This window comes from Nomascus leucogenys, chromosome 14, assembly GCF_006542625.1.
Source record: "Nomascus leucogenys isolate Asia chromosome 14, Asia_NLE_v1, whole genome shotgun sequence".
In the NCBI taxonomy this organism is placed as follows: Eukaryota; Metazoa; Chordata; class Mammalia; order Primates; family Hylobatidae; genus Nomascus; species Nomascus leucogenys.
The window spans coordinates 77241483-77385661 of NC_044394.1; the positions used below are offsets into that span (position 1 = coordinate 77241483).

Below are 144179 nucleotides of genomic sequence, written 5' to 3' on the forward strand. Positions count from 1 at the left end.
AGCCTAAGGGTAACCAATTGCATTTTGATGTTATTGTTCCTACTGCAGATACTGAAAATGGCATCATTCCTATATCTGATGCTAAAAAATAATGTTTTTCTCTCTACCTACCTGAAAACATTGACAGAAAGGTAGAAGAAGCTCCTGCTGGCCGAGGATTTGGGCCCCTACACATATGCAAATACCTGAAGCATTTTTTTTCTAATGGTGGTCTATTTCCTTATGAACATTTCCAAAGACAAAAGGAACTACTTTTTAAAAAAATCTATGGGTTGGCTAGGAAACAAACGTTTCTACCTAATCTTGTCAGTGGATAATGGGTTCCAAAAAGCAAGAATCTGAAATTCCTTTTTTTTTTTTATACTGTCGGCCACATGAAAATTCGTTTCACTGATTAAATAGGAGGAGCCCAGATATAGAAGATTTTCCTTTCTGAGGTATTAATTTCTCAAGCAAGGGAAGAAATCAATGTGTTTTTACAATGCTACAGATGGAAAATCTCAGGTAAATCAGAAAACGAAGGCATCTTGTTTAGAGAAAGTGGTCCTGAAAGTTTCTATTGGTGAGTTTTCTCATCTGTAAAATAATCTATAGTTTTATTGTGAAATTTGAGTGGCATAATGAATGGGAGAAAAATATATTTATATGAACAATAGGTAAGTGAAATAAAATAGCCCAGATTCACCAGTGGTGGAGTTAGAAAATATTTACTCTTCATCCCTGCCCCACCTGAATGCTGCTCAGCTGAGTAACTGAGCTTCCTGATTTGGTTGATTGTTCATGATGTGCTTCAAGTTCCTGAAACAGGAAGGAATTGTCCCTGTGAAAGCTTAGCTGGTTAGTTAACACAGGGTGAGAAAAGAATTGAGGAACACTGAATTTAAAAAAAAAAAAGAAAGGAAATTCATATTATGATGAGCAAATGGATAACAGCAAGTGGATTTCTGAATGCTGCCTATCTGTAGGAATAAGTTTATTGTGTTTTGTTGTTACTGATGATTTCTTAAGGAAAATAATATTATAGTGCCAGAGGAATTCAGGAATTCCTCATGAATCTATAGACCAATAAAATAATTAAATAATCTGCTCCTTGTGTCTCTGAGTAATTAAACTAAAGGGTGCCAAAATATTTTATTTACCGTTACACTTTGACAGAAGCAATCATCAGCATATAGCTTCCTGTATATAAACTGGCTTTGTGGTTTCTGTGGGAAGCAATAGATTCAAGTCGGTTTAGTGACTGTGTATTTACTACCTCGATCATAAGTAATGAACTCAATCCACTTAAAGTTTTACAACAGTAATTTGCATATTTGCCTTAAGATGGTAGTTTTTCTACTTCTATAAAGTTGACTGTTATTTGGACACTTTTATTTAACTCATTAAAATTTCTTTAAGATATCAATTTCGGCAGCATTTATGCAGAAAGGACAGTAAATGTATAAAATACATATACACTATAAAAAGTGTACAATTTTTTCTGTTTCAAGGTAAAGTGTTTTAATAATGGCCACTGTCATTTATTAATTACTACAATTTATTAGGTATAACATGTCAGGCACTGGGGGAGATGCTTTTAACACATGCTCTCTACTTACAACAAACCTTGAAGATAGGTACTTTTTTTTGTTTTTTTTTTTTTGAGAGGGAGTCTCTCTCTGTCGCCCAGGCTGGAGTGCAGTGGCACCAGCTTGGCTCACTGCAACCTCTGCCTCCCGGCTTCAAGTGATTCTCATGCCTCAGCCTCTCGAGTAGCTGGGACTACTGGAGGGTGCTACCATGCCCGGTTCATTTTTGTATTTTTAGTAGAGACAGGTTTCAACATTATGGCCAGGCTGGTCTTGAACTCCTGACCTCGTGATCCGCCCGCCTCGGCCTCCCAAAGTACTGGGATTACAGGAGTGAGACACCGCGCCAGGCTGAAAGTAGGTACTATTATATCCATTATATAGAAGAGAAACAGAAGCCCACAGACTTTGCAACCCCCTCTGCGCCCCTCTGCTATTAAGAGGGTGAGTCTTTCTGCAGTATTTCCTTTCTCTATCCCCACCAGCTTTGGGTCTCTATCAGGTTGTTTGTTTCTGTTTTGTTTTGGTCACTTTTAACCACACTGTATGTATTTCACATTTATAAAATATAATTTTTCTTTTTTAAAAAAATATCTGTGTAACACGTTGTTCATTCAGGCAGTTCCGCAGAATTCCATGTGTCAGACATAATTAATACAATTGGGGAAATACTGAGTAAGCGTTTTCGGCCCACACTTTTGTTTGAACACAGTGCATTATACCCACTCGATTTTAGTTTAATTCCTGCGCTGTTTTACATTTCTGTAAACTCTTTGAGGGAGTTCTGGGCGCCCACTGTCTAGCTCAGAGTCCCAGTCTAAGGTAGGCACCAATGAACGCTGAATGAATTGGGTAACCAGTTAATTGCTTTTTCCCCCCTAAAAAAAGTCTAAATTACTTAAATAAACGTACGTACTTGTGGATTTTTAAATAATACATTTAATGGAAGATCTCTGTCTCCAAAACGTGTGTCCTTCTAGCGATTTAGGGTGTGGGGTGGGGTGAGGGGTGACTAACCAGTCCCCCTGAGATGGGCCCAACCTTAGCAATATTATCCATCTACCTGGGATTCCCCTACACCTGAACAGCTTCTTGGGTCCGCGAGAGAACCAGCGGGATGGGGCACCCAGTGCCAGGAGCGCGCGCGGAGAGCCACGGTGAAGTTCAGAGGAGAGTATTTACCAGCAAACAAAGAGCGGCGCGGTTCGGGTTCCTAGGACCAGCTGCCGCCGCCGCGAGAAAACGCAAGGGCCGCGGTGACAAGTGGACATTCCGCACGCGACCAGACGCTCGATCTGCACCTCCCCGCGGCCCCGCCCGCAGGCTCCAGCTGCCCAGCCTGCAGCTGCCCACTGGCTCCCGCGGCTGCTTCACCACGTGTCCCGCCGGCTTCTACCCCAAGAACTTTCCGTCCCTCTTGGGGTTGGGGACCGGCAGTGGGGAGGGGCGGGCAGGTGAGGGTCTCCAGGGAGAACCGTCACCGGACTTGGCGAGCTACCCTTCCCAAATGGAAGGTGGCCCGCTCCCAAGTCCATCCCAGATCCTTAGAGAAGCTCTGGAAGCGTGGGCCAGGCGGCAGCGCGAAGCCTGGCTGAGCGAGAGGAACAAAGGGAGCGAGCGAGCCGGGGAGGATGCTGCGCTCCCCTGCGCCCCACCCAGCCGGCCGCCAGGCACTGCCAGGCGCGCAGGTAGCCCGGCCTTCGGCGCTGGCGGGGGGAGGTGTTGGAGAGGGTACACAAAGACTCACTTCCGCCGGGGCAGGCGCCCGGACTCCCTCCCCGCCGCCCACAGCCTGTGCGCATTCCTGCATCCCTGCCGCCGCCCGGGACCCGAGTGCCCCGGGGGTGTCCAGGCACCGTGCCAGGCGGGTACTGTGCAGGTAACCTTCGGAAGAACTAGGGCTGGATGGAGGCGGCGGCCGGGGAGAAACACGCCTTTTTAGGCAGCCGTGCTGCCCCGCACCGCCCCACGCAGCCCAAGTCTGCAATCACTCTCCGCGAGAAGCAGAGATCCGCGCGCAGCCAGGGAGCGCCCCGCCTGCGCTCGCCGGCGGGCCGAGCTGCCGGGCCGGGGGCGCGGGGAGGGGGCAGCCCAACTTCCCAGTGCCCGGCTCCCGCCAGCTAGGTGAGCCTGGAGAGGGAAGGATGAAAGGGATGGCGGAGAGGGAGGGGGCTCTGGGGCGAGCGGAGCGGGCGAGCGGAGCTCGGGGGCGGGGCGCAGCGCAGCCTCGGTGCGGGGGCCGGGAGCCGCCGCCTCTCCCCGGGGCTCGGGGCCGCGGTTCCTCTAGCCGCGGGAGCCGCCGCCGCGCTGCCCGAAACAATGAGGCGTGCGGCACGGGGCTGAGCGTAGCCTCCCGCCGGCTTTGAGGCCGAGCCACCCGCTGTGCCCTGCCGCCCGCGCTTGCAGCCGTCGCCGGCGCGGAGCAGCGCTGGCCCCGGAGAGGTGATTCGGCAGGCCGCCCGGGACGGGAGCGCGGGGCAGCTCCGAGACCCCACGGTGGCAGCTCCGAGACTCCACGGTGGCAGGAGGAGGACTCGAGCCTGCGGCAGGACGACTCCCGCCGCGCACTCGCCTTCTGCAGCCCCCAAGTTCCGCGGCGTGAGTCGGGAGACCCCGGCCAGGGTCCCAGCTCTAGCGGGCGTCAGTGTGAGTGTGGGAGCGCGTAGCGCGCGCACCCGAGCGGCTGCCGGGGAATAAAATGTGACACACACGCCTCGGACTCCAGTGCCGCGCTGCCAGGGGGAGCGCCGAGCACCACGGTGTCGTGCGCTTCGAGGCGCAGCGTGGGGAGAAGGCTGGTAAGGGAGGGCACTGGGTAAGGGTGGGCGACGCCTTCCTTGGTGGCGCTGCAGCCTCCGCGCTGCTGTGCGCGGAGATACACTACGTGTTTGGGGCCAGACCCGTGTGTGGGGAATGTTGAAGGTGGTTTGGGGAAAAGCAGGAAATTCTGGAGAAGCGAACGGGAGGACGGCTTGCGCTTTGGGGACGGGCGGATACAGTTGTGCCCCTGTGGCTCAGTAACGGTGACCTTTTATTGTGGCTCTTTTGGCTCTGGGAGTGAAGATTTTTGTCTTTCTTCAGCCAACTCCCGTACAAAACTACACTTCTTAAAGGTTAAAGTGTGTTCTGTTGCTTTCTGGTTCTCTGTAGCTATAATATTTGGGGTAGTAGGGATCTTTACAATCCGAGTGTTAATTCTTATGTAGTTGGCAGGCGGCAAACTCCGCTTTTGGGTTTACTTTCCGTGGTGTACGGAGTGGATATTTGATGCATTCTTTTGAGTAGGGAGTGTGACGTCCATCTCATTCGGATTTGCCGGTTCTGTGTTGGGGGACTGAGTGAAGTTAAACTCAATGGCTCCCGCAAGTGCTGCCTTCCAAAGAGCTGAATAGCTGTGTTTGGAGAAGCTGTGCTTTCCAGGAATTTAAATGAGACTTTTTGTGATTGCCTTCCAGGTCTCTCCTCCTAGTACCATATTTGTTTTGTCAGGCTGAACTTTCAAAGCTGTTTTGTAATCTGAGAAGCACTTTTGGGGGGAAAGTAATGCTTGGCTGGATTTTTGTGAACTTATTTTTATTGGACATGCGAAAAATTTGACGAGAGGCAAACCATATTTGGTTGAAATCATTGTCTTTTGTACCACTGCCGTTCTGACCATAAAGGGGCATGCTGGCCCTCCTCGCCGCGGACTGTCTGCTTAGGTGAGGGGGTCTTTGGTGGGCTGGCAGCACACTTGAAAAACCCCATGCTGGTTACTTTGATGCTTCCATTTTTTGAAATTCTGACCAACATTTTTTGCCAACTTGAAATATAATTTATGACTAAGGAAGAATTCCAATAAAGTGAAGTGCTATATATATGATGTATATGTAGATACATACACATATTATGTATATATGTGTGTGTATATATATATATGCTGCAAAGTTAGGGTTAAAACTTCTTTTAAAAGGAAAAATGATGTGTGGCCTTGAACCTCTTTTCACCCACTCCCCTTGCCTCATTATTTTTCTGGAACTGACAACCAAAATTTTTATAGCACTTGAGGAATTTTGTACTCATGCCTTAAAAGAAACTGTTGGCAAAGGTGAATGGATATTGTGCTCAAAACTAATGAAACTCTAAAATAATAGGTGAAGTGCCTTGAATTTTACTGCAAAGTTAAAAATGCACTGTATCCAGTTCTTACTGTAATAGATACAAATGGTAGCATCTTACCTTTTTGCTTGGTGCTGTGAAAGCTTCTGGAGTTTTGAGTTAAATCTCTTGTAGAGATTGTGATAGGAGTCACTGCTTTATATGGAGTACTGAGCTCCACAGTTTAGAGAGGCTTTGGATGGATACTCCTGGAAAGAGTGAGGTCAGAGCAAGGACCAACATTTGGTGAGTTTGCTATGTGGTGCACACGATCTAGGAAGAAAGGATACAAAATTCAGGATATTTAGACTACAGGATTCAAAGTTGAGACAATTTAACATTTGAAAACATATGAATGATTTATCATGCAGAAGAGGGCAATTATCTGTGTTGAGTTTCTGATGAGGATAATTAAGAGGGAAAAGGTTTACTCTGTGGGGTGAAGACATAAGTTGAGTCTAGGGAGTTGTGGCCAATCCAGCCAGCAAAGATTGGTTAAATAGTGAAGGGACTGCTGAAAAAATTCCTGTACCTGCTTGTTTCTGGAGGTTCCAACCCGCCACCCCCGAGTTTCTCCTCTTTCTGAGATGATTTCAGTGTGTGAGGCTCTGGTCTGTTGCTTATACTGATACTGACTGAAATTTTACCCTCCAGGTTTAGAATTTATCCAAGCATTTCTCAAGTGATTAAATCTTTTCTGAAATGACAAACTCATTTCTAGGCTTCTGCCACTCCTGCTTAGGTAAATAAATGATAGGTTCCTTTCCAAAAACTTGGAGATATTTGTCCTCTGGGAAGCTCTTAATTAGTTTGCAGATTGCTGCCTCATTGGTGAGACTTTGAATAAAAATATCTTATGCATGATAATAAGGACAGTCTTTGTTACTGCATTTGCTCTTTAAATGTATTGTGTTATTCCTGATTGAGTTTTTTCTTTTCCTGGATTTTCTGTAATATGATCTTAAAATTTAATTACTTAAATTAAATTAACTACTTAATTCAGCATGCATAAATGTCTAAGGGAATCAGATAGTACCCTCATGGCAGGTGTATGTTAAGCTTTGATTTTCTAAGCATTGAAATCTGAAATCTCATCCCTGAAAAAAAATGGGATGAAATTCCTAAATGACTATAAAAGTAATAATTGCATATAACTATATACTAATTTTGGAAAGTGGAAAGGAAACACTTCTCTTTCCAAATTTTGGAAAGTGGAAGGGAAACACAGGTGCATATTTGCACAGAAATTTTCAATGTTCTTACACCAGTTGTTGATATCAGTGCCAAAGACTGAATGGGCTGTAGATGACCAGCCACTGTTAGTGGATTACCACATTTTCAGTTTAATATACCTACCATTTTTCTGAAAGCTCTCCTTCCAACTTTTGAGAAATTTGTTTCTAAATGTTATTAAGTACACAATACAAAGACATCAGTGTTAGAGAAACACGGATTTATTATGCCCCTTCCAAAATTTGAAATTTACTCTTGCTTGGTCCCAGCCACCTCCCACCCCTCCCATTGAATTGACAGGGGAACAGTTGCAATTCAGAATACTTGGAATCTACCTAGTCCACAGGCGAAATAACATTTAAAGGGGATGAAGTATGACCTGGGCAGTCCTAAGGCTTTTCAGGAGTTGGTGATCTGGTCCAGCCCCAGCATTGGTCCTAGCCCTGGTGAAAGCAGGGTCCCAGCACTTGTGGGACTATTGTCTTCACTTTGCCACCTGCACGTTCCTGATTATCCCACAGTACCCAGCGCCACTGGTTGGTTGGGGGAATTGTTCTGTGCATGGAAATGACATCAGAGGCATGCTGCCCACTGTGGGGGACTTCTAGCTGGACAGAACTGTTCTGTGCCGTCCTGGCTTCTGCTGCCCTGTGTGGTCTTGTCTAGGGAAGAAGACCGAATTGAAGGCATGCAGTGGCTTTACAAAGCTAGAAGCATGTGAAGGCTACGTTTGTAGTTTTGCACTGGACTTTCTTAGAGAGCCAAGGAAAGCTGTTGGCCAGTGCTCCTGCAGCGACCAGCAGTGGGGAAAGACAGCCTTATCAGAGCTCAGTTTCCAGGGCTGGAAAAGGAAGGCTTAAATTAAATCCTTTCCAACATGTCTTCTGGTGTGAGATTCCACAAAATTGATAATTGTAAGTTGTGACATACTTAAAAGCTAATTCCTGTGCAGCCCCAGGAGATAGTAGTAATTCAAAGAATAATAATAGTAACTAATTTGCACTTATGATGTACCACATCCTGCCATTTGCATTGCACAGATTATCAAAGTGTACTTTAGCCACAATCCTGGGAGGTATCATTGTGCCCATTTTACAGGCGAGAAGACTGAACCTCAGAAAGGTAAAGTGCCTTGGCAGAGCTGGGATTTGAACCTGTGTCTGGGTGTCCAAAGCCCATGCTATTAGACTGAGATCCACTCAACAGAGGAAAACAAGAATGACAACTCCTGTCATTGTGTGGGGCCGGAGACCAACTAAGACTATAAGTTTTCATATCCTCAAACCAGGCTGAGCCTGCTGGATGGGGAAGATTGTATGCGATGGAAGAGGATGTCAGGGAGCCCACGTAGATAGAAAGCATGTGTTCATCAGAACCTGGAAGCAGAAAAAGGTTTAAGCTGCAACTTAACAATGGGCTATGAAATGTGGAATATCCAGGCAGTCAATATTAGAATGAAATTTGGGCTGATATGAAGCATGTCATATCAAGTGAAATTTCCAAGGAAAAATTTAGGCGAAGATTCAAGAAAATGATCCATCTGCTTTGAGTTACTGGGTTGGTAAGGATAGCAAGTTCAAAAAGTAGTCTCCTGGGACATTTAGAAATACATTGGTTAAAGCATTAGAGAATACACTGTAAAGAAAAATTCTGCAGTATCTTGATGATAAGTCTTTGTTTTCAGAAGTTTATAATTCACACATTAAGTTCTACTCTGGGCTGCTTCTACTGTTTGAGCCCGAGAGAAAAATGCTTTATTAAATTTAAAACAATTGGTTTTCCATGTTCAAATTATACAAATTTTTCAAGTAGAGGTTCTTGCATGTTGGTAATTGTGGTTTCTAAAATGACTTAGCTTTAAATTAAATATGGGAAAGGGTAAGTCTCTTAGATAATCCAATAGCTTTCATTATTCAGAAGTAAAATGTGAAAGTAGCTTCTTTGAAAGTGTAATGATGACTTTTCTGAAATGTAAGTATATTGCTATGTGCCAAAAACCCATAATTGTGCCACTGACCTCAAATGGGTAGAAAAAAGTACAGTTCATATGGGATTTGTTTTCTAAATGATAGAGCTAACCCAGTTACAAGATGGAACTGTACATATAGGATTAAATGAATGGATTTGTTTTTACTGTTAGAAGAGGGATCTTGCTATGTAAATTGTATTTTAAAATCAGGGAAACTATACCCCATTAGAAATCTCTGTATGGGCCTGGTGCAGTGCCTATAATCCCAACACTTTGGGAGGCTGATGTAGGCGATTGCTTGAGCCCAGGAGTTTAAGACTAGCCTGGGCAACGTAGCAAGGCCCACATATCTACAAAAAATTTTTAAAAAATTAGCTGGGTGTGAGGGCGTGCACCTGTAGTCCCAGCTACTCAGGAGGCTGAGTTGGGAGAATCACCTGAGCCCTGGAGTTTGAGGCTGCAGTGAGCCATGATCACTCCATTGCACTCCAGCCTGGGTGACAGAGTGAGACCCTATCTCAGAAAATAAAGAAATAAATAAAAGAAATTTTCGTATGAAAAAGAGGAATGTCTTTCAAAAGGACACATGTGCACACATACACACACAGACACACACACTTGCAAGTAAGTACCAGAGGAATAAATTCCCGCATTATGTGTTGTTACATCAGCAATCAGGAGTGGGAACTTGAATTAGGATACTTCAGCATTAATTGTTGGGATTCATGACTGTTGCCTAACAAAATCAGGACAAGAGCCTAGCCCTTCCGACTGAAGGAAGAACATTGTTTTTCCTATGTGGCTTATCTCTGGGAAAATTTTATTTTCCAAATTATATGGCTTGTGAGAAGCCAACAAAAATGTTTAAGGTTTAAACTTTCTCTTAGTTTATTATAAATAGGATACATATGGAAAACATACTTACGTGTGTACATATATGTGAGTATGCATGTTTGTGTAAATGTTCTTTATGACGACAGCAGACATCATGCTCAACATGCAAGAACCTCTACTCCCTTGGTCCCTTTGGTGATATGCAGAATGCATTTGACTGTTGAGACTAACTTTTGCATTTGACTGTTGAGACTAACTTTTGAGATTGGCTTCTCAGGCAGGTCCCTCAGGGAACCTGGCCCCAGGTTGATGACTGGAATCCTACATATTGGTTAGCTGTTCTCTGTGATGACAGAGATGAACCACTTGAGATGTTTTAGGTCAGCCAGAAGTTTACCAAATACTATAGGTGATTCAATGTTTTTGCTGGAGAGCAGGCGACTATTTGGAATTGCCCTGCATTGTAGTGTCTTTTAATCACTATAGACATAGGCAAAATAATTAAGACCATAAGCCTAAGAGTTATTTTAAAAGAAAACTATATGCTCTAATTTCTAAGGTAAAGTTTAAATAATTTATAAATAAATGGGAAATAGACAAGTGTAATACGGTTTTCTTTTAAAAGTATGTCAATATATGTATAGCTATGTATATAATTGGTCTATAATTTCTATTATATACATTATATACATTAGATATGTATAAATTGGTCTATAATAGTGTATAATTGGTCTATATGTATATATAATAGTATGTAATTGGTCTATATGTATATATAATAGTATATAATTGGTCTATATAATTGGTCTATAAGTATAATAGTATATAATTGGTCTATATGTATGTATAGGTCTATATGTATAATATAGTATATATTATAGTTTATAGATTATTATTTATATATAATAGTATGTAATTGGTCTATATAATTGGTCTATATGTATAATAGTATATAGTTGGTCTATATGTATATATAATAATATACAATTGGTCTATATAATAATATATAATTGATCTATAATGTATATAATTGGTCTATAATATATAATTTCTATTATATGCATTAGATATGTATATGATTGGTCTATAATAGATATGTATATAATTGGTCTATAATTTCTGTTGTTTAAAGGGCAGCTTACACCCTCTGAGTGACAGTGTAGTTAAAAAACATTCTTCTGCCTGATGTTCAAAATTAGTAGCTGGGAAAGTTGAACTAATTAAGTAATTGGCCTGACTCAATACTTGATATGTTAGAATAACATTCATGGGGTGCCTTTAAGTAGGTTATTTCATTAACTATTTGAGGTGGGAGAGTTTCCAAAGTTGGCTTGATAGTAGTAGGAAAGTGTCTGAAAGGTATGGCTTTAAAATAATGTGATTGCTTCCGTAAGTTAAATCTAAACATTTGTTACTTGCTTCACTCTACACTTTGCCCCACAGAGTTAAAACACGTCATCTGTATTATCAGAGATAATACAGATGCAGAGGGTTAACTGCGGGTGCAGAGGGTTAACTGTGACTGGCGTACAGATTTGGTTTGGGAATTACTGTGTGCATTCAGCACCTAAGCAATAGCCACTGATTACATCATGCTGTATTATCATCATATCCTATTAATACCCCATATATCACCATTGGATACATACACAGAAAAGGCAGGGTTAAGTTTTTTTGTTTGGCATTTTTTCAGTATTGTCTCATGACTGTTAAGCACAGTATTCTATGTAGAACCAGAAGTCGGTGAAAGGAAAGCTTTAGACTGTATTACACAATGTGCCTCTTAAGGGGTAATGGAAGGACTCCTGGCCTAAGGTGTGTTTCTAGATGGTGTGTATCTATCCCAATTATAATTTCGAAGCCCATGAGTATAATCAAGTGCTTAATGTGCATGTCTTACAGGTAAAACTAAGCAAACTCATTTTACTCCATGTCGATCCCTGTCTTTCAATTGGCCAAATTAGCTCAATCTTGTTCTTACCACACTGTGTTGAAAATGAGAGGTAGGTTTATGATGTAGAAATACGGTCATCTCTCAGTATCCTTAGGGGATTGGTTCCAGTATTCTCCATGGATACCCTAATCCATGGATGCTCAAGTCCCTGATATAAAATGGCATAGTATCTTTGCATAACCTAGGCAGATTCTCCTGTATATTTTAAATCAATTGTTTCTAGGTTACTTATAGTACCTAATACAATGTAAATTCTATCTAAACAGTTGTGCTGATTTTGTTTTTTTTATTTCTATTTGAGAGACAGGGGTCTTACTGTTCTCTCCAGGCTGGTCTTGAATTCCTGGACTCAAGCGATCCTCCTACCTTGGCCTCCAAAAATGCTGGGATTACAGGCACATGCCACCACTCTCAGCCTGGTTTTTGTCTTTTACAATCAGGGTCTCACTCTGTTGCCTAGGCTGGAGTACAGTGGTGCAATCATGCCTCACCTCAGTGTCAACTTCTTGGGCTCAGACAATCCTCCCTGCTCAGCCTCCTGAGTAACTGGGATTACAGGTGTGCACCACCACACCTGGTTACTTTTTAAAATTTTTTGGAGAGATAGGGTCTCACTCTGTTGCCCAGGCTGGTCTTGAACCTCTGGTCTGTAGCGATCCTCCCGCCTCAACCCCCAAAGTGCTGGGACTACAGGCATGAGCCACTATGCCAGCCTATACTGTATTTTTATTGGTATTTTATTGTTGTATTCTTATTTATTTATTTGTTTTTCCAAATATTTTTGAGTCTTGGTGGGTGGCATCTGTGGATGTGGAACCTGCGGATGCAGAGGGTTAACTGTGACTGGCGTACAGATTTGGTTTGGGAATTACTGTGCGCATTCAGCACCTAAGCAATAGCCACTGAATTTTCAGGGTGGTGGGCACAACCTCCAGCCAGGCACCAGGGTGCAGCCCTTGAGGTCCCTGCTCAACCCACACAGTAGGACCTTGGTCACAGGGCTGTTCCTTAGAACTTTCCTCACTGAACTGAAAGGCATACCCATATTGATTGGTTTGTTTCTCCTTTAAGTAACATTCAAGTTTGTGTGTGTGGAGAGGTTGTAGGAAACAGGATTGTAGGAAGGTGCTCACGCCTGTTTTTGTTTGTTTGTTTTATATATATATGGTGGGTGGAAAATAAGGATTAATAAATGCAGTAAGGTATTTGAGCACTCTTGTTTATCTTGTGTAGGTGCCAAACAAATATTTTTATAGAGATGTGGTTAAGCCTCTTGGCATGTTCAACTGTGTACTTCAAAATAAAATTTTCTTCATTTGGTACTGACAGTCTCTAAGGTGGGGGAGAAATAGAGACTAAGTCACAGGCCCCATTGTTTATGATGGTAGAATGGGAGGTAGATACTAAATTTTACTAAAAGAAGCTCACAGGTGCTGATGTGTTCAGACGCTTGGGTGAGTGACGTCATTGCACCCAACGAAGGTGTGGAGCTCACAGGCCTTCTATCGTGTGTATATACATATATATGTAATATTTTAATCCAGATTTACTTTCATGTGACATTGTCAGCTCCATGTAATCTCACATGTCAGATTTCATCAACTTCAGGTACAAAAGATTGAGGTGGAATATTACCCCCAAACCACCTTCTGGGATTGAAGGTCTGCAAGAAGCCAACTTGGCTATATCCCCAGCTTGAAAATCACAGAAGGCCATAAGAGGATTTCCTAAACTTTCTGAAGGTGGTATTGTAGTCAGTAACCACTGGCCCATGGGATGCATTCCCCTCATAGTCTTCAAACCAGAAATGTCAAATGAACATCTCTGCATGATGTCAAATGGAATTTGGGAGGAGAACAGGGTACAAAGAAACATGTCATCTTTACTTTCCCCCACCTACCACCTTTTTTCTCTCTAAATAGACTCTTTGGAGTCCTGAACGTTTCTCTTCCTCGTTTTCTGCCTCTCTAAGCACATGTCTTTCTCACCAATGTGCTGCTTCTGTCCACATGTGGAGGGAGGAAGCTGTGGCGCCTGCTGCCTCCAAGGCACAGGTTTACTCTGGCTTTTATGCAGTTACTCTATCTGTCTTGTTTTCTTCAGCCATATACCTTAACCAGAAAATTGCTACATGAAAAAATTAATTATTAAATCTTTTGCCAGTGCCAACTTGCACAGAGCATGTGTATGCTTTGATGAATTTTCATAAACGGAATATACCTATATAACCAGCACATCAAGAAGCAATTCTTACCAGCACCCCAGAAGCCTCCTGATGCCCTCTTCTGGTCACTGTCCCCCAATGGGTACTCACTATTCTGATTTATATCAGAGTAGATTAGTTTTGTGTCACCTGCTCACCAGTTTATACTTAAAGTTTAAACAAAATAACTTTTAAACAATTTATCTTTTTTAGAAAAATAAGGTAAAGTTAACCTGGAATAAAGTATTGATTGTGCTATTAAAATACAAAAGTTCAATATTTGTTCATCATTGAAACTTTCATGCTGTCTGAAGTTCATTTTGTCATAAAAACCCCAGGATTGTTATAACATAAGAGCCTAGTTTTGCCATTTGTTCAGTACTATAGATCTTCCTTCGGTAGACTGTAACCAGAAGACCAAAAGTAAATTTTAAAATGTAGTACAAGCCAGTACATTTTACTCTAAATCTTGAAGATGTATTTTAAAATATTCCAGTTTATTAAAAATAATGCTGGACATATAACATTGATATGAAAAAAACACACTTTAAAAATGAAATTTGTGTACAGGCATGGTGACTTGCACTTTTAATCTCAGCTTCTCAGGAGGTTAAGGCAGGAGGATCTCTTGAGCCTAGAGGAGTTCAAGATTGCGGTGAGCTATGATCGCTCCAGTGCATTTCAGCCTGGGGACAGAACAAGACCTCATCTATTTACAAAAAAAGCAATCTGCCAACTGAGTTCAATTTTATTTGGCATTTAACTTGTAGCCTCTGAATTGTGAATTTGGAAAAAATTTAACATTGCAAGTGGACATTGATATAGGACTCTTAGCCCAAGGAATCTCTCTTGTTTCTAGATGATATATTTCTATCCCAATTATAATATAGAAGCTTACTATAAGGTCAGTTCTAGAAGCTTTTCTACATAATATAATTAGATTATCTTAGGAGATGTTTTAAAGAACTAGCTCATCAGGAAAAGTTCATCAGGACATGGAAGATTAAAGTCATATAGATTCCTTGTAGTTTTGTTCTTACAGAGAAATTCTACATTGCAATTTGGAAATAATGAATGTAAATATAAAAACCCAGTCCAGGCCTGTCCCGTACCCCATCAGTTCCTGGTCTGTACTTGGAGTGTGCTGACCAGCTTTGAGAGATGTGTCCATGATACCAAAAACTGAAGTTCAAAGGAATATAAAGAAAAAGTAGAATGGGCTGGGTGCAGTGGCTCACACCTGTAATCCCAGCACTTTGGGAGGACAAAATGAGTGGATTGCCTGAGCTCAGGAGTTCAAGACCAGCCTGGGCAACATGGTGAAACCCCGTCTCTACCAAAAATAGAAAAAAATAGCCAAGAGTGGTGGCACTCGCCTGTGGTCCCAGCTACTCTGGAGGCTGAGGTTGGGGGCATTGCTTGACGCTGGGAGGCGGAAGTTGCAGTGAGCTGAGATCACACCCTGCACTCCAGGCTGGATGACCAACAGAGTGGGACCCCATTTCAAAAAAAAAAGAGAAATAAAAAAAGCAAAGTGATATCTTAAAATTTAGTAGAATGGAAGAGAATAAGAAATATAAATGTGATTTCAAAAGTGAAAAAGGAGAACAGGCAAACTGCCTAATGAAAATCAGATGTGCTCATATTATATTGTATAAATTCATAATTTTCTTAAAGCCAAAGAAGTTGGCTTAAATACAGAGCCAGATGCAAATGGTACCATTTGGTATGGAGCTGCATATTTGGCAGCCAAAGCTGACACAGCGTTAAGGTTCTAATGATTTGGTGTCTGTTTCCTGAAAAGGAAGCTGCCTCTGCTACCTGCTGCTGCAAATGCTGGCTTGTCTACAATGTGCCCTTGGGCATGCGCTATTTAAGTGGCTTGAAAATATGTGATTATGCTTCATGTGCTTGTCCACAGTCTCTGCCCTTATGGAAATAGTGACATTTACAGTTTCTAGAGGGTGAAGTGTTTCTTGGGCTTCAGCATCCCGTGTTTATCATACTCTTTAAGGAAAAAATTGAGTGGAAGCAGCGCACTGCTCATAGCTAACATAGCATGTTCTATTAGAATTCATTTTACAGATGTCTCCATACACTCTTGCCCCTCCTGCATACCCATCCCTTTGCCGCTTTGGCCAAGAGTCCTCCTTCCAAACCTTAAGCTCGATTGTGCTGCATTCTCTTCTCCTTAGATTCCCCAGTCATCCTCCATTGCATACGGAACACTGTCTGCCATTTTTAGAACATCATGTGCTTCTGGCTTGGATCCACGCTCATGGTCTCCACTTTCCTACTCCCCTCTTAGCCACAGCTACCTTCAGCATCTCTCCTTGACCTGGTTGTTATGGACTTGGTTCTTTCCCTCTCCTTCTGCCCGCCTCCCAACCCCTAACTTCCACCAACTCCCATTAACTTACCAGCAAGCCTTCCCTGACACACACACACCTAACATGATTTAATGGTGCCTACTTGCAGCACAGCATCATTTCTCTGTTGCTGTACTTGCTACTCTGTTATAATTGACTTTGCTCCCTTCCCATCCCTGCTGAACTGTAAGTTCCTTACAGGCAGCCTCCAGAACTCCGTGTCCCAGCTATCGAGCATGTTGTGTGGTACTGAGCCCTGGAGGTTCTTCATGAATCTGTGTCGAATGGATGGATCTAAGAGTCCTGTTAGACTGAAAGGATAGTTGTCCACTCCCTAAATGTGATTTCTAAAACAAAAGAGAGGAGGTTGGATTTTTTCCCTCTTTCTTCAAGTTGAATCGCCATGAATAGAGCTCCTCAAATTCTAGTGATCTATTTATAAACAGAACATTCTCTAAGGACAAGACACCATGGCCCAGATGGGCCATTCTGCACATACACTGTCTTATACTTTGGAGTTGCCACTAATCACTTTGGAGAAACACATTTACTAGCAATGTTAGGAAATCACTGCTAAACCATTCAACCTTATAATTTTTGTGCCACTTGTGAATCTCACAGAGAAAACCTGACATTCACGTTTCTGTTGAAAATGATTGAAAATAGGGTTCAGCATCTTTGTTTCTTCCTTCAGCAAAGCATTCGGAACTAATGGACATGTGTAATCGGTAAATAATTAGTAAATATATTGGGTTGGATCTGTCTGTGGAGAATTTATGAAAGCACTTTGTCTTGGATTCATAAATGTTGTACAAATCCTACAATTAGAACTACATACATTTTCAGCACCTGGTGTGATAATAAGGCCGTTCCAGAACGAATGGGCTCAGCAGTGTTTTGTTATTATGCTGCCCACCCAAGAATCATGTATGAAATTTGAAAAAGGTACTTCTACACCAGGGGGAGTATACAGCGTCAGTTGTCCATGAAGAATTATAAATGCAGGGCTTTGATCTTGGGTTTAGCCCAACCCCATTGCAGATGGAGAAACTAACACACACCTTTAGCTTAAAGCCCAGGAAGCTGCTGTGCTGTCCCCTGCCTGTGTGTATCAGATGCATGGCCATGACCTCGTTCTGCCATTGCTCCCTGCAGGAGATGGCCACAGGGCTGGGGACATCTACGGAGAGAGATGAAGGGTTAGTGAGCATTTGGGGTCATTAGAGTTTATGTGGAACTTTGTATATTTTCAGAATTTCTTCCCAGACTCACATCCTTCTGAGTGAGTGTTTTGTTTAGTTTTATTTTGTTTTTTGAAATTTTTCAGCTTCCCAAAGGCAAGGCTAAAATCAGGGGAATGCTTGGCACATGTCAGTTAATTAAAAGGACTCTTTTCCTTACTCTGAACCTGTACTAGAATTGAAATAAAAAAAAAATTACCAGCGACTGAAGTTAGGAACATTAAGTGATCTTCAGTATTAAATAGAACTTCACAGGATGTAATGAAAGCACATGAAGTTTAAAACAAAAGGAACCTCTTCTCTACTAAAAATACAAAAAATTAGCTGGGTGTGGTGGCGGGCACCTGTAATCCCAGCTACTCGGGAGGCTGAGGCAGGAGAATGGCGTGAACCCGGGAGGCGGAGGTTGCAGTGAGCCGAGATCATGCCACTGCACTCCACCCTGGGTGACAAGAGTGAAACTCCATCTCAAAATAATGATAATAAATAAATAAATAACAAAAGGATGTATGTGGGGCACTTGAATAAATGATGTCACTTTTCCATTTATGTTAGACACAGGGACCTCTCATACAAGTGAGGAAAGAAGAGCCTAAGGGTGGGTGTCCTCACATCTGTGGAAATCATTTTAAATTACCTTCATAAGCAACTTAAAAGGACTTCAGTGACTTCATGGATGCTGACTATTCGTGGTTGTTATTCTGACTGTGTCAGCTTGGCAGTCCCCACCACTGCCTGGGGCTGTTCCTGATTTCCACAACATAAGCACAAACTCAGGTTTGGCCCTGGACTCATGCACCAAGCAAAGAAAACTTCATCTTCTGTTAGGAACCTAAGTTGGTTCCTAGAGCACTTCAGCACTGCTGGTATTTCAGATACTATACAGTCATGTGCCACATACAACCTTCAGTCAGTGACAGACCACATATAACACAGGGGTCTCCTGAGATTATAATGGAGCTGCAAAATTCCAATCTCTTAGAGACTTGTAGCTGTTGTGAGGTTGTACTGCAGTGTGCATTACTGCATTACTTGTATTTTAGTGACGATGCTGGTATAAACCTACTATATGCCAGTCATAGAAAAGTCTATCATATACAATTATGTACACGGCATAATATTTGATAATGATTATAAACGATAATAAAGTAACGATAATAAATGTGTTACTCGTTTGTGTATTTACTATACTTCTATCGTTCTTTTAGAGTGTACTCCTTCTAATTAATAAAAAAGAAAGTTACCTATAAAACAGCCTCAGGCAGGTCCTTCAGGAGGATTCCAGAAGAAGGCGTTGCTATCATAGGTGATGGTGGTTCCATGCGTGTTATTGCCCCTGAAGACCTTCCAGTGGGACAAGATGTGGGAGGTGGAAGACAGTGATGTTGATGACCATAACCCTGTGTAGGCCTAGGCTAATTTGTGGGTTTGTGTCTTAGCTTTTAACAAAAATGTTTAAAAAGTGAAAAATCAAATAATTTAAGCATAGAAAAATGCTTATAGAATAAAGAAAAGATATTTTGTACAGCTGTACAATGTGTTTGTGTTTTAAGCTAAGTGTTACAAAAGAGTCCAAAGTTCTTAGAAAATAAAAAGTTTATAGAGTTAAAAAGTTACTAAGCTAAATTACTAATCTTAAGCTAAGATTTATTATTGAAGAAAGAAAATCTTTTTTTGTAAATTTCGTGTAAACTTACACTTTGCCTAAGTGTACAGTGTTTATAAAGTCTACAGTAGCATATCGTAATGTCCTAAGACCTTCACATTCACTCATCACTTGCTGACTCACCCAGAGCAACTTCTAGTCATGGAAGTTCCATTTATGGTAAGTGTCCTATACAGCTGTACCATTTTTAAATCTTTTATGCCATATTTTTACTGTACTTTTCCTATGTTTAGATATGTTTAGCCACACAAATACCATTGTGTCACAATTGCCTAGTATGCAGTACAGTGACATGCTGTATACATTTGCAGCGTAGGAGCAAAGCAATAGGCCGTACCACATTGCCTAGGTGTGCAGTAAGTAGGCTGTACCATCTAGATTTTTTGTGAGTACATGCTGTGATTTCATACAACGATGAAATTGCCCAAGGATGCATTTCTCAGAATGTGTCTCTGTCATTAGCATGGCATGACTATATTAAATTTAAAAATCTGTTAAAATTCTTTCACTTTGCTTAATGATCTTAGATCCCCGCACACCCCCAAGCCCTTTTCATTTTCCTTATGAGCCGTGCTATGCCATCTTAATAGGGTTTACATTGCCGGTTGGTTTCTCCACACTTTTTAATTATATCGTTGTCCTGGAGAAGTTTTTAGATGACTGGATGTGGTTAGAAAGGTCTGTGACTGTACTCCGGAATGTTAATGTCTAGGAAGCCTTCATCCTGTGCCCAAACCAACCTGTGAACCTGAAGAATGTTGCACTCTTCAGGAAACCCATAATCATTGGATATTGGCACTGGATTTGAAAGGATCTCAAGCTTTTGGGAGAAGAGATGAACTTGGCCTGGGCACACCTTTAGTAATAAGTTTGGTGTTTTGCTTGTTTATTTGTTAGATTGCTTTTTCAACTGATTTATATTCCTTGAGAACTGTACTCTCAGGCAGTGAGAGTAAACACAGTTTTGTGGCTTCCTAGAAAACTGGTAATAAATAATATGGATCTAACAAGAAGAAGTGGCCTGGGTTTACCTGTTTACATTTCATGACTATCCAAGCTAAGTGGAAGTTTTCACATTTTTCACCCTCTTAGTGAATTACTATTAAACATTCAGTTTATACATCAAAATAACTATCTTTATTCGTTTTTGGAAAGAAAGGCTGTCTCTTGGTGTCCAGGAAACAGAAGACTAGCATCAGGCTGGGGGCTCTGCACAATTCCAGGACTCACTCTCTGGCCAGTGAAGGGTGGGGAGAATCTCATTCTGTGGAGATGTGCAAAAAGCGGCTTAGTGTAGCGCTCCCTGATACCCCAGGTGACTGCCTGTACAGAGCTGGCTTTCCCACCCTCCTCTCACTGGCCACCTTGCAGACAGACCCCAGGCACGTCACCTTCGTTAGTTGTGTTGGTCCGTCACACCACGTGAAGTGGAAAGTGGCACAACACAGTGGCTAGCCTCATCACAGTCTCCACAATTAAATAAAGGATTGGCTGTCTCCCTGGCTCAAAGGTCAGGTGCCTTGTGGGCAGGGCCCTCTGTTCAGTCCTGCTTGGTGTCGGGAAGGGGTGAGGTGCAGAGAGGACAGTGGGAGGCCCAGCCACCTGGGCAGGTGCAAGGGAGAACAGCCAACGGGCGTCCCCTTGGAGCTGTCTAGGCTTAAACATCAGACTTGGATGCCCCCCACTGCTGTGTGTGAGTCTCCCTATCAGTCAACTTAATGAAAAGAGCTTAAAAACAAACAAACCCTTTCTTCCCTACCCAGGGTTCTTTCATGTTCTCAAAGGTCTGACTGACAGCTTTGAAGGCCCTGCTTCTGTCCAGAGAGCCAAAGCAGCAGCAGGAGGGGGCGTCTGCACTTTGTCAACAGTCAACCCATGCCCTCCCTGACTGGGTGAGAGCTGGAGCCTCTCTGCCCCATTTCCAAATTGCGGGCTTCCTAGGATGGGAGCAGTTATCACTGAGTTTAAAGGGCGGTCGATATTTTGAAGTTCCTGGGGGAGAAGATGAAAGGATGAAACAAGATGTATTGCAGTTTGCTGCAGAAAATTAACAGAGTAGCCCTAGTTTGGTTTTTGTCCAAATACCTCAATGGAAGAAGACAAGCTCTGTGCAGAAGGAAGCTGCCAGAGGCCCACACCCCTTTCCCCATTGGTTGTACCTGTTTGAAAGGTGCCCCTCTCCTCCAAATGAAGAATTCTAGGGAGTCTGCAGCTCCCTTCTGAATAAAATGGGGTCAACGCAAAGGAGCTTTGGAGTCAGTTCGGATGTACCTGTCTTGTACTTGTAGAATATTCTGTTCACCACTCCCAAAATGCCCTCCAAAGCCCACCGCCCCTCCCCTGCCACCAGTTCTTAAGATACGGGAGCTCATCTCATTTGCCTTTATATCCCCAGTGGTTAGCAGATTTCTTCCATAGATGTTTGTTAAACAAAAGAAACGCCTTTCACCATAGATGTGGGTTTATTACAACCTAGCAATGGCCCACCACCAGTCTACTTTTGAATCTTACCACCAGCTTACAGCAGAATGTAATGACACTCCCTCAATGATGCATTTAATAAGTGGTTTTTCTTTTTTTGTATTGCACTCCCTGATGTATGCTCTCTAGCCACAATTCACACATGTGGGGGCACAATTTCAGACATTTGAAAAACAAGTTGACCTATGATGTTTCTGAAACCCCCAAACTCTACACAGATGCTAGATTGATGACAGTTTTGTCATATTGGATTCTCTCCTTGGCATTCTTCAGTTTCTAGTCTCCCAATCTGTTTCTTTCTCATCTCCCATCTCTGTCTCTGATAACGGCAGTTCTAAGTGTTAGCAGCAAGCATGTTTGAAGCACTGCTAGAGGCTTCAGGCGCAGTGATGTTCACTTTGGGACTTGTACACAGATATTTAGTTTATTATGGCCAGTTCTAAAAATTTATGACCCATGAAGAGTTTATTTTCAGTAAAACTGAGGTCAGAATTGGACATTTAATCTGAAATCCATATGGCACTGAGATGCGCGGTGCATGAATGCACTTTGTAACCTGTAGAGGGCAGTCTGTGAGGAGAGACGGGGCTTTGGAGTCCACAGATTTAGTCTCAAATTCCAGGCCCTGCACCCTGCGGAGATTTGTGTGAGTTACCTTTTTCTTTCCTTCTTTCTTTTCCTTCTGTTTGTTTTAACAAACCACGAAAAAATTGACTGTATTCCAGGCTTCCGTTCCTTCCCCTGTAAAGTGAGAGTAAATGATCTGGTTCCTTTTGACAAAGTATTTTAAATTGCCAGCCAGAACACCTGTGCTGGGCTCAAAGGTGGCATTTGTGGCTATTATCATTAGGACACAATAGAAGAATTAAAAGAAAAAGAATTGGCGGCATGTCTAGCACATTTTTTGGCTCTTGCTTAAGCAGCGTTAAGTGGCATAGGGTTTTGTTTGTTAGTTTCGCTCTTGTCTTACCTTCTTATATATAATACCTTATTCTTTGAGATGACTTATGATTGATTTAACTTACAACCCAGACAGTGGCTTTTGTTGGGGGAGGGAGCGGTTGAGGAAGAAAAAAAAGAAAGTCCTGGATAGAAATCCCCTGACTTTGAGTCCTCCATGGGACACAAGCAAACAGAATTTTAATCTGCTGCTTCTAGTCCACATTTGGTGTTCAGTGGAACAAACCCTCTTTGAGACTGAATGCCTACTTAGCAGCCAGTGCAGATTTTGGCGGTGGGGGTCAGGCAGGGGGTGGGTTCCTAACCACACTGTGCTCTGAAAGATTAGACCTGCATGAAGTGCAGCCTCTGCTTAGAGAGGTAATCAAGTATTAGGAGGAAAAAAAAAAGCAGAAAGACTTTGAAGTTGCATAAACCTCGTCATTTGGGATTTCTGAGGTTCTTAGAAATGACTTGGCCTTTGTTGTCCCTAAAATCATAGGCTTTGCCGATGCATCCCCGAGTGACAGAGTTAGATGTCCCTGGCACAGAGTGAATACTTGTTCAATGAATGGAGAAAGCACAACTGAAATGATTCAGAGAAAGGGGAAAAAATTAAGAAAAAGGAAGAGGGATAAACAATTGTCACATGTCCAGATTGCCAACAGTGGAATCATGACAAAAATTTTCTGAAACTGAAGAGCCCTGTTGCTTAAAATAAAAGGCTGAATAAAATGGGGTCAACGCAAAGGAGCTTTGGAGTCAGTTCAGATTCAGATACTGACTGATGCTTCCAAGTTGTGTGACAGCCAGGGGTGGCTGTGGGACACTGTGCGAAATTAGAATGTGGAGCCATTTATTCAAAAAACAGGAAAGAAGTGCCCTCCAAGATACTAAAACAAAATGTTTTGCCCTTTCCTTCCACTGCTTCCCTGCCTTCTTTTCCCTTCTCTTCCTTGCCTCTTGAATTGTCACAGTATTTTTAATGTTCTAAGTAAAGAAAAATTAAAAATTTAATTATTGGTGTGATTTTTGTCTGTTTATTGTTAACCCGTGCAATGCCAGTTTTAAATGCAAATTTAAAAGCATTTAACTTGTTTGCATAATCACTGAAGTTACACAATTTGTATTTCATAGCTGTGACATGCCTATGTATTTCTTTCTGACCAGAACAGAGGAAACACTGCCAAAAACTAACTCTGTTGTTTTTATTTCACTTCTTGATACATGCGTGTTTTACCAACACGTTCTACCTTCAGCTTCCTGATGAGCAAGGCAGGGCTTTCCTTCTGTGTCACCATTTGGAGCACAAGTGTTTGGCCAATACAAGGAAATAAGAAAGGACATGACAGGGGCCTTGGTCGGTTGTGTTTCTTAAAGTACAATGGCCTTATTTTTGTGTTGAAGCTAGTTCTGGTTCTAACGGAAAGCATGGCCTCAGGGAGCTGCGGGATCCTCCACTTGTCGTAGAGGTACCATACTCACCTTGCACTCGTTTTGAGTCCTGCTGAATTCCCAAGCATTGTGGCCTCACCAGAGTCCTGTGCTCATGAGGCATCATGAATGTTGTCTGCAAGTGGGCAGCAAGGAACGGTGGACAGGATGTGGCACACATATGACCCACGTCTGCTTCATCGTTCCACTCTCTCCCATCTGACTTCAGGTACAGCACACAAAGTCAAAGACAGAGTTATTGAGAACTTCACGCCAGTGGCAGGAGAGCATTAAAACAAGTGTGGCTCTCCTGGGTGTCGGGTCCCACGTGACTGCACAGGTCACATGCCCAGCAAGCCAGCCCTAGAGACTTCTGATGGATTCTTAACCTCAAGGAGCCTTCATTTCTTCATCATAAAATTGAGGCCATAATATTACCTAACTCGTAGGTTGTCCTTCTGTTTAAATGAAGCCATCTTTATAATTTATGTACTAATATCCTTGGTACCTAATAAGCCTTTAATAATAAAGTTAATTCTTGCCACTTCTACTGCTGAGCAAGTTTTCAAATGTGATGGCTCTGTTGTGGTAAAGACAACCTAATGCAAATGCAAGTCAGGGTCATTAAATGTCACCTCTAGAACTGAGCAGGCTGCAAACAAAATTTTGTAAGTCACAAATATATTTTATTATCTCTTGAAAACAGTGTACAAATGAATAAGCAAATAAAATATAGTAGCCTAAAGGCTTTGGAGAACTCATCCATTTTATAAAAGTATAAGGCCTGAATTCCAGTCCCACATCTCTTTAACTGCGGGAAACTTGCTTTCCTCCTCTGTACCTCCGTTTCCTTGTGTCTAAAGTGAGAGTGTCACACATGTCTGACATGGGCCCTAAAAATTGTTACATCATGGCTGAGTGTCTTACAATGAGGATGGACCTAAGGTAAAAGTTAAGCCACATAAATAAATGTTCGTAATAAGGACGAGATGGAGAGAAGAGGTGTAACAAATTTTACTATTGCTTACTACCTATTACTGTTACCTGTTGACCGGGTGTTTCCATGTGTTAAGCACTGTACAGCTCTCTTTCTCCCCAGACAAGGCTTTTCCCTAGCAGAACTGATGCACATGTACAGCATGTCAGTATCACGTAGACACAGACTGTTTTGTAGCCACGTTTCGCCCCTGTAGAAACTCTAAGCCTGTGCTTTCTGCATCTGTTTAAAGGGTTCTGCATAAATAAAGCTCTCTAGGTAGGCTGAAATGCCTGGAATTAATACCCTTCTAAGGGCAGAGTTTTCTTGATAGAGTAAGATACAGTAGTGTGCTGGAGTTGGCTTGTACCTTTTCAGGAATTTTATGAGCCAGTTTAAAAACAAAGGTGGCAAATACTCCACACTCATCACTTCCTGATTATTTTATTTCATTTTGCAATTTATTTCATATTATCTGCGCTCTCGAAGTTATTTACTTTTATTGTATCTGTGTGGTGGAAATACTCATACAATGATGAGCTCTTGCACATCGCATCCCAGTTCTGTTCAGTAACATCCCATTGGTAGTTTGAAATTGGCTATAGTGGAAGAGTTTACACCATAGAATGGGCAAACACTAACAATCAGGGTTCTTCCTCCACTCCCCCTCCCTGAGAGATGATTGTAAAACATTTAATAGCGAACTACTGAGTAGAAATCAGATTTACTGTCGGAGTTCCTTTTGGAAGATTCATTACAAGCTGTGGCTTTTGCAGACTATTAGAGAACCCATTAGAAAGTGTGAAAAGGGAAAAGGACAAGAAGAGAATGAAGATTCTTTGAGCATCTGTGCCTGGCAGTACATTAATTGCCTTTCCTATGGAGCCCAATTAAAATCTTCCTGAAGGCGGGCCAGGTTGTATGATATTACATCTGTCTTCCAGTTGAAGAAACTGATCTGAGGTTTAATAACCTGCCCAAGTTGATACAGCTAATAAATGAAAAAAACTTATGTTGGAAATATATTTGAATCCAGGTATTTGTTACTCAAATGCTTATTATCTTTGCCTTCTCGAATGGGAAATGTGAATACATTTTGAAAAAGAATAGTGTTAAATGCTATAGGAAGATTTTTGTGAGTATAATGAATTCCATATTCTGTCTTTCATTCAAGTATTTGTACATCACACGCTGAAAGTAAAATGTGCCAATCACTGGTCACATAAAGGTTCTACCCAGGGAGGAATAGTTACCTATGAAGTGTCGCAGGAACAGGGGAGAAGACCAAGGGCCATCAGAGCAGGAAGCTTAAGAAAACAACCCTTGCATAGACTTGCAGGCGTGTGTCTGGCAGTGCCTGTAGTCTCCAGGGCTTGAAGTGCTGCAGAGAGAGAGGTTGGTTTTGGTAGAGGTAACAAGATTTACAGGATTGTGGTCAGACAGACATCTGTGGGTAGTTTGGAGATTCCAACCAGTGGGTTGAACATTGTTTCTGTGGAATGCAGTTGCTCATCTTCCCAGCCTCCTCTGGCTTTTACTCCCTGGATCCCTTCTAGTGCAGCCCTTCTAGGGGCATGCAATCCAAAGGAAAGTTTTGACATGACAGGATCATGGGCCACACCCCCCCCCCAGATTTCGTTTCAGTGAGTCTGGGATAGAACCCAGAAAGTTGCATTTTAAGCACACCTCCTTAGAGGTTCTGAGGCAGCACCAGGCACCACACTTCCAGAAATAATACTGTTTTGTAGCTTCTGTGCTGTCTTCCCAAGTAAGAGGAAAGAACACGCATGTAATGATAATAATATCTCTTCCTAGCTCCACATCATCTTTTATACCCAGTCTCTATTGATCCTCACAATTACCTTGTGAGATGTTCAGGGCAGTTAATTACTCTTCTTATTTTACAGTTGGGAGAACTGGGGATGGGAGAGGTTAATTAAGTAGTGCCAGGTCCTACCTTTAGCAAACGGAGGACCCAGATTTCTCAGTGTTTTGCAGGTGTATTTCCTTGGTTGCACAGTGCCCCATAGTGGCTACTGCCTACACGTTCTACAGGTGCCACTTCATGGTGGTCTGCTCTGGAACCAGCCTCAGAAACATTGTGCATTAGAAAGGGGGTCACCTGTGCTCCCCAAAATATCTTGAACCCCATTGGAATGATTCTACACACTTCACAGTGTGTAGTTTTGTTCTTGAGGTTCCTCATGCCCAGTTTCTGCAGCATCCTGTTTAGCTGCAGAACTCCAAAACACTCAAGAAGCAAAAATCCATGATCCAATCTGTTCTGTATCATTGGATGACAAGGAGCATATCGTGAGTGGAATAGATTTCTGTAGGTTGTAAGTATTTCGGTCCCTTTCCATCACTTAATGACGGAGAACAAGAGAGCAAATGTGAGCCAGGCAACCCGTCCTCTCATTCTGTGTCTGCCTCCAGCTAGCTTTGTAACCATAGGTAACTCACCTCGTTTCTCCAGACCACGGGCTCCTCATTTGTAGAAAGAAATTTGGAGTCCTCGTAAGGCTTGTCCCAGCTGTAACACACATGATGGCAAACTTCCAAGGGAGAAAAATATCCCCAGGAATACCATGTTCTTTAGCTTTTCTAATAGGAAAAAAAAAAAAAAAGACGTTTACATTGTAAGCAATGCACTCATGATTCTATGATTGTATTCATTTATTTTTAGGTTGGGAAAAATAGAAACGTATTTTATCAAATTAATTAGATTTAAAATAGCTCAATGATTTGTTTTCTCCAGCATTTAGTCATTTTCTTGGCTGATTTGCCCTGTCCCTTTCTAGAAATGTTTTTTTTTTCTGTGCCCTGCCTCAGGTTGGTGCCTGGATCATAAAGTACAGCGTAATAAAAATAAAATCCTCTCAGCCCATGCTTCTCACTTGTTTTCACTTAGACTGATATTTTGTTTTATTGCAGAATTGGGACTAACAATTTTACTCTGAGTTAAGCAACCAAGCCAGAAATGCTTTTTATTTTCTTCACATAATTCAGTATAAACCCATAGTAGCCATACATGGCTTAACTTGAACTTTACATTCTGAGAGAGCCAGAACATTTTTAGGGTATTTTTTTTCTTTGAAATCAAAGTAATAAGCCTACACCGTTCAGAAATGAATTCTAGGTATAGATTTTTGTCAAATTCATCTGACACTTTAAATAAATTTCAGACTGATGAATTCAGTGTTTGTTTGATAGAGATCATAAACATTTTCCTTTCTTGAAAAGCAATCTAGGGAGTATGTATTTGTACTGTAGTTAATGCTGTGTTAAGTCAGTGTAATAATATAGCTGCTGCAAACATTTGTAGAGCAAAGAAAAAAAGCCTTTATTTAAATCTTGCCAAGAGCAGAAATAAAATAAGCAAAAGCACACTGGAGTGAGGCAACATAAAGATTGGTACTGCTTCACGACTCTGGTGCAGCAGCATTAGCATCTCATTTAAGCTGCATATCATATACGGAATGATCACTCATAATTTCATGTCTGACTGTGTGGCTTCAAGAGATGTTTGTTGAGTGAATAAATGATTGATTAGTGCTTTCTTTTGTGATACAGAACTGTCATTTAATCAGCGTGGAAATTAGATGCAGATACCCTTATTGTAATTCCATTTGTATATTTACATGAGAGTATGAAATAAGAATAAATGAGGTTGGATGCCGTGGCTCATGCCTGTAATCCCAGCGCTTTGGGAGGCCAAGAGCGGGCAGATCACTTGAGGTCAGGAGTTCAAGACCAACCTGGCCAAGATGGTGAAACCCCATCTCCATCAAAAAATACAAAAATTAGCCAGGCTTGGTGGCGGGCACCTGGAGTCCCAGCTACTCGAGAGGCTGAGGTGGGAGAATTGCTTGAACCTGGGAGACAGAGGTTGAAGTTAGCCTAGATCACGGCCACTGCACTCCAGCCTGGGTGACAGAGTGAGACCCTGTCTCAAAAAAAAAAAAAAGAAAAGAAAAGAAAGAAAGAATAAATGAACATCTATTTTATTTAGTAATGAAATATTCTTGGCTGACACAGGCACAATGAAGACTTCACCAGTTATTGCCACTAAATTATAGGATCATGGAAGATAAGAACATGTTGTATTGTCTTTTTAATCCCCACCGTCTAGCACAGTGCCTGGATATATAATAAATGTCTAATCCACACACACACACACAATTATATATAAAAATGGGTATTCTCATCAAGGGGTGGGTTGGCAGTTTATATGCCATGACTTATTTATAAATTGGGAGAAAGAGATTTCCATAGGTCAGAGAGAGGTTAGGGCAGTAAGGAAAAAGGGCCGGGATGGGCTGAAATGAGAAGATAAACAGATTACTTGTTTAATATGGATATTAAAGCAGAATTCCTCAGGCTTTGTGATTCTTGGTGTCATCTCAGAGACACACAGTTTTTAGATGGTGTTTTTCTTCTCCTTTGCTGTGCTATTTTCCTGTGTCATCCTGGTTAGTTTTATGTTCATGGTCTGATGATTTAGCCACAATTAGGGTCTCATTCTTCTAATCTTCTTTTAATTTTTATCACTGACATTTCAAGAGCAGATTCAGGTTTCCAGCATTTGGCATGGGTGCCTCCTAAGTGTGTTAGACTATAAAACTGCTGAAGCCAGCAAAAGTTTCGTGCAGTCAATCAAAACAGGGAGGATAGATCTATGTTACTGTTTTCACTTTTCTCTTTTTCTAGTTCCATGCAACACAAAATAAACTTTCAGACATACTTCTAAGTTTCCATATCCATTGTATATGGTTGAGTTTTAGCCAAAACCGTTTGTGAGGGAAGGCCTTTACTGATCTGGGATGGGGATGCTGAATCCCATTGCACCTTATTCATGTAATTAGACGTGATAAAAACATTAAAATTATATTTCAAAAGTTGTTGTTAGTCTCTTTCATAGGAGCTTCTTTCCATATCACAATGTCTTTATGGAGTCAGTAACAAGTGGTTTGATCTTTATAAAGAGGACCTGTGATACAGCCATGTACCTGCCCGTGTTGCAGTGCATGGCGTACAGCTCTCATCTGCCTTACCCTTTGCAGCTCTTGTTTCCTTCATGTGAGATGCACTCCATCCCCAAGTACCTAACCCCTCACTAGCCATTTGTTCCCTGCTTAAATTTTTCTGCCTCCAAAAGACCTTCCCAGGCTCCCCAATTGAAATTATGCCCTAAGTCTTTTGTCTCACCACAGCACCTTAATCATTTCCTCCTCAATCTCCTTCCTGGACTGACTGAGTACTTACCATGTGCCAGGCACTGTTCCAGGCTCTGAGGATGCATGGTCAGCCAGAAAGACAGATCTCCCTGCAGGAGCTTAGAGCTCACTAGAGAAGAAAGGCAGTAAACAAATAAGCATATCCAGTGGCATCAGTACCAAAAATCCAAAGATGACCAAGAGAGGTAGAGAGAAAGGGATGCAAACGTGCTGGAGGGAAACCCTTACTGAATAGGTGGCATTTGAGCTAAGACTTCAACAAAACTAGGAGGAAGCCAAGCCAGGTTCTAGAGCAGGCTTGTCCCAGGCAGAGGGAAGGGCCCAAGCAAATGCCCAGGAGCTGTGTGAGCTGACTCAGGGGCAGCAAGGGGTCGGGTAGGAGGGAGCAAGGAGCAATGGGTAAGAGAAGAGAGCAGAGAGACAAGCAGGAACACAGCCTTGTAGGCCACGGCAAAAGGTGTCTTTTTTTTTTTTTTTAATTTGAAGTATAAGGAAGAATAATGGAGGGTTGAGCACAGGAATTGGCCATATTAAAGTTCCATTAGAAAAGTGTCACTCCGACTGCTGCATGGAGCATCTACAGAAGAAAGACAGGATAGAAACAGGGAGACCAGTTCAAAAGTTCTTCATAGTTCAGGTGAGAGGTGACTAGGTCCACATGGGGGCAGTGGAGAAGGCAACGCATTGTCAGAGTCTAGATGTGTTTTAGAGGTAGGGTTATCTGGGTTTGCTGGTGGTTGGGACTGGATGTGGTTGTAAGTGGAAAAAGGAATCAAGAAAAACATCAGAGTTTTAGACCTGGGCAACTGAGTGACTGGCCATGCTATTTACCGGATGAGGAAGACTAAGGAAGGAAAAAAAGAATAACAAATATTTGTTTGGACGTTAAGATTGAGATTCTCAGAACACATTTAAGCGGTGATATCACATAGTTTATTGATTATGTGGATCTGCAGTCCAAGGGAGAAACCAAGGGTATAGATATCAACATGGGGAACATCAGTATATAGAGAACACAGCACAATTATAACTGTGCATGTGGGTAGCAGATGTGTATTTTCCATCCACTTCCAAAAGTATTCAAAAATGCAACTTTATCTAAGTTCAGCTTAGGCTATATTTTGAGACCCCATTCCACTGAGAACAGGGAAATTTTACTGTCAATTCAGCCAACACTTTTAGGTGATTAAATAAAGTTGACATTGTAAACATAGGTTCTTTATTCTCCCTCTAATTCCTGGGGGCATAGACAGCCTCATGACATCAGGAAGATTGTCTAGTCCTTAGTAGCATCCACTTGCACATATGTTGTACTGTCGCAGCGTTGGCAGCCAGCCTGGTCTCCTGCTTTGTGAAGCATTACAACATGTGCTGCCGTCTGCTGCCTGCCCCCACTCCCATGCCTGCACACCTTCTTCTTTAGTTGTGCAGATTTTTCCTTCTTTGGGGCCCATCTGGCTGTCGTCCCTTGCCATTCTGAGCACAGACAACTCTGGCTCACACATTCGTCACAGTGCTTCCATTTCCAGTGGGGTGGGGAATTCCTGCAAGATCCTCACATCTAAGATTCAGAGGTGCAGAGTGGATCACAATCCCTTCTACATTCAATCTCCAAACTTACCTAGGGCTCTAATGTCCTCTTCCTCTTGGTGCTAGCCCAAGAGGGTTTGGTGTTGGCAGGATATGGGAATCCTCTTTGGAGACACTTGCTGGTATCTAGCTCATCTACTTCAACTCCCACTCTTGTTTTCCATCAGCCCGGAGATAATTTTTATCTTCCCTTGGCCAAAAGAAAACTGGCTTAGCAAGTATGCTTTCCATTTTTTGACCTTCCTTCTTCACTCCTTGAAATACAGCTTTTGAAATTAAAAGCCAAGAATTGACATAACTCCCCTCTGATTCCTTTGCCTCAATTATCCTTTAGGGCTGGGGAGTCTTGTGTTTATCACTATGAATGGAGGAAGTTTGTAGGGTAAAAGGGAATGGAAAAAAGTCAAGTAAAACTACACAGTATCCTGGAGAATTTGTATAATTTCTCTCTTTGCCGCATTACTGTCAGCTGAGTGCGGGAGTTCTTTTTGATTTTCTCAGCATTTTTACCTAGACTTCAATACAGAGCAGGTGCTCCAATGTCTGCAAAATGAGTAAAGTGGTTAAAAAACATGAGTAAAGTGAGTAAAAAAGTAAAATGAGTAAAGTAGGTGAATGGGTAGTGCATGATCAGTTCTGTGCTCATGTGTACACATGCGCACATATACAAAAAAGCTTTTATGCTGCTGTTCACAAGGGAACAGTGACTCCCTGGCCATGACTGGAGTTTATTGATAAGAAGATATGACAGCAAGCTAGTCCTCAGAGGTAGAAACCTCAGAAATTATTTTGTAATATTCAGAAATTGCTCATAATCTAGTAGTATCTTTCTTACTGGCATTGAAAAGTGAACACTGGACAAGTAGACTGGAGAGAAAACACCTGACCTGTGTGTACGTTATTCTTGTCAGCGGCGAGGCCTTGTTCTTGAGTGTCACCCCAGCAACCTCCTTAGGCCGTGCTGCTCACACCTGCCCAAAGAGGCCACTCAACGGACAGAGAACACTCAGCACAAGATGATCAGAGGGCAGAGCTGAAAGCCCTACAGTTAGAAATTTCTTTGAAGGGCCATATTTTGTATTAAATATTCAAGTTGATTTTATATTTGACTCCAGAACACATGTGTATATGTGTGTGGTTTTCTTGGTTTTGTTTTGTTTTGTTTTTGAGATGGGGTCTTGCTGTGTTGCCCAGGCTGGAGTGCAGTGGCACAATCTCAGCTCACTGCAACCTCAGCCTCCTGGATTTAAGCAATTCTCCTGCCTCAGCCTCCTGAGTAGCTGGGATTACAGGCACCTGCCACCACACCCAGCTAATTTTTGTATTTTTAGTAGAGACAGGGTTTCAGCATGTTGACCAGGCTGGTCTCAAACTCCTGACCTTAGGTGATCCTCCCACCTTGGCCTCCCAAAGTGCTGGGATTATAGGCATGAGCCACGGTGCCCAGCCGTATATGTGTTTTAATATAAAAATTAATGAGTTTCTCTCAGCCCAAGTCTTGTATTAAAATCAACACCTCATGGCTGGCTTTTCCAGTCACTTCTATGGATAATGTATCCCATCATAAAAAAGCAAGATGTTAGGTCATTAGCACCTTGGCATTTTCTTTGAATAAGGTCTTAAAATTCCATCCTCAAAAATAAAACTTAAGTACTATCGATACTACTCTACCACAGCCTTTACAAAGCCTTGCAAAGCAAACAGCTTCCATCTGCACATGCCCAGAAAAATGCTTACCTGTCTATGACTTTCACTGGCACCTCTGCATCTGCCAAGGTGATTTTTGTGTATACCAGGATTGTCTTTTCATTTACACCTATTTTATGAAACCAAAAATTGACCCAGATTCCTGTGGCATATTATTAAATCTAAATATTGACTGTTCCTCATGTCATGAAAATTGAACAAATTGGTAGAATATCTAAATTCAAAATGTTCTTGCCAATGCATTTTTTCTTGGTTATTTTCAACAACACTGGGAGGTGATGAGAACAGATGTCATTGTCAAATGTCCTTATTTTGACTGCCTTCAAAGATACCAGATCCTGTCCTAGCTTCACCATACAGTAACAAGCAGTGCTTTTAAGTAATTAATACCTCACTGTCACTCATTTTTCACAACCATAAAATGGGCTTGATCATAGCTCCTCAATCATAGGATGTGAGAGAAACTGAAATGGTAACTGCTCAGCACCATAGTTGGTGCCATGGATGTCAAACAGAGGAGGGTAAAATCTCAAGGGTATTAGTGAAAAAGCCAGGTGAAGCTTTTGTCCTGGAGGTGAGCAACAACTTGGGCAGCCAATCCTCCCTTTTCCCTTCCACATTCAAGTCTAGATCTTGAACAAACCCATTTGAGGGACAGTTTGGGTCTACAGAGACTCACACCATGATCCACGTCTCTCAGTGGACTGGGGACTCCTTTTCTGTGGGAAGGATTAAAAGGTGGAGTGAGAAGCCAGGGTTGTTACCCTTGGTTTGTCCCTCAACATGGAAGGAGGAGAGATGCCATTATCCCAGACAGTTAGGAGCCAAGATGGAATACGTGAGTGCTTAGCTCAGCCTGCAGGCATACAGCAGAGCTGGGATTTTTACATATTTATTGTTCATGGGAATTATACTTTATTTGCATTTTCTCTTTTAAAATATGTTATTCTATGACAACTCCGTGAGGTTGGGATGCTCTTCATTTTACAGAAGATGCAGCCAAGGTGCAAAGAGGTAAAGAAACCTGCCCAAGTTTACATGGATAGTAGAAGTCACGATTGTAATCCTTGTTCCACCAGAAGCTCAGCACTCTGTGAAGCTTTCATAAACCATTATAGCATTCAGTAATTCTTGTCTTGACTGGTCATGTCAAGACCAGAAGAAAGCTTTAACTAAATCTGGAGTTCAGTGTAAAATGTTAGATGTATGTTTTGTGTTACCAGATCAGCAAGAATTGTCACCTAAGGGGATTGATTTGGAAATAGAGATGTAAATATAAATGATTTATCTTATTTTAGAACTTTTTACAACTTTTATTACAACTTTATTTTTATAAATTTTTATTGTTTAAAATTATTGAATACTTTAAATATGTGGTAAAATAGAAAAACTAATATAATAAGAGTTTATGTACCTAGATGTAACACATATTAATATTTTGCCATATTTACTTCCAATTTTTTCTTTATAAGGAAGGAATTCTTTAGTAATGAAGCAGGCATCCGCTCTCTCACTCATCCAAACCCCTTTCCTCCCTCCTCAGAGGTAGCTACTAGGTGATTTATATTATGTGTTTAAACATTTTACATAAATGGCCCAGTTCTGTATGTTTGTTTTGCAGCCTCTATTTTTCTCTTAACTGTTACACAGGAAGTTTACCCACAGAGATGGAGCTAAGAGATTTAGCTTTGCTTTATCTTTTTAAGTGTAGCTCTTACCACATAAAACACCATTTCCAAAGAGAGAAACAAATGCCATGTGGGGCCTTTGCAGTCATCTGAATGGGTGCCCTTAAGCACCTTTTCTTCCCTGGGTTCTTGTGAGAGGCCTCACTGGTCTGGACTGAAGAGAGATTCTGGAATTTGAATCTATAGTATCCTTTCATTCACGCTTGTTACTCAAGAATTTAAGTACTTCCCAAGAATGAGGTCACTTCTCCAAGGGCAAGGTATCATGTGCTATATATGCCACCTTATGATAGACTTAATAAATATTTGCTGAATTATAGCAGCATAAATTACAATAAGCTGATTAACACAGTGAACCCATTAGAAGACATTTATCAGATATTCAGCCCCTGACAGGGTTACTTTTTATGACTGAGACACTAGAGAGAGATCTTTATTTAGGCAGGCCTCATTCTGTGCTTATTAGCTTGAGTCAGACACTCGTGTTTATCTAAACCGGGGCATGTCAGTTTATGGTCAGTTAAAGAGAGGTGCCTCCTGGTAAACCATCAAGTTTATACACATGGCGCCAATACAGTATATTATAATACATATAATGTAACATATAAATTACTGTATGTAATAGATATTATTTAGTATAATATACGGTAATATCGTACAATACAATACACTAATATACAGCGAAATCCATGCGTGTTATGCCACCTTTTCCACTTTTACAGAATTTCAAAACCTGGACTGAAAATATTTATTGTGCTCTCTTTTTGGGCCAAGCACAGCGCTAAGCACATTACTTTATTCATTCATCTCATGAAGCAGTGATGATCTGACAACTCACATTTGACGAAAATGAGGCTTATCCGAAATCAAGGCTTATCCAAAATTATGCAGCTGCCAACAGGGCTTTCTGGTCAACCGTGCATGGCCTTTACTCCTCAGAATAGGTGGCATTATCTGTCTCACTCTGTAACACCCACTGAAAGAAATGTGGCCTCTGCTGGTACAGAAGCCTCCTTGTAAAAGCCACCTGCTGGCCACCTGTGCTTTTACCTCAAAGCCCACTTCACATTTTAGGAGTTCACCTAACCTTTCAAGTCTCAATGGCAGGTATACATCTTCCATCTTCTTAGTATTAGCCATCAGGACTGAAGCGAATTTACAGCTCCAGTCATGAGCCTTGGCACATTTCTGGTATGAAGTATAAATATTTGAATGCTAATTATTGTAAAACAAACAGGCCATTGAGTCCAAAGCAGATGAATGCTGTTTCTGGAAGCCAGCAGACCCTAACTAGTAGGCAGCTTGTGTTGTGTCTCTGCACAATCACTGATAGATGTCTGGAATCATTTCCACCTCCCCCTTCCTCAACTGGGAGCTGCCCAGAGTGGCTCACATATGTGAGTCTTTGCCTTTTAAATTAGTTCCCATCTGCCCTGTCTCTTGAGCAAAAACCCTGTACTGCTGGAATGACCTGACCCAGAAGGATAATGGTATCATCTTCTAAGAGCAACTCACCCTTGTCCAGCCCCAGCTCACCATGAGTCTGTCCAGCATACACATTCTCATCCCTGGCACACTTGGCCCAGGCATTCCACTGGCTTGAAATCACTGATTCTCCTCCATACCTATGCATCCTTCGACGTCCAGCTCTGGACCTCCTCTTCTTTGAAGCCTTCCAGGCTTACTTTAATCCATATTGCTTGTCATTTATTCAGCAGTCCTGGGACCATGCAACAGCAAAGGCAGAACTGTTTTGCCTTTCTACTGAGGTAGAAAACCTCTGCAACTATGGGCCTAACACCTGTAGTCTCTTTGGAAATGTTAGTAAATTGGTAGCCCATTCTGCCTAGGCAAAATCCGCTTGGCAGGTGTCCGAAGACTAAGCTATCTCTGACGAAGGCAGGGCATGCGAAAGTATGGATTGTAAAGCCTAACTGGAAACATCATTTACTCCAGCAAACAAAGATACAGATGTCAGAGGATCACTTGTTCTGCTAAATGTAGGGAGCTGGAGTGAAATTAGACATAGTACTTTGTGGCCAAAAGGAAAAATAAATCTTATTAAAATTTTAAGGCTGGTGCTTGAGTTGACCCCAGCAATTTTTTCTGGCTTCGTGTTCTAGTGAAAAAAAGACAGGGGCTTTGGGACAGTAAACCAGAAGGGAACCACTTGGAGCTTTCATAGGCCTAAGGAGACAAATAGCGTTTACTAAGGAATTTGTTGTCAAGAGTAAACTGAGATGAGGAATTGAGACAATGTGAGTGAGGTGCTAGATACAGTGCCCAGCACAGCACAGGCATTTGGCCAGTGGCAGCCTGGGATACCTTTGCTGCTGGTGCACCCACCAGCCCCGACTCCTGCCACAACTGCTGTTAATGACTCAGACCTAACCCTACAATAGCCTAACCGTGATTTTGCCTGGAGCCACCTAGACACCTCTGCCAGGATGAGAAGCACAGTAGATGAGGAACCCTTCCCCTCCTGAACCAACCAACAGCCCCTGGTCAGGCAGTGCCATTACAGTATATTTCCCCCACTTATTTTCTTAATTTCAGACATTCATCGATTTCAGGAATATTTATTGGGAACCTTCCAGAGGCCAGCCCACATTGGTTGGTGGGAATACAAGAATGAATAAGATGTAGTCCCCGCCTTCAGGAGCCTTACAGGCATCCCCATTGTGGGTTACTAAAACATCTGAATTTCACATTAACCGGAAGCCCAGCCACCAGTGTTTTAAACTTATGCCTCAACCAAGGGCACTGCTGGGTCGGCCAGCCCTAGCAGTGCCCCTCCTAGCAGGTGGGATTGCTCCAAGCATTCTGGTGTCAAACAGCGCCATCACAAGGAGGGGGCACTGCCTGCAGGGGTCTGCCCTTCTGAGGAGGCAAGGACTTGGCAATCCCGCAGGACTATACTCCTTAGAGAGGGGGATGTCCTCCTGCTACCACAGGCTCCAGGCTCCGCTGACCTGGCCGACCTTTTTCTTTCTGTTCTTCTGGACATTAGCTTAAGAATGGGCAGAAACTAGAGGGATAATGAATAAGGGAGTGCCTCCTTGGTGTTCTGCCTTTAGCAGTCTGGAGACTTTCTCACATTTACCAAAAGCAAAGAAAGAAGAGAGAAGGGCCCATTTGTAAAAAGTGCCAATAAGGGTGTTAAGAGATAAAAGAATTCCAGCTGAGGGAGGTGTCTTCCTCTTTGCTGCAGACTGGATGTTTTCTTGGATGTGTGACAGGAGCTAATTTTAGAAAAAATGATTCTCAAAAGAAAATGACTCCTGAAGACCATTAAGATACACGAGTATCTCACCACAGCTCACATGCTAAATCCTCTTTATTATTTCAACATTAAAATAAATACTTAGACTTAACATTAGTCCAGACAACTCTTCGACACAAAAAAGGACGTGAGTGTGTCTCAGACCCACAGAAGACCTGGCCAGCTGGCAATTAATAGCAGACACATCAATCAAAATGTGAAAACAAAAAAAAAGAAAAACACTCTCCAGTCAAGAAAATGGGCAATAAAGCTTGTCAACCACAAGGCTTAAGAGGGACATCGTTAAAGTGGTAAGACCTAGAATTAACTTTTCTTTGCCCTTGAACAAAATAAGAAGTTAGCTGCATTAACCTTAAGCTGCATTGTAATGTTCCTCTGTGGCAGTGTTTACATTTCATAGTTTCATCTGACAACTCATAATAAATTGTGCCTTTTGGAAAGTGTGATTTCTCTCAGAACAATTGGAAGGAGAATTTAAACACTGTTTTGTGCTAGTTTGACTATCCCTAAGAAATGTGACTCGTGTCTTTGTTTGGGCATTAGTGTTTAAGATATGGGCACTGACCTTCCTAAGCAAGTGGAACAATCACCGTGATTTCCAGCAGTGGGGCACTTTTGATTTTGCCTCTAAAAATAGAAGTTCCCTAGAGGCCTGGCCAGAAAGGGCAGAGAACAGGGAGAAAGAATGGAAATGGAAAAAAGTAGTCCAAATAGGCAGAGAACATCCACTGGGAATTCAAACCTTTGCATTGCCGGGTAATAATGTTAGAATTGCAGTGGAAAGGAAAAGAAAGTCACACCCAATCGGGTATGAGTATAATCTTGCCAGTGCTCTTCCCAGGGGAAAACTGGCAAGAACTCGACAGCCCCAGTCACTTAAACCATCGTAGACAAAGCACATGTGAAGGTGTGATTAAGGAACACTTTCCCATTGGTGCCTGGGGACAGATGATTTGCCTGATGGGCCTCTTATATCCCCCGACGTCATTTATATCACACCAGCTAATGATGGGATATGTCAGTGAGTATTACCGATGACTTTCTTTAAGCTGTATAATTATAATATTTCAGATATACTATATCAGAGGAAAAGATGTGTTTTCTCTTGCTTAGCCAAGCCTTCCTATTAGGCTTGTGGTCATTTCAAGGAAAACAGTGATCCAGGGCTGTAACACTGATGACGTCCCTTGCCTCTCTCTAACCTGGATTTGTTACAGATACGCTGATGACTGAGACCCATGATGCAGATCGTGATTTCTGTAGCATTTTGCTAGCAGAGGATTTGACGTTGCCTTGAGACTTAATCATTTTGGAGAATGTTCCCTTAATTGGCAGCAGAAGGTTTGCAGCTCCAGAGGCTGCAGTGGAGGCTTTTGGATTATTAAAAGTTGAGACCTAATCACAAATTGAGGCACTGCAGCAAATCCACTCCTTCCTATTATTCCTGTGCATTAGGAGCCACTTAAGCTCCACCTAATGAAAAGTCTTCATTCTTTGCATTGTAATACTCCTTTAAAAATGCTCAGAGAGCTTCACAAATCCTGCCTCTTTCTACTTCCCAGCACAGCAGGCAGAGAGAGCAAACTCTGCCACAGGGTCCTGGCACCGACACAGCCCCCTCTATCCTGCCATGTGCTTCTTCTCCTTATTTGTGTCCTCTGACATCCTCTCATTCTTCTCCCTTCCTTTCCCGTATGTCATCTCCCCATGACAAACAAGGGTAGTTTCTTCTGGGTAGAAACTAGGCGTTTTCATATCATGGAGGCTGTGTCTGTGTTGATGCAGAGAAAAACACAAAAGCCCTGTAAAATATTTAAACCTGAGCCAATGTGAGTGACCATGGCCCAGGGAACAGTCTTAGGAAGTCCTGAGAACGTGTGCCTGAGGCAGTTGGGTCACAGGTTGGTTTTACACACTTTAGGAAGACAGGAATTGTAGATAAAATCATTAATCAATACATGAAAGGTGTGCATTGGTTCAGCCTAAAGTGGTGGGATATTTTGAAATGCGGGTTTATAAGTCATAGGTACATTCAAAGATTTTCTGATTGGCAGTTGGTTGAAAGAGTTAAGCTTGGTCTCAAGGCTTGAAGTCAATAGAAATAAATGCTTGAGTTAAGAGGGGTTGTGGAAGCCAAGGTTCTTGTTATAGAGATGACGCCTCATAGGTAGTGTCCTTCAGAGAGGATAGGTGGTACATGTCTCTTTTGGGACCTTAAAGGTGTTACAGTCATGTTTAATCTCTGCTAGGTCCAGGAAAGGCCTAGAAGCGGAAAGATAGGCTGCATTAATGGAGATTCTCTACCAATGCAAATTTCCCCCACAAAAGGCAGCTTTGCATGGCCATTTCAAAATATGTCAAAGAAACATATTTTGGGGTAAAATATTTTGATTTCCTTCAAGGTCTTCTAACTTTCACGTGATGCTATACCACAGTCAGGTTGGAATTTGATATCTTATCGCCACAAAGAGTTTGGTCAGCTTATGATGTCTATTTTAATATTAATCCTGGTCAGTTGTGTCCAAATATCAAAGGGAGAGGGAGTATATGGAGGCCTGTCTGACCTCCCTTCCAGTCATGACTGGAAATTCAGTTTTTCAGGTTTCTCTGGGGTCCATCTGGCCACAAGGGGGTCTGTTGGGTCAGTTGAGGGGCTTAGGAATTTATTTTCAGTTTACATTTGTGTCAACCTTAAATAATGAGGTTCAGGAAATATGATTAAGTACAGAGTTTATTTGAGCGCAAAGCTTGAGGCTGGCCACCTGGGAAAGCACCAACTGCAGATTAATGGGTTCAGTGTTTCCAAAACGGAGAAGTTAAAGTTTCAATTATATAGGCAGAGTCAGAGAAGTTCCAGCAGAATCACAGCATTTTCCGTACAAGACCAGGTATATATGCCACAGCTGTTTGATTGGTTACAGATTGTTCCATTTTAAGCAAGAATACTTTATTATTCCATGAGGAGGTGCAATGATCTGAGAGGGTCTTATCTCTGGCGCTGCTTGGTCTTTCTAATTATTTACGGGAACAAAAAGGCAGAAGTTGCAGCTGTCTGATGCAGGCTGCATGGCCACATTCCTCCCAAGGCTCAAGATAATTTTGAGTTCCAATAGCTTTAAGTTTGAATTATTTTAAATTTGAATTATTTAATTTTACATCTGGTAATTTGAATCCTGCCATGAAATTTCTCAAGTTCACCTTCTCAGGTCAAGTTCCTGCAGCTTCTTGACTCGTCAAACCAAGGTCATATTAGATTATCTGGTGTGGGGGGCACTGGCTCTCAGCCCCAAGCTCTCTAGGCCAGAGATTTTGAGCTCCTCCCAACAGGTCAAAGCTTTGTTTTTGTTGTTTCACTTCCCACCACTGTGCACACATCTCGTCTTTGCCTCTGTTTTTGAAAAATATTTTCTGGAGCAAATGCTGAAATCAGAAACCTGCATTTCTCATTTTTTAGTTGCCCACCAGAGCTGTTGCTCAGTGCAGGGAAACCAGGAAATGGTGACTACCAGTCAGAAACAAAAAGACTGTCTTAAATCAGCTGCTGCAGCCTTGGTATTCCCAGCATGGAACTTCTAAAACTTTTGGAATTTCCTTAGCGATAGGACTGTTTCATTTTGCTAATGAGGGAACTCACTTTGTGCCCCCAGATAGCTTCAGCTTGGGCTCTGATCACCAGAAAGACCAACCAGATGAAATTGCAGGGTTTCAGGAGGCTGAGGCAGGAGAATCACTTCAACTCGGTTGGCGGAGGTTGCCGTGAGACAAGATCGTGCCACTGCACACTCCAGCCTGGGCGACAGGGCAAGACTCTGTCTCAAAAATAAAAAAGAAAAGAAAAAGAAAAAGAAAAAGAAATCGCAGGGTTTGAACTTTTTGAACTTTGGGCTGCCCAACATCCAGGGAGAGGAGTGGCACTGGAGATTAAGTTCACTCACATGGCCAGGGATTTAATCAATCATGCCTATCTAATGGGAACCCTAATAACAACTGTAGATTTTGGGGTTCACTGGAACTTCTGGTTCATGAACACACTGATGTGCTGAGAGGGCGATACACTCAGATTCCACAGGGAAAGAGCGTGGAAGTGCATTTCCCCCAGATCTCACCCTGTGTGCATCCTTTACAATAAAACCATAGCCATAAATATAGTACTTTCCTGACTTCTGTTAAATGTTAGCAAATTATTGAACCTGAAGAGTGTCCTAGAGTCTGGGGATTGGTAGTTGAACGGTGAGTGGCTTTGAGTAACTTGTGAGTAACTTGCCCAGAACCACAGAGCTAACAAGCAGCAGATATTACATGCAAATCCACACAGCTGGCATGTGAAACGAGGGCAGTCTCCTGGAGGCCTGAGCCCTTAACACATGGGGTCTGCACTAACTCCCAGTAGCAAGTGTCAGAATTATGCTGCAGTGCACCCAGTGGGATGCAACAGAATAACTGTTATTAAGGATAATTTTGCAATTCTTATAGAAGTCTTGAAGTATTAGAAACAGCTTCTAGACCTTTATATTGGTCATTACAGCTCAAAGCACTGTCCCTGGGTGGACAGGTTAGACAGATCATGTGGAAGGTGCTACTCAAAGTGTGGGCCCGGACTAATGCACATCCACAACTGTTCATTACCAGTTCTTGGTAAGATGTTTACAGAACTTGAGAGCAGGCGTTCAGAAACTTTTATAGCAATTGGACAATGCCAAGACATTCAGAAATGGAAATATTAAAATATCACACAGTGACAATTTGGGGGAAAAATTACCCTTCACCACAGATAGTTTGGGGAGTGTTAATTTAGAAAATATAGCTTTGGTTGGTATGACCAGATGGAATCAGAACTTACTGTGAAAGGTGTGAGCCATAGGATGAAGCAGATGGATTTGCATGTAATATCTGCTGCTTGCTAGCTCTGTGGTCTTGGGCAAGTTACTTAATTGCTCTGGGACTCAGTTCCCTCATCTAGAAAATGGATATGACAGTATTTCCTATCTAATTCGATGCTGGAAAGACCAAATAAAATAATCCAGAACAAGTGCTAACCACAGACCTGTATATATAGCAAGCTAACTGCGGGTATTATTCTACATTTGCTTCTTGGCATCCGTGGTTCTGGCTTGGATAAAGTATATTCTGTCTATGTAGGTTTGATGTATTACTGTATATAGAATCTATAGCCTTGCTCTCATGTGAATACAAAATAAAGCAAACACTGTTTAAAAGCCACAATTTATACATGTAAGCGAATGTTGCATTTTGTAGAATCCCTCTGGGATGCTACAGTCTTATCTGAAAATGTTGCAATTGTTGGAAGCATTTTTGGGACTTCTCTTTGCTTAATTTTTCTTTTTAATGATTATGGGTACAAGATAGTTGTATATGTTACTGATGATTTTGGGAACTTATTTAACATTTCCATTAGAACCTGTTCCAATGATCTTCTGATGTAACAAATCACCTTAAAATGTAGGAGTTTACTCAGCATCATGCAATATGCCCTTGTAACAAACCTGCACATGTACTCCTGAATCTAAAATTTAAAACAAATACATATATAGGTATATAAATCTATTTATACACATCTATACATATCTCAAACCAAACAAATAAAAAATAACTTCGTGGTTTAGAACAACAGTCTATCATTCTCACTCACCATTGACTGACTGGGCTAGACCGGCTCTCCTATCCGGTCTTCCATGGGGTTGCAGTCAGAAGTTGGCTGAAGATGGAGTCATCGGAAAGTGCAACAGACTGGACATCCAGAATGACTTCTTTGTGCTTCACATTTGATGCCTGGGCTGGGATGGCTGGGATGATTGGAATAGCTTGGGGCTGGCTGGGTATCTCTCATTCCATGTGGACTTTCCTAGCTTGGGCTTCCTCGATGCATGCTGGGCTAAGCTTAGGGACGTGTCTTCACTGGTGTCTGGCTTCCCCCCAGAGTGAATGTCCTTAGAGGCAGAAAGTGGAAAATGCGAGACCTGGGCCTGGTAACTGGCATAGTATCACCACTGCCATATTCTACTAGTCCAAGCAGTCCTTGAGCCTGTCCTTATTTAATAGGGGGAGACACAGAACCTGCCTCTCTCTGGGTAGAGGGTCAAAGAATCTGTGTCCACCTTTAACCTGCCATAGAGCCACAAAAGGAATGTAGTTTTCTTAGTTTAGCATGTCCTTTCCCACCAGCGACATTGTATGACTTCCCAAGGTGACCACACTGAGGTAGGAACATTCATTTTTATTTCAGTTCTTATCCTTTTGAGTGAAAACACAACTGGGCCATGCCCTACATGCCTTTGTGTTTTGGCATTGGTCAGCCTGTACTGAGGAAGGAGTGTGGGGGTCACACATTTCCCCTGGCAGACCCTACCCTCAGAATCACCCTACTTTCTGAGTATCTCATTTCTACTAACGACTTCCTTGCAGTCTGTGTTGCCTCCCTGCACTCTTCTCTGCCTTACGTGCCACCAAGGACTCTCCTGAAAGCCCATGGAACCAATGCATAACTCCTTTGCTCTCAGAACTTCACTCTCTCCCTATTTCTTATACGGCATGTGCCCCAGACATCCAGGTAGGCACTCCAGACCCTCCGCAGCTGGAAGAGGATAGCTTTCCAATTATGTTTTCCCCAAATGGTCTTGCTGCTGCTTCCAGCACCCCCACCAAAACACCCATCATAGCCACAGACACACAGGGCCCTTTGCAAAACACACACACAAATGCAAGCTTACATCACTTACCCAGCCAATATTTATTGAATATCTGCCTGTGCTTGGCTTGGTGCTCAGCTTGAAGTTCCAGCAAGCTTAGTTATTATTCCACAAACATACCTTAGGTTATTTTCCCTTTCCAGGACTTTGCTTAAGTTCCTGAAGTTAGGAGCATTTCTTATTAATGTTTTATTGTTTCCTTTGGTACCAAGTGCTGTGCTACCCACATAGCAATACATATTAGTTGCAACGCTGTACAGAGGAGAGGTTCATTCTCTTTCATTGTATCTTACTTTTCATCTCTGCCCCTTTTGTTACCCTTTCTCTGAGTCTCATCTACAATCAGCAAGCTCTCTCCTCATCTCTTCTCCTATTTAAAGTTTTAATGTACTTCCCTCTTATCTCACCAAAAGTTCACGGTAAGGGTGAAGTAGGAGGGTAGTCTTGGTGGCATTGTTGAAGACAACAGGCACCCTGAAATAACATTCAGCCACAGACACAGTCACTGAAGCATTGCTTTATTCAGTGCCATCGGCGGACTTCTGGTATGTTCTAGGCAGCCTTCCAGACTGGGGAGAACAGGAAGAATCAGATATGGTTGTCACTCCTTAGAAGTGCACAGCAGCGCTGCTGTAAAATCTATGAGCTCTGAGCTTTTGGTGGTCTGATAAGCAGACAAAAGAGGGCAAACCATGCTTACCTCTCTGGCTTTGCTTTATCAAATTGGAATTTTATAATCTCAGAAGTAGGGGGAACTTGTGGGCAGGGGCACTACTGTCAATTAAAGTGGGAAGGCAATCGTGTCCCTGAGTCACATGGGGAGGATTTTGCAAATATGCACTCATCCCCTCGCCTCTCTCCAAAGACTCACCTGAGATGGTGAGATCCCTTGTTTTGCAGAGGTTGGTGGGAGGTGGGGGGGTGGGGAAGGGGGACAGATATGACACCTGGATTTAGCTAAAACTCCTGGATGATTCTGGTTTCTAGTGCCCCTTCCACAACCCCACCCCACCACCTACAGAAACACTGCTCAAGATAGAATGTCCCCGGCAGCATCTGAGCAGACGCCCCATGTTGGCTAACTGTGCTGTCTGGCTGTTTTTCAGGTTCATTCTGCCACCCATCTGCTTTAAGACACAAGGTGCTGACCACAGAGACCTGCCATGAAACCACACTTGAAGCAATGGAGACAACGAATGCTTTTCGGAATATTCGCTTGGGGGCTCCTCTTTTTGCTGATTTTCATCTACTTCACCGACAGCAACCCCGCTGAGCCTGTGCCCAGCTCCCTCTCCTTCCTGGAGACCAGGAGGCTCCTGCCGGTGCAGGGGAAGCAGCGGGCCATCATGGGCGCCGCGCATGAGCCCTCCCTGCCTGGGGGCCTGGACGCACGCCAGGCGCTGCCCCGCGCCCACCTAGCCGGTTCCTTTCACGCGGGGCCTGGAGACCCGCAGAAATGGACCCAGTCCCAAGATGGGTTTGAACATAAAGAGTTTTTTTCATCCCAGGTGGGAAGAAAATCTCAAAGTGCTTTCTACCCGGAGGATGACGACTACTTTTTTGCTGCTGGTCAGCCAGGGTGGCACAGCCACACTCAGGGGACATTGGGATTCCCTTCCCCCAGGGAGCCAGGCCCGCGGGAGGGGGCTTTTCCGGCTGCACAGGTCCAGAGGAGTCGGGTGAAGAAGAGGCACCGGAGGCAGAGAAGGAGCCACGTGTTGGAGGAGGGCGACGATGGCGACAGGGTGTACTCCTCCATGTCCAGGGCCTTCCTGTACCGGCTCTGGAAGGGGAACGTCTCCTCCAAAATGCTGAACCCGCGCCTGCAGAAGGCGATGAAGGATTACCTGACCGCCAATAAGCACGGGGTGCGCTTCCGCGGGAAGCGGGAGGCCGGGCTGAGCAGGGCACAGCTGCTGTGCCAGCTGCGGAGCCGCGCGCGCGTGCGGACGCTGGACGGCACCGAGGCGCCCTTCTCTGCGCTGGGCTGGCGGCGCCTGGTGCCCGCCGTGCCCCTGAGCCAGCTGCACCCGCTCGGCCTGCGCAGCTGCGCTGTCGTCATGTCTGCAGGCGCAATTCTCAACTCTTCCTTGGGCGAGGAAATAGGTAGGTCTCAGCGCGGGGACCAAGTAGCCCCGTCTTGAGCCAGTGTGTCCCTGGGGGCCGGTTCTTTCCGCGCGCGCCTCTGGATCTCTGACGGGGCAAGCTGGGGTCTCCGCAGCAGGTGTTCTTAATATTAGCTGGAGATTCTTCAGGTGCTTTCCCATTGCTGGCACAGAATAAGTCTGTCTGGGGTCACGGCAGAAGTGCTTTTCGGGAGACTCTTAGAGCAGGGATTTGGGGAATGCTAGGGAGCAGGAAGGGTCCTCCCCATAGCTGATGCCAGTAGGCAGTGGAAGGAAAGCGCCGCCCTTTGCCCCCGGCGTCCTTCTCACTGTTCAGACTTCGTGTCCCATAGAAACCGCAGTCTGCATGGATATGCCTCCAGGCTGTGGCTCCTGAAAGCCTGGTGAACCCATCCTGCAGTAGGAATAAGGGAAGGGAACAAGGGGAGGAAGCAATATTCGCAGGAGCTGCCCAATCAGGGCATCAGCTCCAAAGAGCAGGGTGCATGAAGATAATGTTGGTTACTGTGGGCTCCGAGAAGAGCCCAGCTGCTGTTGGGAACATCTTTCCCATGGGAGAATAAGTTCTGGCCTCCCAACTGTTGGCGCAAATCCAACCTTTGGGGCACTGCCAGTGCACCTACCAGGGACCTTCTCCAAGATGGTAAATAACATGCAACACCTGGGCTTCCTCCCTCCCTGCCAGGCTCTGTCTTCACATCCCTGTCAAGAGCCCTGGAGCACATCTATTTCCCAGCTCCTGTATCAGTCAGGGTTCTCCAGAGACTCACACCAGGAGGATATGTGTCTATACAGAGACAGAAGGATTTATTTTAAAGACTTGACTCTCATGATCGTGAAGGCTGGCAAGTCTGAAATAGGTAGTGCAGGCAAGCAGGTGGGAAACTCAGGCAGAGTTTCTGTGTTGCTGTCTTGAGGCAGAATTGTTTCTTGTTTAGGAAACTTCAGTCTTTGTTCTTAAGGCATTCACCTGGCTTGAGGAAGTGCACCTGCATTGTGAGAGTTGTCTGCTTTTCTCAAAGTCTAATGATTTAACTGTTAATCACATCTTAAAAACACCTTCCCAACAACATCTAGACTAGTGTTTGACCAACCAACTGGGGACTGTGGCCTAGCCAAGATGGCACACAACAGTAGCCATCACTATTTCTTCCTAGTTTTCAAGTAAAATACCAGTTCTAATCTTTTTTGATTGATGGGCGCATGGCAGGGTTCAAATACATTTCCCTCCTGCAGAGTGGTGTAGGTTCTGCACCAGATGGGCCTGCATTGGCCCTCCTCAGAATTCCCCTTCCTTGCTGGATCACATTCATTTCCCCACCTGCCCCAGACTCTCACCCTGTCTTGCCAGAGATACCCAGGCTCTTGTATTGCCATAGCTGGGCTCTCCCTCAGCAGTTTCAGATCCCTTTGCTCCTGGAACTCCCCCGCCGTTCCCAGGCTAATTCCATTGCTACACCAGTCAGCAAGTGGCTTAGCCCTTTAGGCTCATTCATTTGACAAATATGTGTTTAGCCCCTAATATGTGCTTGATTCTGTACTAGGAGCAGTAAAACAAATGTGAATCAAATACAGCATCAGCCTCAAGTCCAGTTATAAAACAATCATGTCGTGTACACTCTCACAGTAGGCGGTGTTAGGGCATAACTGGTCTGGAAGTGACATTCAGGGAGTGTTGCTCCCTCTTTGCAAATAAGTAATCTTTGTTGTCTTCATTTTAAGCGGATCCATTAGTTGTTCTGTGTCCTTGAAGAGTGGCCCATGTTCTGTAGTTCTCTTGGAATAGGGTGAAGCCACACTGTAGGCAGGCTCAGAAGCCCAGACCTCACCTCAGCAGAAGTCCTTGGGCATGAGGCTGAATGAGAAATATTCTTAAAGTTAAAAAAAAAAACAAGATAGTGAGTCTGGAATCAAGGTCTGGGGTCCCTGTGTCCCTGTGCTGACATTACAGCAGACTCATAATAACACAGTCCGTGTGTCACATAAGCTTGTAGCCAAAGCCGGAGCAGAGCAGCCTGCAATTTATTAAGAAGAAGCAGTGGTTTAGAGGTCCCCGGGGTGAAATAACACCACAGTTCTTTCTCATTTCTGAGGGCCAATATTAATAATGTGGAGAAGGAATTTAAGTATTATGCTTGAAGCAGGCAGTAACTTGCTTCCGGTTTGGTTTTATTTTAAACACCTCTGCATCAGAGGTGAAGATCTGAATTGCTCTTGCATGTCAGTGAGCAGTCCCTTGTTCTTTATTTCTGCGTAAATATCCCTGACCAGAATCTTGTAAACTCTGTTTAGAATTTGGAAGAGAATGTGAAAGACGCTGAGAAGTCCGTGTTTCTGGGAAACTTGAAATGCCAGTTATATCTTTGTTAATTTCTAGTATCCAAATCTAATTTATTTGGCATGCACTTGCATGAGTCTTTATGATTAGAACTGTAGAATCACAACTGAAGAACATGCCTGGAAATTTCTTTAAAATTCTCTTTATTGTTTTGTCTAGGGTCCTTTGGATCAGTTTGTGTATCTACTATTTTAAGAACTTGTAACCATAGCATGGCTCAATTTGTATAAACAAAAAGTTTCATTTGTATAAGTTGGTATCTCAGCATCAGCAGTGTACATGCCAGGTGCTGACCTCGCTCCTTCCTGTTCACCTGAATATATATGCAAGCAAACCCACATAATTATGAATGGCTTGGAGAATACAAACAAACTCTGGCAGCAAATTCCTTCAGGCAGCTTAGAATACTGGGGGCATGCTGTAGCTAAATTCATGTTGGCCCCTAAGTATCTACTTGTGAATTGGGTAAATGAACATCAAAAGACTTACCAAAGATCACGATCTTATGAAAAATTGAAGGCAGAGCTAGAAAGTATCTCAGATGATCAGTGCTTATCAGCCCTACCTACGCTCTGCCAGGAGGACCCCTCTCCACTCTGATGTCAAAGGGAGACCCAGTCAGTCTCAGGTTTGCTTACTGGCTGCCCTTTTGCTCCCTCTGGTGTTTGCTCCACTGGCAGTGCAGCCCCCATCCCCCTACCCTTCTGTTGGAACTGAGTCACACAATGGAATTGGTTTTGGTCAGAAAAGTAGAGGAGTTGTAAACACTTCCACTATGAATATGTTATTGAAAAACAAACTAATTGTTTTGGAAACCTGGATCATTCTTTCCTAGAGTCATAAGATGATCTGTTTTCACCCATGCATATAAGCAATAATAATTTGCTTCTATGCAGTGCTACTGGCATTCATGTGGAAACATGTTACAGAGGAGAAAGGTCTGCTCTGAACCACCAGTAATAGCCTTCATGTGGGAAACCAAGATCTGTGTACTTGAAACTCAAATTCTGGCAAGTGCATAGGAAATGGGACACGGAGGGAGAGACTGGGGGTGGGATGCATAGACTGGTGGAGAGGGCTTGAGATTTGACATGTCTTGTTACCTTTTAAAAAAGCAAGAAAGAAGAAAGAAGTCCATATACTCATCCAATTAGTATTATTTATTGATCACCAACTCTCCACCAGATCCTGTGCTAGACACAAAAATGAATAGGTCACAGGCTCAACTATCCATACCAGCACACTTTGGTGGTAAACAGACAATTCCAGTGTTGTGGGTTGGAGAAGGACAGAGAGATATGTAGGCTGACAAGGCAGAAATGACAATGGATTCCTAACTCCCCTGAGGGCTGGTAGAGAGAAGAGATTGGTAAAGACTGCTCCAGGGAGAGGAGACCAAGCTGAAGGCCCAGCATCATATGGAAGTCAGAAACAGCATGTTGTGCTGGTGGTGAGAACTACAGGGAGTACATGGGCTCTTAGGGACAGAAGAGAGAAGCAGGCTTGGAAGGCAGATCATCTTCCTGGATGCCCTTGCAAGCCACTCTATGAAAATTAGACTTCACTTAATTGAAATCATAGGTACCACTTATAGTACAGACAAGGCCTCGTTCAAAATGCTCTTGTTTTTTTCTTGTTTGTTTGGTTTTTTGTTTGTTTTTTTTTTTTGAGACGGAGTCTCCCGCTGTTGCCCAGGCTGGAGTGTAGTGGCACAATCTTGGCTCACTGCAACCTCCACTTCCCAGGCTCAAGCAATTCTCCTGCGTCAGCCTCCCAAGTAGCTGGGATTACAGGCACGCACCACCAGACCCGGCTAATTTTTGTGTTTTTAGTAGAGACGGAGTTTCACCATGTTGGCCAGGCTGGTCTTGAACTTCTGACCTCAAGTGATCTGCTCGCCTCAGCCTCCCAAAGTGCTGGGATTACAAGTGTAAGCCACCGCGCCCAACCCAAAATGCTTCTTATGTGCTAACTGTTGTAAACCTTACAACCCTAAGTGATAGATAACTTTGTTCCCATTTTACAGATAAGGAAATGAAGGTACCTCCAGTCACATGTGCAGAGCCTGGATTCAAATCCCAGTCTGGGTCTCCAGAAACACTAGCTCTCACCCCTGTTCCCATGATATGCAGCCATTGCAGATAGTCACTGTAGAGAGATCACTCCAGGGCCTGGACTTGAGGGTGCAAGGGAAGTACGTCAAGAGGTGAGGGTTACAGGTCCTGGGGAGAAACAGGGCTCCCAGGGTGATGGAGCTCCCAAGGCGATGCTTTGTCCAATCCCAGGCAGGCCATTCTTTAGTGACTGGAGGCTTGCTCTCCTGCTGTTTGAATTTTCTCATCAGCATAGGAGAGGGGGATGATGTGGTGAATGGGGCCTGGGGCAGGGCTCCTTGAAGGGCTTTAATTTTCCTTCCATGGATGCACTTGTCTGGCTCCATTCTCAAGGTCAACGCAGCATGGTTCTGGCCTGGAAATGCCTTCTCCAGAAATGAAACTTGACTTTCTTCCCCTTGTATTTGCTGTCTGACCTATTCCTTTTTTTCTAAATATGAATGGACAGCTTTTATTCTCACAGTGCATTATCAAGGCATGCACAGCCAGGTGTACGTTTACAAAACATGTCTGTGTGACAGACAGTCTCAGCGCACCCTCCCTTTCCATCCCAACCCCACATTGCTCATAGAGGCTGTTCAGAGAGGGCTTGCACTGGGCCTAGCCACAAGCCTACATGACCCTGCCTCCCTGCCCTCTCCACGCAGGTGGCCTTTTAACTCTGCAGACTAATACCACCTCCAGAGGAATTACACTGCATTATCTTTCTGTGCCCTGTGCCTCGTGAAGTCCTTGGATGGTTTAGAGCACAGCTCCACAATAAGACAATGGGCATTTAAATGCCGGGATATTTTCAAGGGTGATGCAATTAATTCAGATTTATTAGTCAAATAATAGAAATGCACCCACCGCTTGAGGCCCTTGGCTAGGCTGTGTCTGAGGGGCGGGCAGCGTGGTTTGGAGAGAACTGGGATTGAGGAGTGCTGGCATCACACTTCCTCTCTGGCTTGGGGCTGACTCCCTCCCAGCACCTGCAGTCATCTCGCTGTCTGGAGTCTCCTCTCACTGTCTGCAACCAGAGGGTTGCCCTAGCTTGGCAGTTGGAACAGTGAGATATAAGCTTACCCTTAGACTTTCCAAGGCCCTTTCGGGGGTCCATTAGAAAAAACTATTGTGGTAAGTGTACTCAGAGTTCTTTTCCTTTCAGTTGTTGACGTTTGCACTGGTGGTACAAACACAATGATGCATGAGACTGGGGCTTCTTAGCACAAGTTAGGGCAGCAGAACCCAAAGCTCAACTTTTGAATACAGGTGTTTTTCAGATTCAGTGAGACACATGGGGAAATAAGAGAAAAGCACTTATGTGTGCCACTTCACAAAGGAAAAGCCCTTGGGTAATTGCATTGTGAGCCAAACTAGCCACTTTTTTCATGAAATACAATTTTAACTTGAAAAGAAATGTTAATTATTCAGACTTGGATATTTGGCAGATATATTCTGAAAAAGGAATCAAGCGAGCCTGTCACTTTTAGGAAAATAACTGATAGTATTTGTTGCCAATGATAAAATTCAAGCTTTGAACCATGAACTTGGAAGTTTTCCAGACTTTAAAAACTGGTGAACTCCATGGTGATACTAATCAATGTGGTGTTTCAATTCTTTTTTTTTTTTTTTTTTTTTTTGTGATGGAGTTTTGCTCTTGTTGCTCAGGTTGTAGTGCAATGGTGCAATCTTGGCTCACCGCAACCTCTGCCCCCGGGTTCAAGCAATTCTACTACCTCAGCCTCCCGAGTAGCTGGGATTACAGGCATGCACCACCACACCCGGCTAATTTTTTTTTTTTTTTTTTTGTATTTTTAGTAGAGACGGGGTTTCTCCATGGTGGTCAGGCTGGTCTCGAACTCCCAACCTCAGACGATCTGCCCACCTGGGCCTCCCAAAGTGCTGGGATTACAGGCATGAGCCACCATGCTCAGCCAGTGTTTCAACTCTTTATAACAAAATGCATCACTATTTGGAAGATCTGAATAATGTGTGTATATATATATATATATCACTTATATATAACTATGCCTAGCTGATAGTTTCATTGTACAATATTATACAATTATGGATGAGTGAAAGATCCATTTTAAGAGAAAAATAGACCACAAGTTTTAATGTAACAGAGGACAAAAAGTTCATTGATAGGTTTCAGATTCCAAATTATAACCAACCCTAAGAAACTAGCCCTTGTAGAGTTTTGTTAGGTATCAGAGAAGAATATTCACAGTTCTTTGGAAGGACTCTTTAAATAGCTCTCTCAATTCAACAATGTGTCTGAGCCTTCATATACTTCAAATAAAACAACATATTGCAACAAGTTGAATTCAAAAGCAGATATGAGAAACCAACTTTCTAAAAAACCAGACCTTAAAGATACTTGCAAACATTTAAAACGGTTCCAGTCTTCTCAGTATTCTTTTGGTTTTTGAAAATATAGGGGTTTTTTAAATTGAAAAAAAGCTATTTTAAAATAAATTAATAGACATTTTAAAATTCCCTGTTTTACTTTCTAGTATGGTAAATATCAGTAGATATATTCCATATGCCTAAAAAGTGTTTGGATTATCAATAAATTTCAAGAGTCTACTGTTTTGGATAATCTAGTTTTTCTACCTCAAATATTATTTGAATTTTTTGACAAAACATTATTCAATAAAAATAAATAAGAAATCCATTACCTCAATAAAGTATGAACAAATCCTTAAATTGTGAATTAAAGAACTGGTTTTAACTTGGAGGCATTCATGTATTTTGGCATCATTTACACAAAGAATAGATCCCCTTGAATCTAGAGATTGGCAAGTTTTTTACAGAGCCTGGTAGTAAATATTTTTGGTTTTGTGAACCGTATCTCTGTCTGTGTCTCAACAACTCAACTCTGCAGTCATAGACAGCATGTACAATGAGTTACGGTGGAACTTGATTTACTAAACCAAGTGGCAGGCCACATTTGGCCAGAAGGTCATAGTTTGCCAACTCCTGCAAAATTTCCCCTAAAAGAACATTGCAGGGTTTTGATAACATAGCCACCTACACTTTATGCATTCACGTATTCCAAAAGTGAATTAATTTTGGTGCTAAAGCTGGAATTTGAATTTTTTTAAGTTTAGGGTTTGTCAGTGAAGGCAACTTTTTTTTTTTTTTGAGACGGAGTCTCGCTCTGTCGCCCAGGCTGGAGTGCAGTGGCGCGATCTCGGCTCACTGCAAGCTCCGCCTCCCGGGTTCACGCCATTCTCCTGCCTCAGCCTCTCCGAGTAGCTGGGACTACAGGCGCCCGCCACCACGCCCGGCTAATTTTTTGTATTTTTAGTAGAGACGGGGTTTCACCGTGGTCTCGATCTCCTGACCTCGTGATCCGCCCGCCTCGGCCTCCCAAAGTGCTGGGATTACAAGCGTGAGCCACCGCGCCCGGCCGACTTTTTAAACATTGTTTTAGTGGGGTACGCATGGTGAGTTTCTGCTATTTGGGGAGCAAGAAGAAGACTCCAAAGGAGCAGATAGCAGGGACTCAGGGAAGAAGGCAGCTGCCTCAGGCACTTGTGCGGGCTCGGGGACTATAAATGCAGCTCCCCTTGGGCATGACAGACATACCTCTTTTCGCCTCTCCCTCACAGACAGGCACTGTCCTTGCTCCAGGCCGAGCTTGGAATCTGCATGAGATATTTAAAGCTAAAGATGGCCCTTAGAAAATTGCTTTCTTGCTCATTGACTCTGGCTTCAGGCTGGTTTCTAGGAATTTCAAGACGCATGTATGTTTATAGGCTGCCTTCTGTAAAGGGAACATATCCCCTAGTCCCAATGCTAAATCAGGTGAACCCACTTTCCTGTGCCTCCCACTCGTCACCTCCTTGCCAGGCTCCAGGATAGGGGTACCTTGTTTTCATCCAGGACCTCCCAGCGCAGCATTCAGAGAACTTGGGCAAGTCGGGCTGTCAAGTTGAATGAAGTGAGATGTAGATTTATGTTGCATTCATAGTTCAAGTTTGGTGAAGCATGGTGCGTGGTTATAGAACATAAGAGCGCTGGCAGCTGGTGGCATTGGTGGTCTCTCCATCTCGCCCATCCTCAGGGGCTACGGCGGTCTGGCAGGCTATTGCTGCTAACACAGAGTGCTCCAAGGTTGCTCTCACACAGGTCTTCTTGCCATCGGCAGCAGTACGTAAGGCTGCGTCAAAGTCAGGGCTGACTTTCTTTCTTTCTTCAACATTACATGCAGAATCTCTGCTTAAGGGCTGGCTTTCTTTTTAAGCATACACCAGCACCAAAAAGCAGCCCTTGCCTTCTAGTGTCTTTATCTGCTCCAGTAGAGTCTCAAGATGTCTTGGAAGCTTTGGGAGAATGGCTGCATCAAGCATGTCACTTGTAAAGAATGTTGAAAAGGTAGCAAGTATCTCAATATCACTTAGATAATACAATGTCACCCATAATTGAACAGATTTTGTATCTATCTATCTATATATATATATCCATATTGATGTTTCCTCTAGCCAAGATCTCATTCTCAGTGAAGAGTAAATTCTCTGAAAATCATGTGGGGATATCTTAACTTTATTGGTGGTGTATAATTAGCTTCAGGTATTGAAAGATTTGCTTTAACATTTTTTCCTAGATTATGTGATTCTACAGAGAACAAAAGTAAGCTTGTCACTTATGTGTCCTTAGATTCTCATGATGCAGTTTTGAGATTTAACTCTGCTCCTACACGTGGTTATGAGAAAGATGTTGGGAATAAAACCACCGTACGCATCATTAATTCGCAGGTAAGACAGATGGAGTGTTTTCATGGATGTGTGTTTCTTAGGTTTAACTGGATCAGTGTAGAGAAATGAGTTTAACTGGATGAGTGAAGAGAAGTTACCTGGTTAATTATGACCGTGGTACTTGTTTATTTCTATCGATCTTATAATTAATAGAAATTAATGAAGAAAACTGCAGAGAAATAGGAATTTAGACATGACATGAATAGGAGGAAACGAATAAGATTAAAAGGAAAAATCAGTAGAAATAGAAATATATATATTTATAATCATAGACTTAGCATGTTGCATTTTGTGAACTGACAAAAGTTAAACTTAGAAGAAATGGCAATAAAGAAAGCAGAGGATAAAGGGGAGAAAAGCAAAGTATAAAATCTGAGGGTTCATAGGAGATCTTTGCAACTTTAGTCTGCCATTTGGAAATTTTAAAAAATGAAAAGGAATTGTTTAATTGGAAATGAAAATACCTCGTTTCTTCACATTCTTAATAAGAATGGCTTGCAAATTTATAGCAAAATTATCCTCAGAACAAACCACAACGATTTCTGGAGTTTCAAAATATGTAGAAAAAAGTGAGGTGATGAGTGATTTATGGTGAGTTGCTTACAGAACAAAAGATTAGCCTTCTGCACAGTTCACTGCACCAGGCAGCCTGCTGCTAGGTAAGAAACAATTACCATATTTCCTTAATTCAGAGATGTCATTTGACTGTAAAATCTGCCATTCATTTAATAACAACTTTTTACAAAGGAGGAGGTAAATGCCACCAAATTAGAATACGTATCATCTGTAACATACATTCTAACTAAGAAACTTTAACATGTGAAGGAAAAAAGTACATCGTAATAGTGGTAAAGAAAAAAAAGCATCTTAAAACTGAGGGAAAATAATACGTTGTTTTTTCCTGAAATAATAACTTTACAAAGATGATTGGCAGCTGATATTGAAGAACTCATTTAGAACTAGGTAGGGTCACAGAGGGAAGGCTGCGGCTGGCACCCTGGAGGCTCCTTCTGAACTCACTTCATCCACACCTGCAACTCTATCTCCAAATTACATGTGAAGGCAATTGTAGAAGAGGTTGTGGGGCTTGAATTAGCTAGGGAGTTGCATCCTTCAGGATCTGGATTCAATACCGCTAGACATGAGTACATTGCTGGTGAAAATGTCAGAAGTTGGGTTGTTTTTTTTAAAAAAAAGTAATTTCTTCAAACATTCTTTAAGTGCTTCTGCATGCGATGCCTGCCTCTCTCCCTCCCCCAGAAGAAAATACAACATCTGAGCCACCTTTTTCTTGCGCTAGTTCTTTTTAATTTTCACCTCTTTTTAAAATGCAATTTTTAAAAACCAAACCCTGGCTTTGAAATGGTTTTTTTATGTGTTTGCAGATTCTGACCAACCCCAGCCATCACTTCATTGACAGTTCACTGTATAAAGACGTCATTTTGGTGGCCTGGGACCCTGCCCCATATTCCGCAAATCTTAACCTGGTAAGTGTTTCCCTGGATTCGCCCACCCCAATGGTCAGAAAATAGCTTTGACTAATTAATCATAAGAGCAAGGCAAGGATTAAACTTTGACAGACAATGAAAGTACCCATCAATATCAATTTAATGCATGTTTGTGAACACCACATTGATACCCAGTTATAGTAGCACACTTGTGAGCATTAGTCATCTAATGCCAAAGTGCTTTTGTGCAGAACTGGTGGGCAGGGCAGCTGGGTAGGGGAAATGTAGAATATCTAAATATTCAGAAATTTCTAGTTACACTAAAGGGTTGAATGATTAAACTCAGAATTGTTTCGTTGTGATAGGGCTACATTACCTTTCAAGTAGTTGGAAGACCTTTTGAAATAAATTGAAAGTGATGGCATGAAAATCTCAACTTTGTGAATCCATAGCTCATTTTTATTTAAACGGGGCCTGTTCCAGGCTCTTCTTGAGTGTGTTCCTCTTTGGCCTCTGCTTCTGAATCTGTTTAATTTTATGCAATAGGGCTGAAACAAGTTTATTACTAGCCATAAAAACACAAACATGTTATATTTGGGACATTCTGGTAAATCATTGCCTGTCTAAACAAGCAGCCAGCTACTTTTGGTGAAATCTTTCATGAAAAGCCAGCATGCTTGTTTTTCAATGAGGGCTGGAAAAGATGGATAGTATTTAGCCTAGTAAGAGATGCTGTCAGTTCTGTAAATGAGTGTCTTTGACTTGTTTAGTCAAGACCAGAGAGGATGTAACCTTCTTAAGATGAGTGTCAGGGAAAGATCTTTGCTTCTCCGAGAGGTAACCTCCCAAGATAGAAGCGGCTCCTGGAGAAGGAGCATTTTGGTCACTGTTGACCTTGAGACTGAGGCTGGACATTTACCTTGTATGATTACTCACAATTCTTGACCAGGCATGCAAGTCAAAATCACCTGGAGAGTATTTTTCAAAATCTGTCAGAGCCCCATCTCCAGAAATGTAGGATATGTATAGCCTCAATGTATATTTTTTGAGATGGCTCTTTGATTCTCATATGTACCCTCCACTGAGAATCAAGCATCAGATGGGTGTTTGAACTTTTCAACTTCCTTTACAGCCTGAGGTTCCCTGGTTTTAAGCTCTCACAGCTCTCTTGCTATTTGTGAACAGGCTGAGAGTTTCTAGCTATTTCTTCCTCTGTTGGAAGCAGCCCAGCCCAGGGCACAGAGCTGGCCACCCAGCAGTGCCAAAATCCCAGTGACAAGGCCGCTTTCTGTAAGGCCTTTGCTGCCATCTGAGGCCCCAAGAGGAGGGAGGGTAAAGGAGCAACTCTCCCTCTGGCCCCACATTCCTCTTGCTCCCTTGCCAGTGCCACATGGCTTGGGGCTTCATTTATGAAAGATACTCTGGTCCAGTCATTCTCAAAGCTTTTAAAGTGACAGTGCCATTTCATTAGTGGAATATTTCCTGTGATCTTAATATATACCCATTATACACCCCTGATGTCTGTTTAAAGGGAGTTCGATGAGCTAAGCTTCTCCCTACCCTCTCCAAATCCATGTCGTGGTTACAGCTGAGATGCTTCTGAAAACTTCCTTTTTAAAAAACATCCTTATTGATTTTTCATACAATAACATACATTGGGTAAACAAATATAAGTGTACATTTTGATGAATGATAAATTTATACACTCATGTATCTACCATCACAATGAAAAACTGGAATATTTCCATCACTCTAGAAAGTTCCTTTGTTAATCAATCCTAGTCAATCTTCCCAGCCCCATCCCAGGCCCAGGCAGCAGCAATACAATTTCTGTCACTATAGATGAAATTTGGAAAACTTAAATTTGAAATACACTGATCCAGTCCCAGGGGTCAACAAACTACACCCGTGGGCCAAATCTAGCCACCAACTGTCTTCATAAATAGTGTTTTATTAGAACACAGCACGCCCATTCAGTATTTATTGTCCACGACTGTTTCCGTGCTATGATGCTACAGTTGAGTAGAGACAACCGACTCTATGGCCTGCAAAGCCCAAGGTATTGATTATCAGGCCCTTTGCAGAAGAAGTATGCTGATCCATGATCTAGTCCATTTTCCTCATTTTACTAAAGCACAAAGCATTATCTCTGCTAGGGCTAGCACCCTGGTCTCTCTTTGTTCTAGTCCCTTCATCCCAATGAGGACGTGTCTGTAGATGTCATGAGTCATGATCTTTCCCCATCCTCTAGCCCCAGCCTGGCCCCTCTGCCTCAAATCAACCAGCCATGCCCTGTCTCCTTTCACAGTTCTTTCTACTTGACTGCATTGATTTTTTTTTCCTTAGTGGTACAAAAAACCGGATTACAACCTGTTCACTCCATATATTCAGCATCGTCAGAGAAACCCAAATCAGCCATTTTACATTCTTCATCCTAAATTTATATGGCAGCTCTGGGATATTATCCAGGAGAACACTAAAGAGAAGATTCAACCAAACCCACCATCTTCTGGTTTCATTGGTAGGTGTTATGTTAAAAATTGGAATGATTGGGGGGCAGACAGGATGAGTTCTAATATTTAACAAATATACAGTCGTGTTATACAGGTTGAGAATACCTTATCTGAAATGGCTGGAACCAGAAGTGTTTCTGATTTTGGATTTTTTTTTTTTTTCGGATTTCAGAATATTTGCAGATATTTAACTGGTTGAGCATCTCTAATCCAAAAATCCAAAATGCTTCAGTGAGCCTTTGCTTTGAGTGCCATGAAGGCACATAAAAAGTTTTGGATTTTGGAGCATTTGAACTTTTGGTTATTCAGATTAGGCATGTTCCACCTGTATAGTGAGAGCCATTAACAGGTGGTTTTGGAGGGAAGGTAGGTTAACTAAGGAAAAAAGAAACACTTGTGTAACAGACTACTCTGAAATTTCAAGGTGTAAAAGCAAGAACTGTTTTATTTTTCTCATGGTTTTATGGGTCAGGACAGGCCTGACTGGGCGGTTCTTTCTGTTGCATATGGCATCCATGGGGGTTATCTGGTGTATTCAGCTGCTTTGTGGGATGACTTCACTCCGACATCCATCCAGTCCCTTCGCAGGGATGGCTAAAGGCCCAGCTCAGCTGGGACAGTTGACCATGTGCCTGCACATAGTCTCTCTTGCATGGTGGTCTCAAAGTAATTAGACTTCTTAAATGGCAGCTTATGGATCCTAGGGAGAATGTTTGAAAACACAGAATATCAAGAATTTGAATTTCAAGAATTTGAATTCTTCTCTGCCACTGCCAGTTTCTTAAGGCCAACACCTAGGGACTGGGACAGCATCACATGTGCAATTCTATTGGCCAGAGTCACTACAGGGCTCACTTGATTCCAGGGGACAAAACATAGACCCCCGCCTCTTGAGGGAAGTGAGGGAGGCATGTCCAGGAATGTGTGGCATCGTGAATCTACCACCCATGCCTGTTCACATAGCTTATGCCAGGCTTGGTTGTGGAGCTGGATCTGTGACCACAGGATAGTGTGTTGTGTTTCAAGATTATGAGTAGGTACGGGCTTTGATGAGACTAGTTCCAGTACTTCATTTAGCTCTCTTAACTGAAGAGTACACCATCTTTCATCTACAGATGGGTTTTATATAACAAGAGCATCACACTGGGCCTACGTTGTTTTCCAGTCAAGCTTTGATCTTCAGACTTTTTGGGGTTTACCCCATTTCCTTATCTGTGTTTTAGCTTATCACCCTATTGTCTCTTTGATATTACCTGAGTAGGGTAATATTAAGGAATATCCTAGACCCTTTTGGCAATATTAAAACCTATACAGGAACCAAAGCGTATTGGTTTTGTCTTTAACGAACTGTAATGTTCTCTTCTCCAATTTCAATGAATTTACAACCCTTTTCCTTTCTTGGGCTGCACAGTGGTTCCCCATGAATAAAGGAAAGATTTGTGGAGTTAACACTGGTTTGGTTATGAATTCAGGACACACAGATATCCTGAATTGAAGCTTGCAGATTTTAGAGTGGGTTTTGGTATCATAATAATGTGAAATATTTTACAAATAATTTAAGAACAAAATTTACAATATGACTGCATATTATTTTCCTTAAGCTCAGCTTTTTTTCTCCCCTTTAAACTCATGCCTTTGACACTCTTTGTTTCCAAATCACTCTTTTGAAATCCTAAGTTCTTTATCTTTTGTATGCTTTCATAGGATCTTGTTGATTTAGGAAAGAAAGTATAATCTAGTTTGTCAGCAAAGGGTAAACAGGATAGAATAATGCCTAGACAGCATAATAGAATGTGACAGAATTTTAATAAAGTCTTTTTCATATCGTCACCCTCTCATGAATTCATGTGGCTAATATTTGATTAGAGCAAAAGTTTTAAAGCACAGTTAGAGGGGCCTGTCAGATACACTTATTATCAACATGGGGTTTAAAAAATTCAAGTTAGATAGTCATAACTGAAAAAAAGTACTTTCCTATGTTGTTTTTGTTAAAAAGAAATCATGCCATATATATCCAGCTTCCTTTTAAAGCTATTTTCTGAGAATTTAAAGTTTCAGAAGCTGAAGATTATCTTTAAGCCTTCTTTGACATGAAGAAGGGGCTACAGTTTGATGCAAGAAGTTGAGGTTGCACGGGGTGGGTTGAGTTTGAATTCCCCTCTGCTGCTTCCTAGCTTTCTGACCTTGGGCAAGTTACTTAATCCTCTGACCCTGAATATCCACAGATGAGAAATAGAAATACTAATAATCATTATTATTTTCTAACACTGTACTGACCAATATGGCTACTTATGTTTCAATTACTTCAAACTAAATAGGAGGAAACCTTTTGTTTCTCAATCTCACTAGCCCCATCTCAACTTCTGAGTCACCACGTGCTCCTGATGGCTACCATATTGGACAGTGCAGAGACAGAACAATTCCATTGTCCCAGAAAGTTATGTAGACAGCACTGTTATGTTTTGCTAGTCACAAAAGAAAGAAAAACAGCAAGTTGATAAGAAATCCCTCAGTTCCCACTGGGCAGGCTGTGCTCTGTGGGTAAGGGTTGGGGGTGGGCAAGGATAAAAGAGGCAACAGAAGATGTGGTCTGGCGTTGTTAAATTTATTTGTGGCTCTTGTGCCTTGTCATGGTGAAGCATGTGAGAACCCTCACCAAGGATGGGCAGTGGAGACAGCTTGGATGAGTTCTGATCAGAAAAACTCCAGCACCTTCTGATGACCCACAAGACTGCAGTAGTCTTTGCCCCTCTTCTTTGATCTTGATCATAAATAGGCTGAGAGCCAGAATCTGTTTTATAATTTATCCAACAACCTTAAATAGCAGTAAAATGATGTCACCCACATTTCAATCTGTCTGCTGTAAGAATTTTAAAAATCAATGACTGGTTTTTTTTCTGCTATCAAAAAGTGTTCTCCAAATGCCCCCTTCGTGCTCTGAGGTCATGTTGAGAAGGTATTGACTTGTTGTCTCAGCACCTCATTGTTTCCAAGTGCTCTAACCTCTAACGTCAGCTCCTGAATGAAAGAACTCATCGAAGAGCTGTTAGAAGGGATTAGAACATTTCAGTTTGCACAGTCCCATCTTCAGCCCTGGGTACACCAGTCAGCAGGACGGTCACCATCACAAAAGATCACCCTGGCAGTGTCCCTGGCCTCCGGTTGTTCTGATCTACAAGGGGCTGCACTGGAGCTGAAACAGTGTGCCCCACTTCCTACACTGATGCGCTCATTAGATACATATATATATATACACATAGCTGCACACATGGTTGGCTTCATAGTGCTTTTGTTTTCCAATATTTTTGGCTGAAACCTTTACTGATATGTTCGTCCTTATAGTCTCCCATGCAATTACTTATATTTCTAAACCCTCTGACATAGTTTGGATATTTGCCCCCACCTAGATCTCATGTTGAATTGTAATCCCCAATTCACCTGGGCCTGGTGGGAGGTGTTTGGATCATGGGGACAGATCCTTCATGGCTTGATGCTGTCTTCATGATAGTGAGTTCTTGTGAGATTTGGTTTTGTGATTTTTTTTTTTTTTTTTTTTTTTTTTTTTTCTTGAGACGGAGTCTCGCTGTGTCACCCAGGCTGGAGTGCAGTGGCACGATCTCAGCTCACTGCAACCTGTGCCTCCCAGGTTCAAGCAATTCTCCTGCCTCAGCCTCCCAAGTAGCTGGGACTACAGATTTGGTTATTTGAGAGTATGTGACACCACCTCCCGCCCACTCTGTCTGTTGCCCTTGCTTTCAACATGTGAAGTGCCAACTCTGACTTTGCCTTCCACCATGAGTAAAAGCTTCCTGAGGCCTCCTGAGAAGCAGATGCCAGCACTGTGCTTCCTGTACAGCTTGCAGAACTATGAGCCAATTAAACCTCTTTTCTTTATAATTTACCCAGTCTCGGGTATTTTATTATAGTAGTGCAAGAACGGACTAACACTGCATACATTTTCTTTATACATGCTTAGGAATCTGCATGTTTGAAATAGACAGACTCTAAAAGTTGACTATTTTGAACACAAAAGACATTTCTTTGCATGGAGATTATCCAGCAGCAGTTAGATTCCCAGGGAGATGTTACTGAACCCCTTAAATGTAGTGCTATTAGTGCTATTCAAGGCCTTGTTACTGGGGCCTGAATCCTTCATACAGGCGAAAGGTTGTGAACAAGGAAGGTAAGGGTCACCGTCAAGTGGATATTAATTGCATACTTCCTGTGTGCCAGACACAGGACTGGGCCCCAGAAACCTGGTGGTAAAGAAACCAGACAAGGGTCCTACCCACCCAAAACTTGCAGGACAGACATAAATAAAATCATTATAAAGTATGATAAGTCCAACGAAGGAAAAGAAAAGGATGCATCAAGGAATGGTCAGTGTCTGTTTTGCTCATCATTGTATTTCTGCTGTTAGCCTGGTACATAGTAGATACAAATAATAATTACTTGGTGAATGAATGAATGTTTTAGCTCAATGTTTTTCAAAATTTAGCATGTGTCAGAATCACACAAAAGGTTTGTATGCCATTCCTGCAAAGCAAAAGTTAGATACTAAAAAGATTAATAAGCATTTATTCTGTCACACAATTTCCATGGGTCAGTAATCTGGGAGAAGATTGGTTGGATGATTCTGGCTCACAGTGTCTCATAAGGTTACAATGAAACTGTCTGGATTCAGGCTGGATATGTGTTTCCAAGATGACTCACTTGCATAGCTGAGCACAGGAGGCCTCAGTTCCTTACCACATGAACCTCTCTCCATAGCACTGCTTGGGCATCCTCACAACATGGCAGCTGGCTTCCAGAGAACAGAGGATCTGAGAAAGAGCAACGAGGAAGGCCCAATGTTTTTCTGATGTCATAAGCTAACACATCTGCTACATTATCTTTGTTATACACAAGTCAGCACCATTGTTATGGGTGGAAACTATACAAAGGCATGAATAGCAGGCATGAATTATTATGGAGTCAGTTTGCAGGGTGGCTGTCACAGTTTTGTAAACCAGATTACTGGGCCCACCCCTAGTGTTTTGAGTTGCTGGAGGTTGTGAGAATTTGCATTTCAAACAAGTTCTCAAGTCATACTCACATTGTTGGTCCTGGGGCCACACTTTGAGAACCATTCCTTTAGCTTTTTGGAATCTTAGGAACTTTAGAAATCTAGTCCACAGGCTCTGTACTGATGGAGGTACCAGCAAGGTGATATGCATTCGGCTCAGTGGGAGGACACAGGAATCTTGAATAACTACAAATCATGTACTTATTGCAATCTTTAATCCCAAGCGGGATAATTATTTTTATTTGTGTTTAGTTAAAACAATGTAATGTATTACTAAAAATATAACATTTTAATATATTATCATCTTTTGAAATTCTGTAACATTAAATCCTATATTCCAGCAGTATTGGATGTTTTTGTTTGTTTGTTTGTTTTGAGACAGCCTCTCGCTCTGTCACCCAGGCTGGAGTGCAGTGGAGTGATCTCAGCTCACTGCAACCTCCGCCTTCTGGGTTCAAGCAATTCTTCTGCCTCAGCCTCCCGAGTAGCTGGTACTACAGGTGCGTGCCACCACGCCCGGCTAATTTTTTGTATTCTTAGTAGAGGCGGGGTTTCACCGTGTTAGCCAGGATGGTCTCGATCTCCTGACCGTGTTATCCACCTACCTTGGCCTCCCAAAGTGCTGGGATTACAGACGTGAGCCACTGTGCCTGGCCTATTCCAGCATTATTGGATGTTTTAACTACAAATACAGTTACTCTTTTTGTTTCTTTGGAAGACATAACTATAAAATTTACTCGCTTTACTAATGAACTCAGTCTTTGTCCTTAAAACTTCTTGTGAGGCCAGGTGCAATGGCTCATGCCTGTAATCCCAGCACTTTGGGAGGCCGAGGCGGGCGGATCATGAGGTCAGGAGATCGAGACCATCCTGGCTAACACGGTGGAACCCTGTCTCTACTAAAAATACAAAAAACTAGCTGTGCGTGGTGATGGGCGCCTGTAGTCCCAGCTACTCAGGAGGCTGAGGCAGGAGAATGGCATGAACCCGGGAGGCGGAGCTTGCAGTGAGCCAAGATTGCATCACTGCACTCCAGCCTGGGCGACAGAGCGAGACTCCATCTCAAAAAAAAAAAAAAAAAAAACTTCTTGTGGAATGACATACATTACAATGTGAACTGTAAATGTTTTTCTTAAAAGTGGATTTGTGTTTGTTCCTATCAAGTTGGGACCCAGATTCTTGGATACACTGATTAGTGGGGTATAAGTTTGTAAAAAGCAAGCAAAGTTCCAACTCTCATTGATTTCAGGAAGGCATTCTCTCACTAACATTCGGGCAGATGCAATTTGGTGTGGTCGACTTGAATGTTTCTCCCTGTAAAATTTGTATGTTGAAATTCTAACCCTCAAGGTGATGATATTAGGAGGTGGCACCATTGGGAGGTGATTAGGTCATGAAGGCAGAGCTGCCCTCATGGATAGGATTAGTGCCCTTATAAAAGAGACCCCAGACAGCTCATTTGCCTTTTCCACCATGTGAAGACACAGCAGAAAGATGGCCATCAATGAACTAGTAAGTGGGCCCTCTTGAGACATTCAATCTGCTGCATATTGTTCTTAGAATTTCAGGCCCCTAAAACTATGAGAAATAAATTCTTGTCATTTATAAGCCACCTAGTTTATTGCATTTTGGAACAGCAGCCCAAATGGAATAAGACATTCAGCCAACACCTTCCTCTCAAAAAGCATAACATATTTTTTGCACTTTCATTAGCAACTGCTAGCCCAGTACCAGTAGTCTCTTTGATGGCTCATACATCACGTGGTCTTTCCTGTTGGATTAGGAAATCTCTCTCTCTCTGTGTGTGTGTTTGTGTGTGTGTGTGTGCACATGCATGTGTGTTTTCTGCTGGGAAAAGGAAAGCAATAAATATTAAAGGGAAAAGGAGTATAGAAGCAACTTCTGTTCAGTGCACCAGTCTGAATGTTTCTTGGCCTGGAGATATTGTGACATCAGAATTGTCATTGATCCAGTACCCCACAGGCAGGGCTGAGCTTTTTCTTTGGTGCTGTAAGATCTGTGCATTATTTCCTATGGAGGAGAAAACCAGACTTCCTAGTGAAATCAGATTTGGACAGAAATACTTAGTTTGCAACCAAATTCTTCCTGTTTTATCTGAAAATAACAAGGCTTCCTTTTCTGCTTCAAGAGAAAGAACAATAAGTTTCAAAATTTGAAGAACACATTGACCTAGCATTGAAGAAAGCAAACTCTAAGAACCTCTTCACCAAAAGTCATTTTATTGTTGGAAAAACCCTGATTTTAGAAGTTTGCAATTTATGTACATAGAAAATTTATCAAAGATAACAATGATTCTGTTTTCCTTATGAAAAATGAATTCTAAAACATGCGAAATATTATTGACATAATATAAATACATTTTAATATTAAGTTAAACTATGCTTTTATTACAAGCTTACTTCAATATTAATAAGATTCTTATTAATGGAGAAACCACATGGCAAAAATGGCAAAAACCACAATTACTTTTGTACCAACCTAGTATAATTTGAATTCAGGTCATGTGATTCCCCCAGTTTTGTTCTTTTCACTCAGGATAGTTTTGGCTACTCTGGGTCATTCTATTGAATGGGTCTTTTGTGATTACATATAAATTTTAAGATTGTTTTTTCTGTTTCTGTGAAGAATGTCATTGGTATTTTGATAGGGATTGTACTGAATCTGTGGATTGCTTTGGGTCATATGGACATTTGAACAATATTGATTCTTCCAAACCATGAACATGGAATATATTTCCATATTTTTGTGGCCTCTTCAACTTATTTCATGGATGTTTTATAATTTTCATTATAGAACTCTTTCACTTATTTAGTTAATTACTATGTATTTTATTTATAGTTATTGTAAATAGTATTACCTTCTTGATTTCTTTTTCAGATTGTTCATTGTTGGCATATAGAAATGCTACTGATTTTTGTATGTTGATTTTGTATCCTGCAACTTTACTGAATGTTTATCAGTTCTAATAGTTTTTTGGCAGAGTCTTTAGGTTTTTCCAAATACAAGATCATGTCATCTGCAAACAAGGATCATTTGACTGCTTCCATTCGAATTTGGATGCCCTTTACTTCTTTTTCTTGTCTGATTGCTCTAGCTAGGACTTGCAGTACTATGTTGAATAACAGTGATGAAAGTGGGCATCCTTGCCGTGTTCCAGATCTTAGAGGAAGAGTTTTCAACTTTTCTCCATTCGGTATGATACTAGCTATGGGTCTGTCATATATGGCTTTTATTGTGTTGAATTATGTTCCTTTTATTCCCACTATTTTGAAGGTTTTTATCATGAAGCGATGTTGAATTTTATCAAATGCTTTTTCAGCATTGGTTGAAATGATTACATGTTTTTTTCCTTCATTTTGTTAATGTATCACATTGATTAATTTGCATATGTTGAACCATCTTTGCATCCCAGGGATAAATCCCACTTGGTTGTTGTGAATGGTTTTTTAATGTGTTGTTGAATTCAATTTACTAGTATTTTATTGAAGATTTTTTAAATCAATATTCATCAAAGATATTGGCCTGTAGTTTTCTTTTTTGATGTGTCTTTGTCTGGTTTTGGTATCAGGATGGCTTGTAGAATGAGGTTGGAAGTATTCCCTCCTCCTTTATTTTTCAGAATGGTTTGAGTAAGATTGGTATTAGTTCTTCTTTAAATGTTTGGTAAAATTCAGCAGTAAAGCCATTGAATCCTGGGATTTTCTTTGCTGGGAAACTTTATTACAGTTTTGATCTCATTAATTGTTACTGGTCTGTTCAGATTTTGGATTTCTTTATAACTCAATCTTGCTAGATTGTATGTGTCTAGGGATGTATTCATTTTTTCTAGGTTTTCCAATTTATTGGCATGTAGTTGCTCATAGTAGCCTCTAATGAGCCTTTGAATTTTTCTGACATCAGTTGTATTATGTCTCCTTTTTCATCTCTGACTTTATTTATCTGGGTCTTCTTTCTTTTTATCTTTATCTGGCTAAAGATTTTTCAATTTTGTTTATCTTTTCAAAAAGCCAACATTATGTTCCATTGACCTTTGTATGATTTTCTTCATTTCAATTTCATTTATTTTGCTTGATCTGTATTGTTTCTTCTGCTAATTTTGGTTTTGCTTTGCTCCTGCTTTTCTACTTTTTAAAGATACATCATTTGGTTGTTTACTTGAAGTTGTTCTACTTTTTTATGTAGATGCTTATAGCTATAAACTTTCCTCTTAGTACTACTTTTGCTTTATCTCATAGGTTTTGGTATGTTGTGTTTTCATTATCATTTGTTTCAAGAAACTTTTAAATTTTTTTCTAAATTTTTTCACTGGACCACTGGTCATTCAGGAACATACCATTTTATTTTCATGTGTTTATATAGTTTCCAAAATTCGTCTTTCTAATTCCAAAATTCCTCTTGTTAATTCTAGTTTTATTCCTTTGTGGTCAGAGAAGATACTTGATACAATTTAAGTTTTTTTCAAATTTTTTAAGATTTGTTTTGTGGACTAACATATGGTCTACCCTTGAGAATGATCCAGGTGCTGAGGAAAAGAATGTGTATTCTGTAGCCATTGGATGAAATGTTCTGTAAATAATTATAGGTCCATTTGTTCTGTGATACAGATTAAGTCTAATGTTTCTTTGTTGATTTGCTGTCTGTATGACCTGTCCAATGCTGAAAGTGGGGTGTTACAAGTCTCCAGCCTTTATTGTTTTGGGGTCTATCTCTCTTTTTAGCTCTAGTAATATTTGCTTTATGGATCTGGGTGCTCCAGTGTTGGGTCCAATATATATTTACAATTGCTATATCTTCTTGCTGAATTGACCCCTTTATCATTATATAATGACCTACTTTGTCTTTTTTTATAGGTTTTTGGCTGGAAATCTATTTTATCTGATACAAGTGTAGCTACTTCTGCTTTTAGTTGGGAGGTGGGTTCCATTAGCATGGAATGTCTTTTTCTATATCCTTATTTTCAGTCTATGTATGTCTTTATTGAAGTGTGTTTCTTGTAGGCAATAGATCATTGGGTCTTGTTTTGTTATCCATTCAGCCACTCTATGTCTTTTGATTGGAGAGTTTAATCCATGTACATTCAGTGTTATTATTGATAAGTAAGGACTCACTCCTGCCATTTTGTTGTTTTCTGATTGTTTTGCAGTCTCCTCTTCCTTCTTTCCTTCCTTCTTGTCTTACTTTTAGTGAAGGTGATTTTCTCTGGTGGTATTTTAATTTGTTGCTTTTTACTTTTTGTGTACCTGTTGTGTGTTTTTCGATTTGAGGTTACCATGAGGTTGGCAAATAATATCTTCAATTCGTCATTTTAAACTGATTACATCAATAAAGAGAAAACCAATAAAAATTCTACACTTCAATGCTGTCCTCCCACTTTTTAAGTTTTTGTTGTTTCCCTTTAAATCTTTTTTTAATGTCTGTGTCTTGAAAAGTTGTTATAGTTATTATTTTTGATCATTTTTCTGTCTTTCTACTCAAGATATGAACAGTTTACAGGCTACAATTAAGTATTATAATATTCTTTATACTTACTATAGTGAGTACCTTTTGTACCTTCAGATTTCTTATTGCTCATTAACATTCTTTTCTTTCAGATTGAAGAATTCCCTTTAGCATTTCTTGTTGGATATATCTAGTTTTCTTGAAATCCTTCAGTTTTTGTGTGTCTTGGAAAGTGTTTATTTCTCCTTTATGTTTGAAGGATATTTTTGCTGGATATACTATTCTAGGATAAAAGTGTACTTGTTTTTCCTTCTGCACTTTAAATATGTCATGCCACTCTCTCCTGGCCTGTAAGGTTTCCACTGAGAAGTCTGCTACCAAACATATTGGAGCTCCATTGTATGTTATTAATATTTGTTTTTTTTTTTCTCTTGCTGCTTTTAGGATCCTTTCTTTATCCTTGACCATTGGTAGTTTGGTTATTAAATTTCTTGAGGTATTCTTTTTCAAGTTAAATCTGCTTGGTGTTCTGTAATCTTGTACTTGAATATTGGTGTATTTCTTTAGGTTTCGGAAGTTTTCTGTTATTATCCCTTTGAATAAACCTTCTACCCCTATATCTTGCTCTACCTCCTCTTTAAGACCAATAACTCTTAGATTTGTCCTTTTGAGGCTATTTTCTAGATCCTGCAGGTGTACTTTATTCTTTCTTATTCTTTTTATTTTTGTCCCTTCTGACTATATATTTTTAAATAGCCTGTCTTCAAGCTCACTAATTCTTTCTTCTGCTTGAATAATTTTGCTATTAAGAGACCCTGATGCATTCCTTGGTATGTCAATTGCATTTTTCAACTCTGGAATTTCTACCTGATTATATTTAATTATTTCAATCTGTTTGTTAAATTTATCTGATAGGATTCTGAATTTTTTCTTTCTGTTACCTAGAATTTCACTGAGTTTCTTCAGAACAGCTATTTTGAATTTTCTGTTCAGAGGTCACATATCTCTGTCTCTCTGTGATTGGTCACTGGTGCCCTATTTAATTTGTTTGATTAGGTCATTTTCCTGGATGGTTTTGAGGCTTGTGGATGTTTTCTGGTGTCTGGGCATTCAAATATTAGGTATTATTGTAGTCTTCAAGTCTGGGCTTGTTTGTACCCAACATTTTTGAGAAGGCTTTCTAGGTTTTTGAAAGGAGTTGGGTATGGTATTATGATCTAAGTTTTTGGTCACTTCAGCTGTATCTGCATTAAGGGTCACCCCAAGCCCAGTAACACTGTGGCCCTTGCAGACTTGTAGAGGTACTGCCTTGGTGGTCTTGGATAAGATCCAGATGAATTCTCTGGATTCCCAGTCAGAGACTTGTTCTCTTCCCTTACTTTTTCTCAAACAAACAGAGTCTTTCCCTCTGTGCTGAGCTGCCCAGAGTGGGGAAGGAGGGACAAAAGCACCTCTGTGACCACCGTCACTGGGACTGTACTAGGTAAGATTTGAGGCCAGCATAGCACTAGGTCTCACCTAAGGACCATGGTAACCACTGCCTGGCTACTGCCTATGTTCACTCAATGTCCCAGGGCTCTACAATCAGCAAATGATGAAGCCAGCTAGCTTGTGTCCTTCCCTTCAAGATAGTGAGTTCCTCCTGGCCCCAGGTGGGTCTTGAGATGCCATCTGGGAGCCAGGGCCTAGAGTCAGAAACTTAGGATTCTACCTGGTATTGTATTTAGTGCAGCTGACCTGGCACCCAAGGCACAAGACAGAGTCCTCCCCACTATTCTCTCCCCTTTTCACAAGCAGAGGAGTGTCTCCTATGGCCACTACCAGCCCAGGCCCACAGTGAGTATTGCCTGGCTTCCACCAATGTGCATTTAAGACACAAGGACTCTTCAGTCAGCTTATGGTAAATGCTACCAGACCTGGGATTCTCCTTTCAAGGCAGGGGGCTCCCCTCTGGCCCAGGGCAGGTCAAGAAGTGCTGTGTGAGAGCCAAGGTCTGGAATCCGACACCCCTGGAGCCTGCTTGGTGCTCTAACCTACTTTGCCCAAGCTGGTACCTTTGCTGCAAGACAAAGTGCCCTTTACTCCTCCTTTTCCTTTTTTCAAGCGAGAGTCCCTCCCTGTAGCCACCACCACTGGGAAAATACTGAGTGTCACCTGAAGCCAACATGGCTCTGAGTCTCACCCAAGGCCCACAGTGAGTTCTGCCTGAGTACCACTGCTGATTATTCAAGACCCAGCAGCTCTTTAGTCAGCAGATGATGGATCCTGCCAGGACTGAGTCCTTCTCTCTATGAAGCAGGTTCCCTTCTGGCTCAGATGTGTCTAGAAATGTCATCCAGGAGCTAGGGCCTGGAATGGGGGCCTCAGGATTCTATCTGGTGCCCTATCCTACTGTGGCTGAGCTGGTATCCAAGTTGCAAGACAAAGTTCTCTTTACTCTTCTCTCTCTTCTCCTGACAAGGAAGGAAGGAAGGAGTCTTTTCCAGAGCTGCAAGCAAGCACTCCCTTGGCTGCCCTAGCTTGTGTCTCACCGGGTCACATGCCTCCAAGTCCACTGGCTCTGAGCCCAGCACAGCACTAGGACATGCCCAGGAATGGAAGTCCTTGTGGCCTAGACTGCCATTGATGTTTATTTAGGACACAGGAGCACTTTAGCCCCTGGTGGCGAGGCTTGCCAGAACTCAGGTTGTGACCACTGGGATGGATGATTTGCCTTTGGCCAGGGCTGGTCTAAATGCTCCTTCCATAGGTTCTGGCTGAGTTCTGCCTGGTGTTGCTTTCTACTATAACAGGGCAGCACCGAGTTCCATTGCAAAGTCTCCTAGTGACACTTTCCCTCCCCACAAGTGCACACGTTCTCCTCCCTGCTGGGGGATGGAGGAGGCACGGTGTTGGCAATGTAAGACTGAGTTTCCTACTCTCTTCAGTGCTCCTTTCAGTGATAGAAAGTTAAAACCAGGTACTGTGATCACTCGCCTGGTTTTTGGTTCTTACAAAGATGCTTTTTTTGTGTGGATAGTTGTTGACTTTGGTGTTGCTGCTGGCAGGACAATTAATTGGTGGAGGCTTCTATTCGGCCATCTTGCTCTGCCTCCCTATATCCTTATTAAAGTTTTAAAACTAATGTATACTGCAGTTAGCCCTCTCAAATTTCTAAATTAATATTTTTAAATCTTGTTTTCTGTCTTTAACATCAGATTTTTGTTATTACTGAGCAACTCCACCTAAAAAATATTCTGAAGAATCATTATTAGAGTTGACTATTTACTGCAATTAATCAAGGAAACCTGACTCAAAGTTGCATATCGATTATTGATAATTATTTTTCAAAACATTTAAACCATAACTTTGCAAATATGTTTTGACTTTTGGTATCAAGATTATTACTTGGAATTCAGTAAAAGCCTGACTAGCTTTTTAACAAATCCCATTTTATTAACATGTGTAAGGCTGAGGAGGTTTAGAATTACTATTTATCCTCACATAAGTATGTGTCCAAAGCTTTCACCAAACCTTAAGGAAGAGAGTGACTCTGCCTTACTTTATTAGTTTTTCTTTGCAACTTTTGGGATAATCTCCTATAACTTTGCAGTCCTTATAAAAAGAAACAAAATAATAATATAACTAAATGTTTACACATTTTTAAAAACACCAAATAACTCCACCTCACTTTCTGGTACTGCCATCCTGACTTTATTTTAGTGTATACCCTTCCAAATCTTGACCACATCCAGATTTTAGCATTGTTGTAATAAACAAGGCTCCCTCCCTGTGAAGCACCACAGCACAGTGCATGGTGTTCCCTGACTGAAAAAACAAATGAATGAATGGGAGGCTGTGATTTATGTCATCTTATAGACTCTCACCTTTGATTTAACTGGTCTCATATGTAGAAGAGTAGCCACCCTCCTGGCCTGTCACTTTATGTATGCCCTGTGGCTAAGACCTTAGATTCTACAGAGACCAGAATCAAATCTTGGCCCTACCACTAAATAGCTATATGACCTTGAACAAGTTACTTAGCATTTCTAAACCCCGGTTCCTTCATCTGTAAAATGAAGATACTGATAGTACCTTTAAATTTGAATTATCATGTGCCTAAGCGCAATAACTAATGTTTACTATTTGCTGTTATTGTAATGCGTGTCATCTAAAAATTTATGCTAGGTCAAATAAGAGTCTTTCCCAAACAGAAAAGGAGTGCTCTTTCATTAAGACCTATAATCAAGGTGAAAATAGACTTTTGTTTTCCTTGCTATTACAGAGATCATATAATTACATCAAACATATGTATCATATGTATCATAATATATGCCTTTGTTTAGTTGTTGATATTCTGGTTGTTTCAGAGTGCTTGATATTATCAAACAATTATGTTGACAAGTCATTATGTATGTATTCCTACAAAATATGTGCAGCATGTGACTATATAGACTTTTCTTTAAACTATTTCCTTAAGATAAATTCCCAGGAGTATTAGTGCCAGTGCAAAGGGTATGGCATTCTGGTGATTATTGATAAGAGCTGATATATTGCTTTCACAAGAATTATGTAGTTGAGTTTCTAATTAGACTCCATATTTGTCCTCTGGGTTCACAGAAGAAAGTACACTGGTAGATATATTGGATTGTGTTACATGTACTATCTCCTTCTCTAGAGAAGAAATAAAGGAATTCATACACCTATTATTGGACTGCACATGTATTTTTAAAACTAAAAAGATGTAACATGAATCAGGGTAATTTAGATGATCCATAAGGACTCGTTTCTTTGGAACAACTTCTCCATCTCATTAGCTTCCGTACACTCAGCCCATTGGGAGCTACTTGTTCACATATGAAGAGCATTTCTCTCTTTCATCCCTAGTCAGATACTAGAGATTTTATCTTGTTATTCAGTGCAATGAAGTCATTTTCACTGTGCCTGACTGAGGATAAGGAATAATTTACTTGGAGTCCTGTAGCTTCTATTTTGCCCGCGTAATGACATATTTTTATAGGTGAGTGATCTCACCCGGGGTCTTCATGCATAGCTGGATGGGTTAGCCACCTGCATGCAGTAGGGCATCCAGGCACACCAGTAGGCACCAGCCTTACCCACCCCGGCTCCCAGCCTGAGTGTTGACAGGCAGGCAGGCCTTGTAGCCAGGGCCTCCGCCCAACAGACACACAGACGTGGAACTCCTTTTTAAGGTACAATTGCCAATTCTTTTTATTGCAGAAGCCAGCAACACCACCACCCTGCTTTTTCTTTTTTAAATGCAACCACTACTCATAATATTATAACTAATATTTCTGAGGTTTACAGGTGCAAACACTGTAATTTCAGGCTAATTTATAGATGCACAAGAATAATAGGCTTGAAAACATGTCATAACTTCTTTTCTTTTCCATTTTATATTGGCTTTTGGAATCTCATTTTTTTAATGTGTCACCCAAACTCAGAACATTAGCACAAAATAATAAGCTACTTAACATCTATATTTAGGATTGTGTCAAATGTGTCACAGTTTTGTTGGTTAGGAACAACTTTTTGTATTTTCCTGTAAATAATGAATCCTGAGTGTGTGATAACAACAAATAATGCAGTGTAAATGAGCTAAAAGTTGACCTTCCAGTATTATTCTTGCATTATACTATTTTGTTTAGTGTGGTAGAGTCTTCTTAAATTACATCAGGTTCAAATTTCCAAACCATCTTTTAGCTACAAATATTTTCTAGAACTACCACTTAAAAAGTCACTTTTATCTCTTTAAGAATCTCAAATGTAGCTGTCATTATTTTCCATTTTATGATTGAATTTAAGGAGAAACCACAAAACAGCTGCTAGAGTTCTGTTAGCCTGGCATATTTAATACACTTAGCCTTTTACCCTTACCCCTCATTCAGAAAAGTGTTCTGCAGTGTTCTATTGGTGACTCTTAGAAACTGCTAATTTACTTCATGTGTGAGTTATGTTCAAGTGTTTATTAGAATTGATTTAAACTGGTAGTTTTCCTGTTACTTGTATTATGTTCTGTTTTATATCCAGAGCTGATTTTGCTATTTAATGAAGGGCTATTTTCATCAAGGAGAAAATTTCGTTTTTCTCAATGATTTGGGATGTTATTTTAAATATTCTGCCAAGTGAAAAACAAAGATAGTTTTGGCATAACCACAATTAAGCTAAATGCTAAATGATTATACTAGACTCTGATAACACATCAAATGTATCTATATATGCCAATTACAGATGTATAAAGGAAACCTCAGTCATCTAGAATTTGTGATAATCTGAACATGTGTTAAAGTTTGCCTTTTATTCAGGTTTTAGAGCAAATAAATAAGTGCCGATTCTGCTTACTATGCTGAATCATATAACATGACATTTTATCAAGACCAGTAGAAACGCTTTTTAATTGGTTTGATAGTTATCTTGCATTATACAACGTTTAAAAGCATACAGTTCAGCAAATGAATGCCTCTTGAGTCATCATTGCCTAAAAAATACGAATACTTATTTTCTTCAAATGAATCCCTCATATAGACTCATTTGTAAAAACTGGCCGTATCAAAGCTTGCAGTGAGCCGAGATCACGCCACTGCACTCCAGCCTGGACGACAGAGCGAGACTCCGTCTCAAAAAATAAAAAAATAAAAAAACTGGCCATATAAGAAACTTAACATTCATACTGTTTAAAGATTCAAAACAGCTGGCCCTATTCCCATTTGATTGGCTTGGAAAAATACATTAAAAGGTGTCTAAATCTTGATCTGCCTATCAAAAAAGTCCAGCCTCATGTTGAAAGCAGTAAAACTTCTATTAGTGATTAAAGTTGTTAATTTTTTGTAGTTCTTAAACAAAATTACTTAACAGAAAAGTTTCTTAAATGCTTTTTAAAAGCTGTCCTTTACTGAATTGCATATTATTAGATAATTTGTATTCTTCTTGCATTTTATGTAGTCCTGAGCAGACACAAGAGAGGAAATAAAAAAAGAATCAATAACATTTTTAGCATAACCAGATGTGAATTCCCCACATCAGTCTGGCATGAGGAAATGATTACAAAGTAATGTGATACTTTGAATTTGTGCATATATGGTATCCGGGCAGAAAAGACAACACTGCCAGCTTGACTGCTTATCTTCAGGAAGGCCTGCTTATAAGACTGGCCCTTGGCTGATGTCTGGGAACTTGGATTTTTTGGGAAGGTTCCCACCCCTCTAATTGATAAGCATGGTTCACTGTGTGTGTACTGTTTATGCAAGAAATGTGGTTTATGCTGGATACTTGCTTTCCTTCCGACAGTCTGGAATTTTAGTACATGCCAGGCAGAGACTGCTGACATGACCAGTTTCAAATAGAAACACTGAGTACTGAGTCTCTCAAAAGCTTCCCTGGTTGGCAATGTTTCATTTGTGTTGTTGTCTCCATTATTTCTGGCTGCTATAATAAATACCATAGACTGGATGTCTTAAACGACAGAAATTTCTCTCTCATGGTTCTGGAGGTGAGAAGTTAGAGGGCAGGCGCTGGTCAGTGTGGCTCCTGGTGTGGACCCTCTTCCTGATTCAGAGACAGAGCGTTCTTGCTGGTTCCACACATGGTGTTGTTGCAGAGAGAAATCATCTCCACAACATCTCTTCTTACAAAGGTGCTAATCCCATTCATGGGGGCTCCACTCACGTGACCTAATCACTTCCCAAGGCCTCACTTCCTAATACCATCACATTAAGGATTAGGAAGGATCTCAACCTGTGAGTGGGAATGGAGACACATTCAGTTCGTAGCAGTGGTCACAACTCTTTGGTGGGGGAATTCAGTCCCTGTGCCACTCCCTGGGAGAGGATTCTTGAAGCTCGCACCTGGTTCCCCCTGGACGTTTTACCCTGTGCACTTCTTCCTTGTGCTGATTTTGCTTTGTATCATTTTGTATAAATCATCATAGTGAGTAAAACCCTGTGCTAGATTCTGGGTCTTCCTATTGAATCATTGAACCTAGGGGTGTGTTGGGAACTGACACAGTACCTTAATGGTGGTGACTCAAGAGTTCATTTGAGAGCTGTGTGCTGTTGGTAGTCATTGGTGAATGACAAGGCTCAGCATTGGGGCATCGCAGAAGAGATCTGTTGGTAGTTCATAAACATTTTTCTCAGTATGATGTTTAGGATACTTTCTTCAAGCCATCCTAAGAATGGTCATGGGCCTTCTACCTGTCTTTAAATTTAAAGGTGAAATCTTTAGTTTTATTTAATTTCGTTACTTTTTAAAGAAAGGTGCTCTCAATTGCCAATGATTAGTACTGTGGTCAGCTTGATAGATGTTGAATTTAATTGAGGAGGCCTCAAGCAGCACTTAAAGACTCTATTCTTCCCTAATCCTGTCCCCGTCCTGCCTGCCTGCAGTATCTACTCCCCACATACCCCATTCTGAACCATGTAAGAGCTATTATTGTATATGCCCAAACATTGACATCTACCTAGTTCTTTTTTGCAAAGTATGAAGAAATTTATTCTTCAGGTGTTTGTGTATTGCTAAGTACTATTATTAACTCTTAGGAAAATTGATGTATAGATGGAATCAAATTTAATACTAATAATTTTCACTATTTATTATATGACAGAATCTGAATCTAAACTCAAATTTATGGATAACAACAGCCTTAAAGAAAATTAAAAGGCAAAGTATGCATATGCTAAATGAATTGATCATGCTGCCTGAAAAAAAAAGTTAAAATGTTAAAGAATATTCTATGTCTTTGGCACCATAAGTCTCCTTGTCTACCTTGCACATTACACAGTTTTATTATTACTAGTTTTATTTTTTATTTATTTATTTATTTTGACAGGATGCCACTCTGTCGCTCAGGCTGGAGTGCAGTGGCACAATCATGGCTCACTGCAGCCTCAACCTCTGGGCTAAGGTGATCCTGCCACCTCAGCCTCTTGAGTAGCTGCGACCACAGGCGCAAGCCACCATGCCTGGCTGATATTTTGTATATTTTTGTAGAGACAGGGTTTCACCATGTTGTCCAGGCTGATCTCAAACTCCTGGGTTCGAGTGATCCACCTGCCTTGACCTCCCAAAGTACTGGGATTACAGGCGTGAGCCACTGCACACCCTACTCCACAGTGAGTTTTAAATTAATTTTTTCCTTTTTTTTTTTTTTGAAGATGCCTCCATACCAGTTCCATATCAGTGGCTGCAGCTGGCTGCCACCTAAACTCAGGGTAGATTCTACTGTTACTTTAATTTTAGGATGCTCCAAGCCATGGTTCATAGTTTCAGGAAGCCACAAATTCATGAGACTACAAAACAAGATGGAGAAATCATTGTTGCTAAATCTCTATCTGATAGGCAAAGATCAGGAAGAACTGTGCAGAAAACTCAGGACAAACACCCACTCTCATAGCATCTATTGGCTTTCAATTTGGCCTGCCATGAGCTAACTGACAAATCCCTCTATTTCTGAAGCTGAAGAAGTTCTTTTTAAATATAGAGTACTTATATAAGAAAATACTAAAAGTGTACCTATTTACATATATTGAAAGCATAACTATTTGCATAGTCTATGACAAAATCTATATTGTATATTTAGGAGATAACATAATTTAAGATATAACGGTTAACTAGCAGCAAGGGTAAAATTTTTCTCTGGAAATACAATCAGATTCAAGCATCTGATAGCTCTTTGAGTCCAAGAGGATAGCAAGGATGTATAGGGAAGCTCCCCAGAGTTACTTGGATTTGGTAGCAGCTCAAATCTAGATTAGCTGTCAACATGCAGAATGTCTTGCTACCTGTGAGACAACTGAGGGATTCCTCAGCAGTTTCCAAAAAATATGTGTGTTAGAACAACCTGGTCCTTAAAGCATGGAGAGTAGACCAGCACTGGTCCAGGAACGTGTGTTACTGGTCTACAACTAGATTAGTGTAGAAACTGGAAGGATTTAGACACCTTGTAGTAATTTCACATAGCCATGGCATCCAAATAGTTGATCGTTTTTCTCATCGTTCCTCATTATGGTATTTTACAAAAGCATTGGTCTGTGATAGGTTGGAACTTTTCTCTAACTGGCCTTTCACCTAAAGGGAATGCTTGTTAAAAGTTCAGATTCCTGGACCCCAGCACAAACCAATAGAACCTGAATTTCTGGAAATGAAGACAAGTCCCAGGAACCTGCATTTGATCAAGCTGCCTGTGTCATTCTTTTCCATGCTGAACTTTGAGGACTACTGCTTTATGGGGAGGACCAACTGCATGGCTAACATACTCCCCTAAGTATAAGATTGGCTTTTGAAAACCATCCAGTTTAAGAACCAGAGTTGCAAAGGTCACAACTCAAACACAATTGACTTCAGTCCTTACGGATGCCATTGTGTTACTAGCTCGTAGAAGTGCCCAAGTAGCAAAGACCTGTGGTTTCTGGGGACAGTTCCACTGCTAGGTTATACAGTGACTTTGTGCAAAAGACATCCTTGAAGCCACCCCCCTGCCATGTGCAAGGAAAGTGTTGTAATAAGTACATTGATTAATGATGCCCGTGATGAAGTCCACCCCCTTCAACGTGGTTCCTTGTGCAGAGCTGGCAGAGCAGATGTCATGCCCAGGAGAGGGGGAGCCCCCAATGCTGGGCAGTGCACAGCAACTTGGTCTGTAGCCCGTGATTAGAAAACATCAAGCTGTCCTCAGCTCCACAGACACAGGCTCTGGGAAAACTTCAGCCACCAGAGAACATTCACACCAGAGCATTTCTTGTTTGTTTAGGTTTGTTTGTGGGTTGTTTTGTTTTGAGACAGAGTCTCGCTGTGTTGCCCAGGCAGGAGTCCAGTGGTGCAATCTTGGCTCACTGTATCCTCTGCCTCCCAGGCTCAAGTGATTCTCCTGCCTCAGTCTCTCAAGTAGCTAATATTACAGGCACATGCCACCATGCCCAGCTAGTTTTTTGTATTTTTAGTAGAGATGGGATTTCACCATGTCGGCAAGTGACTGGAAATAAAAGAATTTAATTCTCCTTGGGCAGATGTCATTCACCATGTGAATTCCTTGTATATGATTTTATACAGGGGAGAAAAAATATTTGAGAGCAGTCACTACTAATCAGGAGGCAGACTTTTGACCACTGCACTCATGTTTCTCCATGGGTGCAGACACTCCAAGCATCTGGGGGGTACTGCTTCCTTTTTCTCAGTTGGTGCCACCCGAATGCCTGAATCACAGTGATGTAGGCTGACCTAAGGGAGGGGCAGCAGCCAGGCAGCCATGGAAGAAGGAAGGAAACTGGTAGAAGGACCTGGGAGAAAAACAAGAGTAATTGACCCAGTAACTTGAGGTTCTGACCATCGCTCTTGAGAGCAACTTGACTGCATAGAATTTGAAGTGCACAGTCCCCTTGTCTTTGTTAGGAGTGTGTTTTACTCACAACTATGATACCATATCATGACTCTGACATCTTCTACACAAGCTATCCTTGCTGTCTCTGGAGCAGTATCCCTTCTCCTGTTTCCTTCTACCCCTTGTCCACCAGGCAGCCCCTTGAGCTTCGCATTCTCCACTTTTGGGCAGCCTTTCCAGATTCCCTCAGCAAAATTAGGCCCCTTCTCTCTTCTCTGCCAGTGTTCCTTACACAGGACTCCTCTGGTATGGGATTTTTGTGTTGCACACATGGTTGAGTAATTAGGGAATATTACTGTAATCTTCAGATAAATATTGGCTATAACAAGAATAACTGTGCTGCTTTATGTTTTTTATAACAAGGGATATCCCTTTCAGAAAAGAGATAAGCCTTTTTTTTTAACTTTCAAGTTAATAGTGGCATGGTAGTGTTAAGAAAAGAAAGAAAGCCATTAGTCTAGATCAAGAATAAAATGTACTCAGGCCAGGCGCAGTGGCTCACGCCGGTAATCCCAGCACTTTGAGAGGCTGAGGTGGGGGGATCACGAGGTCAGGAGATCGAGACCATCCTGGCTAACACAGTGAAACCCTGTCTCTACTAAAAATACAAAATATTAGCCGGGCATGGTGGTGGGTGCCTGTAGTCCCAGCTACTCAGGAGGCTGAGGCAGGAGAATGGCATGAATCCAGAAGGCAGAGCTTGCAGTGAGCGGAGATCGCGCCACTGCACTCCAGCTTGAGCGACACAGTGAGACTCATCTCAAAAAAAAAATTAAAAAATGAATAAAATGTACTCAGTGATGATTAGCTATTATAGCTGATTATTTGAAACATTAAAAAATTAAAACTTTAACACTGATAGTGCAGTGAGAAAAATAATTTTGTTAATATGAGTCTTAAACTCTGTCCCTCTAACTCCATTTCTTTCCATTCAGACAACTATAGTATTTTATAAGAGCTGATCCATTGTACAATTTTATGTTACAACTTTTCAAACAACTGTATTATAGTCAATTTATAATCAAGCAACTATTTTATAATTTAGGTTTTATAGCATTTGTTTCTTTGGAACATTACAGTCCCACCATTGCAAACCAGGTGGGACATGTGTATAGAATGTGATGCAGGAGACTCTAATTTGGGAGTTGCAAATCTGTCCTTCACCAGAGTGTGGTTCCCTTAAGTCCACTGACTTCTTTTCATCTCCCCTTACCAGGCCCACAGTGATAAATTGAATGAGTGAATAGATATATATAGATATATATATATATATAGTATTACGTTTTAATATGCCCCCATACTCCATGAACTGCATACACACCACTTAATGGAAGTTATAACATTGCAAATGCAACAATAACAAAAAAGTGAGTGCAAAGCAAGTGTCTCTTGCCACAGTCATATCCCATCACCACCACCGCTCCCCCAAAAAACTCATCCCTCTCATGTGAAGTCGTTCATTCGGTTCTAATTTTTGGTTTTCATGTCAGGAATCCTCATCATGATGTCCATGTGCAGAGAGGTGCACGTGTATGAATATATCCCATCCGTGCGGCAGACGGAGCTGTGCCACTACCACGAGCTGTACTACGACGCAGCCTGCACCCTCGGGGCGTACCACCCACTACTCTATGAGAAGCTCCTGGTGCAGCGCCTGAACACGGGCACGCAGGGGGATTTGCATCGCAAGGGCAAGGTGGTTCTGCCCGGCTTCCAGGCAGTGCACTGCCCTGCACCGAGTCCAGTCATTCCACACTCTTAAAAAGGGTTTCTTGGGAATCAGTGTGCAATAAGGTACTACTGTTGTACTCAAAGTCACAAAAGAATACTTGAAGATAGATTTTAGACAATGTAGTTTTGAATCTTTAAACTGTAATTTAGTGGTGGTCATGAGAATTCTTCTCTTTCTAAGCCATTGAGTATGTATTACTGCTTTGAACATAGAAACGGATTTTTTAAAAAATAAGGCTCAAGAAAGATGCAAGACAAAGGATAGCTAGAAAGAAAACACGTGTATGACCATGGGTATGATACGTCCAGAAATGTTAGCAACTTATTCTTCTGCCATGAGTACCCCTCATCAGGGTTGGTTTCAATGACAGGTTTTGGTGATGTTCCTGACCATATGAAGTAGTTTATGTTTAGAAACATTCAAATTGAGGGACATCATTTACAGCATCGAGTGTGTCAGTTTGACAGGTTTTGGTGATGTTCCTGACCATATGAAGTGGTTTATGTTTAGAAACATTCAAATTGAGGGACATCATTTACAGCATCGAGTGTGTCAGTTATACACGCATTCATCATTAAGTATCCTAGGTTTTATGGCAGACATTGAAATTATCACTCAGATGTGTTTAACAGCAAAAATTCCCAGCACATCCTGGCAAAGGCTCGTGTTTCCAACCGTTGCATTCTTCATCTCTGCCTCCCATTGCCCACTGAATGCTTTGCTTTCTGTGCATCAAGACAGAGTTCTAAAACCAGAAAACATCCATCTTGAAGGGTCCAAGAAAAAGCCAAATTCCGTATAGCACCAGAGAGGAGGCCCTTTGTTTACCTGCAGTATTTCAACCAGGGGAATTAGTATCACATCCACCAGGAGGCACATCACTGGCAAGTAACTAGAATCACAGGGCTGCAGGTGCCCCTGGACACTCCCCGGTTCTGGCTTTTCTGCCTTGTGCCTCCTCACCTGCAGATCTACCCTGTAGCTTTTGCATAGTCAGTGACACACTTGACAATTGGCACAGCTGTGCTGGGGAAGACAGGAGACACCTTGCTCCTTCCAAACTAGAAGGAAAGATTTCGGAGCCATCATCCTGTGCTTCTAGGGATGCACGCCTGTCTTTATTTTACAGGTTTCTTGCAGGTTTTTATCAGCCAGTGGGAACTCCACAGTGATGAGCACTGAATCTTCACTAAATCTTCCTACAGACATTTAGGAATCCAGTCCTTGCTTTCACAGATATGTTTTACGTCAGCAGCATGACAAAGCCATATAATTAAATAATTTATGTGAAAGCATTGCTTATTAACAAGGAAAATATATAGATGCTTCAGAGGGAAAGGCAGCTAGAGGGAAATTTTCATCCCAATATGTTAGCTATATTCAGGGTTGATTTTTTTTTAATCTCAACTGTCACTGATACATTGAAAAATTTTTGCTATGAATATAGTGAAACAGAAACATTTTGTAATATCTTAATTAAACATGCTATTATTTCAATGTATAACCAAAACATATCTCCATGGTACAGTTAAGACTTGTTGCAATGACAATAGCAGCTTAATTAAATGTGTTCCTCCCTTGCAAGGTGTATGAATGTCAGGAGAGTTTAGTGGAAAAGTTTTCTTTGTTTCAGGATTGGTTTCTTCTAGACTGTTCTCGGGACTACTTTCTTGAGCAAGAATGGCTTACAGAGACTGAAGGCTTCTGTTTGGTTAGTCTATTCAGTAGATATGGAGCTGGATAACAAGACATCTCCTATAGCTTGTTATAATAGTGAAGGAGAAATTGGAAAGTTTTAATCACAATAATATCCAATAAAAGCCCATTTTGAGAGTTTTGCTATTAAGTCAATGAGAAGGGATAGGTAACTTTGCCCTATATATTAACTTATGTCTAAATAGACATGGTTAAGCCATGTTCCTTTCTAATTTCTTTTTTTTTTTTTTTTTTTTTTTTTTTTTGAGACAGAGTCTCACTCTGTCGCCCAGGCTGGAGTGCAGTGGCGCGATCTCAGTTCACTGCCAGCTCCACCTCCCGGGTTCATGCCATTCTCCTGCCTCAGCCTCCGGAGTAGCTGGGACTACAGGAACCTGCCACCACACCCGGCTAATTTTTTGTATTTTTAGTAGAGACAGGGTTTCACCATGTTAGCCAGGATGGTCTCGATCTCCTGACCTCGTGATCCGCCCACCTCAGCCTCCCAAAGTGATGGGATTACAGGCAGTGAGCCACCGAGCCTGGCCGTTCCTTTCCAATTTCTTGAAAGAACTTGGTTTTGTCCTTATGTTTACATGTGTGTAATAAGTTCAGCAACTCTGGAATGTGGGTGAGGTGGCTCTGGTGGATGAATATTACCCCCTCCCATCCTTGGATCTTTCTAGACCTTCCAGGCCATTAAATGCCCCTGACTATTGAAGCTCCTTTTATAGTTTTGCAAGTGGATTTACTTGTAGGCATCCTTACTATCCAGCACAATCCCCCTTGGCTGACATGAGAACTTGCTTAGAGGAGAATTTATTGGGGTCAATGTAAATATTCAAGTTCAAAAGCCTCAGAACCCCACACTTGAAAGATTTTTAAATAGAATTTTGTTGTAATCATTGTACTTTTAAAATAGTACTTTCAGTTTCATTGAGGTTACAAGAAAGACTGAAGAGTACAAAGGAAATTTAATTACAATTTTTGCATTTATTATGGCCTTAAAGATTCTTGGGAATCAGGGTCTGTTCACCAGTCAATAAATGTAATACACATATTAATATAGTACTGACTGGGCATTCTTCTATAAAAGTTTAAGTTATTTAGCTTCTAAGAAAATGTTAGGCAGTTAACATGATGACTACTTCTAGTATTAGCCAAATGGGTCCTAAGTGGCAGTATTTTGCCAGACATTGACTAAATCCTTACATGCCACATTTACTGAATTCCAATAAACACACAGTTCTTCTGTGGAGTAGTTAACAATAAGTGGCAGCTCACTGAATTTCTCCCAGGTTCTGTCTCTTCCAAAATCCTCCATCCTCTCTTATGAAGGGAAGCTGATTAAAAAAATCCTCTTGGTGCAAGCTGAAGCTGTTAAGGATTCCTTTTTTCACTCTCAGGACCAACAAACATTCTTTTGTATTTCAAGATAACTTCACCCGTTGTTGTTGTTATCACGAAGAAACAAACTTTCGGGTAACCTTTAACAGACCTGGTCTTCTCATGGAATACCAATGCTCGTCCCAGGGAGTTGACCTTTCCCACTATGTCCTTACAGAGCTGCTTTTACAGAAAACTTTGTGCTCAGGACCAAGGGATGGTCAATTAAAAGTTGCATGTAAGCTTCAGGCTTGTGCATTAAAATAGGCAAGGGAGGGCTTTTATACATCTTTGAATGACCAGGTCTTTCCTTGTCTGCCTGAAGGCAGAGCTTTGAGAAACAGCACTTCCCATGTGTCTGGTCCTCTTGGTCTCTCAGCCGACACTTAATCAATCCTGGACTCTCCAGTAGTCCTCAGTCATTGTAGCCATAGCATCTGCAAAAAAAGAAATGCTAAAATAATCATTAGCATTTTCAAAATTAGGAAATCAAAGTAGCTGGGTCACTCTCTTACATGTGTATGAGCCAGTTCATTCTGCTGGGGCAGATCATACTTATGCTGCTGATTGACTCTTCTGAGCAGTAACACATCTCCTGAATTAATTAGGTAGGTCCCGTTTGGGCGCATTAAGTGGGATCGGTCTTAGATATCTGAGTGCCAGTATGTGATAGAAGAATTTCATACGCACAAATGCCATGATTCAAGTTCTCTCTCCAGTTTTTCTTATAGATCAACACACAGTACATGTGGTCAGTTACTTGGTTGAATTTCTGCTTAGCTGTGGCAAGAAACAGAGAAAGGGAGTGAGGTGGGACCAAGGGAATTATCAGAGAGACATGAGTGAACCTATTGACCAGGTAGCTTCCAAGTATGTTCTATTGTATTGTCTGTTTCGATTTCTGACTTTCTGATAGTTTAGAACTCTTACCCACTGGTTACGTGACTGATCAAGGCAACTCCATCTGGAAATTAATTGCTTAGGTAAAATGTCCCTGAGTTTCAACTTGTCTTTTATACTCTGGATATTCTCTTATGAGATTATTATGCATGTTTCTGTCACATGGGCATTATTTACACACTTGATAAATGAAAGGTATTTCTCTGTCTGTTCAAGGAAATAAAATGTAAGTTCTTGCTTTATTAAATGAATGAAGCCTTTTGGTTAAAAAAAAAGTAATCTAATATGTTTCTGTTCAAACTTGAGCTAATGACATTTAAAGAATTAAAGACATTGATCTAGTTCTTAGTATAAAAAGTGTACATGTAGTAGATATAGTTATATAATTGTGTATATACATATCTACACACATGGTTGGTTTTATATTGCTTTTTCATCAATATTTTTGACTGAAACCTTTACAATAAATTTTATTTTAATTATGTAACCACTAATATTTTGAGAGAAGGAAGCAAATGTTGTATGTCCTTCTGTTAAAAGAAAAAAAAATTCAGTCCTCCGCCAACCGCTTCCCACACACTCATACTCTGCACATCTTGGCTATGTTAAAATGGTCTGACAGAATTATTTAAAAGGCACTATGAAGGTAGAACACTGCCTTAATATTTTATCCTAGTCAGAAGCCTGATTTAACACTGAACTTTGAAGGGAAGCTTAGCTACAGCTCATGGCTTTCAAAGATTAGAAGAAACATTTACTGGTTCTATGGAAAATAGTCTTCTTGCTAGGTAGATTTGAAACAAAGAAATTGCATTGGTGGTGTTAAAATCTAACCTTTATAACAAATCCTGTTTTACTCTAGATGAAATACTTAGACAATTCTTCCAGTGGAAACCAGTGAACTTTTTTAACAGCTTTGGGAATTATTTTGTATGATAATTTTTAAAATGAAATGTGTACTCTTCAAACTAATTAAGGCTTGAAGTTTTCCAGGAGTCACATTTTAAAAGTGTTTGTACACATTTTAACACTTTGATATTTTCTATTTTGGTTTTGTATATTTTTATGTATACACAATGTACAGACTTTTTTCTTGTAAATAAAACATGTTTTCATTTGTCTAGAAGTTTCTTGTTTTAATTCGTAGAAGTTACACATACAAATAAGCAAGTGGCAAAATAATCCATCCCTAGGAAAACAAATGGCAAAGCTGAAGTCTAATTAGAAGACTGAGTGGCAACAGAAGGAACAGCAGCAGGCCTTCAGCCATGAATATGGACGCAGCCTGGGCCTGAAACCACAGGTGGGCAGCTTTTTTTCTTCCAGGGATTAGTTGCCACATGCCGGAGAATGAAAGTGGCGAAATCAAGTGGAAAAGGCATATTTAGGCTAACAAATCTTGATGTTGACTTAATAACCCAAGATTTTGATGAATGCATGGCTTTGGGAGACTCTTCCTCAGCTTGACAGGGCATTAAGTCTTGGAAAACATAAATAAGTTATTCGAGGAAAGCCTAAAGACAGCTGAGTCACCTACAACGCACCACAGTGTCAAATTGGCCTTGGTATTTTCATACCTGTGATGTGAAGGGAAAATCAGTTAATTAGGCTCCTGGAAAGAAATTCTCGGTCATTTGCGCTTTCTGTTTAGAATGTGAGGAAATCCTCAAATCAAGGAAGTCTTTGGGGTTTTTGATGTGAGGACAATGTGAGCAGGTAGGAAATTCAGTCATCCATCACCTCAAACAGCTGTGCTGAATCAGAGAGGACTCTCACCACCTTCGTGCTGTTGTTGTATTTCTTTCCCCACAAGATGACCACTTTCTTCCAGCTAATTAAAAGGTAGACATGCCTGCACCAGCCCTGATCGGGAAGGGCTGGAGTGGATCACTGGAAGGATACTGTTCCAAGCTCTTGGAGAAGCCAGGCATGTGCAAACCCCAGGGACTCTGAGGGGCACACACAGGAGTGTGTGAACTAGATGCTGCTGGGAGGATTCAGAGGAAGAGAAAGGAATTGTGTAAGATACGTTGCACTCAGAGACAGCAGGAGCTAGGGGAAGGAGGTGAAGCGAACAGCAAGGTAGAGAGAGAGAAGGCTAAAGTGAGAGGGAGTGAAAAGTAAGTCCAGGGGTCCCAGATGCCATTTGTATATCCAAATCATCAACTCAGAAACAGAACTACCTCACAACCTAAGGCATACCCAGTCAACCGCACTGAGTGCACTGAAGTGCTATGTTCAAGAGACCCTGGTGCACAAAATGTGGCAGGGAGAAGGCCTCCTGCACTAGATCTCTGTAAGCCCCTCATTGCCTAGAGCACAGGCTGGCCCACAGCCTACTTTTGTAAATAAAGTTATATTGGAACACAGCCATGCTCATTCATTCACATGGCTATGGTTGCTTTCACCCTACAAGGGTAGAGTTGAGTAGTTGCAACAGAGACTTTGCAGCCACCATGCCTACCTGGCCTTTTACAGAAACAGTTTGCTGGCCCCTGATCATGAATACAATCTGTGGGAAACTCTTTAGGCTGGTCTTGTGGTAGACGATGTACATGTAATCCTCATAAGACCGTCTTCTAAGATAGTATTATATTAGCCCAGGAAAGTTGAAGTCAGAGCAGTTAGGTGTCAGCCTGTGACACACAGCCAGGAAATGACAGAGCCAGGCATGCAGTCTCTGACTGGCTTCAAAGCCTTTGGTCAGGAGCATTGTGTTAGTCTTCTAACAGCAGCCTTGCCCTGGGATGCTGCCCTAACACTCCAAAATTCTACAGAGGACCATTGCCTTTTGAATATTGTGAGAAACTGTGCTTTCAATTTATGGAGACTAACACTGGGGCTTTTCCAGAGGCTTTTCCTGTCCTCTAAATCCCCAGAGCCCCGGAATCTTTCTGAACTGTTATGTGTCAGTCAAGTACAATTACTTTGTTACAAGAAGGCAGCCTCTATGATTGTCACAGCCCAATATAAAGAGTGCCTCTGATGTGGTGTAGAGAAAGCAGCCAGGAAGGATTGACATTCCACAAGCTCTATGCCCAGCCACTCTACTAGCTCATTTTATCATGCTGGAGAAAAAAGCAGTACTTAAGAATGAGGAACCCCCTGAGAAACTGATCAGAAAAGTCAAAGCAAAAGAAAAATCAATGACTTGGGAAAATATGTCTTCTCTTGTTATTGCTGGCTTATCATCCCAAGGACGGGAAAAAAAAGGAGATAGAAACAGCAACATGCCCTTTAGTTTTTAAAACAATGCTGGCATGAAGAGGTTAAAGAGGGTATGGGAGAGCCGAGGAGCGTGCTAGAAAACCTAGAAGAAGATATTCAGGGACGTCAGCCACCCACGTGGGCCCAAGTAGAGGAAGAGCCAGCAGTGATGGTGACTCACAGAACTCATTTTTAGGAATATTGTGCAAGCAATTGCATTCTCAGACAACTTTCTTCTAAAAACTACATAGTAGGTATGTATGAGAAACAAATATTTTTCCCTAACTAAATTTATTTCTTACCTTCAATCCCCTTTTCAATGCAAGGTAAAAACTACCCTATTTCATCTAATCTAAGACATCACTAAGTATAAAATGCACCATTCTTTTGCACCCCAGGACAAAGAAAAACGTAATCAAACTAGAACATGAGTCTCCTGTCCCACTTAGGTGTGCACTGTGAAGCACAGTAGTCATGAGCCACGTGTGAATTTGGCATAGTTGAAATGTGGCCAGTCCTGAATTAGGTGTGAAGTGGAAAATACAGGCTGGACTTTCAAGACGTAGTGTGAAAAGGTGAATGTAAAATACCTCAATAACTTTGTTATATTGAGTACATGTTGAGCTGATATTTTCAATATATTTCTTCAAATAAAAACATGTTACTGAGATTAATTTTGATGTTCCTTTTTTTTTTAGTCTCGCTCTCGCCCAGGCTGGAGTGCAGTGGCGCAATCTCAGCTCACTGCAAGCTCCGCCTCCTGGGTTCACGCCATTCTTTTGCCTCAGCCTCCAGAGTAGCTGGGACTACAGGCACCCGCTACCATGCCCGGCTAATTTTTTTGTATTTTTAGTAGAGACAGGGTTTCACCATGTTAGCCAGGATGGTCTCGATCTCCTGACCTCGTGATCCGCCCACCTCGGCCTCCCAAAGTGCTGGGATTACAGGTGTGAGCCACCGCGCCCGGCCTGATGTTCCTTTTTATGTCTTTGAACATGCTTACTAGAAGATTTAACATCGTCTGCTCACAATATATTTCCAGTAAACAATAGTAACTTCGAACTTTGTCAAAAAAGCATTTTAGACTTATTTAGGCATAGATTTTTCATTACATATCACCAAGGGATATAAAGGAAAGCACAATATGTGTGAAACTGATCATTTAAATTATTCTTAAAACATTTATACTTAAACAGTAGTTCTCTTCTGAATCACTTTTTGAATGAGTCATTAATTTCTATGATTTTTTTTTTCTTTTTTTTTTGAGACAGAGTTTCACTCTTGTTGCCCAGGCTGGAGGGCAATGGTGTGATCTTGGCTCAGTATAACCTCCGCCTCCCCGGTTCAAGCGATTCTCCTGCCTCAGCCTCCTGAGTAGCTAGGATTACAGGCTTGCACCACCACGCCTGGCTAATTTTGCATTTTTAGTAGAAACAGGGTTTCATCATGTTGGTCAGGCTGGTCTTGAACTCCTTGACCTCAAGTGATCCACCTACCTCGGCCTCCCAAAGTGCTGGGATTATAGGTGTGAGACACCCTGCCCGGCCAATTTCTATCATTTTTTTCTATCCCAAATTGTCTTCTGCACCGTCAGAAGCAGTGGCAATGCGCCACTTTTAAAGAGCACTCCACAACTGTTTCCAGGATTTTCTTCTAGGCTACTGATACATTCTGTAATTATAACCATGAATATGCCTGAAGATCAACACAGCAAATTCTGAGCTAAGAATGATAATTTATTCCTCGAATTTACAATTTATCTTCATTTGTGACTTAATAGTTTTGTCATTTGCTGGCATCATTAGCAGACAACAGTAGGGGCCAACTGCTTAAGAGAAAAATATGGACGGTATACTATACATTGAGAAAAATTTAGCAATTGTCATAGTTTTTACCCCTGCAAATTAGGAAATGATTGCTATATTAATAAAGCAAGTTGTTGTTGTAACTCCCAAATATAAGATTTGGGTTGTGCATCCATGATAGTTCAGTAGGGTGTTTGGCCAACATCCTTCCACATGGGGAATCCAGATACAGGTTCTACACCTTGAGGCTCTTCCCCCTGCCTGAGGACTGCAGCGCCCCGCACTGCAGCCTCTGCATGAGCCATCAGATGGGGAGAGAGCTGCAGGACCTCATGGACACTTTCAGGCCTAGCCTAGGATGGTATACAGGACTTCTCCCCACTGTGCTGAAATCAATCACATGCTAGCTATGTGACCTTGTGTATATTACTGGATTTGGAAGATGATGTTGAATAGTAAGAGCTAATATTTATTAAGCACTTCATTCTGCCCCATATCCTGCCATATCACACCACATGAAATAATGTATTTAATCTTATAGACGAAGTACCATTGATTTTGCATTTGACAAATGAGAAAACTGAGACATGGAGAAATAACCTAGGTCAGAGCTGGTAAGGGGCAGAGCCAATCCAGGTAGCTGGCTCCGTAGCCCTTGATCCCTTTGTTGTGCTATTACTGTGTTATCGACTGTTAAAAGGAGCCTGCCACAAAACCCTATTAGCCACCAGACATACTAAACAGCCATACTTAATGGACAATATGAGACAAATAATTATCTTTCAAGAATTAGCCTCTGTCTCCCTTCCCCAAGGAAAATAAGCCTGGAAAGTAGAAAATAACATACATGTTGAGACTGAACACCCACTGTGTAGCAGATGCTGCACCAACATTACCTGATTAATTCTCACAACATCCTTGGAAGATAGCTATCATCACCCCCATTTGATATACAAGGAAATAGAGGCTCTGGGAGGCTCTCCTCCTTGATCAAGGTCACTGTGGCAGGGCAGGATATGAGCCCAGGTCCTTTTGCTCAAAGTCTGTAATATGTTCACCCCCCACTTCTTTGCATAAGAAACAAAGTGAATACAGGTATAAAGATGGGGGCTTGCCTATGCCAAAAACATGGGGACATCGACTGTGAATGGGATTTCCAGGAAGATTGTCTTAGACTCGAGCTCTTTTATGTCCTAACTCAGAGAAAACATCGACTGCAACAAAGCCTTGGGGAGTTTCATGCAGCCATTAAAGCCATGTCTAAACAAAAGTGCATGATGCAGGAACTAATATGATGTAATGCTAAGGGAAACAAGTAGGATAGAAAACTGTATCTATGTTGTAATCTCTTTTTTATTCATGTAGACACACATATTTCTTACAAATTAATACACAGATACATGTGTATGAGTCATACCTATATACTTCTATGACTTAAAAATCTTTAAAGATGGCCAGGTGCAGTGGCTCATGTCTGTAATCCCAGCACTTTGGGAGGCCAAGACAGGCAGATCACCTAGGGTCAGGAGTTTGAGACCAGCCTGGGCGACATGGTGGAACCTGTCTCTACTAAAAATACAAACATTAGCCAGGTGTGGTGGCAGGCACCTATAGTCCCAGCTACTCAGGATGCTGAGGCAGGAGAATCGCTTGAACCCAGGAGGCAGAGGTTGCAGTGAGCCGAGCTTGGGCCACTGCACTCCAGCCTGGGCGACAGAGCTAGACTCCGTCTCAAAACAAACAAACAAACAAAAAAAATCTTTAAAGATGCCAAAATCTTTAAAGATGCCAAAATAATTATCTTTGGGCAGTGGGGAAAAAAGGTACTTTCTGTCTTGTCCTAATACCTTATATTACACACATTTTTAAAAGGACAGTAAATATAATCACAAATTTTAAAAAGCAAGTTTAAAAAATATTAGGGAAGACTTTGGGTCTAGTGAAAAGAAACTGGGCTCTGATAAATGGTGTGAGTGATCAGAAAGGGAAATCCACATCCTGATTTTTGTTTATTCATTGTTTTAATCCAAGTGTGATGAGGGCCAGAGCCCCAAATGTCCACAACAACACAGGCTGCATAGCACCCAGTGACCAGAATTGCATCTATATCCAAGCCCTTGGGGCAAGCACCTGGGATCACATTATTGATTTGGAAGTCATGGGTCAGTCCCTGCCTCCCAAACTAGCTATGTGACCTTGTGTATATTACCTATTTTCTCTGAGTTTGGTTTCCTCATGTGTAAAATAGAGATAATGATAGTACCTACTCATTGAATTATTGCAATTATTAATTTAGACACAGCATGTAAATTATTTAACACAGTCTGACACCTAGTGAATATGAATTGTTGGTGGTATTATTATTATTATATTTTGATCTCCCTAGTCCAGTATAACTAAATAATTAATAGAGGAGAACACTGATGAAGGCTAGACGTTGCAGATGGTTGCTTTTTCAGGGAAGTTTCATCTGCTTAAATTTTAAAAGTGAAATAAAACCAAGTCTTTGTGGTGATGATTTGTTTTCAAAGCTCTCTAAACAAAACTGCAGGAATCCTTTTTCATTAAATGAGAAATATAGGTAAATATGTTTTTCAACATTTTTTCTCGTCCTGTGTTTTTTTGTTTGTTTTGTTTCGTTCTGTTTTATTTTGTTTTGTTTTTTCCATATAGAGGATCTGTGCCTGCTGTCAAGAGGTCTCCGATTCATGGCTCCAGGGATGGGGTCAAACATGTCTAAATGATCCTTGTCAGAATCTGCACACTCACTAAACAAAATGAAGCTAGCAAACAGAGGGAGCGTTGTAAACAGTACAGCTACCGTCTGCATTCTCTTCTTTCCAGTTTTGCACTGTACTGGAGCTTTCCCACTGTGGTATATTCGTTATCTTGCGGCACAACAGACCATAGTGGCTCAAAACAAGAATGATGTGTCATTCCTCATGCTTCCAAGGTTTTGCTGGGCGGTTTCTCTGCTTGCTTCTCCTGGCACACTCCAGGAGCTATGTTCAGCTGGAAATGCAGCTGGGCTGGACGGTTCAAGATGGTCACATTCACATGTCCAACAGGTGGCATTGGCCATCGCCTGGGTTCCCTCCTTTCTCCTCCATGGAGCCGCCCAGGCTTCAGTGAGCCAGAGTGGCTCCCTTCCAGCAGACCTCGAGGTAGAGCCCTTAGAGGGTAAAAGGGAGAAGGTGGCAAAATGACCCTGGAAAAGGGACATGCGTCAGGATGGGATGATCTGTGGCTGTAGAGCAGCTCACCACACTTGAGTGTGAGCTCTCAGTTCTTCCGCTGCAAGCCAGTTGCTCCTTGCCCAAGTCACTGTATTTCCATTTTCCCATGACTTTATCCAAATTGGGAGCAAGATTCCCCACCCATAGAAAAGCAGAGAGATGTTCTCACACACGACAGTCTGCAGTTGACTAGCTATTGCCAGTGCTGCACCCTGGGGTCCCCTCTACTCTGCAGTAAAGCACACTCACTAAACAAAATGAAGCTAGCAAACAGAGGGAGCGTTGTAAACAGTAAAGCTACCGTCTGCATTCTCTTCTTTCCAGTTTTGCACTGTACTGGAGCTTTCCCACTGTGCACCCCTTCTCCCCAGAATCCTCACTCCATGTGGGTCTGGGTAAGACTGTCAATCAGAGGCACTCAGAGGAGATTTCAAAGATAAAAGAGAGTGAAGGGCCATGAGTTTCTAGAGGCAACTGGGGGCAAAGGTGTGAGCAGATGCGTGATTCACAGCGGCTTCCCAGCAACTTCTGGAGACCCCCCACTTCATTGCTTCTACGGAGAGAATGGCAGGAGCTTGCTAGAAGTTCTGGAGAATTATGGGGGCTTCCTGGGGTGCACTTAAGATCCACCCTCAGGTGTGCCAGCTGGAGATCGCTGGTGGCAGCTTCCCCAACCTTCTCTCACAGTTCTTCCAGCTGTTTGTGCAAGCCACTATTTCCTTACATTAAAACCTCTAAACCTGGAGAGCATAGCGTGGCTTCTGTTCCTTATCTGAATGTTGAAGGATACAGTTTTTCTTACCAGAGGATTCCTCAGATCTGACCAAATATGAACGTAGTGGAGACCTTATTGCCAGTGGAAAATGGGATGTTTACCACCCATGACATGTTGTGGCAAAGCCATTGAAGTTCTCAAGTGCAGTTAGTTGCCTGGAACCAAGTGCCTATAGAAGGCCAAATATGGGAAATTGAGCAGCTGCTACGTGGAATGTTCTGATGGAAATGAAGAGTCCAAGGTTTAATGTGGGGCTTAATGGTTATTTCTCACTGGACCAAAGATTTGGGGAAAAGGCAGTGACACGCTTGTCACTTTAAATTCTCATCTTAAGGCATGCATACAGAGGTTCTATGGCTGTCCTCAAGAAATCCCTTATTTCTCATAGCCGAACAACCAGGACTCAGGGAAACTAACCAGGCTAAAATTGAATCCTGAGAGTAGCTAAATTATAATACAAATTGAAATTGCGTTGTTGTGTGGTATCTTATATAAAGTTAAAGTGTTAATCAGGAAAAAACATCCCTGAGATTAGAATGGGATCAGTATGATCCTATTCCTATCATTCTGAGGAACTTGAATCCCACGTCCCAGCAAGCCCTACCTGCCAGAGTAGCCCTTTCTCCCCAAGCAGAGTAGGTGAGCCTCCTCTTACTTGAAGACTGTGTAATAACTGCATCTGAAGTAGTTAGCTTGCAAGGAGTGATGATTCTCCCTCAGACCCACCTCACCAACTCTCAATACTTTCACATCTGTAATTAGAGTCTAATAACAGCTATGGATTCACTGTGAACCATAAGGGGAGAGGTATAAAATGTGATCTCAAAAGAGATTCTATATATGATATGGTTTGGCTCCGTGTCCCCACCCAAATCTCATGTCAAATTGCAATTCCCAATGTTGGGAGAGGGACCAGTTGGGAGGTGATTGGATCGTGGGGGTGGATTTCCCCCTTGCTGTTCTCATGATAGTGAGTGAGTTCCCATGACATCTGGTTGTTTAAGTGTGTAGCCCTCCCCTCTTCACTCTGTCTCCTGCCACCATGTGAAAATGTGCTTGCTTCCCCTTCAACCTACCACCATGATTGTAAGTTTCCTGAGGTTTCTCCAGCCATGCTTCCTGTACAGTGTGTGGAACTGTGAGTCAATTAAACCTCTTTGCTTTATGAATTACTCAGTCTCATATAGTTCTTTATAGCAGTGTGAGAATGGACTAATATAATATGCAACAAAATAATTGCAAAATTTTATTGGTTTACATCGAGTGTAACCTGAGGATTACATATAGAAATAGATTCTGAAATAGATTCCTGGTTAAATCTCTATTTGACCATACTGTTCCAACCTGTTTCCTGAGTTACCCATCACGTTGACAGATTTGAATGGGTTCCATAGTTACAGAAGGCTCTGTAGCTGATCTAGCCTACTGGGCAAGATGCCTTACATAGGAGCCATATGTCTAGAAGGTCCACGGTGGGCATTAGCAGGCCCTGATAGCAGATTACATGTGGAAAATCCCTTAAAATTTTGGAATAAGATCATCCACTCCTTCATATAACTCCTCTCCTTTTAAGAAATAGCTCCTAACTTGCTTCTGGGCCCTGGTAGCATCTACGTAACTCAAGATGCACATTGAGAGCTGCATCTTCTCTAAGTCAGTGGTCCCCAACATTTTTGGCACCAACGACTGGTTTTGTTGAAAACAATTTTCCCACAAACAGTGGTTGAGAGGGGGTAGGATGGTTTCAGGATCAAACTGTTTCACCTCAGATCATCAGGCATTAGATTCTCATAAGGAGCACACAACCTAGATCCCTCGCTTGCATGGTTCACAATAGGGTTCCTGCTCCTATGGGAACTTAGTGATGATGCTGATCTGACAGGAGGCAGAGCTCAGGTGATAATGCTCCCTCACCCACCACTCGTCTCCTGCTGTGAGATCTGGTTCCTAACAGGCCACGGACCAGTACCAGTCCATGGCCCAAGGATTGGGAAGCCCTGCTGTAAGTCACTGAGCCACAAAGCTGGGCATGGTAGCTGCTGTCCATCATCAAGTTGAACTCCTATGTGGGAAATTGGGCTTAAAGGCACAAGTAAGTTGCTTAAACAAGTGGCTTCAACTTCTGTGCACCTCTCCTCTTGCACTCATACCTTTACCTCAACTCACACCTGTGACCCGACAGGAAGTTCCCAGTGACCAGGAGATTGAAGAAGAAGAAGAAGAAAAAAAATCCTTGACTTCATTTTCATATGGTTCTGCTGGCATCTTTGAAAGCCAGCAGCTGCAGCTCTACAGCACCACAGGGGAGTGACCTCAAGGCAGTGGAAAGGGGGGTCCTCCCGGGTTTGTTCACTATACCTGCAAGGAGAGGGACCAGAGGTTTGGAACCACATTAAGTGAGAGGTCATGCCCAATGGCATCACAGGATGTTCAGGGACTTGGAAGTGAAAAATCAATGCTCTGGGGAAACAGTGAATGGAACTTTCTGAAGTCACAGAGCATGAGGACATGGACCCGTTGGAAATTCTTCTCAACTATGGTAGAGGTGGCTCTTATCAAACAGCAGAATAAGGTAGCCTGATGAGTGGCTATCAGTCACTCTTTTTGCCACCTCCCCAAAGTGGGCCCACTAGACTTGCATGTGAGGTGATCGTACTGGCAGGTTTGATGGTCAAGTATGAGCTCAACAATATGGGCTTTCACCCACCAGTGCTAACCTGGCCATAGCATCTACTGAGTGTTGACCCTGACCACAGCAGAGGGTGACACCAAACCCTCTAATTTAGCAGCTTTTTTTCTGGCAGTCAGCTGGCCAGCTGGTTGGATACATTGGACCCCCTCCCCCATCCTATGAGGTAGGGGCAGAGGAAGGTATGCGCCTTCACTGGAATTATCACTTCCTCTGAATATGGATTCACATTCCCTGCCTGAAATACCTCTCCTGGTGCCTCTATTGGACTTTTAGAAGGCCTCATCCTCATCCATCCATAGGACAAGTCTTCTGACCAGGTAACTCATTTTATAATGCAGGAAGTGTGTGATGAGCTTATACCTATGGAATCAACTGGTTTTACCATACACCTTATCACTACAAATTGTAGCATCAACAAGCTAACAGCAGTGTGACCAGAGACCAATATGTATTGTCATTTTTGCCTGTAACTAGAATACATGGATCAAGGAACTTCCCGTAAACTGCCAAAAAAATATTGGCTTGCCATTTCCACCTCATTGACCTTGGACTTTGGTTATGGGACTCCTGATGCCAATGGAGCATGAATAGATGTGCCTACGTCCATGTCATGCATTTTTCTAATCTTATTTTTTTGTTGATTAAAGACATTTTGCATTTAAAGGAAAGGCCACAATTTAATTTTTTTTGTTACTGAAGCTTTATTCTTACAACCAAAAGAAGCCTAGATGATTCACCCAAATCTCCATTTGGATTTGATGTTTCCTCCTTAAGTGAGAGTCTGGCAGTGGATTCTAGCACATTACTGAGAAGTGACTGAAGATCTTTCAGGCTTGTAACCACAACCCATGCCTTGCCCATGTTCCTTTCCTCCCCAGATACCTTACAGGAGACCCCAAGTGTACAATCTTCCATGAGTCAGTGCTAAACCATTTATCGTGCTCAATTAAATGCTTATCAAGAATGATGCAGGTGCTAATGTGATGTGTATGCAGGATCAAGCCTTGACATTTTGATTTATATCTTTCCTGGCTAGTGGCAGTGGAAAGGAGCTCTGGGAAGGTTAAGAGTTAATATACTGCCACAGCTCCTGGGGGACTTAGCATAATAGTGACATGGACAGCTGACCCTGGAGTTTCTAAAAGGCAACATTTGAGATTAAAAACTTCATGAGCCCAAATGTCGTCTATAGTTCCTTTCCCAAAGGAGTGAGCAGATAGTGTATTATATTCCCCAAGCTTTACTTGCAGGCAGTACTTCAATGGCAGAGAGGAATACCTGGATATATGTGAACAGCCTTGATGGAGAAAAGCCTCCCCTTCCCAGTCCTTACCCCACAAAGAAAAATAACAAAAGCAAAACTCCAAGGCTACAGGAGATCAAAAATATCTTCTTTGATATCCTGTGCCCTACCCAAAAGTGCTGAGAACAAGCTTCTCTTTCTAATTGTGGTCAGCATTGTTAGTGCTCTCCAAAATCCAGGTTCTTTTCTTTCGGAGTACAAAATAATTTTATTCTGAGGCTAAAACATACGTTTGTCTTTATTTGCAAGGTGTTACATCCTAGAGGAAGGAAAATGCTGGGTGGAGGGGATGGAATGGGAACTTTTGGTAATCTGGGTTGTGACAGCTCAGAGCTCTCATAGAGTTTCACATGTCTGAGGCCAGCAAGTGGGTCAGTATGAGATATTCAGATTGGGGAATGGGCAAGGATGGAGAGAATCCTCCAATAGAAGGATGTATTCCTGGGGCTAAAAAGCAGTCAGCCTCGGGTTTTACAAGAGTGAGTGGGAAGTTACTGGGCATGAGTAGTTTCCCAGGAGCCTTGACTCAAGATACATACAAAGACTTCATTTCCCAGCCTTCCTTGCAACTGTCAGTAGTCACATGACTGAGTTTAGCCAATAGAATGTGAGCAGAGATGGTGCACACCATATCGCCCATAGCCTCTACAAACCTGCCACATTGCATGTCCAAGTTCTTTCCCCTTCTGCAACCAAGTGACAAAGGCCATGTGACCTTGGGAAGCCACTCTTTGAAAATGACAGACCTTCCATCAGCCTGAGCTCTACAGTGATACACATCCCTGTTAGGTCAGACAAAAACTTTGGTAAAATGGTTGCTTAACACAACTTGGAAAGGAGGGAAACCAGCTAAAATGCTGCCTGCTGGTGCATTTAACATGATGTAAGAAAGAGATGAATTTGGGAAATTCTGGCAAGTTTGTAAGAAAAAAAAATAAAAAGGAGAGAATAGAGAATGTGCATAAATTTAGGGTCTAGCAGGGTTAAAAGGAGCAGAAAATAGCTAGACCACACATTTTTAGGAAAAAGACTAAAAAAGGCTTCCAGCAATAATGACCCATTAAATTTTCTCAGTTAAGTGGCTTGTCCTGTGGCAAGTATCAGATCAAGGGTGGGACTTTTTCTCCCCTATCCTTACCAGTGGTTCAAATGGCCTCAGAGCAGCTGCCATTACATTGAGGCTATAATGGAGTCCAGGAAGAAAATAAATTCAGACTTTATAATTACATCCAGGAAAAGTCTTATGTTCCTGCACAGAACAGAGTGGAATCACACAGATTAGACAGAAGCCTTCAGATATTTGAAAGAATTACCTTGCCAAGAAGGCCGGACAAAATGAAAACAAAAACAAACGCCTGTAATGGTTTGAGTCTTACTGCAACCTTGGCTCCTCAAAACTCACATGAGCACAAAGTGGGCAGTGAAAGTTCATGGTCCCTAAGTGGAAATCCTCTCTAACACTCTGAAGTTCCCTTCTGAGGTGAACACATAAAATAATGAACAAGAAAGCCCTCCCAGAGGACAGAAGCACAAAAATTGATGGATAGGGAAGTTCCTTCTAGGCTACATAGAAACAGGATTGCATCAAGAACTTTGCCCCATGCCAGGGCAGAGGCTTGCAATTCCTGCCTGTAAGGATTTTATTATTGCTACGGACCAACGGCTGCTGTGTGTGCAAAACCATTCATTCCCTTTTTCAATAGAGGCATTTTTGTTGTGGTTATCTTATTCCTGCTTCAGCATTAGGAGTGAGTGTAATGGAGGATGCCTGGCAGGGCAGGAAGAGGATAACTTGTCTTTTAGTTTGTCAAACCATACAAAGCTACCTTCAGACCTGATAGAGTATACTGCACATAACCGGGAGAACCTGGACTCTAAACTTGATGTGGTATCTGGATAGGTCTTAAATTGTCTCCTCTAGGGAGAGAAGAAGGTATTTTCTCTACCTTCTTCCCAGAAGCCTTGACTCAAGATACACACAAAGGCTTCATTTCCCAGCCTTCCTTGCAACTGTTGGTAGTCACATGACTGCATTTAGCCAGTAGAATGTGAGCAGAGATGGAAATAAGGATATGAATGGATATTTGGGGAGCAGAATGATGGACTAGGACCGAGACTGCTGGCATCACACCAGACTTCATGTTCTATTCTGCCTTTTGTATACTCACCTAGACAGTATCTCCCAGTCTCCTTTACAATTAGATGGGGCAACATGACTGAGTTTTAGCCAATGGAATGTGACGGTACCAATTACTGGGCTGGTCTATAAACACTTCTCATGTGTGATGAGGCTCCAGGTTCTTTCCTGAAAGGCTGCATGGAGCCAAGCTCCCCAAATGACCTGAACTACTAAGAACTGCAATATGAGCAGGAAACAAGCTTGTCTTAACCCAATGTATATTTTGGGGTTGATGTATTATTCCAACTAACATTACTCTAAATAATACACTGATTGTCCCCTTCTGTTTTCCCAATTTCCCAATTCCCTAGGCCACTAATCAAGATTGAACTTATAAATATGCATTTAATTACAATTTTACCAATAATTGTATGGCCTTTCTCTCCTCCACATAGCCCCTTTGTGCTCCATTACCCAAAGCTCCTCTATTGGAGATACTTTCTTCAGTTTACTTTCTTGTTGCTCTCAGGCAAAGCAGTTAAGCTCCTGAGTCTCAAAACCATGGGAGTTAATAGCAGAAATGCCTTACATGGCTATGTGAGGAATGGCTAAAATAAGATCTAGCCCATATTGAGCACAGTGCCTGATACACAATACATATAATGGGGAAAAGCTTTTTCTCCGCCTTCTTAAGTTCAAACCTGTAGACTGTAAATTAACTGACAAAAGATTAATAAGAGAGCAGACATACAATATTTATAATATTTTTATGTGCAGAGAGGCTTCACAGAAAAGAAGTAAAAACCCAAAGAATGTTAGACTTGAGGGCTACTATAAAATTTTAAGAAAGGGTGAGAAATTGTGGAGAAGTGACTAGAAAAAGGAAGGAGGGTTTGGGCTTCTAGGGTCAATAAATTATGGGAAGAGGACGAGGAAATATGTGGGGGAAAACTAATGGAAGATAAGAGTTATTTTAGTAAGGTTCAATTATGTAAACTTAGCTCTAGTTCTCTGTCTGTGGTGATAAGAGTTGCTCTCCTCATCCTGGTGTGGGGACTGGGGTTGGGGGTATTTTAGGCCACTTGCACAAAGGGAAATCTATGCTCTGCTTTTAGGCAGAAAAGGGGAAGGCAGAGAACCTTTCTTACATGTGTTGATTCTCAGCTGCCTTTAGCTCGCAATAATCCTCATGCCAAAGTAGCATATTTTGAAGTGGCATATTCTGGACCTCTCCATATGTGTTCAGTGTATTCTTTGTATGTTCAGTAAATGTGATTGTTACTGTTATCTTAAAAAGACCATATTCATTTGAAAATACCACTAGTCTGAATTCTAAGAGGGTAAACACCTTCAAAGGGTGTGATTCCATCATGCTTGAGTGGATAACTTAAGACTAGCTGGGGACCCAGATGGGGAGAGTTTTGGTTAAAGGAGCAGACATGGAATTGAACCTGTCACTCAGGAGAGGGCCTGGGAACACCACAGCAAAAGCACCTATGGTAGGATCCAATGGCAGAGCCAGTTAGGGGTGACGCGGTAGTCATTTCTAACAGTTGATCTTCATCTAAAAGCAGACGTCTGGTAGCTGAGGGGATGAGGAAACTAGGTTTGGGAATAAACAGAATCATAAAGAAGTAGCAGGGATGTGGGAGAACACAGTTTAAAAAGTAAATAACTAAGCTGTGGGAACCTACAGACTCAGGAGCCACTCTCTTCGGACAAACCTATGTTTGTTCTTTGACTAATGCCAGAACAAGACCCATGTAAGCTCAGTGAAGGAGTGTGGGAGACAGACAGAGGTCACATCTGAGGTAGAATCAAGCCAGTCAGTAAGTCAGTCAAGTTAGGCAAAAAGGCCTACTACGGGTAGTTCCAGGATCTCTAAATTTTTAAAATAAGAATGGCTTGGGAGCAGTAATCAGGTTGGAAGCTGCATTAGTGTTACACAATACTGAGAAGAGCTAAATATTCATATAAAAGACTAGTAAGTGGTGTTTGTTCTATTTTACCTAGTATTTAGAGGCATTTTGTAGAGTGAGAGTTCCCAGGGTACCCATTTCCCCATAGTGCCAGAAACAGAAGTCTGAGACCAGACATCTATCTAGTTTGTAATGAAAAGCCACATTTTGTTTATCTCAGCCAAGCTTCATAGAGCCCAGAAATAGCAGACATTTGCTTCAGATTCATCTTTCTCATCTCCACCGAGATCTATTTTTTCATAATGCCGTCCTCAGGCCACTCATATTATAATACAGGTTCTTAGGCCACATTCCTAGACCTCCTGAGTCAGAACCCCTGGCAATGGAGCCCAGAAATCTGTATTGTTAACAAGCCTTTTAGTGATCTTTATCACTAGCATTTGTGAGCTATTTGTCTACGCAATAGTAGATGCTCAATAAATGTTCATTTGTTTTTTCCTCCATGTTTTTAAAGAACATTTGAAAAGATCCTTGCCCCTGGAGAGTTATCTCCCAGCTCCTACAAAGCTGAGTATCAGAAAGAAATTGAAATTGACTGCTTTATTTGCATGTAAATGCCTGCTGCGGCCTGAATGTTTGTGCCTTCCCACAAATTCCTAATTATCAGTGTGAACAGGATTAAGGACCTTATAAAAGAAGCCTAAGAAAGACCCCCTGCCCCTTCCACAATGTGAGGACACGGTGAGAAAATGCCTTCTGTGAGCCAGGAAATGGGCCCTCACCAGATACCAAATCTATTGGCACCTTGTTTTTAGACTTTCCAGCCTCCAAAACTGTAAGAAATCAATTTCTATTGTTTGTAAGTTACCTGGTTTGTGATATTTTTCAATAGCATTCCAAAACAGACTAAGACAATACCCAAAGGAGCTTTGCTCTAAAGTTATCTCTTTTATTTTACGTAACTCCAGCCTGATCTTGGAAAGTCAAAGATCTAAGCATTCTGAGTTTTTTATTAGCTTCTGTGTGTTTCATTGACTTTGTATCTTCAGTGCCTGGCACACAAAAGGTACATAATGTGTGCTTTTTGTCATGTATTGAGTTTTAAAATAAGACGCAAACTAGAGTCTCGGCTTAGTTTATTGCTACAATTCTGTTCATATCATTCATCATTTATCAGAAATTCTATAGCAAAAGTTCAGCAGCTTTAGTCTATATTATGAAATAACATTGTTCTTAGTGTTCTTTCTGTGCACTTCACTAATCACTGTGACTCAGTAATATATAATTATCAGAGCAAGCTTTTCATTCATATGAGCACTTATTGCATCTATGCATGCCTATTAAAACATGCCACAATTTTTAATAATAGGAGAAAAAATATTAAAATCGCCATGGAGATTTTATTTGCTGTTGTTTATGAAATGTGCCCCGATTAAGACCATCAGTCTTGAATTCATTTTTGATCATTTCACTCTAACTACACTCTTAAAATAATTATTGAATAGGATACTAGTTTTCATCACTCACAATGGAGAAAGAAAATATCAGAAAAGGAAAATAATCAGCACTGAATTCATCCTAAAAATTTTATGTGGATTTTGGTGTGATGCCTTCAAATAGCATATACTGTGTATCAGGTACTATTCTAGCAGATGGGGCATTCAAAGAAGAGAAATACAAGATCTCTGCTCTTTGGGCATCTCACAGGAGAGATACAAGTATGTGCAAATAGTTGCCCAATGGACACCCCTGCTTGTTCTCTCTCTCTTGTTTATCCCACACTAGTTAATAACGTGGATCCAGGGGAAGTAAGAGGACACAGTATATACAGCACCCTGAAGAGCAGCATGCTCCATTAACCACCCAGAGTCAGTTATGGGAAGAGGTGGGCTGGTAGATGGAAAGCAATGGTTCCTACTCTTGGGGAATGCTCTCTCTAGAGGAGAGAAAGGAATTGTAGTACCATCAGAATTTCCTTAAGAAAGGACAGTGCATATATGTTACATTGGGAATGGGGCACAGGGTGGGATGCCTGCCCAAAGCCTGGTACACAAGACAGGCTCAGCAGTCAGCTGTCTGGCTTGGCTTTAGCACTGGGGTTTCCCATAGCCCTGGAATGAGCACCATGAAAACATCCCTGACCTCTAGAAGCTTACAGTACAGTTGAAATGACAGAACAAATGAACCGCCCAATTAGGGATCATGGAAGGACCAAACTGCAGTGACGATAAGTTTATGGTCCAGTCCCACTCCCCACTAGCAGCATGTCAGCTGGTAAATTGCTGAAACTCCCTTATTCTCTTGTTTTTGTTACAGTGAGGATATACTCATAGCCCCAATCTCTTGGGTTGTGGTGTTCGATGAGTGGACCTGGATAAAGTGCTTGGGAGGCAGCCATCATACAATGCTTTCTCTACAAGTGTGAGGTCTGCCTATTCTTTGCTGAGCAGCAACCACAGAAATCTGCCCAGGCCAATACTGTGCCTGAGAGCTCTCTAAGTTAAAAGAGATTCCCAAACAGCACTCACTTCACGCTACTAGAGAAAGAGGTTGTGGTTTTCAAGAGGAACAGCAGCCGTTCATGACTGTGCAGGGAGGCATCCTTACCTTCTTCTTGGGAGCAGGTTTGTAAGTGAGCGTCCTATTCCACAGGTGTGGGCTAGTGACATAAGGTCATCCTCTCCAAGATCAGTGGCAAAGAGACAACAGTCAACATGATATACGGTTTTTCTCAAAAGAAAGACTCCTAATTCCTTCCCGTGAAAACCACATTTTAGTAGCAGCCTAGTTGAATTAAAGGCATCTTAGGGCTTAATTTAAAGAGAAAATAAGGTTTGCCACAGTAATTAACCAAAAAAGAGACAAGATGTCTTAGAAGAGAGATTCAAATTATCCCAATGCTGAAGTTAATAGGAATGCTTTTTTGCTTTTCTCCCTAGAGGTTATGTTGATCTGGCAAATTAGTAACGTGCCTCAGCTCATTGGTATTCTATGCCGAGAACTTGTGCTGCAAGATAAAAGAATGTGACTGTGGAAGTAAACCCTGCAATAATGCCTTTCCCTGAGCTTCTCTAGGGGTTATCTGGTTTATTCACCCGTCCCTTTCTCAGTCTAGTGATTCCTAAGCACTCATCCATGAATCCCTATTGTAAAAGAAAAGGTAGATAGTAAGCTTAATTTTCATACCACAGGCAAGAAAGTCAGAGAGTCATAGCCTAAGGAATAGACATAAATAACCAAGAAAACAGCCAGTGTGGGAAGACCCAGGGACACCCAATTGCTACATAGTACCCCCCGCAGCCCAGCCCCATCTCCAGGAAGCCTGACTGCCCTTCCACCAAGCTTTCTTTCCTTCATTTATTCATCCATTCATTTATCATTTTTCAGATATTGAATGGCCATCTATGATGTTTCAGGCGCTCTGACACCTATTCGGGGTACAGGCATAAATTAGACAATCATGGTGTGCCTTAACTGGGGTTAGGTGTTTCCCAGCTCCAGTCTTCTGTAAATCTGTCCACCTCTCTCAGAAGCCCAGTTATAAATTCTATATTTATTGTTCCTTGAATACTGATGTTTTAGTTAATATGTCCTTTCATTTTTTCTGGATCTACTTAATAGGCATTTCAGATATTGAGTATTTTTTCAGATGATCAAATCCAGTCTCATAGCTTGAAATTCTATCTACATACCAACAACTACCAAACCAATTCTTTACCTTTTGGATTCTAGACTTTTATATCCAAATGCTTTCTTGACATCTCTACTTGTAGAGACTTGTAGATCTCTACGTCTAACAGAGATCTCAAAGTTAACATGTTTAAAATTGAACTCCCCCAATCTTTCCCCCCAAAACCTCCCACAGACCTCCATCTTCATAAATACAATCTCCCTTCCTCCATTTGCCCAGAAAAGGAAGAATAAAGTCACCTTTGGCTCTTCTCTCTCACACACTTCCATATCCAATTCAGTCACAAATGTTGCTAGTCTTCTACCTTTGTAAGATTTTGAACATCATCACTGGTCTAAGCCATCATTCTCTTTTCTGAGAAATATTGAATGATCCTTCTAATTGGTCTTCATGCTTTCTTTCTTGCTTTCCTTCTGTGTAACAATTTGAAAAAAAAGTTCCAAACCTATCACAGTTAAGCATTGAAAGTGTTTACTTACATAATAAAGAATGTTGGAAATTTCTCATAATCCAGCAGGTTTTGTATACTATCGCTCTATCAGCTGGGTGGTTTATTTCCTGAACTTCAATATATGGTAGCTCAACAGAGAAAATCATACCATGCTTTGGACTTAAATTCTAGGGAATCCCATTACCACATTAATTAACCAGATCTACTGGGCTTCCTCCTTAAATGCTGGGTGGGTCCACCCCTCTAAAGGAGATGGTGCCCAGTAGTGGCTGGCACCCTCTTCCCAGAGGAGAGGCTGCTGCATCCTACCTTGGTCTGTCATTCCTGTGCTTCAGCAGCCCCATCTCAAGTCATTTGCTTTGTGAATTCCAACTCCTGCTGCTGCTGTAAGCTCCAGATGAACAAGCAGCCTCCCCTGTCTGTTTTCTGGCTCACTGATTCCTCCACTTGACTTTAAATTCTAACCAAATACCTTTTCCTACTTCTTTCCTGGGATTCTTTTGTCCCCTTCCTCTGGGCTGTGTGTCTGAGTGCTGTCATTATCACCTAACTCAGTGGAGGCATTTCAGAAGAGACTTGAGACAAAACACAAACATCATAATGAAACTATAATGTATGTCTTTATGGCTGCCATTATCTTCATATAAAGAAGGAATGGTTTTTAAGGGATTAATAAGTGGTGTTGAGAATTTAGAAATGTTAGTAAATATGTGTGAATCTGCTTTCTGTTAAAATTTACAGCTTATAGGAATAAAGCTTGGTTACTTTATATAAGGACAAAAAAGAACAAGAAAGAAAGAAATCACTGACAAACTTCCCAGGAGACAATTCACAAGATTTTTTTTAAACAACATTATTTCTTCAAGTAAAGAGTTGATGTTTAATAAAGTCTTTGATACTTTTTGCATTTCCTTAAATTTGATTATATTCTATTGTTCTTGGGAAAAACTCTCCCAATTAAAAAACAATAGTGATAGATTTCTAACAAGGCATATTTTCCAGATGTGCATTAAGTTACTGCTCATGCATATTTATTCACATTCAGATCAGAGTCTTATTGACAGAGAAACTAGCTTTTTTCATTTCTGCAAGTATCAGAACATTTAAGGTCATTTAACAAACAAACAACTGATACATGCTAGGAACCACTTTAATATTTAGGAATCGATAGCCACCCAACCAGAAATGCCAAAGAATCATGGCAGCCAAAAACTCAGTAGACTACTTCCTGCCATATGGTTGGTTGTGACTGCAGTATGTACTCCCAGGCTGAAATCTACCACTTCTAGTCTATTAGACACAGGGGCAGCTCTTGAAGTTCTACTCAGAATAGTGGATAGCAAAGTTCTGAAAACAAAAACTATCTCAAGATATGATAAAATAAATACACATAGGGAGAAGATTCTGGCAATATGCTGAAATAGGAAGCTCCAGGAATCTGTTTCCCCATCCAGACAACAACTGCACTGGCAGAATCTGCCTGATGTAACTATTTTGGAATTCTGGAGTCTATTGAAGGCTTGCAACGTCCAGGGAATGTCTTAGAAGTAAATTTCAGTTAATTTTGGTCAACTTAGACTCAGCACAGTAGTAACTACCTATTGACAACCCCAGCCCTGTGGCAGGCAGCTGTGCTCATGACCTGAAGAAGCCTGCATACAGCTTGTGGGAGCCAGGGTGGGCAATAAGGACCCAGTCCTCCAAGTATCTGTGCTGTGATTACTGATTGCTGCTTCTCATCACAGAAGTATAGACAAAGAGGCCGGTGGCCATTGCTATTGCCCCACCCTCATTATTGGTAGCCCCTCTCTGGCTGAAGTGATTTCCAGCGTACTTAAAAGCCCAGTATTATTTTTCTTCTCCTTAATTTTTATCTTTTCCCCTTTTGGGAGCCATCCATTAGAGACTGGGACATTCCGAAGTGACTGCATATATGGGGGATATTGGAAGGTGACTATGTATGTCCAGGGAAAGGCACAGGCTCAGAAAGACCTGAGAAGACCTTAAGTTTACACCTCAGGCCAACCCTCAGCCCTGAGACAGCCTGCAACAATTAAAAAACAAAAACAGTAAGCAACAACAACAACAACAAAAAAACAAAACCAAGAACAAAAGTCCAGCAAACCCTAGGGAAGGGAGAGAACCTAATTTCCAGTGTTATCAAATCATTAGCTTCAAATGTCCATTTTTAACAAAAAAAATCAAGAGACATAGAAAAGAAAAGGAATGTATGGCCCATTTTAATGGAAAAAAAGAGAAGCTGCTCCTGAAAAAGACCTGATGTCAGATCTACTAAACAAAAACAATTATCTTAAAGATACTCAAAGAGCTAAGGAAAGATGCAGAAAAAGCCAAGAAAATGACATAAGGACAAAATAGAAATATTTGTAAACATGTACAAACCTATGAAGAAACAAAAAATAAGTTTAATGCTAAAAAGTGCTATAACTGAAATAAAAAATTCACTAGACAGATCCAAAGGCTGATCTGAGAAGGAAGAAGAATCAACAAATTTGAAATAGGACAAAGGAAATCATTGAATCTGAGGAACAGAAAGTAAAATGATTGAAGAAAAGTGAACAGAGCTTAAGAGACTTCTGGAACACTGCTGGGCAGAACAACACATGTGTGGTGGTAGGCTAAGAAACAGAAGAGAAAACAGGAAAGATAGGTTATTAGGAGAATTGATGCCCAAAATCTTTACAAATTTGATAAAAGACATAAGTAAAAATATCCAAGAAACTCAGTAACTCCAAGTAGGATAAACTCTAAAAGATCCACACTGAGACACAATATAATCAAACTGTCAAAAGCCAAAGACATAGTCTTGAAAGTTGCAATAGAAAAGTGATTCATCACATAAAATGATCATCAATAAGATTATGGGTTCAAAGATATAGTTAGATAGGGGGAATAAGTTCTAGTGTTTGATAACACATTAGGATGAGTAGTTAACAATAAAATATTTTATATTTCATGATAGCTAGTAAAGAAGATTTAAAATACTCCCAACACAAAGAAATGATAAATGTTCAAGTTGATGGATATCCTAAATATCCTGATTTGATCATTGATTGTATATTGAATATACAGCTTACACATTGTATATTCTTGTATCAAAATATCATGTGTATCCCACAAATATGTTTAATTACTGTATATCTCTAGAAACATTTAAAAATAATAAAAAAATTATGAGATTAGAAAAGGAGAGTCTCATCATAAATATTGGAGACCAAAAGGCAGTGGGCTGATATATTCAAAGTGCTAAAAGAAATAAAAATATCAACCCCAAATTCTATATTTGGTAAAATTGTCCTTCAAAAGTGAAGGAGAATTACAATATTCCCAGATTAACGAAAGCTATAGTAATTTGTTACTTCTAGGCATACCCTAAGAGAAACACTCAAGGGAGTTCTTCAGGTTGAAGAACTTTGATTTGGGAAGATGAAGTTCTAGAGATAAATGATGGTGATAGTTATATAACAATCTAACTGTACTTAATACTACTGAACTGTACACTTAAAAATGGTTATGGTGGTAAACTTTAAGTTATGTGCATTTTACTACAATAAAGAAATTAGAAAAGAAATGAATATACTAAATTAATGAAGCATTATGATCTATTTATGGTTGAGGAATTTATCAAATGTCCTCAAAAGGAAGACACAACATTTTAGTATTGTTGTCCTTCACGAACATTTGAAGTGATACTATGGAGTCCACAGATATTTCTTTCTACTAGTATCAATATCAGAAAGATAATATTGGGTAAGAAGAACTATGATGATGGTCTATGTCTTTATGTTAAGTTTCATACTGAATGCTTAGTCCAGTAGAAATAAAATTGTTTTGGCTTGTTTGAGTAAGGAAAGCCTTTGAATGCTGTGCTTTGCAACAACATGGATGAATCTCAAAATATCATGCTGAGTAAAAGAAGCCTTATCAAAAGAGTACACACAGTAGGATTCCATTTACATGAATTTCAAGAAAGGGCAAAACTAACCTATGGTGGGAAAAAGAAATCAGAAGAGTGGTTGCTTTTTTAAATTTACAGTGCCTGTAAATTTAACTGAAGACAGATTGGCCAGACATGGTGGCTCATGTCTGTAATCCCAGCATTTTGGGAGGCCGAGGTGGGTGGATCACTTGAGGTCAGGAGTTTGAGACCAGCCTGGCCAACATGGAGAAACCTTGTCTCTACTAAAAATACAAAAATTAGCCTGGCATGGTGGCACGTGCCTGTAATCCCAGCTACTTGGGAGGCTGAGGCAGGAGAATTGGTAGAACCCAGGAGGTGGAGGTTGCAGTGAGCCTAGATCGCGCCGCTGCACTTCAGCCTGAGCAACAGAGCAAGACTCTGTCTCAACAACAAAACAACAATAACAACAAAGAATGTAAAAAGACAGATTGACAGAAACGCAAAATGTTTTAATGTTTTACACACATGGGAGTTCACAGAAAAGAAGTGAAACTCAAAGAAGCAGTTAGACTTGGGGCTTACATACCATTTTAATCATTTTAACAAAGGAAAAAAGGTTTGAGCTTCTAGGAGTGATAAATTATGGGAAAGTGACTAGGAAATATTAGGTTGGTGCAAAATTTATTGCACTTTTGTCATTACTTTGGCAGAAACTGCATTACCTTTACACCAACCTATGTGAGAAATTAATGGAAGTTGAGTGTTATTTTCCTTCGGTCTGTTTATGTAAACTCGTTGATGACAACTCTGTCTCTGGTGATGAGTTGCTCTCATCTTTCTTGTATAGGACAGAGAAACACCTCACAAAGGGAAATTTATGCCCTTCTTTTAGGCAGAAAAGGGAAAGAAAGAGAACTCTTCCTGCATCCATTGATTCTCAATTGTCTATGGCTCAAAATAATCCTTAGGCCAAAGTGGCACATTTTGGGGAGGCATACCTTGATCCCCTGCAATATGCACACTATGGTATTTTTATTCTATTTTATTTTTTTGAGACAGTTTCACTCTTGTTGCACAGGCTGGAATGCAATGGCATAGTCCTGCTACTTCTCAGCATCTGCCTCCTGGGTTCAAGCAATTCTCCTGCCTCAGCCTCCCAAGTAGCTGGGATTACCAGCATCCACCACCATGCCCGGCTAATTTTTGGATTTTTAGTAGAGATAGGGTTTCACCATGTTGGCCAGGCTGGTCTCAAATTCCCGACCTCAGATGATCCACCCGCCTTGGCCTCCCGAAGTGCTGGGATTACAAACATGAGCCACTGCACCCAGCCACACACTGTTTAGAAGGATGTATACTGATGTGTGGAATTTACTTCAAAATGCATCAAAAATAAGAGGAATTATGAATAAATGGCGGATTTGATAAAGAAATAGATGTGTAATTTTTTTTTTTTTTTTTGAGACAGGGTCTCACTCTGTTGCCCAGGATGGAGTGCAGTCGCACAATCATGTCCTACTGCAGCCTCGAACTCCTGGGCTCAAAAAGTCCTCCCACCTCAGCCTCCCAAGTAGCTGGAACTACAGGCACATGCCACCATGCCTGACTATTTTTCTTATTTTTTGTAGAAATGAGGGCTTTCTATGTTGCCAGGGTTGGTTTCAAACTCCTTGGCTCAAGTGATCCTCTTGCCTCCACCTCCCAAAGTGCTGGGATTACAGGCATGAGTCACCACACTTGGCCAGTTAAATACATATATATATAATAATTTAAATATTATATATAATTTAACATTTCTATAAATATTATATCTATAAATATATATATAATTTAAATATTTGCCAATTTAATTATTGGCCAATTAAAAATATATAGAGAGAGACAGAGAGAGAGAGAGTAAAATGTTAACGATAGAACTACATAGTGAGTATATGGATGCTTATTATAACATCTCAACTTTGATGACCATTTGCAAATTTTCATAAGAAAGTGCTGGAAACTATGCTGTGTTCATTGGTAGAGCCTCTACTGTCCAGAAAATGACATCTGGGTGACTCTTTTGTAAGGCTGCCCCACTTACAAGACCCACTAGCCCATTCCATGGCTTCTCAATGATTTAAATTGTCTCCCTAAGAATTCTGCATTTTTCTGGAAGCTTTCATTGTGCATACAGGCTTCTGATTTGGACTTTTCTGCTTCTGACAAATTGCCATTCACTACTTCACAATCTGTGGCTTTGTAACCCCACTTCACACCAGAGAGAGCTGAACTAGCCCCTTACCCTTTATTTTCCTTGAAAGCCTCAGAGCAGATTTTCTTAAAACTCAAGAGGGACAACGAGGGTTTACATCACTACCTTGAAAACAATGTAACTGAATATTTGGCTTTCCTGCTTTTAACAAGTGTCCTGTGCTCTTTCTGCCAATTCAAGCTCCTATCTCCAGCTCTGTGGTTTTCCTCCTTTCTTTTCATGCCTTACTCTGTGGACTATTTTCTCCCTTTCCAAGGGTCCAAAATAATTTGATTAACAAATAACTGTTTTCTCCCTAGAGCAGCTCTGTCCAATGGAAATAGAATGTGAGCTGCATATGTAATTTAAAATTTTCTATTAGCCTCATTAAAAAATAAAGAGAAACAGGTGAAATCAATTTTCATGAGGTATTTTATTTAACCTGAAGCACTCAAAATATTGTCATTTCAATGAAGAGGATTAGGATATGCCACCCAAAAATGTGCTACTGTGGCAATATTATGTTGAGCTGATGGCAACTGAGAAATGGCAGGAGCAAGAAGAACTCTCCTTTTCTGCCTAAAATCAGAGTGTAGGTTTCCCTCCTCTCCTGGACTACAATGAAGAGGGTGACCCTTATCACTGGATATGAAGAGCCAGCACCGACCGATTAAACATTACTAAAATAACCCTACCTTCCATTTGTTCCCCCTATAGATTTCCTCATCACTTATTAGCCCTGGAAGCTTCAACCCTTTCCTTTGTCCAGTCACCTCTCCTCAATCAATAACCTATTGTTAAAAAGGTATCAACCAGGCTCGGTGGCTCACGCCTGTAATCCCAGCACTTTGGGAGGCTGAGGCGGGCGGATCACCTGAGGTTGGAAGTTCAAGACCAGCCTGACCAACATGGAGAAACCCCGTCTGTACTAAAAATACAAAATTATCTGGGTGTGGTGGCACATGCCTGTAATCCCAGCTACTCTGGAGGCTAAGATAGGAGAATCGCTTGAACCCGGGAGGCAGAGGTTGTGGTGAGCCAAGATCGCACCATTGCACTCCAGGCTGGGCAACAAGAGCAAAACTCCGTCTCAAAAAAAAAAGGTATCTAAGCCCCCAAGTCTAACAGCTTTCTGGGGTTTATACTTTTCTGTGCAGTACTTGTGCACATAAAAATATTAACATCAGTCAAAATGTATATGCCTTTTCTCATTTTAATCTTTCTTTTTCTAGTAGAATTTGCTCATCCCAGGCACTGATCTGAGAGGATAGAAGAAAAGTTTTTATCCCCTCCACTCCATCAACATATAACCAATATAAACACTATCAATGAGATATATTCTTTTTTTAATCTTTATTTTAATTGTTTTACTAAATTCTTTGAAATTCTGCATGTATTTTACAGTTACAACTGTGAAAGGAAAATATCTTGGGCCCCCAAAATCACTAAGCTAAGTGGAAAAGTCGAGCCGGGAACTGCGTAGGGCAAATCTGCCTCCCGTTCTATTCAAAGTTATCCGTCTGCTCACTGAGATAAATGCGTATCTGATTGCCTCCTTTGGAAAGGCTAATCAGACACTGAGAAGAATGCAACCATTTGTCTCTCACTTATCTGTGACCTGGAAGCCCCCTCCCCGCTTGGAGTCTTCCTGCCTTTGCTCCAAATGGTCCCACTTTTCCAGACTGAACCAATGTACTTCTTACATAAATTTATTGATGTCTCCTGTCTCCCTAAAATGTATAAACACAAGCTGTGCCCTGACCACCTTGGGCACATGTCCTCAGGACTTCCTGAGGCTATATCACGGGCGCACATCTTCAACCTTGGCAAAATAAACTTTCTAAATTAACTGAGACCTGTCTCAGATTTTCTGGGTCCACACGACTCATCTCAATTCAGACTAGCCACACTTCTGCATGTAACCATAACCACCAAATTCTGCAGTGCAGCTCGAGAGGAATTCTACCTGTGGCCTTTAGTGTAAGTGTGTGTGATTCCTGTAACATATATACAGAGAGAGTAGATTGGCACCTTTTGTTCCAGGGGAAATAACATAATCAGGCTTCCTTCCATGTTTATAAAGGCTTCCCTGCTTCATATTTAGTTCAAAGGTTCTCGGGATGGGGTGGACAAATACGCACAGGGGCCATGGAACCTCCTGGGGAGGAGAGGAATTCACACACACACCGTCAATATCATCACCACACCTCTGAAGAACAGGGGTGACTTCGTATAAAAAATCTGGCAATCAAAGACATCAGGGACCTGAAAGTCACTTACAGCACAAGAGAAAGTAAAGCCTAGAATAGTCCTAGGCTCTACTTTCGGGTTTAGAGTGTGAAGGGAGAAGACTCATTCTGTTTACAGCATGTGGTCATGTTGGAAATGCTAACACTATGAGCTTTCCTGGGGGAAGTGTGTGTGTGTGTGTGTGTGTGTGTGTGTGTGTGTGTGTACAAAGCTGTACTGGTGGGGGTTGAGCCCTTGGAGTTACAGAGTGACCATAGTACTGTATGCAAGAGACTTTCTTTAGAGGGAGCCTTGAGATGTCTGTCACTGACACACCAGTGACAGCAGTGCAGGCTTCAGCCACCTGAGTAAATCCCTCCATGAGCAGGGGGGGCCCTGGGATACAGTAGAGCTTGGGGGACCAGACATACACAGCTCAGCAATGAACAAGGGCCAAGCCTGCCATGATAGCGTCTCCTCTTGCCTTGTTGCTCTGAATGTGGTGTACAAAGTGGCAGTGCAGGGATCTCCAGGGAGGTCATCAGATATGTGGAGTCTTGGGCCTCCTTCCCACCAAATCAGAACCTGCATTTCAGTAAGGTCTGCAGAGGCTTTACATGCACACGGAAGCTTAAGAGATTCTGCTTTAGTGGATTTTCCAGCTTTCTAGAAGGCACTAAACACAAGAACTGACATCCTGGATTAATTTATCACCCAGGAAGTCAAAGAAGCAAAATGCTTTCTTGGGTTTGGCAGAATGGGGGCTCCTAGGAGTTAAATTTGATTAATAAAAGTAATGCGACCTAATGTGTACCCTCTACCTGTGAAGGGGGCATATCTGTTATACTACTAACAATAACATTATACTACACTTGAAACCAAACTGCCAAATGAAAAATATTGAAGATAAAAAAGCATATTACATATGTGTGTGTGTATATATATATATATGTATGTATATATCATATTTATTAGTTATATTATTAGAAACTGGCTGGTTGTTCTTTGCCATCATGTGCTACTTTGGATGGAGTATTCAGGGAAGGGTTTAGAGACGCAAGTGTCTGGGCCGGGTGCGGTGGCTCATGCCTGTAATCCCAGCACTTTGGGAGGCCAAGGCAGGGATCACGTGGTCAGGAGATCAGACAGGAAACCACAAAAAAAAAAATAGCGGGTGGGGGCGGAGCATCGGAGGTGGCAGGAGGCGTAACCGGATGGACTCAAGGAGACTCACTCCAGCCTGGGCGACAGAGCGAACTCCGTCTCAAAAAAAAAAAAAAAAAAAAAAAAAAAAGACCATCCTGGCTAACATGGTGAAACCCCGTCTCTACTAAAAGTACAAAAAAAAAAATTAGCCGGGTGCAGTGGCAGGCGCCTGTAGTCCCAGCTACTCGGGAGGCTGAGGCAGGAGAATGGCGTGAACCCGGGAGGCGGAGCTTGCAGTGAGCTGAGATCGCACCACTGCACTCCAGCCTGGGCGACAGAGTGAGACCCTGTCTCAAAAAAAAAAAAAAAAAAAAAGACACAAGTGTCTGGCTAGACCTTGAAGGGAGACTTTAGATGGGCAGAGCAGTGGAGACAATGGTTAATAAGAGGAAAAGCTTTGGTCACAGAGGTGTCAACTGACTGCAGTCACCTGCCCGTTAAACTCAAGAGGATCATTTCACTCTGTGTCTGTCTCCTACAGAGACCCCAGAGCCATGATCTCTGACAGATAGACTAGCAGGAGATCAGTGAAGCTTTGGGTATTGGTTCCCACAAAAGATAGATGGAAATGCTTCCATCACGCCCTTCATTCAAAACATGTTTAGTAAGGACCTAGTATGTGCACTGGGAGGGAGCTTGGATGGATGGGGCAGGAACAAGTAGTATGTTTTAGACTGGATGGTCCTTCTAAGAGTTTGCAACCAACGGTCAGGTTAAATTAAAAGTGGAGTGACACTGAGTGGACTGGAAGGGCCAAAATCAGTGATATGGATGATGGGTACCACAGGAATTTTCAAGGAGAGATCAGTGAGGCACAGCTTTAGAATTTAGACCCTATCAAAGAAAAGAAAAAAGTTATTGTTTTTATTCATTTGTTTAAATTACTTGTGCATCAGAAATGCACAATTATCACTGATATCAATGATGAGTACATACTCAGTGTCAAGCATGATTGATTAAGAAAAGGATCACAAGAAGGACAAACTGAGTCTCTTTCAAAAGACAAAAATGAAAGGAATCTGTCCCTCCAGTATCTTCCCTGGAGAGCCACAGGGGCCTGTCCTTGGCAATTCAGTATAGCCATTGAAGAGGGGTTCACTTCTAACCAGAGCAGTGCCCTAAAATTCACATGGTAGTACTGAGCCAAGGTTCCAGAAGCTTGTCTACCCATATCTGTGAAGATTATCAGCAGCAGACTGCAATGAGACCACTTTTCTCTGAAGTTCCATTTGAGGCTCCACCTTGAATAACTTCAGTGACCAGATCAGCCTGAAATCCTTGGGATAGAGAGGGCTATCGGGGGCTGATTCTCAGGTCAGAACGACTTTTCCAGCTAACATGCTTCTGGGCTTATGTAAATTTAAACCAAGTGGGAAAATGGATGACAGAGTGATGGAGGGGTAAGTAGACACACAATAAAGCAAGGATGATGACAGTGGAATCTAGGTGATGGGTGTAGATTGACACCTTTTGTTCCAGGGAAAATAACATAGTCAGGCTTCCTTCCATGTTTATAAAGGCTTCCCTGCTTCATACTCAGTTCCAAGGTTCCTGGGACAGGGTGGACAAATGCACACAGGGGCCATGGAACCTCCTGGGGAGGAAACGGATTCACACACATACCTTGAATTTACAGTTCAATATCATCACCATGGCTCGTATGAGTTTGCTGGCGCTGCCATAACAAACTGGGTGGCTTAAACAACAGAAATTTGTTGACTTAGAGTTCTGGAGGTTAAAAGTCTATGATCAAGTTGTTGGTAGGGCTGGTTTCTTCTAAGGCCTTTTTCTTTGCCTTTTTGCTGTGTCTTCACACGATATTCCCTCTATGCATGTGGATGTCCTAATCTCCTCTTCTTCATAACGACACCAGTCAGATTGGATGAGGGCCCACCCTAACACATAATGGTAACTTAGTTACCTATTCAAAGATCTCATCTCCAAATATAGTCACATTATGTGATACTGGGGGTTACGACTTTAACATAAAAATATGATTCAGCCCATATCACGGATGTTCACTGTAAAATTCTTCCAACTTTGCTATATGGTTAAATTTCTTCATAATAAAATGATGAGTAAAACTTAAATCAAGCAAATGTATCTCTTGTTTACAATTCTTCTGGACAGTTTGGCCAGGGAGGAGACTACAAAACTTCAGCCAAGTGCAGCTTAAGAGTTTTATAGATTTCACATCCTCCATGTCAGCCCTTGTCTCTCTTCCCAGCCTCCAGCAGCAGAAACAAGAGGCTGGGCTGCAGCACTTTGTATTTTATTTACAGAGGCTGCTAAAATATCATGATACTTGGTAAAACATCTTAATGTCTCCATATGGTAGAAACAGACAATATCAATTGCTGTCATAGTCTGAGACTGCAGTGCCTTCATTAATAGTGAAAATTCTTCAGTGAGACTCAAGTAGCTCCCCAGCCTCCAACAACACCTGCTGACAGTTCAGGACAGGAAGAAAGGTGCAAATTCAACCGCAGAGGGAGGAGCACACAAACGTGATGAAAACTCACCTGCAGACCCTACTGGACACAATGGGACAGGGGAGTGTGCATCTCTTAAGGATCAGAGCGGGGTAGGACCCCTGCCCTGTATTGCCTCTGAAAAAATGTAAACAAGTCCCAGGCAACACCAAGGGGTCAAGCTAAAACAGCTCTTGCTTGATTCTGTCCCTGAGATAAGTTCTCAGGACAGCTTAAGGAGTCTGTCATGTCTTCTTATTGTTTTTAAATGTTCAAAGCAAATTTGTCTAGAATCACACATGTGGTCCTTTGTAAACTTATTTCCTAAAGAATAAACTTCACCTTTTTCTATTAAAAACAATCAAACAGATACAGTTAAGATCCAATTAGTATCCAGAGTGATTTACAAATACATAGTAAATATGGCACTTATGAATTGGTGCATTGCAGAGTTCCATACTGCTATTTCGGGGCCATGAAAAATTTCTAATTATAGTGGGAATAGAGGAGCTGGGGCGACGAGAGGGGAGGAGCTGCCTAAAGAGCCCCAGTGGGCTGCCCAGAGTGGTCACCGATTTCCAACAATCTCTGCAACCACTATAGGCTCAGATTTAGGGCTGCCTCAGTCCATTTGCAGTTCTTCAATAAAGCGTGATGGAAGTAAGCTTTTCCTCAATCAGTATTATGTTGGCTGTGGGTTTGTCATAGATGGCTTTTATTACATTAAGGTATGTACCTTCTATGCTGATTTTGCTGAGGGTTTTAATTATAAAGGGATGCTGGATTTTGTCAAATGCTTTTTCTGTGTCTATTGATATAATCATGTGATTTTTGTTTTTAATTCTGTTTATGTGGCATATCACATTTACTGACTTATATATGTTAAACCATCCCTGCATCCCTGGTATGAAACCCACTTGATCATAATGGATTATCTTTTTGATATGCAGTTGGATTTGGTTAGCTAGTATTTTATTAAGGATTTTTGCCTCTATATTCATCAGGGATATTTATGCCTGTTATTATTTTTGTTTTCCATATAATTCATCCCATGGACTAATCATACCCGGCAGAAAATGGACACACTTCTGGGTTTCTGCAGAAGTCTAAGAAAGTGATAGGGAAGGCAGGAAGCCAGAGCTTGGATGTTGCCCTGGTCAACAACTTGCAGTGATCTTGAGAAAGTCAGGCTTTCTGCTGGAGTTGGCTTCTCTCTTAATTGAAGATGACAGTTTTAATCTATGTCCCAAGAGAGCTGAGAGGATGAAAGGACTCAAAATATCCTGAATGTCACTGTCTGTGACATCCCACATGTGCAATATAGGACACATACAGCTTATTTTATTAAAAATAAGGGAGAACTTTCAAAATATGAAAGTTTAGCTTACCGTGGTAGAGGACTAGGAGACAATAGGACATTTCCTTAGTGTTATACACAGCCATTTGATGTGGTTTGGATGAAGTTCATTGAAAACACATATGAAGGAGCACTTGCAGTCCACAGGTATGTGAGAGTCCAACTGGGGGAATCCTGGCTGAAAACAGACATCACACTCAGATTGCATCATTCAAGGAAGTTTAATAAAATGATTATCTGTAAAGGTTTGGGCGTGGTGTCGGAGACCATAAGGGATAGCACAGGACCTGGGCACCTCTGGAACTGAAGAGGCAAGAGAAAGAGGGATCACTCAAACCCAGTTCAGAGAGAGAGCCACCTGAGAGCAGCTGTGACCTAGTCCAGGGATGGAGTCCAGCCTGAGGTGACCCTGGAGGAGGGAATCAGGATGAATAAACGCCCAGCCTCATCTTCTCCTCTCTTCGATCTCTGCCTATCCCCACTGGCCCAAGTCGACAAGAGGCTAGAGGTCAAGGAAACCCATTGATGCCATCCATATGGGCCAGGCTCACAGACCCAGAAAGGTGTGGGAAGGAAGGAGGGTTTGTGGTCAGCACAGACTTTAAAGGAGTCCATTGTGTGATTAAAAACATAGGCTCTGGAGTCAACTGCTGAGAACTACTCCTGACTCCTCCACTTACATGAGTTGTGTGAATTATGCAAACTTCCTGCAAACTGCCAATAATACTATTACCAAGTGAGCCAAAAATCATTGAACACATAAAAATTGTGCCTCAAGGAGACAGGAGGAAAGAATGGAAGCTGCTGGCCTTGTATCCATTCACTTGCTTTACAGTAGAATGCCTCTGGTCTGAGCTTTGTGGCAACGAAACAAATGGGTAAAGAGGCTAACAATATCTGCTAGGAGGAAGAGACTTTATTTATTAAATGCCATTAACAGAATGTCCCGGCCTAATGAATAACTTTGAGCAAATAAAACCAGAATCTACAATGCAAGGCTCCCTGGGGAGAATGCCACATAAGTAGTAGAACTCTCTGGGGCACAGTACGGAATGGCTTCAGCATCCACACTGTGTGGATCCTCACAGAACCTCACTTGGAGCCCATCTAGTAATCTCAGCTGACAGTGTCTCTGACATGGGAAGGAGGGTCTTGGGTGCTACCCAGGCTGCCCCACTCCTCTCTCTCTTTGTCTGTGACTCAGAGCCACCTGAGCCCAGAATTACTAGGAAAATTTAGTATGAGGTAAGATCTCTCATGTGGATGAGGTTGATTTGATAAGCAAATCAGAACAGGAACTAGAGGAAGGCAAGCAAAATGTCTATGACACAAATTGAAGATGACACTCACTCTCACAGGCAGATGTGTACCTGAGAGCAGGGGCTTCCTTGGATTTTGTGCCCTGGTGCCTGTCATGCCTCACCCTAGTTCTGCCCTAAACCATCCACTGGGTTAGCTCACTTGGCCATTTGTGAACCTTGGTCAGTTATCCCTGTCATCTTGAAGATGCTCAGTAGCTGCCCTTCCTGTCTTGTGGCTCTATCAAGTCTGTTTTCTGGTTCTCCACAATTCGTGTGTGTTCTGAGAAGTGGCAAAGTGGCATGAACTTGATCTGCAAATTCTCAGACCCCACTTCAGACCCATGAAAATATTATCTGCATTCTAACAAGATTGCCAGGTGAGTTGGGTAGATATTAATGTTTGAGACACTCTGCTCTAATTCACTGCAGTCTTTTGTAGCATATTAATGATTGAAATGGCAAGCACATTCAGCTCTTCGTTGTCCCAAAGCTAAGCCAGGAGGCAATATTTAGTGCAAGGCACATACATGCTGTTCTTGATGGTTTTCATATAAAAGCTAATTTCCCAGGAACCAATTTGCTATGGTTTGAATGTATTTCCCAAGAAGCTGGTGCTGGAAACAATCCCCAATGCAGCTGTGTTGGGAGATGAGGCCTAATGAGAGGTGATTAGGCCATGAGGGTGGAGTGAATTGCCACTATCACTATCACTGGAGTGAGTTTGCTATAAAAGGGGGAGTTTGGTGCTCTCTCTCTCTCTCGCCCTTCCACCTTCTACCATGAGATGACACAGTAAGAAGGCCCTCACCAAACGTTGGTCTTGGAGTTTGGACTTCCCAGGCTTCAGAACTATGAATCAATATATTTCTGTTCATTATAAATTACTCAGTTTTGGGCGTTCTGTTGTAGCAACACAAAACTGACAAAGACACCATTTTTTAAAGGGCCCTGTTCCTTTTATATCTCTGTGTACCTAACTCATAAGGCTGTTATTGAGAGTAAGTGAATAAATGGATGCAAAACCCTTGTGTGGTACCTGGTGCATGGAAAGCATTTGGCGAGCATTACCTCTTACTACTTCAGATGGATTTTTACATAAGAAAAAAACTGAATTGTATGTTTCATTGATTTAAGGGAATACATTGAGAAAAATGTAGCCATTAAATGTTCTTGAGTTTTTTACCCTAAAATCAACAGCTTCTCACCCTGTTCCCAAATTGACATGCAGATCAGTATACTCAAAGAACCAGGAGGCAAACAAACCAATCACACGCAACTAAGGATGATGCGCCACAAATGGGCATGCTTCATAATTTTTCACAGCCGTGTTTGAGGATTATTAATACACAAAGGGGATTCGTTGAATGCTGGGGCTCATTTTCCTGTCACTCTGTACCAGAAATGGAGATTTGTAAAGGGAGATTTTATGCCAGTTCTTGGTTATTAAAGTTTTTCTAGGCAGTAAAGGAGAGAATTTTCTGGCTTTCTCTAGAGAAAAGCTGTCTACAACCTCATGAAAGGACAGAATACTTTAAGTTTGGTAGGAGCCAAGCAAAACGAAGTCATATATTTTTATTTTAAAATCAGATTTCATGTGTCTATTCTGTCGTGATTTTATTGTATAGAGTCTTTTGTGACTTTGGAGTTAACAGAGGGTTTAGGCTGTCATATGTAATTCATTTATAATTGTATCCAGCAAGTTATGTCAGGACAGGGCTGACCTTGGTAGACACAACGTTTCACAATTCCTCACAATAAGACCTTTAGCCCAAGTCCCTGGATGTGTAATTAGTAGTGCAGATAATTTCTGCTGTTGACTTTTAGTTTTCCGTCAAAGAATTCCAAGGCTCAGTTAGGGCAATGTGTGTTTACTGTCTCCTCACGATTTTAAAGCAAGGTATCCACTGGGTCTCTCACCCAATGTCAGCAGCTGATAAACATTCTTGAAGCTGTGAATTGCTGGGAGGATGAGAAATGTTGTTTCAAATACCAGTTTGTGAACCTTAGCTTTCACATTAGTTGGATGTGAAAACAAGACCCTTGATTTTCAGGACACTGGCTTGAAAAATCACACAGTGGGCTGGGCGCGGTGGCTGAAGCCTGTAATCCCAGCACTTTGGGGGGCCGAGGTGGGCGGATCACCAGGTCAGGAGATTGAGACCATCCTGGCTAACATGGTGAAACCCCGTCTCTGCTAAAAATCTAAAAAAAAATTACCCGGGTGTGGTGGTGGGCACCATTAGTCCCAGCTACTCGGGAGGCTGAGGCAGGAGAATGGCATGAACCCAGAAGGCAGAGGTTGCAGTGAGCCGAGATCGTGCCACTACACTCCAGCCTGGGTGACAGAACAAGACTCCGTCTCAAAAAAAAAGAAAAGAAAAATCACACAGTGGATTACCACTGAATTCTTTACCCTGCCCTGAAGGATCACAATGTTAACCTCCGCTCTATGGAATAAAACTGGTAACACATCAGGAAGGGGCATTTTAAACAGGAAGCCATTTCCAAGGAACATAACTTTGACAGCAAATGAGATGTATTAAATGTATTATGTTAAAATTATAGGAATAAAAAGAGTTTCTAAGAAAGATGTGGGATAGTTTCAAAAAATGAAATCCAGAATAAATAGCTTAGGAGAGTAGGAAGGGGTTTGGAGAAGGAAGGTATGAAACCAACATCAGCTCCTAAGAAAGTTTCACTAGTTTGTAAGAAACTTGAAAAAAAAAGAAAAGATAATAAAATATACAGGCTGGTGTTCAGGTTTGGAGTTCAATTTTTCAATGAATTGAGTTAAATTCCTGGGGGACTTCAAGTCAAACTGTCTGATAGGGCATTTAGATTTTTTTTTTTAATTAGGCGGGAGATGCTGATAGAAGATGGCAAAAAAAAAAAAAAAAAAAAAGAATTACAAACAAAATGGAAGCAGGGAAGGCTAGGATGGAATGAATAAACCATTTCAAGGTTTGCTCCCTTGCCCAAGCATGTGGGGGACTCCACAGCACCTCAAGAGCCTCGGCATAAGTTCTACCCATTCCAAAAGAAGGGATGTGTTGTGTTATCCTTTTCTTAGAAAGGGAAACCACAGTTCTTGGTTCTCTGTTACCTGCCATATGTGCACTTGATTCTCATATCTAGATCAGGGGTCATCTTCTATCTCCACAGTTTCCAGGGGAAGAAGCAAGGTCAGAGTTCCTAAATACCTTAGCAAGGTTGAGCATCCAGCCAGCCCCAAGCAGGACTCAGCATTTATTTGATCTTAGAGCCCACTATTGTCCCACTATGACATCTTAGTGGGAAATGGGGCCCGGGGAATGAACTGTAGGAGTTTTATAACCATAGCAAATTAAATAAATCACCTGAAGGCAGAAAAATATTTCGTCATTAGACAAATTGTAACCAATTGACTGGAAAATGTCTTCCTTTGTGTAAAGAGATTGATATGACCATTGCAATATTATTATTTTTGCTATTTGTAAGTTAGATGGAAGTCAAGAATCATATCTAAAACCATTTGTTATAGGAGGCCATAGGATAAATTCCTGAATTCAGAAGAACAAGCCAATGAAATGGCCAAAACTACTCCACCTACATCCCTTTCCCCTTATTTAATAATTATGTATACAAGCACATGTATGCAGTGACGTCCCTTTCCGCTGCCCATCAGCAACAAGCTGCCGTGTTCTCTTACCTCTAAAACTACCACCAGCTCTGTCATGGGGCAAATCCCAAAACTGGTGCTCAGCCTGGGAGGCTATGTGGGTTCTTGGCTCCATGCAAGAAAGAATTCAAGAGCAAGCAGACAGAGTAAAATGAAAGTATGTTTATTTGGCCAGGTGCGGTGGCTCACCCCAGTAATCCCAGCACTTTGGGAGGCCAAGGTGGATGATCACTCGAAATCAGGAGTTTGAAACCAGGCTGGCCAACATGGCAAAACCTCATCTCTACAAAATATACAAAAATTAGCTGGGTGTGATGGTGCACACCTCTAATCCCAGCTACTCAAGAGGCTGAGGCTTGAGAATCACTTGAACCTGGGAGGTAGAGGTTGCAGTGAGCTGAGGTCATGCCACTACATTCCAGCCTGAACAACAGAGCCAGACTCTGTCTCCCGCTCCCCACCAAAAAAAGAAGTATGTTTATTAAAAAGTAAAGAGGCTGGACAGGTTTTAGCAGGCTTCTTACTGCATACTGTTTTATCAGCAGGACTTTGTGACCCGTGTAAATGAAACAGTAGCTGAGATAGGTCTCAATCAATTTAGAAGTTTATTTTGCCAAGGTTAATGACAAGCTCATGACACAGCCTCAGGAGATCCTGAGGACTTGTGCCCAAGGTGTTTGGGCTACAACTTGGTTTTATATGTTTCAGGGAGACACAGAGATCAATCAATACATGTAAGATGTAGATTTGTTCAGTCAGGAAAGGTGAAACAACTGGAAGTGGAGGGAGGGGGCTTCCAGGTCATAGGTGGATTCAAAGATTCTCTGATTGGCAATTGGTTGAAAGAGTTTATTTAAAGACGTGGAATCAATAGAAAGGAGTGTCTGGGTTAAGATAAGGGGTTGTGGAGACCAAGGTTTTTATTATGCAGATGAAGCCTTCAGGTGGCAGGCTTCAGAGAGAATAGATTGTAAATATTTCTTATCAGACTTAAAAAGGTGTCAGACTCTTAATTCTCTCCTAAACCAGGAAAAAGACCTGGAAAAAGAAAGGGGTTATCTACAGAATGTAGATTTTCCCCACAAGAGACATATTTGAGGACCATTTCAAAATATGTCAAATAAATATAGTTCGGGTTTAAATATGTTTACTTCTTTTAGGGCCTACTATCCATCATGTTGGTATCTTATTGCTACAAAGAGGCTGCTTTGTCAGTCTTAAGGTCTCTTAATGTTAACGCTGCTCAGGTATGCCTGATTTCCAAAGGGAGGAGAGTGAAATGAGGCATGTTTGACTCCCACTTCCCATCATGACCTGACCTAGTTTTTCACATTAACTTAGAAATGCACTTGGCTGAGAGGTGGGGTCTGTTCAATTGGTTGAGGGGCTCAGATTTTTTTTTTATTGAGATAGTTTCGCTCTTGTACAATGGTGTACAATGGTGTGATCTCAGCTCACTGCAATCTCTGCCTCCCGAGTTCAAGTGATTCTCCTGCCTCAGTGCCCCCAGTAGCTGGATTACAGGTGCCCACTACCACACCCAGCTAATTTTTTTATTTTTAGTAGAGATGGGGTTTCACCATGTTGGCCAGGCTGGTCTCAAACTCCTGAACTCAAGTGATCCACCCACCTGGGCCTCCCAAAGTGCTGGGATTATAGGCGTGAGCCACCGTGCCCAGCCGTAGAATTTTATTTTTGATTAACACCTGTGTCTTGTTAAGCAAGTGCTACCAAATTTCTATCTCAACTCCATCTTCACAGACAGACGACAGCAAAAGGGCATGAAGAAATACAAGATTATGAGGCACATCAAAGCTGCCAAAGTGTTCTGATTGAATCCTAGGCAATGTCTAAAGACAAAATCACAGCAACTTTAGTTTAAAGATCTTACTTGGCCTATATTTGTGATTCTAGAATCAGGCAACACTTTATTCTGTAAAATAGAATGAGTGTTCTGATAATCTGAGCAGAGGAGGTTGGCTTTACAGACAGAAAAGTGCTGAGGAATGCAGATACAGGGAACAAAAAGATCGGTCATTTCAAAGTTACTTTTCTTACAGGGTTAAAAACAGAGGGACTGACTGGGCACAATCACTCACACCTATGGAGAAAATGAAAATATTTTGCCCCAAAATATATTTCTTTGGCATATTTTGAAATGGCTGCCACCTAGGCATCCTGACAGAAGTGGCCTTTCAAAACTGCCTTAAGTGATGTATTAGTCTGTTCTCACACTGCTATAAAGACATACCCAAGATGGGGTAATTTATAAAGAAAAGAAGTTTAATTGACTCACAGTTCTGCGTGGCTGGGGAGGCCTCAGGAAATTTACAATCATGGTGGAAGGGGAAGTAGGCACATCTTACATGGTGGCAGGTGAGAGAGTGTGTGTGGGAGAAACGGTCGAACACTTATAAAATCATCGGATATCCTGAGAACTCCATCATTATCATGAGAACAGCATGGGGGAAACCACCACCATGATCCAATCACCTCCTACCAGGTCCTGCCCTTGACACATGGGAATTATGGGGGTTATAATTCAAGATGAAATTTGGCTGGGGACACAGAGCCAAACCATATCAAGTGGGAAAAATGTGCATCTGTAGAGAATCTCTGTTAATGCATCCAGGCCCCTCCCCTTTCTTTTCCTTTCCCCAGATCCAGGAGACATTGAGAATCTGACACCTTTAAAAGTCTGAAAAGAAACAGTTTACCAACTATTCCGTCTGAAGGAGGCTTCATCTACATAACAAGTCCACCTTTGCAGCCAAGCCTCTTCTCCACCTCCCACACCCTGTTTTACCAGAATCTAAGCCCCTAGTCTTTCTGTAACCTTGAAATGGCATACAAGTTTCTTAACTCATTGGGAAGTTAGGTCTTCATTCTGTAGACTCCTGTGTATGCACATTAAATAAATTTGTATGTCTTTTCTCCTATTAATTGATGTGTCTCATGTCAGTGATTTTTAGCAAAACTTTAGGGGGCCAAAGGCCTACAGCCCCAACACCTCTAATCCTAGCACTGTAGGAAGCTGAGGTGGGAGGATGGCTTGAGCCCAGGAGTTCGAGACCAGCCTGGGCAACATAGAGAAACCCCTGCATCTACAAAAAAAATTAAAAATTACTTGGTTGTGGTGGCACACACCTGCAGTCTCAGCTACTCTGGAGGCTGAGGCAGGAGGATCATTTGAACCCAGGAGTTTGAGGCTGCAGTGAGCTATGATCATGGCACTGCACACTCAGCTGGGTAACAGAGAAAGACCCTGTTTTGAAAAAACAAACAAACAAACAAACAAAAAACAACAGAGGGTACTTCCTTATTATACCGAATCAGGTTGACTAGAATCTCCTAGTTTTAGGAAAACTGTCTTATTTCAGTGTTCAATTTGATTACATGGCACTTAGCACCAGTGACTCCATTCTAGTTTGGCCTGATCTCCTAGGGCCCAGTGCAGGAGGCCGCCCAAAACAGTGGTCTCTCATGCACTTCATTTCCCAGCACAGATGTTCCAAGGAGAGAATGAGCAGCAAAATGTTTCACTTCCATTCAACAAATTGCTTCATTTGGAACCGAGTCAAAAAGTTGCTAGCCCTTTTTTACATTGCTGATATTTCCAATATGTAGTCATATTTTCCTACATCTTAAGGTTTTGCTTCCAAAGAAGCAGGAGCTTGGAATTCTTTATAGAGAAAACATGTCTAGTGAGTTGAAATCTGCTCCCACCCTGCACTGAGATTCTATACACCCAGTAGACTGACCTTGGGTCTGACATTCCCTGTGCTAGAGCTAAGGCCTTTCAGGATTAATTTTCAGAGTAAATTTTCATTTTCTTCCATTAAAATGGCAGTCCTCCAGCATTTTTTTCTCATCAGTTGGCAGTGAGTGTAAGTTCAGCACTTACTTATTTCCCTGGTTCAGCAAAAAGATATACATGCCACTTGACAATAAAGATTTAGTAAAAACTCATTTCGGAGGGGAATTACTTATTTGAATTTCACCAACAAAAGTGAGATAATTTCAAAATGAGTCTACATGTTATGTTGCATGGTTAATGAGGATGGAGTCATTCCAAAATGATTGGACATTTTATTTCTAATTTTACAATTCTTTGAGTTATTTAAAACTTCTCCATTACTTCTCCATTGCTTATCTAATTTGTCCTTTTTTTCCTGGAAACTATATATTTTTTTTCCTCAATTTGATGGATTTCTTCTTATGCATCAAAAATAGGTAAGGATTGGCTGGGTGCGGTAGTCTCATGCCTGTAATCCCAGCACTTTGGGAGGCCAAGGCAGGCTGATCACAAGGTCAAGAGATCGAGACCATCCTGGCCAACATGGTCAAACGCTGTCTCTACTAAAAATACAAAAATTAGTTGGGCGTGGTGGCAGGCGCCTGTAGTCCCAGCTACTTGGGAGGCTGAGGCAGAGAATTGCTTATCCAGGAGGTGGAGATTGCGGTGAGCCAAGGTCACACCACTGCACTCCAGCATAGCGACAGAGCAAGACTCTGTCTCAAAAAAAAAAAAAAAAACAAAACATATATATATATATATATTCAATCCTTACCTATTCTATATATAGATATATATATAGAATAGGTAAGGATTGAATTATATTCAATATACTATAGAAACATATCTTATCTCTATGATATTAGTTTTTCTTTCCATTAGAATCAATTCATTTATACTCACTTTGTTTCTATAACAAATATGAAGAAAATATCTGGGGATAAATTCACTTATCCTCAATTTTTTTCTATTTTTTTATATTCTTCTCATTACTTGATAGCCTTAGTCCATAATCAGTCCTATTTTACAATCATGTATCACCTTTGCTTTCCTAAAAGTGATCAGTTTAGTATTTAGTTAGTTGCTGGATTTGAGAGAGAGAGAGAGAGAAAGAGAGAGAGATCATGTTTATTTCACCTTAAAAACCAAAGATAAAGATATTTGCCTCTATTGCATAATGCTTTAATCACCAGTGCTACAACGGCTATTACAGATGGAATCCTAGCCTATGCAAGGGCTGTGGCCAAGAGATCTCTGCCAGAAGCCACCCTGTGGTATTCCTCAGACCCCTCTCTCTGGAAGGAATTTTTGCTTCCTACATCCAGTCTCCTCCCAGGATATCTAGTGGCCACCTGGGCAAATGCTAGGACCTTTGGCTTTCTTACTCCCCACACACCCAGGACTTTTCCTGCCCTTGTCAAGTACAGCTATATGTTAAAGAGTTTGTTTAACATCCATGCCTGTGGTCTTCCACATTACTCCAAGATGAAAAAGAGTTGTCAAAATGGACAAATAAACTTTAATCTATTCACTTTCTCCAAAATGACATTGAACATTTTCTCATGCATTGAGATGATCAATCAGAGAACATACATTAAAGTCAGGGGTGGTCTTCCTTCCTGGGGCTTTGGTTCACTAATCCTCCACTATGCACTGATTCTTGATTCTAAATGGCACTGGTGATATCTTACAGAGGGAAAGTCCAACGTTCTTTGCTTCTTGTCCATCTGGGATAATTTTTTTCCCTGAATTCCCAATATTTTTTTCTTGTTCTTCTCATTGATCTATTGTTGATTTTGAAAACTACCATCCCCATGATTCTGCTTCCTTTCTGATCCTTCATCATTTATTCTGCCTATAGACAGAGAGGGGCTTTAAGCTTCACTTGGGAAGCCTGTCCAGGATTCCCTGAAACATCACTTCCAACTATTGGAATCCAGAGATCTCAGATGTGTTTAGTGTCTGTGGTAGGCAGACAAATGGTCACCCAAGGACGCCCACGTCCTAATCCTTGGAACCTGTGAATATGGCACTTTACATGGCAAAAGGGACTTTACAGATGTGATTAATGATCTGGAGATTGGGGGTCATCCTAGATTATCTGGGTAGCCCCAATGTGGTTTTATAAAGGAGCAAGAAGTCAGAGTTAGAGGAGATGTGCAGACAGCTCAGAGGCTGGAATGACGCACCACCATGAGCCAAGGAATGAGGGGCCTCTAGAGGCTGGGAAAGACCCAGAGCTGATTCTCCCCAGAGTCTTCAGAAGGACGGCAGCTTTGCCGACACCTTGATTTCAGCCCAGGGAGACTCATTCTGGGCTTCTGACCTCCGGTACTGTAACGTAATAAATGTGTATCATGTCAAGCCACCAATTTTGAGGGACTTTATTACAGCAGTCATAAGAAATGAATGTTGTGTCTTTTATTTCTTCATTTAACCACCTTAGTTCTTTTCACGCTATCATCACTTGCTCTTTAATGTCTGTTATTTGTTAATGTCCTTTCCCCCTGTTTTTTTCTGCCTGTATTTCACTGAGGATCTCTAAGTTCTGAGCACTGAGCACATCCCGTAAATGGCCAGGTGCTGCTCCTGCCCCTAACAGTCTTCTGTCTTTGTCTCCCGCTGATTATTACACTCTGGAGGGGAGAGCTGCACAGTTGTTGATAGGGGCTCAGCAACACTTTTGCCTCCTTGCTTTAAACACATTTTGTGCTCTGTCTCCTTTCCCAAAATTGTTCTGTCCTCTTGAAGTTAATTAATCCTTTTCTTTTCATGAGATTTTAGAAAAGTGCCTCCCCTCATCATATGTCCCATTTTTCATATTTGTCTATGGGATAATGGATCTTGTCTCTCCTTTGAATTCCTAAAAGTGATTACTTTGGTATTTAGCTGCTTGCTGGCTTTGAGAGAGAGAGAGTAATATAAACCCTTTATCTTTCCTTCTAAGGTTTAATCTTTAGCTAATTAACTTCAGGTAAGATATTCCCCACCTTCTAAGTCTAAGCAACTACTGTGCTACCAAAATTTATATCTCTTTTATGTTTTTAATCCAATCAGCCACATCTTTCATTTAAAATATAAAGGCATGCACATATTCTCAGACCATCCTTCTAAAAACTCACTTCCTCCAAGATTCAAAGTCTTCTGAGACTGTATATCTCTCCTTTGCTTACAAAGTTTGATTTCTCATGAGACAAACAGGTAGCTTTCTTTATCAAACTGTCTGTGTAATGAGAGTATAAATTGGTAAATTTTTCAGGCAAGCAATTGGACCACAAATTTCAAGGCTTTGAAAACCTCAGAGCTTTGTCACAACGATCTGCGAATAAATTTCATAAAGTTAGAATTTCATAGGAATTCATGACATAAATTTATTTACTTATGAAATAATTGGAGACATACACAAATATTTACATATATGTATTTATGATTGAATCATTTATACAAAATGTAGACAGCAAAAAACCCAATAAAAAATGTGTAACCTTATAAAATTAAACACTGTGCAGTAAAATTTGAAAAATCGGATTTCTAAAAGGTCAGATTTTCAAAAATTATTTAACAACATAGGAAAGTGTCCATGATTCAAATCTTAAAAACAAAAACAAAAGCAAATCCCAAGGTACAAGGTGAGTATAATATGAACTGCATTGGGAAAGCACAGACACACTCATTCACACACAAAATGGAAAGTACTATAAAGAAATACACCAATCTGTTAACAGTATTTATCTCTACATGGTGATGATGTTACTAGTGACATTCTATTTTTTTTAATTTAATTTGATTTTTTTTTTTTGAGACAGAGTTTCACTCTTGTCACCCAGGCTGGAGTGCAATGGCACGATCTTGGCTCACTGCAAACTCCACCTCCCAGGTTCAAGTGATTCTCCTCCCTCCACCTCCCCAGCAGCTGGGATTACAGGTGCGTGCCACCATGCCTGGCTAGCTAATTTTTGTATTTTAGTAGAGACGGGGTTTCAACATCTTGGCCAGTCTGGTCTTGAACTCCTGACCTCAAGTGATCCGCCCGCCTCGGCCTCCCAAAGTTCTGGGATTACAGGTGTGAGCCACCGTGCTTGGCCCATTTTATTCTTAATGCTTTCTGTATTTTCCAATTTCTCCACAATAAACACCTAAAACTTTAGGAAACAAACCTAAAAACAAAATAGTTATTTGAATGTTGGCCAGTATAGTCAGTGATAAGAGTGCAGACTGGAGCCCGAATGCCTGGAGTCACAATCTGGGCTCCAAACCACACAGTCTGTGTAAAGTGCTTAGACCGTGCCTTCCCCATAGTGAGTCCTAGGTGAGGGTCCTGACTATGGACTACAGTGGACACTTTCGGATTATCAGACCGAGACTTCCACCCACACATGTGGGTGATGATCGCAGGAGCTTCAGTGACTTCCTGGCCAGGCAGCAATAAAACATCTGGTGAAGGGGGCCAAACAGCATTTTCCCCCTAGGAATTCTGGAAATGAACCTGAGAAAGGAGTCAGTCTACCTTGACTGCCTGGTCTGTGATATGTAAAATTGAGAACTATTAGATATTCCTCTACCCCTTCCTCACTTGCCCCAATACCTGTACCATGGGACCCAGGTATATCCATATATATCCCATCTGTGTGTACGAGGAGGCAATGAAGTCTAGAATCATAACTACCATTGTTTTATTGTTTATTGTAATATCAAGATATAACATTATATATTAATAATAAATATGTATCATAGAAGCACATGTATTATATAAATATGCATGAGCCATGATTCTAGACTTGGTCATCAACCTGCAGAATGAAATAGAGAAGAGCAGAGATGAGGAACCTGAGTGCAGCCTGGCCCACATGGTCTAGATGCTCAGCAACCCCTCTGGTCCTATTACCTCACCCTTCTTGTAAACCCATCTAGGACTTTGCAACCTCAGGAATCCTAACTAGTGCAAATCTGGTTGACGGTGGGCTCTGCACAGTCCCACAGCTGCAAGCTTCTTCCAGTGCCTCTCCCCGTGGCTCATGAGAAACCATGCACCAGAGGAAGCTCATGGATGACAAGCTGTCCAGGAGGTCTACGGGCTTGGGTGCATGGGGAGGGCAAGGAACCACAAGTCCAGGGAGCAAGGAAGTGACCAGAACAACTGACCAGCTGCTTCCTATTAGTGGAATACTGCTTTTTTTTAGTGGAATAGACAATTACCTGGACATACCCAAGTGGAGGACCCAGTAAACTTATCAGAGTGTTTGTATGTAGAGGCCTGTTCCATTAGATCTTCACAGATTCGAAACTTTGCACTTTACTAATACCCAATTTGAGTTAATTTACTTGAGATTTCAGAATCAAAGTCATAAGATTTTGAAAAAGTCAAAATTATATCATGTATAAATATCAGGTTGGTGCAAAGTGATTGCGGTTTTTGCCATTACTTTTAATGGAAAAAAATGCAATTACTTTTACACCAATCTACCATTATGGTTTGCTAAAAGTTTTTATAAGTATTAATAGTTACAGCATGCTTAATTTGTCCATGCATCTTCTTTAGTGGTTAGTATATTCTGAATATTTTTTCTTTTGTAAATAGTGAATACTCGAGGGGACAAACTTTGAGGCTATGCACATTTCTGGTTCTCCTTAAACTTTTGTCCTCTAATATTAGCATTCATCAATGGACTGCACCTACAGTAGCTATTACTGCGGTGTCCTCATGGTCACTGTCTATTTCCCTCATTTCTCCTGCACATATTAACTGGGCTTCTCCTGTAATGAAGAGTTACACCCTTTTCCCCATTTGTTTGTCTATTAAATCATTTGTGTAATATAGACTGACAGATGTTTATCTTATATATTAGTTATTTCTTTTAGTTAATTGCTCAAATTTTTCCGGTTTTGTCCATTATAAACTCTTTAGACTAGGTTTTGTGTCCTTTTAATATACTCTCCTTTTTTTCTTTCTTTCCTTCTTTTTTTTTTCTTTTTTTTTAAATAGTACTTATTTACTTTCTCTTGCCACAAGATGCTCCAGGATCATCCTGGATTGTTCGATTATTCCTGTCGCAGCCTTGGTGAATTAGTCAGCTGGGCTGCCATAACAAAATGCTATAATATATCGGTGGCTTAAACAACAGCAGTGTATTTCTCATAGTTCTGGTGGTTGGAAGTTCAAGATCAAGCTGCCTACAAGGAAGACTTCCTTCTGAGGCCTCTCTCTTGTCTTGTAGGAGACTGCCATCTTGGTGTGTGCTCACATGGTGAAGAGAGAGAGCACTCTCTGGTGTCTCTTCTTATATGAGACTTCATCTAACACTAATTACCTCCAAAAAGCCACATCACAAAATACCATTACGTTAGAGGTTAGGGATTCAACATAGGACTTTGAGGCAGGGGACACAAAAACACTTAGTCCATAACACTTAAAATCAAGCATTTCTTCCAGGAGCCCTGGTTTACCTTATTAGAAAATGTTTGTATTTACGAGCCAAGACCTGGACATTAGGATTGCTTGTTGCTACTGGGGTGTTCCTGCTTCTAAGTAACATTAGGAAGAACCAGGAAATATATGAATATCTGTGTATATACTAATTTATGTATATACACAATTGTTTATTGATTTATTAATAGACTTTATTTTCTAGAGCACTTTTAGGAGTACAGCAAAATTGAGTGAAAACTACAGATTCCTCACATACCCCTGTCCCCACACATGCACGACTTTCCCCACGATTTACATCTCATACCAGAGCGGTACATTTTTTACAAGCAGTGAACCTACACTGACACATAATTATCACTCAAAGTCCATAGTTTATATTAGGGTTTGGTTTTAATCTTTTGTATTCTATGGGTTTTGACAAATGTACAATTTCCAGCATCGTAGTGTCATATAGTTTCATTGCCCAGAAAATCCTCTGTACTCTCTATTCATCTCTCACCTCTCCTTCTCCCAATTTAATGGCCACCATGAATCTTTTTACTCTCTCCATTTTCCTTTTACTTAATGCCATATAGTTGAATTACACAGTGCATAGCCTTTTTGGGTTGGCTTCTTTCACTTAGTAATATGCATTTAGGGTTTCTCCACACTTTTTCATGGTTTGATAGCTCATCTTGTTTTAGCACTGAGTAATATTTCGTTGTTTGGATATTCCATGATTTACCTATTTACCTACTGAAGGACATCTTGGTTTCTTTCAAGTTTTGGATTGTTGCTTCCTCTCTCTAGGCAATTATGAATAAAGTGTCTATAAACATATTCCAAGTAGGAAGTGGTGCATACCCTAAATCACTGGGAAAGATTTTTGTGTGGACCTAAGTTTTCAGTTTACTTGGGTAAATATCAAGGAGCATAATTTCTGGGTCATATGGTAAGAGTATGTTTACTTTTGAAAGAAACTGCCAAACTACTTTCCAAAGTGGCTGCACCATTTTGCCTTCCCACCAACAATGAATGAGAGTTCCTGTTGCTCCACATACTCACCAGCATTTGCTGTTGTCAGTGTCCTGGATTTCAGACATTCTAATAGGTCGGTAGTGTTATTTCATTGCTGTTTTAATTTGCAACTTTCTAATGAGATATGATGTTGAGCATCTTTTCAGATGCTTATTTGCCATCTGTATATCTTCTTTGGTGAAGTGTCTATTTAGGTCTTTTGCCTATTTTTCAATCAGATTGTTTGTTTTCTTATTGTTGAGCTTTAGGAGTTCTTTATTTTGGAAAACAGTCTTTTATCAGATGGGTCTTTTGTGAGTATTTTCTCCAAGTTCATGGATTGTCTTCTCATTCTCTTGAGATGCATTTGTTATTATTGTTATTTTTAAATTTTATTTTAAGTTTAGAGGCACATGTGCAGGTTTGTTATACAGGTAAACTGATGTCATAGGAGTTTGTTGTACAGATTATTTTATCACCCAGGTATTAAGCCTAGTACCCATTAGTTATTTTTCCTGATCTTCTCCTTCCTCCCACGCTTCACCCTCCAGTAGGCCACAGTGTCTGTTGTTCCTCTTTATGTTCCTCTTTATGGAGACACATTTATTTTAATTATAATTTAGAGCAAAATAATAAATAGTAAAATAACATAATGTAAAATAAGCTATAATATTATTTTTACATTTTTGTAAATGTATTAAAAATACCACGAGTTCATACCAATGCCTCCTGATATCACAGGCTCATTCTAGCTTTGTCCTTTGTTCATTTGTATTGATCATCTATCAGTGAGTAATAGGAGGCAAAAGGAGACTTAGGACCCAGAGCCTGGGTGGAGCCTGAGTTCAGCTTGCAGAGCATGGTAATGCTGCTTGTGGTGCTGGGAACCGGATATCTCCAGATCCTCTGAAGTATCCTTGCGGGGACACATTCGAACTCCTTCAATTCCCAGAACTTTTATGACTCCTTCAAAAGCCTGGAAAAGGAAAGGTTGTTCTCTCACGTCTTAAATGAGGAAGAGGTAAACCAAGACACTTCTACTCAGAGAAACCTGGTTGGAATCATTCAACACTGAGAATTTATTGCCTTGAGTGCAAAACTATTTAGAGGCTAGTTAATAATTTTCTGGAAAATAGTAAAGTACAAGAAAAATGCCTATTGAAATAATAAATGTCATTTAAATGTGTGTGTGTGTGTGTGTGTGCGCACGCATGTGCATGCTATGGATTTAGTTCTTTTAGAATAGAGACTTGAAGGTGTCAAAGCTATTCTCTTGTGTGTGGTGGTGGCAAAATGCTGTAAAATGAGGATGATAAATTAGTAGTTTGGAGGCAACTTGAGAATTTCACCATCTCAATTCCAGCCCTGGTGCTTCCTTGACTCACAGTGAGAAACTGAAGTATGTTTTCTCAGATTTACTAATGTGAGGGCTCTGACAGTTGACAAATGTTTTCCTTACACACTGGAGTGCTGCTCTTTGCCCCCAGTGTGGCCACATCCAACTCAAAGCAGATCAAGTGAGAGTCTCTATGGCCTAGCGTTCTAAAAACAGAATACTATACACACACCAAACGGGGGAAAAAAAGAGTCAAGGAAAAGAAATCACAGCTGCCCATTTGGGCCCAGATCTGAGATCATTTATGTGACTTTGGCTTTAAGATTTCAGGAACAGTCAGATTTTAAATTTTAACAGGCAGTTTCTAAGGAATTGCTTTTCTGGCAGCAGAGGTAAAGGCACAGAAGGAAGCTCCCGGGACCGCCTAGGGACACTTTCGGACCTACGGAGACAAGGCTGCATCTTCTTTATCACAGTAGGTGTCAGCTGTCACTGGAAATAACTGTTCCCCTGACATTTTTGCCAACTGCAGAGTTACAAAAGGCCCTTTCACTATTTTTATCTTCATTCAGACTGGTAATTTTTATAACTTCTGAATTTTCTTTTCGCTTAAAAATATTAGTCTACTAATTCCACTTTTAGAAATTTATCCTAGGTGTATGTTGAGAAATATATGAAAATATTTACCACCTGTGAAGTTCATCAGATCTTTATGTATATTGTACAAGATGTTAAACAATCTAAGTGGTAGTCCTGGTGAAGTAGATTATGACAATTCATCAATACAATGGAATATAGTGAGACTATCTTAAAATGTTTTTTTCAAGGTCTGTTTAATAAGATTTGTATCAGTCCAATAAGATCTCTTTTACCTGTGTGCCAGAGACTTTACTGGACCGATGACAATGTTCTAAAACTGATTAATAGTGATGGCTGCACAATTTGGTAAATTTACTGTTCATTGAAATGCACACTTGAAATGGGTGAATTATATGATGTGTAAAATGGGTCTCAATAAAGTTGTAAGAAAATTGCTGATTCCCGAGACCTAGATCACTGCTGCTATCCATGGGTCAGAGTAGGGGTGTCATGGAGATTAGTGAATACATGCAGTATAGGCCAGGTTCCCTTGGCAGTTGTTAAAACGTCAATCATAGCTCCTCCTAAGATTATTCTCCTAGTTCCTAGTTTCAGATTCCTGTTCTCCTAGGAGAATATGCATACTTGGAATTGTTATTTTCAGTACCTGGGATAATTCCCATATTGGGTCCCCAACCCATTGAGTAGAAAGGAAAACTGAGAAGTCCATGAACCTGTTACAGTGATGAAATTGCACTCTCGCTCTACCCAGTAAGCAGCGGTGCACGCCCTAAATCACTGGGAAAGGGAAACTGCCAGAGGTAGGGAGATGAGCACCATGAACATGCAGGGCTCACCCTGATAAAGCATTGGGGTCTAGTGTCCTGGGGCACATCAGGATACCCTTCCCAGACAAAGGAGACAAAGGACAAGCTGCTAAACCTAGAGTTCCCCACCTCCAAGAAGAAGACACATTGGACTTTATATATATTCATACTTTTGGTCCTTTTGATTCATTCTGTTTTTCCAATTACTTCATTTTGATTGTACCGAGGAAAATCAGTTTTTCAAGTGATGCAGCTGCAGTAAAAGCAGCTGGGTTCATCAACTTACAAACTGGCAGAGCCAACTAAGGGCAAAGTACCCAAACAGCTTGGCTGCTGTCTGAGGCCCGCAGTGAGCCCCAGTGGAGAATGAGAGGCTCCGCATTCCACCAGGATTACCTTCCCTTTGAGAAAACATTTCTTAGTTTGCAATTAGCCTCTGTGGAGACTCAGCATCTGACTATATTACCAGGTGCTGTAGATGCTGTTGGCTGTCAACCCAATTCTTATGTGCTGAAACCCTTATCCCCATATCTGTATCATTAACAGGACCGGAGGAGCTATATTATCAAATACTCCTCCACTTCTGTAGATGAGGGTGGGGCAGGATGCCACAGGTCACAGTTTTTGGTCAATAAGACCAAAGCAGAAGTCCCTGAAAAGATAACTGCAAAGGTGCTGGTCCTGGGTCACTGAGCCTGCATCCCCTCAGACTTATTTCTACAAGAGTACAAGAGAAAAGCAAAGCCCTATGTGCTGAAGTCACTATGAGTAGTATACTCTGTTGTTTGCATCCTGAAGCATCCCTAATTGATACACCAGGCATCTGTGTGACTTGAGCAGCCCTTGCTGACCTGGGAATTGTCAGTTTCATCTTAGAGAAGCTTTGCACCCCATTGTCTAGCAAGCCTGCAGCACCCAATCTCAGAGAGCCTCATCCCACCACCTTGTTCCTTTTTCTTCGAGCTTCACTTTTATCTTCAGGGGACATTCCTGAGGAACAATTCATTAGCAAGAAACAGATGACTCTGCATGGCATCACAGCTCAGCAGTGGCACTAAAGGACAGTGGAGGAGGAACCTCCCTGCGGTGAGCAGAGCTTCAAGCCACACATTTCATTCCCCACATTTCCTGGAATGAGGGGTGGCTAGAGATAGGGGTGCACAGTTCATTCCAGCTCAGTGCTTTGGCCAAATAGCAAGGGATTTAGAAGCAACAGAGTGGACCTGGAGACAAAAAGTGTGGAAAAGAGGATATGGGTTGTCTTTTCAGAATGGTCCAAGAGTAGCAGAATATCTGCGTTCTCTGCAGCTGCTCCCAGGCTGGATGAGATGTTTTACTCTGTCACTGTGGGTCAGCATCCTCCTAGAGCCAGCCAATCTCTTGCGTGGTGGAGTGGTCGAAGTAAATGACTACAGCTTGGATTATATTCCACTGAGGAGTGCTGTACTTTTAATCATACAAGAAAGGACTATATTATTTTAGGCAAGAGTGCTTTCTTCCATAGGATTGAAGAAAGGTTTACATAGGTGTTGAGTGGTCAAAGGGAGGGGATGTAGAAACATTTCACATTTTCTTTAGAGGAGGGCTGCTACCTTGATTCAAAGGCTCTTCCAGTTTTGAAGGAGTGCCTCATTACAAGGCTTTATGGGAGGCAGAGCCCTCCCTCCCAGGCCAGAAGCAGAGAGACCAGATGCTTCCTCTCACCCCTAGTCTGCCAGCAACCTGGGCTGTGGGCAGGTAGCCAAGGCTGGAGTAATTGGATGCTCTTACCCAGGACTCAAATCCTGCTTTTTGGGTGAGCCTCTGAGACAGCTGAGATGTGAGCCCTGATGAAATCTGCACCAGACTGCTCTCGGCAGGGAGCTCAGCTTGGTCCGGCTGCCTGGTTTCCTGCTTCTCTCAGATGGGCTTTTGAGCCTTCTCACTGCTGCTGTAAACTACTCAGCATCCTTCCTTCTCTGATTAACTGACCAGTCAATTTCTGTCACTTGCAACCAAGAATCCTGACTAATGTGCCAAGTAATTTCTCTTTACTCTGAGCACGCCTCAAAAATGAAACACTTTTCTAAAAACAACTTATTTTTCTTACCACAACCGTTTGAAGTAGTTTGATAACATTGCTTGGCCTAATAATTGCATAAATATTCTGGTATTCTGAGCTCACATACAACCAAATCAGGCCCAACCTAAGAATGTTATAAAACTGTCTTTTGCCATGAAAATGTTTTCATAATCTATGTATGATATGTGTGTAATTCACATATCAAACATTTATTATTCATCTCATAGATCCCAAGAATGGATGCTATTGCCTTTCAAGAGTTCAGACTACAGAATAATTGAGGTACTACATGTATCTACAAGATTTGAGAATAGTTGAGAAGAAACAGTGATCAGCACAAGGTTGGGGTTGCAAGGGGCCTCCCCAGGAAGGTGAAATGCAACATGCATTGCACTAGAAAAATAAGAACATTTCTTCAAGCAGAGGGCACAACATATGCAAAGGCCCAGGAATATTTCACACACTGTGTCAG

The 144179-nt window shown here is 41.5% G+C and overlaps 1 protein-coding gene across 5 annotated transcripts; it reads left to right on the plus strand.

Moving 5' to 3' along the window:
• Positions 1–3813: 3813 nt before the first annotated feature.
• On the plus strand, positions 3814–86204 carry ST6GAL2 (ST6 beta-galactoside alpha-2,6-sialyltransferase 2). 5 transcript variants are annotated; one of them, XR_004033322.1, is made up of 7 exons: positions 3814–4366; positions 46323–47322; positions 56442–56539; positions 57925–58026; positions 60334–60508; positions 83890–84501; positions 84599–86204. XR_004033322.1 is itself a non-coding variant. In XM_030827644.1 (6 exons), exons 2-6 carry the CDS (start codon positions 46380–46382, stop codon positions 84159–84161), a joined length of 1590 nt encoding a protein of 529 aa, XP_030683504.1. In that variant the 5' UTR covers positions 3814–4366; positions 46323–46379; the 3' UTR covers positions 84162–84533. The 5 variants fall into 5 exon arrangements, 1 of the variants encoding a protein (XP_030683504.1); XR_004033325.1 differs by having other exon boundaries at positions 4118–4166; XR_004033324.1 differs by lacking the exon at positions 3814–4366 and adding an exon at positions 46021–46095.
• Positions 86205–144179: the final 57975 nt, after the last annotated feature.

What these genes read in the sequence shown, in the direction of transcription:
- ST6GAL2 (XM_030827644.1), top strand. Translation starts at nt 46,380, where the DNA reads ATGAAACCACACTTGAAGCAATGGAGACAACGAATGCTTTTCGGAATA. An exon ending in TTCCTTGGGCGAGGAAATAG is followed by an intron (nt 47,323 to 56,441) that starts GTAGGTCTCAGC and finishes ATGTGTCCTTAG; the next exon opens with ATTCTCATGATGCAGTTTTG. An exon ending in ACCATCTTCTGGTTTCATTG is followed by an intron (nt 60,509 to 83,889) that starts GTAGGTGTTATG and finishes TTTTCATGTCAG; the next exon opens with GAATCCTCATCATGATGTCC.